The sequence below is a fragment of the Calonectris borealis genome, chromosome 3 (assembly GCF_964195595.1).
Source record: "Calonectris borealis chromosome 3, bCalBor7.hap1.2, whole genome shotgun sequence".
Taxonomy (NCBI): Eukaryota; Metazoa; Chordata; class Aves; order Procellariiformes; family Procellariidae; genus Calonectris; species Calonectris borealis.
This window is the reverse complement of record NC_134314.1, coordinates 79,284,954-79,406,849: the sequence shown is the minus strand read 5'-3', so window position 1 is coordinate 79,406,849 and position 121,896 is coordinate 79,284,954. Positions and strand designations below refer to the sequence as shown.

General features: G+C 42.0%; 2 protein-coding genes and 2 long non-coding RNA genes across 6 annotated transcripts; all 4 read left to right on the top strand.

Moving 5' to 3' along the window:
* Positions 1-4,643: 4,643 nt before the first annotated feature.
* Positions 4,644-31,168, top strand: SFT2D1 (SFT2 domain containing 1). Of its 3 annotated transcripts, XM_075146318.1 has the most exons (8): positions 4,644-4,805; positions 17,757-17,843; positions 19,519-19,601; positions 23,420-23,501; positions 25,884-25,919; positions 26,693-26,751; positions 28,169-28,198; positions 30,463-31,168. In XM_075146318.1, the coding sequence occupies exons 1-8, from the start codon at positions 4,743-4,745 to the stop codon at positions 30,500-30,502; spliced, it is 480 nt and encodes a 159-aa protein (XP_075002419.1). In that variant the 5' UTR covers positions 4,644-4,742; the 3' UTR covers positions 30,503-31,168. The 3 variants fall into 3 exon arrangements, with proteins under 3 accessions (XP_075002419.1, XP_075002420.1, XP_075002421.1); XM_075146319.1 differs by lacking the exon at positions 25,884-25,919; XM_075146320.1 differs by lacking the exon at positions 17,757-17,843 and having other exon boundaries at positions 4,648-4,805.
* A 2,033-nt stretch (positions 31,169-33,201) lies between these two features.
* Positions 33,202-34,806, top strand: PRR18 (proline rich 18). The gene has a single exon (XM_075146317.1). The coding sequence runs from the start codon at positions 33,527-33,529 to the stop codon at positions 34,358-34,360; it is 834 nt and encodes a 277-aa protein (XP_075002418.1). The 5' UTR covers positions 33,202-33,526; the 3' UTR covers positions 34,361-34,806.
* A 3,980-nt stretch (positions 34,807-38,786) lies between these two features.
* Positions 38,787-93,129, top strand: LOC142081404 (uncharacterized). The gene is made up of 6 exons (XR_012673317.1): positions 38,787-38,878; positions 68,051-68,139; positions 69,837-69,975; positions 71,046-71,146; positions 84,417-84,508; positions 93,078-93,129. It is a non-coding gene; the product is annotated as an uncharacterized LOC142081404 (long non-coding RNA).
* Positions 93,130-98,958: 5,829 nt separating this feature from the next.
* LOC142081403 (uncharacterized) lies at positions 98,959-103,475 on the top strand. The gene is made up of 5 exons (XR_012673316.1): positions 98,959-99,022; positions 100,854-101,012; positions 101,825-101,924; positions 102,393-102,672; positions 102,992-103,475. It is a non-coding gene; the product is annotated as an uncharacterized LOC142081403 (long non-coding RNA).
* Positions 103,476-121,896: the final 18,421 nt, after the last annotated feature.

Sequence of the window (121,896 nt, the reverse complement as noted above, 5' to 3'; positions counted from 1 at the left end):
AACAAACCCTTTGCCTCATTCAGGAGCGAAACAGCTGTGGGAGCCAGCCGGGCAGTGCAGCCCAGGCGGTAGGATGCCAGCCGGACCCCAGCTCTGCTCAGGGCTGAGGCAGCTCTTCTCTGCTTTACAGTGGCGAGAGCGTGTGCTTGTTCACACAGAAACAAAAACACAGCTTCAGCTTGCTCTCTGCCAGGTGCTTACATGCCCGTTTTCCCTGTACGACCAGAAAGCCACCAGTAATCCAAGGCAGAGCCAAACAGTCCTGCATAGTCATGCAGACCAGAAGGGTAGACCCAGATTTAAATTGTCTGTATCTATCTATATCTATCTATAAATTCAGAGGGAAAAAAAACCCAAAGAGAACTTTTTTTTCTTGTTTTTATATTTTGCTCTCAGATATGCTTTGGCATTAAGATACATTTGTAACAAATCATTGGCAATACTTCAATGCCATCAATTCTGGCAGCTACTTCTGGGCTTTTTGGACCTAATCTCCTATCTTTCCATTGCTTAAAGTAGCAGTCCTATCATGCTCACTATACATAGATTTTTGCAAAAGTAAATAGAAATTATATATAAAGGCTGGTTCTGCCTATATTTAAATTAGAAGAAGTAATGGTGAGGTTCATCACCCTAATTCATCAGACTGAAACTTAGGTGTCTGGTCTGACTTAGTCATCCGTGCTTCCTCTACAGTCACTGGAGAGCAGAAGGCAATCTCTCCCTTACTAAAATAACTGCCTTAGATGAGAAGAACTCCCCCTGAAAGTGCCATTCTCTCTCTATGGACTATAGCAATTCAGAAAATTGCTCTAAATTTTAGGCTTAATTTTTTTGCTGCATCTAGTTAAATTTAATAAAAGAAATGAAAATTAAAGCCTTGAAGAAGGTGGCTGTGATTTTTAAAACCCAACAACTGCTCATTGGAGGTAGCACAGGAGATGTGCCCCTATTACGAAGGTCTTGAACAGATGATTGGGTGGGATCTAATGTCTGCTTGGACACCTGAGTCCTGGGAGTGCCATGAGAGGAGAACATGTTCTCTGGCATCATGCCAGATCCCTGAGCCTGAACCTTGCAGAAGACTTCTGTGAAGGCACAACCAGCGACACCCATCTGCCCTGCTCCCCACCACAGCCTACCGCAGTAATTCCTGATATTAGCACTTCAACGTCCAACTTGAACAAAAAGGTACTGCCTTTCTATAGATGCATGGGGGGGGGCAAGTTGGGGACGAAGAGGTGTGTGAGGCTTGTCACATTGGTCTCAGAGCTATAGAGAGGTGACATACGTCACTGGTACTACCACAAAGACTGTTAGGTCTTTAAAAAAACATTCCCTGGGGAACCGTGGTATGTAGCAGCTAGTGAAGGCAGAGAGCACATACCCAGAGCCCGCCCCATGTGAGGGATGAGGGTCCCAGCACTTGGCTAACTGCGCATCTTATGCACAGCCTCCCACAGCCCCTGCATGGAGCTTCTGCTGCACAGCCCTTTCTCCTCCCCAAACACAGCGGGTTAGGGCTGATGATGCAGCAATGGTGTTGCACATACAAATACTCCGGAAGCCATCAGCAGGTCGTGGGGACATATTGGAAACTGAAGGCAGTTAGCAGCCAATGCAGCGGTCCTTCAGGATAACACGCTTTCCTGCTCCTTGTCTCCCCTGCACATGCATGAAAAGGCGCATGGTGATAGCTCTCCCTCAGCTGCTTTGGTGAGTGGGAGGGAGGTCCTGCTCCTGAGGCTTCCCCTGGCCACACACCATCACCTTGAAGATTGAACATGGCATCTTGAGCAGTCAACTGAACAGTCACTTGGGTTGGGGCTTTGTGAGAAGGCTAGGGAGGTACAGAATGGCTTGCACAGTTTTGGTTTTAGTGGGAAGCCCAAAGATTTCAGCTGTGGGTTGTATGTCGCTTGGGAGGAGGCGGGGAAGAGATTGCCATGCTCTGACACATTTGTTGTCATGCCACCATTTCCAGTGGAAGCATGAGCCCACAACACTTTGTGGAACAGAGGAACTAGTAAAAGTAAACTGTGGGTAATTTTTGCCATCCCTTTGCCCAAGCAAATAGCAGTAAAGCAGACAGAACTCTTAGCATCGTGCAGCCATGATGCTCAATGGTCTCACTGACTACCTCCAAAGGCGCCTGAAGCATCAGGAGGTTCTCCCTCCTTTTCCATTCAGTGCAAAACCAACAAAGCTACTTTATGCTCCCACCCGTTAATGCCAGCTGTGCTCCCTGCCCCCCATATCCAAATGCCTTGTGCTTCTCGCTATCCTGCTACTGCAGAAGTCAACGGGCCATAGGGGAGAGAGCTTCCTGGGGTTCGAGATGTATGGATATAGCCTGCCAGGCCCTGGTGGGCCAAATTCTTCACTTCCCCATTCCTCACAGGCAGAAGTTAAGGCAGGGATGGGTCTGTCCTAGTACTCCCACCACCCTGCAGAAAACGGCGTCCTCAGGAGGCTGGGAGGGCAGCTGTAAGCCACAGACTGCCTTGGCTTCTCCCTCCGGGACAGGCAGGCATGCTTTCCTCTCATCCACAGGGTCTTCTGATGAAGAAGGGAGGCCCTGGGGAGGCAGGAGGAGAGAGGAGGAACCCCATCAATGTAGTCACTGGCAGGATCCTCCAGGAAGCAGTTCTTGGTCTGGGGTAGCAGGAAGGAGCATGGGAACAGCAGCTCCTGCTGGCAACCAGTTCCCTTCAGAGCCACCACCAAATGACACTCCCATGTTGACACCTTTGAGCCAGCTGCAGAGGAGGAGGAGGTCACCAAGGTCCTTGGCTCACCACCTCCTGCCCCTGCCAACTGCAAAGCACCCAAGGCACCCAAGCCAAGCAGGTGGCAGCAAGCTCCAGACAAGATGCCATGACCAGCTGGGCCTCTTCCTTTCTCCTGGCAGCTGTGGGCATTGGGCCACTGGGCACACCAGGTACCAGGAGGATGATTTTTGCCCCCCTTGCTCCCTTTTCTCATTTGTCCTCCCCTGTTCAGAGGGATCACGGTCATGTTGTTCCCTTACACACACTCTCCGCCCTGCTCAGGTCCTTGCAAGGTATGGGCCATGCTGGCCGGCTCAGGGGGTGACATTTTGCTGTTGTTGACTATTTTCACACAGCCATGTCTGGAGGTGTTTCTCCCATACAGAATCTTGGTCTTGACCTAAAGCTTCCTGAGATGCTGATGGCCTGTGATCAGGCTGGAAAGGTACAATTTGCGTCCAAGTGTTTCACCCAAAAGCCGATGTACAAGGCATGTGGGAAACTCTTCCTAAGAGAAGTGTGCTTGGGGAGGGGAACAGGGTGGGAGCTCTCCACTGACAGAGGAGAGAGAGGGAGGGGAAGGTTTCTGTCCTGAAGGGCCTCATCGGGGGCTCTGTTGCCCGGGCTCTTACCAAGCTTCACTCATGCAGCAGCAGGTTACACAGGCCTTATCATTCATCGTCCTCTCCCGCCCCACCCCACTTTGCAGCCAAGCAGCAGGCAGGGCACACCCACTGGCTCCTTTTCCTCCAGCCACCAGCGTTGTTCCCCCTGCAAACCACTCAGGTCAGACCTGTGGTGCTCGTCTGAGGGCTCGTCACACAGCACATGCCAAGATGCTCTGTTCACTGAGCCCCTGGGCACACAGGGGGTCGGCGAACAGAGCAGGACAGGGAAGACTCATGCGGAGTGACCGTGCTTGAACAGAGGGGATGGTAGTTGGAGTGCTGCTGGGAACAAGCAGGCGAAACAGCCAAGACACGGGGGCACTGCGATGGCCTCCACCATACACTTTCTCCCAGGGGCAGAGATTAACAGACAACACAGAGCCACACTGGAAGCCTCCGCATTAATATATGCATAAATTAATATATTAATTTACTCATTGAAGTAACTTTACAGCTAATCCCATTTCTCTTTGCCCCACCCATTCGTAGCTGGAAAAGCACCTGGCTTGCTTGCAGGAGGTGTGCAGGGCACAACAGGCGCCCCTAACTCAAGGAGCGCCGAGGCTGTTTGCATCAGTGTTTGCAGGGCGCCTGCTGTCCGGTAGCTGGATGGCCACACGCTCGGCCCACCTGCACCGTGCCCGTGGCACAACCGAGGTAAAAGCGGGCACAGGCCCCGCCGCTCAAGATGACACTTGTCCTCTGGGGGTGAGGCAGCCCCTCCCGGGGGCTGCGAGCCTGCCCCTGCCCCAGACCCCCAAATGCGGTTCTAGCAGGGCCGTATATCACCGTGGCGTTACCGTTCTGTAGCTACACAAAAGGCTTTATTTAACGGCGAATCCGGACTACTGAGCTCATGCAAATCACCGTTTCTGTGCGCGTCGAAATAAGCCAATTCCGCAGCCAGCGATGAAGCCGGGCCCACTGAAAAGCCCTTCTTCTTCCCCAGCGAGGCCCCAGCACAGGCGCCCACATCGCCCCCGACTGCGTGACACGGCCCGGCGGCGACAACCCACAGGGGCTGCCCGGGGAGGCCGCCGCCGCCACCGCTGCCCCGGCCGCGCCGCCCAAGTGCGCAGGCGCGAGACCTCGCCGCCACCTCGCGCCCAACCGCCGCTCTGCCCGCCGCCCCGCCCCGCGGGAAACTGACCGTGCTGCGCGGCCGCGCCCGCCAGGGGGCGAAACCTGTGGGTGCGTCACTTCCGGTTGGGCCAGCGGCCCTGCAGGGGAGTGCGGTCCTGTCCCGTCCCGCCCCCCCGGTGTGGCCCGGCCCGGTGCGGCCCGGCCCTGCGCGAGCGACGGCATGGAGAAGCTGCGGCGGGTGCTGACCGGGCAGGACGACGAGGAGCAGGGACTGACGGCGCAGGTACCGCCCGTTCTTCTTCCCCTTTCCCGCACCGGCGACCTGGTGGCCGCTGCTAACGGCCGCCGGTAACGGCCGCCGAGCTGCGGCTTGCAGGCCGGCGCCTCCTCTCCCGCGGGGGGCTGCGCGTCGCCGGCGCCGTGGCGGGGGGCCGCTGGAGCCTCCCTGCCCCAGGCCCGCACGGGAGTCCGTGCCTCGGCCGCCGCCGTGTTCCCGCACTTCCCCCCCCGCCCCGGGCTGTGCACCCACACCTCCCCTCGGTGTCGGCCTGCGTGCTCGTCCCGGTCAGTAAGCGGGAGAGAGGGGGAGGCAAAGGAGAGACGAAAGTTTGCAGCGTGCGCCGAAGGACGGGGTCTGTGGGCACCAGAGCCTGCCCGGGAGTAAGAGTTTTGGCGAATTTTCGGTGTGCGGAGCAGCTCTTTCTTGTGTTGGCGGTTTGGGGTCCTTTGGTTTTGTTTTCCACGTCCTGCTTCGAGGTAACAGGATCTCCTTGTCTTGTGTGTGCTCTTCCTCCTACACGGCCTTGGTACTTGAGGATCAGTTAAACAATAGGTTTTCTTTCTAAATTGCTTCTCCATTTCCTTATGCCCCTGAATTTGCAAAAGCGATGAAAGACTTTCTCGAGACAGAGATAGTTTTGTGTATATTGTGCTGACGTTCCTTTTTTTGCCCCACACTCCTCAAGTGCAATTTAATTTTTCTATTTCCTCCCCACTACCTTCCTTATCGTCAGTTGTTTTTTTTACTGGGTTGAACACCATATGTTTCTGAGACTTCACTTCTCGGTTGAAGCAAAGCTGAGCATACTTATTAAGAACCATTTATACCATCAGCTCCCTTTTAATTGGTGTTGACTGCAAGTCGAAGTGCCCCACACCATGGAATATCTTGATACTGTGTGCTACAGGGTGCTGGAGCATGATGGTGGAGGGAGCTGGAACATAGAGCAGCCTGGATCTGAGGCTAATAAACTTCGGTGAACCTCAGTGTAGTTGGTGTCTATGGCATAACATTAGTTCCAGAAGCTTGCTGCTGACATGCTTCACTTGTCTTTGCACTGAGTTGCTGCTGGTCTTCAAGGTTTATGAACTTGGCCTCTTTGCCGCAGTAAAGCAGCAATTGCATCCACACCTGATTGATTCTGGAAGCAGTGTAGCATCTGTGCCCTTTCACACCAGAGCTGACTGCCAGCGTTTGGGAGGGATGCTTCACCTTCTGATCTTACCACAAGATTATCAAAGAAATACTTAAATTTCTGTTACTCTTAGTTCAATTCCAAGAGGGTTAATTAATCTGCCATCCCCAGGCACATTTCACATGAGACACATGATAGTGACGTAGAGTTCTCCTTTACTTGATGGTGTGATGTTTGTTTTAAGGCAGCAATCAATAGATAAATGCCTAAGTATTTAATAATTTTATATTTGAGGTGTATATCCTGAGAAGGAGAGAACTGAGCTAAGAATGTGTTGTTTGTTAAAAGTCAGTAACTAAGGTATATATGATGTGATTATTGCATGTAATTAGGTTGTTATAGCCAGAGAAGACTTTAAATAGGAAAAATCTGCCCATATTTAAAGCCTATTCAGTACGTGACAGAAGAAAACATATAAATATGCCTTTGGCATCGTGCAAAGGAGCTTCGTGCTGAGAAGGTGAACCAGAAAGATCTTTAAAGTAAATAAATACGCACTGAACTAAAACTCAGATGTGTAGGTTAGGCAATGTCTCTATTGTAGGTTTCTCTCAAAGTAGCAATGTATTTCTAGAACACTGGAAATCAAGCCTCTTCTTAGTGAGGAAATTCATATGTGACATTCACTAAAGCTATAGCTTTACAGCTGAATGATGTTGACTGTTTTTAAAGTGTGTGTAATAGAGCAAAAAAGTATGTGCACCCATGCAGAGAAGAACACTTTTTAAGAGATGAGGTTGTAAAGAAAATATAAGGTTATGCATTTTGCGTGTAAAATCTTCAGCTGTTTTAGGTGACCTTTCTGGAACTGAGACATGTGTTTGGTTAAAAACAATGGCCCTCTCTTTGGAATAGTTGATAGTTGTGTAATAGCCATCATATGGTTTATGTTCATGTAGTCTGCTCCTTCTTGATTTTTGCAGAACCATTACCATGAAGTCAGCAGTAATTCCTGTTAAGTAAAGTAGAAGAAAAGTATATAGTGAGACAATTGTGTGATGGTTCAATGAAATCTTTCTGTACTTTCTAAACTCTTCAGATGACCAGCTATTGCTTCTTGCTGCAATTAGATCAGTTATTCTAAATATTAAAAAAAAGGAATTAAAGGAATGTATTACCAAAAAAATCAATAATAAATTTTAAATATACCAATGTAATGATGTTGTCAGGGCAGCATTATGCTGTTTAGTTTTATCAACACCAAAACTAATACAAAATCAGTCCGTTTGACACATTGGATTGTTTTATGGCTGTAATTTCATGATAGTTGTCAATTGACAACTGCTTAAAGCATTCAACAAGATTTTAGCAAGGAGTAGACCAGATATTTAAATTTCTTACATTTTACTCTGAAGTGTTGATAGAAATACATATAAGGAAACCTGTTAGGGGAAGATGAAAACATATCTCTATAAATATTTTTTGAAATATTGCTTAGGAACTCAATTCTGCAAATGTACTCAACATTTTTTTGAAATTGAGTTTTCTCCATTACTTGCATATTCTTAAATTTACTGTTAGAAAAGATGTAATTGTTAACTTCTAGAATCTTTCTTAAAACCTGTAAAAGAAAGTGCTTCTATTTTTTTGCTTGCCCACATGGAAAACTTCTGTAAGATAATTAACGTGGGGGGGAGCCTAGGTAGATGTTCAAAACCTTTGTTTTTGAACAAAGGCAACCTTGCAGATTATCATTCATATGATTTATTGGGTGTTCATAGCAAGCTATTCAGTAAAGACATTGTTATCTGTCGCCTGCGACTTGTGTATCAGACTATTGCAAGACCGTTCCTTATGTTTCATGAAGTCTGCCTTCCGGATTTCAGTTTCCACTTAGGGTTTCCTCTTGATTTCTGGATGTCTTGGTCATTTCTTTGATGTCATATTTTCTTGGAATATCCTGTGAATAAAAATCTTTGCTTCTTGCCCAGGAGTTTGGCATTAAAGCTTAGCTACAGAAAAACTGTAGTTTCTTTTTATTGCTTAGAAACAAGCTGATAAGCAGTATAGCTAGAAGGGTGTGTTATATAGGAACTCCCTTGCCACCACCACTGCACGGTTTTCCATATGAATCTTTTCCCAGATGTGGAATTTGCATGGCAATTTTTTCAGTCTTCTAAGTAAAAGCTTCTGCTAATGCAGGTATCGTAGAGTGTAAGGCCGACTCTTTTTATCTGAAATCTAGGATTAGCTGTATGGCTTATGTCGGACAATAAAAGAAGTCCTAATCACCCTTATGTTGTTTCCTGCTTTTGTTACATAGGCAGCTTAGACTTACTAACTTTTTCCTAGGGTTCTGGTTCACAGAACCAGAGTGTAGGTGTAAGAAACTAAGCTGTTACTTCAGGGTGTCTCACAGCCCCTCTTTTAGAAATTACTGCTCCTGCAGCACATACAGCAGAATAGGCAGGCACTGTGTCAGGTCCTCAACTTTTACGGATTGTAGCCTGGCATTTTAGCGCTGAAGTCTGTGGTTTCAGTAGTTGAACTATTATCTGTTACTCAACTTCTGCAGCAAGGTGGTTCACTACAGGGGTGAAACGTCTCTGAAAGGTAACCAGTTCCAGTGCTTCCATGAAACCTTAAAAATATTGGGTATCAGGGACTAAGAAAATGCATTACCAGATCTCCAATTTCAGGATTTCAAACATTGCATTAACTAGGTTCAGCTTGATAACATAAATGGTGATGGCATCAGGAATGGTTGGAGGATCAGCCTTCACATTGCCAATTAATTTATTTAGTTTTATTATTACAGAGAATGCTATGTTGCAGTGCTCTGGCAGCCCTCATGCCACAGCTTATCTTCCTGAAGTTCTTGTGCATATATTGTCAATCTAAGTTTTTAAGAATTAAATCCATAAAATGTATTAAACTAGTTTTAAAATAATATTTTAAAACTTGTGGTATTTTTTGTCCCAAGCCTTTGAATGGTTCACTTGTTCATGGTATTTTTTCCACCTAATAACTGTTAGGGATTGAAATGAAGCTAAAGCTATTTTCAAATTTATAGGAAAAATGAAATTTCCTGGTAGTTGTTTCAGGAACGCTGTCAGATATTAAGACTAGAAGTAGAATAGCAGTAAGTGGCAGCAATGTGCCTGATACACCTGAAGAAACGATTTACCTTCATCCTTTCCCTGTTTTCTAGGCAATCTGAAATGCGTGCTTTGGGTGTACTGATAGTATTGGCCCATCCACACTTCATTTCTGAGCAGGGATGGAAAGGATTTTTACTCTCTCTTTTTTTTTTTTTTTGTGTACGTGTGATTAGTTGCATGAGTAGGTGTAACTAAAAGCGTGATTCAAATGGGTATCTTCAGTTATGTCCTGCCAGCTCCTTCTGTACTTCTGTCCTGGTTTCGGCTGGGATAGGGTTAAATTTCTTCCTAGTGCTGTGTTTTGGATTTAGTATGAGGAGAATGTTGATAACACACTGATGTTTTCAGTTGTTGCTAAGTGCCCTCCTAGTCCAAGGACAGCTCCCGTGCCTACTGACTGAGCTAGGTACACGAGATGGGAGGGAACATAATCAGGACAGCCAGTCCAGCTGGCCAATAGGGTATTCCATACCATGTGACGTCATGCTCAGTATATGAACGGTAGGCGTGATCCAGGAAGTACCGGTCGCTACTTGGTTATTGGTCAGCGCGGGTGGTGAGCAATTGCATTGTGCATCACTCATTTTGTATATTCTATCATTATTTATTATCATTATTCTCCCTTTTCTGTTCTATTAAACTGTCTTTATCTCAACCCATGAGTTTTTCTCACTCTTACCCTTCCGATTCTCCCCCCGTCCCACTGGGGGGGGGCGGGGGGAGTGAGTGAGCGGCTGCGTGGTATTTGGCTGCCTGCCAGGTTAAACCACGACAGTCCCTTTTGGTGCCCAACGTGGGGCTCGAAGGGTTGAGATAACGATAGATCTGACCAAAGTGTGTTAGGGAAAAATTGTTATAAGCATTCCTTATATTGATTGGTCACAATGTTGATGTATTGGCTGTCAAAGTTGTGGGGCTGGCTCTCAATGTTGGGTCATGTAATACCTTGCTTGCAATATGTGTTCCCTTTTGTGCTGTTTATCATCAGTTGGAACTGGGCCAAGATTATCATTTTGCTGCTGTTTTATGAGGTGATAAGATCATTGGTCGTAAGTCTAACCTGGTATCTGTACTCGGTACTGCCGTCATTTCTGTACATCGGGAACCACCTCTTAGAAATTATTAGTAATTGCACTTTTTTCTCCTTGGAGAATGAATTTAAGGGGGAGACAGGATGGGACACTTTCTCCCACTTGTTCATCTTCCCTTCCATATTGTCAGAAATTCCTTTTTCTTCTATCCTCTTCACGAAGATGTCCACAATATTCCCTGAGAATTTTGAATACCCTTGGGATGTTCAAACAAGCATGTTCATATTGCTATGCCTCCTGAATGTTGTTCAGGCCTTGTTTAGGGTTAAACAACTATTCAGGAATACTGTCCAGAGATCAACCCTCAGAAACAAGAAAAGAGGGAGGGCAAACGGCGTTGCCTCGTCAGGGCGGGCGGAGCAGCGAGTCTCAGAGGTGGTGGGCAGCGGGAGATCAACCCCAGCAACAGACACGGTAGCTACTCAAAACCCCACGACAGGCACTGCGGCTACTTCAACCCCCACAACAACCCCTGTGGCTACTCAAAACCCGGCAACAGTCACCGTAGCTTGTCCAACCCCTGCAATAGGCACTGCAGCCACTCAGGCTCTGGCAACAGGCACTACAGTTACTCCAACCCCCATGACAAGCACTGCAGCTACCCAAACCCCAGCAACAGGCCCTACAGCTGAACCAGAGGACCAACCCTTGCTGGTATCCATTGCCCCTGTACAGAAGAGGAAATCTTGGAAGCGGAGGTCAGGTCGTTTAGAAAGGGATGATGAAAGAGCAGGACCATCATGAGGAGAGGAGGAAGAAGAACTCATAAACGAGACGGAAACCACCCGATCCCTATCCCTGAGTGAGCTGCGAGATATACGGAAAGATTTCAGCCGTCGTCCAGGCGAGCATATTGTTACCTGGCTGCTCCGATGCTGGGATAATGGGGCCAATAGCCTGGAATTAGAGGGGAAGGAAGCCAAACAGCTGGGATCCCTTGCTAGGGAAGGAGGCATTGACAAAGCAATTGGAAAAGGGACACAGGTCCTCAGCCTCTGGAGGCGACTGCTGTCAGGTGTGAAGGAAAGGTATCCCTTCAAGGAAGATGTTATATATCGCCCAAGCAAATGGACCACTATGGAGAGACGTATCCAGTACCTGAGAGAACTAGGCGTGCTGGAGGTGGTTTATAGCGACCTGGACAACAACCAAACGCCCAAAGATCCAGATGACGTCCAGTGCACGTGACCCATGTGGCGGAACGGTACGGAGCGCACCAGCATCGTATGCCAGTTCATTGGCAGTGCTGTCCTGGGCAGAGGAAGAAGCACCAACGGTGGATGTCTTAGTTAGCAGACTTTGGGATTTTGAAGAAACTATCTCCTCCTCCCTTGTCTCGGCTGTGGAGAAACTGTCCCGGGAGGTCCAGCAACTCAAAGACGATAGGTCCTATTCCGCACCTGTACGGACCAGTATCTCAGCCATTAGGAGTCAGCGTTTTTCTCCTCAAGAGAGAGGATATCGAAAGTACACACCACGGGGCACCCTGTGGTTTTACCTGCGTGACCACAGAGAGGACATGAGGCAGTAGGATGGAAAACCTACCTTGACCCTAGAGGCACGTGTACGTGAGTTGCAAGGAAAAACAATCACACAAGGGGGTTCTCTCAGGAAAACTGCTGTTCCAGTTGTCAGGAAAAACCTGTCTCACGACGGTCCAGTTTCCAGTGAACAGTTCCCCAGACAGAGTAGAAGGGCTGATCTTACTTTGGACTGTAATGAAGGAATTCTTGACTCACGTTTGCAAGAAGTGAGAAGCGGATACTATGACCAGAACTAGAGGGGCCCTGCCTCCGGCCAGGTGGAGGAAAGGGACAACCGGGTTTACTGGACTGTGTGGATTCGATGGCCTGGCACATCAGACCCACAGGAGTATAAGGCTCTCGTAGACACCGGTGCACAGTGTACCCTGATGCCATCAAGCTATAAAGGGGCAGAACCCATTTGTATTTCTGGAGTGACAGGGGGATCCCAAGAGTTAACTGTATTGGAGGCCGAAGTGAGCCTGACCGGGAATGAGTGGCAGAAGCATCCCATTGTGACTGGCCCAGAGGCTCCGTGCATCCTGGGCATAGACTACCTCAGGAGAGGGTATTTCAAGGACCCAAAAGGGTACCAGTGGGCTTTTGGTATAGCTGCCCTGGAGACGGAGGAAATTAAACAGCTGTCCACCTTGCCCGGTCTCTCGGAGGACTCTTCTGTTGTGGGGTTGTTGAGGGTTGAAGAACAACAGGTACCAATCGCTACCACAACAGTGCACCGGCGACAATATCGCACCAACCGAGATTCCCTCATCCCCATCCATGAGCTGATTCGTCGACTGGAGAGCCAAGGAGTGATCAGCAAGACTCGCTCACCCTTTAACAGTCCCATATGGCCAGTGCGAAAGTCCAATGGAGAGTGGAGACTAACAGTAGACTACCGTGGCCTGAACGAAGTCACGCCGCTACTGAGTGCTGCCGTGCCGGACATGCTAGAGCTTCAATACGAACTGGAATCAAAGGCAGCCAAGTGGTACGCCACCATTGACATCGGTAATGCGTTCTTCTCAATCCCTTTGGCAGCAGAGTGCAGGCCACAGTTTGCTTTCACTTGGAGGGGCGTCCAGTACACCTGGAACCGACTGCCCCAGGGGTGGAAACACAGCCCTACCATTTGCCATGGACTGATCCACACCGCACTGGAACAGGGTGAGGCTCCAGAACACCTGCAATACATTGATGACATCATCGTGTGGGGCAACACAGCAGAAGAAGTTTTTGAGAAAGGGGAGAGAATAATGCGAATCCTTCTGAAGGCCGGTTTTGCCATAAAACAAAGTAAGGTCAAGGGACCTGCACAGGAGATCCAGTTTTTAGGAATAAAATGGCAAGATGGACGTCGTCAGATCCCAATAGATGTGATCAACAAAATAACAGCCATGTCCCCACCAACTAGCAAAAGGGAAACACAAGCTTTCTTAGGCGTTGTGGGCTTTTGGAGAATGCATATTCCAAATTACAGCCTGATTGTAAGCCCCCTCTATCAAGTGACTCGGAAGAAGAACGACTTCAAATGGGGCCCTGAGCAACAACAAGCCTTTGAACAAATTAAACAGGGGATAGTTCAGGCAATAGCCCTTGGGCCAGTCCAGGCAGGACAAGATGTGAAGAATGTGCTCTACACCGCAGCCGGGGAGAATGGCCCTACCTGGAGCCTCTGGCAGAAAGCACCAGAGGAGACTCGAGGTCGACCCTTAGGGTTCTGGAGTCAGGGATACAGAGGATCCGAGGCCCGCTACACTCCAACTGAGAAGGAGATACTGGCAGCATATGAAGGGATTAGAGCTGCTTCGGAAGTGGTTGGCACTGAAGCACAGCTCCTCCTGGCAGCCCGACTGCCGGTGCTGGGCTGGATGTTCAAAGGGAGCGTCCCCTCTACACATCATGCAACTGATGTCACGTGGAGTAAGTGGGTCGCACTGATCACACAATGGGCCCAAATAGGAAACCCCAGTCGCCCAGGAATCTTGGAGATGATCACAAACTGGCCAGAAGGCAAAGATTTTGGAATATCCCCAGAGGAGGAGGTGACACGTGCTGAAGAAGCCCCACCATATAACAAACTACCAGAAAACGAGAAGCAATATGCCCTGTTCACTGATGGGTCCTGTCGCCTTGTGGGAAAGCATCGGAGGTGGAAAGCTGCTGTATGGAGTCCTATACGCCAAGTTGCAGAAACTGCTGAAGGAGAAGGTGAATCGAGCCAGTTTGCAGAGGTGAAAGCCATCCAGCTGGCCTTGGACATTGCTGAACGAGAAAAATGGCCAGTACTTTATCTCTATACTGACTCATGGATGGTGGCAAATGCCCTGTGGGGGTGGTTGCAGCAGTGGAAGCAGAACAACTGGCAGCGCAGAGGTAAACCCATCTGGGCTGCCGCATTGTGGCAAGATATTGCTGCCCGAGTAGAGAACCTGACTGTAAAAGTACGTCACGTAGATGCTCACGTACCCAAGAGTCGGGCTACTGAAGAACATCAAAACAACCAGCAGGTGGATCAGACTGCTAAGATTGAAGTGGCTCAGGTGGATTTGGACTGGCAACATAAGGGTGAATTATTTATAGCTCGGTGGGCCCATGACACTTCAGGCCACCAAGGAAGAGATGCAACATATAGATGGGCTCGTGATCGAGGGGTGGACTTAACCATGGACGCTATTGCACAGGTTATCCATGAATGTGAAACATGCGCTGCAATCAAGCAAGCCAAGCGAGTAAAGCCTCTCTGATATGGAGGACAATGGTTGAAATATAAATATGGGGAAGCCTGGCAGATTGATTATATCACACTCCCACAAACCCGGCACGGCAAGCGCTATGTGCTCACCATGGTGGAAGCAACCACCGGCTGGCTAGAAACATACCCTGTGCCCCATGCCACTGCCCGGAACACCATCCTGGGCCTTGAAAAGCAAGTCCTATGGCAACATGGCACCCCAGAAAGAATTGAGTCAGACAACGGGACTCATTTCCGAAACACCCTCATAGGCACCTGGGCCAAAGAGCATGGCTTTGAGTGGGTCTATCACATCCCCTACCATGCACCAGCCTCCGGGAAAATCAAACAATACAACGGGCTGTTAAAGACAACACTGAGGGCAATGGGTGGTGGGACATTCAAGCATTGGGATACACATTTAGCAAAAGCCACCTGGTTAGTCAACACTAGGGGGTCTGTTAATCGAGCTGGCCCTGCCCAGTCAAGACTCTTAGGTACTGTAGGTGGAGATAAAGTCCCTGTCGTGCACATAAGAAATATGCTGGGGAAGACGGTCTGGGTTACTCCTGCCTCTGGCAAGGGAAAACCCATTCGTGGGATTGCTTTTCCTCAAGGACCCGGGTGCACTTGGTGGGTGATGCGAAAGGATGGGCAAGTCCGGTGTGTACCTCAAGGGGATTTGATTTTGGGTGAAAATAGCCAATGAACTGAATTTTAGGATGTCAATTGTTATATGATATTGTATATCATTATTTCTGTGGTTGCTATCAATGGTATAGCAGTGAGAATCACCCAGATTAACGAAGAATGAACTAACTCTGATGAAACTGAGCAAAGTGCAACGATGATAGAACTGAACGAGTGCAGCGGTACCGAAATGAGAACTGGCTTCAGGATGCAACAGCCCAACACCGCACACCATCTTTCTGGCCCTGAAAGACTGTTATGACAGATGGAGCCCAAAGTCGTGGACTAAATGAACTTAATGGACATTTGTATATATTTATGTATGTATATGTATTATATGTATATATGTATGTATATGTATTCTATATGTATATATATAAAAAAGATAGTGGTGATTAATTGAAATGTATCGAAAAATGTGAGACCTAAGCATAACGTAAATGGTATGGAATAAGGGGTGGATACTGTCCCGGTTTTGGCTGGGATAGGGTTTTGGATTTAGTATGAGGAGAATGTTGATAACACACTGATGTTTTCAGTTGTTGCTAAGTGCCCTCCTAGTCCAAGGACAGCTCCCGTGCCTACTGACTGAGCTAGGTACACAAGATGGGAGGGAACATAATCAGGACAGCCAGCCCAGCTGGCCAATGGGGTATTCCATACCATGTGACGTCATGCTCAGTATATGAACGGTAGGCGTGATCCAGGAAGTACCGATCGCTACTTGGTTATCGGTCAGCGCGGGTGGTGAGCAATTGTATTGTGCATCATTCATTTTGTATATTCTATCATTATTTATTATCATTATTCTCCCTTTTCTGTTTTATTAAACTGTCTTTATCTCAACCCACGGGTTTTTTCTCACTCATCCTTCCGATTCTCTCCCCGTCCCACTGGGGGGGCGGGGGGAGTGAGTGAGCGGCTGCGTGGTATTTGGCTGCCTGCCAGGTTAAACCACAACAACTTCTTAGATGTATAAGCATTCAGGAATATGACTATCAAATTTGATTTCAAATACTAAACCATCTTTCAGTTACTGTTTTTGTCTATTTCTTTAATGCATACATAAGGATAAAGAATTGGACCTAACAAGGTAAGCTGCATCTTCTGACCTTTGGGAAGTTCTGTCTTAACTGCTGAACACAGAGAAGGGAAAAAAAATTCAGAACAATATTGTATCCCAGCTCTATGTCTGCTCAGACAGTATGCAAGTGTAAAAGAGTATTTTTAGTATTCTGAACCCCCTTCTTAAGTAAATATTCAAAGTATTTAATTTGATTAAATAAGGTTAGCAATTTTTTTATAAGTAGAAAGTAGTCCAAGCTATTCCTTGTTGACATACGTTCAGATGCTGATTCATCACAGCACATAAATGTGTGCTTGTATGTGCCCTTTTTTATTAAACTAGGTATGGATTCTTCACTTGTACAGATGTGAAGTCATTCTAAGCAGTAATCAAATTTCGTTCATTCACTTACCGCTACCTGAAAGATAAATTTCTCAAAAGAGTAGGAGAAACGTCAAACTTACTGGTTGGGGAAGCCCTAACTTGTATATTTGGTTAATAATACTTGATTGAAAATACCTGTAGACTACATCACAACAGGGCAAGTTTGCTTGTGTCATCTGAACAAATAGGAAAGTTAGCTTTTTATAGTCATCTTACGTAAGCTGAAGCAACACTTCACTTAATAGACTGGTTTAGAATAGAAAGTATATTTCATTTTAGTGACCTGGAGTAAGCTGAAATACATTGTTCTTACAGCACGGGTGGAGAAGATGAGCTGAGCATATCTAACCGGTCACTTCTGCTGAAAGGCGCTGTTCTTCTGCCAGCTATGTGGCCCGGCCTCTTTCCTTATATCAGCCCATCGCTTTTCTGACATCTGGCTGAGCTGGTTTGGCTCATTAGTCTAGCATAGGACTTAAGTCATCAGAATAGAAGGAACATTAGTTCTTTTCCCACTTCGTGAGTTGTGTCAGCTAGCTCAGCTCATTAAGGGGTCTTACAGGTTCTGGAGTCACACTGGAGAAACAGGAAGTAAAATTACCCCTTTCAGCAAGTTAGCTGTCTGATGAGACAAGCTGTGTTAATCTGCCTACACCTTCACCCTTAAGGAGCAGTAATTGAAGTGGAATCATAATGCTTGCAGTGAATACTTGTACTAATATGTACAATGGCTTCTGTCTAGTAACAGGAAAAGGTCTATAGGAACGTACAGTGCTGCACAAATAGATATGTTCACCTGCAAATTGCTAGAAGGTCCATTCATTCTTCTGCTTTGGTACGATTGTGATAATTTTCAGTTGTAATTGTATGGTGAAAAGACAGTCTGTTTGAAAGTGGAGCAGTATTGCATGAGTGCCAGGATATACCTTCACAGGTTTTGTCTTTTTTATTTGTTTGTTTTGGAAATATGTTTCCAGATTGCTAATATAATTTCTTAAACTGAAAAAATTAATATGCAAGCAACTGCTAAGCAAGGTAAAATAATTGTTTCTGGCTAAAAAATTATTTTGTTTGAAATTAAGGACTTCAATAGTAAAAAAAAAAGTCCTTTAGATTGTTCAAAACTGGGTTTGTAATACCTTTTTTTTTTCCCTCTCCTTTCCTGTTAAGGTCCTCGATGCCTCAACACTCAGCTTTGGTACTCGAGTCAGGTGGTTTGCCATATGTTTTGTTGCTGGCATTGTGTGTTCTATTCTCGTAAGTAAAGCTTTTTTTTTCCCTGTACTTTATTAATGTTCTACAGTAGAACCTCATTCATATTCATACTTAATATGTGATTCTGTGATTGCTTTATCCTGCATCCTAAATTTTGTATCCATAAATTTAACTGGACATTAAATGTATAATTAGCATGTAGGGGCTGTTGTTCTGTAAATTAGGATTTTGACCATCTTTTTTCCATTCACAGCAGAGAACATTTTTATTGTAGCGTAATAAAATTTCTTACTAGAAGGTTTGAACACTGACAAAATATGCTTTATTTTTGATTTAGATTTGTGAGTAGTGTACTAGGAAAGAGCTTTTGCTGTTGTTCAGTGTGTACCCATCTTATTTTTATTCTCTTGAACAAAGGGGGAAAAGGAGGGGGAAGCTTGAAAGGTTTTTAAAGGCTGAAGAAACCACAATTGTAACCTGTCACACTCACAAATCAATAGGTGATGACTGTGGTAGCATGTTGACGCTTCAAAAACCTGCTGCACTCCTATTGATCTTATGGTCAGCAAATCATGTGTTCGTTCTTGGACTTGAGGTGTTGGCAGGAGACTCAAGCCTGCAGTTAAGAGTTGAGATCTATTAATTGTTTGGGTCTATCAAAATCTGACATGTAACTTGCAGTACAAAGCAGTTCTTCATCTACATGGGAAGTCCCAGAAGCAAGTGAAATAACATTGGGGAAGTATCCAGACTGCTGCTGTTCTTTTTTCTTTCTTTTTTTTTTTTTCTTTTTGTTTCATTATGAAGTCAAATGTTACTTTTGATGTAAGCTAGTCAGCAGCCTTTAGCTAATGTGTGTGGATGACATCTGCAGTTTTTGTGGAGACTGTCAGGCAGATTGCTTTGACTCATAATGCATTCTCGTAGTAGGATGGAGAAACTTGTAAACTTGTCCTGTGTGCATTAGTTTCTGAAATTGCAATTGGGCAGAATATAGTTGCTTTTTTTTTTTTAAGGACACATTGTCCACATCGCGGCTTTAAAAAAAAACAAAACAAAGCAAAAAACCCAAACCAAACAAAAAAAAAACCCAAAAAACAAAACCACACACACAAAAAAAGAGTTAAACCAAAAAAACTAAAAAAACATGTTTTGCTTCTGGTTCAGGCTATATTTCTCCCTGATCATCATAGGGACTGTGGTTAGCAGAAGGCTTTGGATTTTTTTTGTGTTTAGTGGAAACAAGAGATATCTGGAAGTAAGAGTTCTAAAATATTTCTATTCAGCCTCAGTGCGTATCTGGACTGCGAGTCCAGATGGTTGATTGGAGGAGAAAGGAGATGGTGGATATTAGTGTGGCTTATGACATTTTTTCCACTGTATGCAGAGGTGTGTGATGTATAGTGGGGCACTGTAACAAAACTGAAAGTGTCATAAATGGAATATAAACAGTACAAATAAATGTTATAAACAATATAAATAACCATTGCCTAGTTGTAAAAGTACTGTAAAATATAGTAAACCAATACATTATTTTGCCAGTAGATGGCAATAGAAGTATGCTGAATATTGACTACTACAAATCTGAGAACAGTATAGTCTCCTCGTATATGTTAGAATGACATTCTTCATAGTCTGAATATATATTTATAGACTATAAAATCTAAATAAATTGAATTAACTAATTACAAACATACAAATAACCTGTCTTTTATAGGGAACAGCATTGCTATGGCTCCCAAAAGGGATCAAACTTTTTGCAGTGTTTTACACCCTGGGAAATATTGCTGCATTAGCCAGGTACAATTTCTTAATTATTGTTATTAGAAAAGTACCCTCCTTTTCATCTACATTTCCATTTGCTTTTACTCTAAAATCGTGTCTGCTTATGTTGTGTATAAACAACATTGTTTTCATATTGAAATGCTAATAACATAAAATCTTGTTTGTCTTACAGTTTTAAGATTATCATAATTAGTGGATATCACTTGCTCACTTGTTATTGCCCCATTGTGATGTCTGTTGTGATTGTTTTGTGGACACATTACAACTGCTGTCTGAAGTATGAATAACAAATTGCTGGCTGAATGTTTTGTACTTTTTAAGTCCTTCTGCCAGGTAGAGAGGTACCTCAGTTTCAGGGGCAAACTGGTAGTCTGCCCGCTGTGTGGATGCTTTGTTACTGAAAGGAGCTTTTTGCTTTTAACAGAGAGATCATCCTGTTTCTAGGAAAACTCTGAAAAAGGAGAGGTTCAGGAAATCCTCATTTTGACTCTAACGCCAGGCAGAATCTAAAAATGGCTCATAGTGAATTTTTAAATTCTATGCTTTGTTCTTTGCAGTGTTCGCCATAGCAGTTAGTCTTAAAAGATTTGCAGAAGGGACCTCCTAGGATCTAAAACTCTTCTTTCACTGTTTGAAAGATATGTAAGAAACAACTTAATGTCAATAAAGTATTTTCAGTTTCTGTTTGTCCTCCTTCTCTTACTGTCTTAGCATAGTTGAAGCACAGTCATGGGACTCGGAAGCCATGGAGTCTGGTCTTGACTTTCACGGACTCTGTGACTTTAATCAAGTCACTTAACAATGCTTTGACTCAAGAGTTAATCTGTTAAAAGTCCAGCAATGTGACATTAGCATTTGAGAAATGTGATGGTGTACTGCTTTTCCTCAACAAATTTGTTAGGGGACGAAAATGTTTATACTGCAATTGAGTCTCATTTGTATAACTATTCCATCTCATAATAAAACAAGACAAAAAGTTAATACTGGAGGTAGGCAAAACTGAGTATTTCCCTTTCTCTCCCTTACCTTATTCTTTATTCTTTGTTGTTGGTTTTTTGGATGTTTTTTTCCTTCCCTAGTATTCTGGGTGTGTTTTCACCGCTTCAAATTAAATTAGCATTTTAGAAACTTGGTACTAATCAAATCTAGTTGTCAGTGAACTAAGAGGAAAGCTTTTACACACTGGTATTTCTTTTAGGAGAATATTGAAAAACTTTAGTCTGGACTCCAACTAAAATTAGAAGTAAAAAGAGAGAAGTAAAAAGAGTAGTCCTTTTAGATATAAACAACAGGCAACTGTGTTCTAAGAACAGTAAGAAATTACAATAAAGTCCCAATTTGACAAGGAGATTTAAACTTTTCCAGGCTTGTTTGCAAGTCTGCATTTAAAACAAATGCAGTTACCACTCTTACTAAATAGTCCTGTCTAGCCTGTTTTTACTATGATTTTCTAGCCACAAACATGAAAACAATGATACTTACTTGATTCTTCTCTGGGATGATGAGTGTATCTTCTACAGAATGTGTTTGTGTATAAGAAATACCCTGTGTAAGTGGAGGACCTCTAGATTTTTTTCCAGCCTTTCTGCTCCCTGTGGATTCTCTCACATCTCTGGAGAAGCTCTTGTGATGTCTGTCCTTCAATGCTAATCAGGCTAGCATCAATGCATTTTGCTTTCTATATTTTTTCCCACCTATTTTATGTGGCCTGAACCTCCCTCATTTTTACCATCATAGTTTCATCATCCCTGTCCTTCCACCAGCTAATTAATTTTTTATTCTAGTTCTTCAGGTCTCTTTTTTTGGTCTTAATTTGGTCTTAATTTGGTCCTATCCCAAAACTCTATATTAGGTAGTTAAAAACAAGTTTCTGCCCTTGCTGCTTTTCTGTTTTGTACTTACTTTCTCTCTTGTTCCTCCTGATTTGTTTCAACTTTTATTTTGAAATGTAGTTGGCTGTTCACCAGCAGCCAAGATTAAAAAATACTGAGGAAAAAATTAGTTTGGATTGCAGTGATTTTAAAACATATTTTTTCTTTTGAATTGAGAAAACTTTTTTTTCCATTTATATGGACTTTTGAGGTCTGTCTATGCAACTTAAAGAAGAAAAAGTGAAGAGAAGGGGATATATACACAAAGTTGCTGGTAGGGGAACATCTGGGTGTGGGAGGTCATGGGCTCAGTTTACTGCTTGGGACATGGTTTCCCATATTTCTTCTATCTTAGAAGATGCGTTCTTCACCAGGCTTATGACTGGTTTCAGGAGGGAGCTTTACCAACTCTTCCGTACTGATTGTTTCATTTCATATAAAGAAATATTAATCAAAAAAGGAGTTAAACTAGGTTTCCTAGACTGTAGTAAAGTGTTCAGACCACCACAAAGTTACAGGCATTCTCACTCTCTCAATAAATATTTTCTACAAAGCAGAATGGCTTCAATGACAGGGAATGAAGAGACTCATCTCAGAATATTTGAAGCCAGATAATTACTCCTATGGTTGTGAATTCTTGGTTCACATCACATTTCTTTGCAAGAACAGGTACAGCATAGCATTGCTGATGGTTTTCATTCTCCCTTCAAATTAACTACAGAGTAGAAGAAAGCAGGAGGATTTAATACAAGCAACTGAAGCTTTTCCTTCTTTTTTTGCGTGCTGAGTTTGGGCAAAGAGTTAGAGCTGCCCTGTAATATTGATTGTAGCTACTTTGTGTGCTGCCTGGGTAAAAAAGTTTATTGTTAAACAGAAATTTTCTACAGAAGTTTGGTCTTTGTATTCTTTGCATCCTTTTGGCAAGTCAGTTCTTAGAACAGCCTCAACATGAAATTCACTAGACCTTAACTTTACCACTCAAAGCAGAGGGATGTCATGTTCTGGAAATAATTTTATGATCAAGGGTGACTCAATACGTAAGCTGTTTCCGTGACTAAATTCGTGGAGTATTTCAGCTTTCATTCTAGCAGGTCTCTGTGTTAAACACTGAAATGCCTTTCTTAAAGCCTTTGTACTCACCTAACTGTTGGAAAATTGGTTAATTACTTATTGTCTTTTGCAGAGATTTATTTGAAAGTGATTTACCATTAACCCCAGGCAACGCTACAGGCTTGGGGAAGAGTGGCTGGAAAGCTGCCCGGAGGAAAAGGACCTGGGGGTGCTGATTGACAGCCGGCTGAACATGAGCCGGCAGTGTGCTCAGGTGGCCAAGAAGGCCAATGGCATCCTGGCTTGTATTAGAAATAGTGTGGCCAGCAGGAGCAGGGAGGTGATCGTGCCCCTGTACTCGGCACTGGTGAGGCCGCACCTCGAATCCTGTGTTCAGTTTTGGGCCCCTCACTACAAGAAGGACACTGAGGTGCTGGAGCGTGTCCAGAGGAGGGCAACGAAGCTGGTGAAGGGCCTGGAGCACAAGTCTTATGAGGAGCGGCTGAGGGAACTGGGGTTGTTTAGCCTGGTGAAAAGGAGGCTCAGGGGAGACCTCATCGCGCTTTACAACTACCTGAAAGGAGGTTGTAGCGAGGTGGGTGTTGGTCTCTTCTCCCAAGTAACTAGCAGTAGGACGAGAGGAAATGGCCTCCAGTTGCACCAAGGGAGGTTTAGATTCAACATTAGGAGAAATTTCTTTACTGAAAGAGTGATTAGGCCTTGGACCAGGCTGCCAGGGAAGTGGATGAGTCACCATCCCTGGAAGTATTTAAAAGACGTGTAGATGAGGCACTTAGGGACATGGTGTAGTGGGCATGGTGTGTTGGGTTGACAGTTCTACACGATGATCTTAGAGGTCTTTTCCAACCTTTATGATTCTATGATTTGTTTTGTTTTTTTCCCTCCTATTAGTACATGTTTCCTGATGGGGCCACTGAAGCAATTGAAAGCAATGTTTGAGCCAAGAAGATTAATAACTACAGTTGTTATGTTGGTAAATACACTGTCTTTACTTCCTTTTGCTAAAAAGTTTTCCTTAGCCTCAAAGCTAAATCTGAGGCTTTACTAAAGAGGGGTTATTTCTCAGTCCAGCTCTTCTTTGTACTGAGTAATAATAGTCAATGTATATCATAAAGATTATCTAACTCCTTTCTATGAGCTTGTGTGTTTGTTGGTTACGATTTTTTTTTTAAATTAATCATTTGGAGTAAAGTGTTTTTTACTAAATATTTCTTACTAAATGCTAATATTAGGTTGATTATTTTTAATTTGTTTTCTAAAACAATTTGTTCAAGAACCAGGCTAGAGAGAGACTTCTCAGCTACTGTGAAAAGGCAGTAGTCACCAAGTCTAGCGTGACAGTTGTTTGTTGGCTGCAGTTCTGTTTCTATAGCTTAGTGGTTCAGCACTTTCAGAGCAATGGAGAAAATTAATTTCTCTCCCCAAAGTCTGGGAAGCCATGTGTTCAGTTTCACACTTCTCTATTGTGAGGTCCTTGGCTCCTTTACTTCCATGACCATCATTTCTTCTTCCAGGAGAATAGAAAAAAGAGCCCCGTCCCCAATCTCAGAATTCCTATCCCAAAACTCTATATTAGGTAGTTAAAAACAAGTTTCTGCCCTTGCTGCTTTTCTCTTTTGTACTTACTTTCTCTCTTGTTCCTCCTGATTTGTTTCAACTTTTGTTTTTAAATGTAGTTGGCTGTTCTATTCTGCTATCATATAGCTTTCTTTTCTAGTTGATTACATCTAATGTGGATAAGAAACACCTCATAAATTCTTTCTGGATGGCTGTCATATGGGTTGTATAGTCTTTTTCACACACACACACGAAAAAAAGAAGTTATACTCTGATTTGAGAAGCTCACATTTGCCCACATCTTTCGGTGACTTGATCCTTGTTTGGACTCTGAGCTTTGTTAAAGAGGTGACTTTTTGCCATCTCTTCCAAATCATACCAAGTTACAAGTCCTAGGGAAGTTATGTTTCATAGGTCTGCAGTAAAAATGTCCAAGAATATCTCCAATTCTCTAGAGTCTCAGTTTGCTGAGCATGAATTCTCCAACGCTTTACAGCTGTGGGCTTTTTCTGGTCAAGCTGAGGGCCTAAGCCAGACACTAAAACAGCCAGCACAAAATTATTTGCTCTGTTATCCTATCATCCACTGTGCTCAGACATGGTGACAAAGAAAATAACTTGCTTTGAAGGCTGTAGAAACAAGACACATCAGGGAAGTGGAAAGAGAAGAGAGAGTAGAAAAAACATCACAGGCCTACCTACCTACCTGTGCAGGAGAGCTACCAATAAGGTTAGGAAAAGACAGAATGAAAGGTTTCATCTAATAGGGGGTAGGAACATTGGATGAGAACTAAGACTGTTAGAATGGAAAATTTCAGTAATACAGAGAAGAACTGGTAAACTTCTAAAGTTTAGAAAACTTTTGACATATTTGACTGTTTTCTTCCCCATCCTAATACAAAGCTAGAATTGTAGGCAGCTCAGGAGTCACAAATATGTTTGGAAAATGTCAAGAGAGTCTGTTATTATTTCTTTCAATAAAACGCCAACAAATTTTTTTCCAGTGAAAATTGAGAGTTTCATTCTGTTTTCTACTACGTGTAATGACAAATGGAGGGAGCCAGGTGAGATTTAGTGGAAAAGTTCAAAGTGATGCTTGCACAAATGGCATGATTAATTTGGCATAGTAAACCATATCATTGTAATGTTCCATCAAAGTATAAGTAGCTTGAATAAAGCTTCATGTGAGCTTTTTTCACTGTGTGTGAAGCAGCTGCTCCCTAGTGGGCTCTTCATTACTGTCAGAAGATGAAAAAACACTGGCAGAAGAAGCAGAGCCTGTGTTTGCCAAATAGTGTAATTGTGAATGGGTGTTTTTTAGTGATGGGTTGATCATGGTGATGCACATACCTTACTTGTCAGATGTTGATGTTATGAACACTAGATCCAAAATGATACTATGTACTGAAATAACAGAATAGCAGTTCCCAGACTACTTGGTTGCTTTCAAGCAAGCTTTATCATCTAAACCCACCTCTTAATAGACCTAACACATAAGGCTACACAGACCTAGTTATGCTCCTGATTCCTGAAGTCCATTCCAGCCTCCTCTTTCTTCTAAGACTTGTCCCAGCCCTTCTGGCCATGGAGCACATTATACTGTGCTTTGGAAAACACCACTTTACATGGAGTTCAGCATATCGTCACTATGTGACAGCCTTTGGCTCTGCTTCTTTCATGAGTTAATTCTGAAAATGCTGATTACTCATTGAAAACATGAAAACAGTTACTGTATTTGCTTTGTTGTGTATTTGAGTATTCATTCTTTTCTTTTTGTCTCTCCTTTCATCTCCCCCCAGCTTTTCCTAGTATTGACTCTGTGTGCTGTATTCTGGGTAAGTGAGAATACTTTGTTCCTCTAAAGAGCAATCTAGCTTGGTTAGTTTATTAATTGTATTACCGTTTTAACATACACTTCAGTTGTAGAGGAAAGATGAGCTTGTGTGTATGGTATTTGTGTTTTCAACTGCAGTTGAGTTTAGGTGGAGTGATGAGCCTGCTGGCTACAAAGCAAATGCACCCTTCCACCTGCATGTGATGTAGATGAGAGTACAAAATCTAGAGCGTCAGGTTCAGTCTGCAGACCTCTGGAATAAGAACTAAGAAAAGCAAGTTAAAATGTACTTTCATCTTACTGATGTGTACTTATGTCAGAGAATATCAGAGAATATGTAGTGGTCTTTACAAACCGCGGGTACAGAATATTAAACTAATTAAGACAAAGGAAGAGACACAGCACAAGTACCTTCAGGCATCTCGATTGAAAAACTGGCTGTAGTTATGTTCAATAGAAGTAAATATGTAGCTGAAGTGACCTTCCATATTTGCAGAAGTACAGTATTGTGAATGAAAGTGAAAGTGTTAGCATTGACGCTGTTAAGTGTTTTCAAAGCTAGAGAAGATTTTCATAGCATGATGCTAATGAAGTGACAGATAAAATGAATGGAAAGTTGTTAGAGTGGAAAGGAGTAGTAAATTACATTGAGGCAAGGAAATTTGGGCATCGTTGGTTAACTAAATTTTTGGCTGAACAGGCTATTGCAATTGTTTATAGTATAGACTGGTGCAGAATGAACTAACTTGCAATATTTGCTATATTTTTACTTAGTGGAACAAAAAAGGTTTGGCAGTGTTGTTCTGCATATTGCAGTTCTTGGCAATGACCTGGTAAGATTCTTAAAATTCATTTTAATTTCTTCTCCCTGCCCCTACACCTGCATGATTACAAACCTATATATATATGCTTCGCATAACGTAAGTGTGCCCAAATGCTAGCCTCAATCTGTTTTTCTAAGCTAGGCTGTGTAACTTCAGCAAAATCTATATGCAATCGTCTTGCAAAAATGGTAATTTTAAATATATTCTGCAATGTGTGAACTTATTTGAGGCATTATGAAAGGAATATATATGCAAAAAAATTCTCATGCCTTTTCTCTGTTGTGAAAGTATTCATATGCCCTGCTATTCATTATCTCCCTCTTTTTTGAGTTCTAACTAAATTTTCATTTTTGAAGCGGAAGAAACTAAATGACATTTTCGTAGGGTGTGTCCTGGCCCAAGAATATTCAGCGGCACTGGGTAAAGAGTGGGTGGATGTGAGAGAGTAAATTTAGCTCAGCAGGTGCGATGATGACCATCCAGATGCGCTCAAGGGATAGGCTCGGGAATGTGTGAGCACAGTTAGGTGAATGCTTGCAAGCCTGGCAGAAGTTTTGGAAGTTACTGCTTTCTCCATGGAGATACAACTGAACACACTTGGTCTCCTTGTCCCAGGTGAATTACTTGGTACTAACTCTTAGGCGATCCAAGGTGACCACAGTTCTTGTTTGAACTTGCCCTGAATGCACAGTGTCTATACTGAACTTGGATCTGAGGACAAATAACCATTTGTTCAGGATAGGGACTGTTGGGTGTCGTGCTGGGCCAGGTAAATGCTTGATACTAGATAGAGGGAACATTGCTAACTCCAACTTCGTTCTACGTGTTTACAGCAGACAGCTTCACATTTGTTAAGTGTCCTAGAGCTTGACCAGGCTGGGCATGAGAACAAAACATAGCTGGAGGCTTGCGAGAAGCAAGTTTCAGAGGATAATAGAATTATCAGCTGAGTGTCACAATTGTGGCGTATTATTCATACTACAGAATATATCTGTATTTAGAGTTACATAAATAATATGATTAGATGTATATTTGCATAGTAATGTATATTGTCTTTTAAACTGGAAAAAGTTTTCTCTGTCATCCTGAAGAATACCGTTTTCCAGAAATCTCCATTCCTTTTGCAACTAGTGATAGTAAATCTGCTTTTTTAAGTTTATGTGCAATAGAAGTTACGCACTATATTAAAAAAAAAAAAACCAACCAAAAAACCAAAGAAAAAGTAAACCAGGAAGTCCTTGGCAGTGTGTTTAGTTCTTGTCCAAGCATGTCCTCTTTTCTCAGGTAAGCATTCAATTGAGTAGGTAATCTTGTTTAAAGTTTTGTTACAATAGTTTGCTTTTATTAATGCTGGACTAAAGTGAAATAACTGGGTTCTAGGAGAGACATGAACACTGTCAAATACACTTTTTCCTCTTTTTTTCAGGTATAGTCTGTCATATATTCCTTATGCAAGGTGAGTCTGCATAATTACTTCTATCTTCTTATCTAACAAAAGTCGGTTATCTTTATGCTGAGGGGGGGGAAGTCCTTAAATTCAGTATGTGAGAAAACATAACCTGCTTCCTTACCTTTTAATTTTTAGAAAATGACATAGCTGAACTCAAAGTGATGCTTAATATAAGCTTTAAATACAAGTAAAGTGCATAGTAATTCTCTTTGTTAAATTTCATTCTAGTTTTCATCACTGAAAATAAATTGAGGTTTTGTTTAAATTCTCCAGTGATTTAAAAATGTGTTGATGCAATAGTGACTTTTCCAGTACTTACATTAAAGATAACTTACGGATCTGAGGTCTTAGTTAAAAGCAAACAAACAAGCATAGTTTTAGCTGCTAAGTCTACTTCTGAATTCCTCCATCATTTTTAGGAGAGGCAAAGGCAATGCTTCATGTTAATTTTCATTTTTGCAAGCTTCTCTCTTTCATTTCACTCTTGTGTGAACAAAAAGGGAATGAAAGCTAGCAAAACACATAGTGAAACCACATGCAAACTGAAGAATCTATTTTTCATTTCACATAAAATGCAGTTTGGTCTTTCAGCAATGTGTTATTTTTTTAAAAATAAAATGCTTCCATGTCTGTATATTACTTAACGAGGTTTTCTGTAGTGAAAATGGGGAAAAAAAGAATACAAAGTATTGTCTGTCCCTTTCATCTGGTATCTCCTGTAGTGTTTCTGTAACTTCACCAAAAACTCTGTACTATGGATTTTTTTTAAAAGCTTCAGATTTGATCTAGGGAGGATTAAGCCATATATGTATTTTTTCTTTAAAGATAGTAGTTGATAATTACAGTGGATTAAATACTTCAATTGAACTTAGGCTTCAAATTGCCATCTTACTATTCTGACATCTCAGGCTAACCCAGTCAAAAGTAGTATTCTGAATTCCTATAGTTCCTGTGGCCATATGACAGTCTCAGTAGGGTTGTGGGAGTTTTTTTTCTTTTTTTTTAATGTTCTGCTTGGCACAGAAAACAAGTTGAGCTACTAGTCACTGGTCTTTTCTTCCCTACCAAGAGTACTTTAAGTTCTGGTCAGAAAAACATTAGGTTATATGCATTGCTTAATTTCTTGGGTTTTATTTGGCTATTAGATTTTATGAGTCAAAGAATGGGATTTTACACAGACTGCTTTTAGTAGTACAGTGATTTCTTTACGGATTATTGAGTTATTTGCATATGTGGGATGCTATCATAAATTTCTTGTATAGGTTGCCTTTCTTATGGAGATAGTGATCTAAACCATGTTAAGTGCCAGTGAACAGTATTATGTCATTTGTTGAAAGTATGCATTTATCTCGATTTCAACAAAATTGTCATTACTGATTTAACTCTGTTAATGGTTTACTCTTAACAACAATTTACTGATTCATGGGGGTTTTTTTTATTATTTTCAATTAATGGTGGCTGTCCTGCTGGCATGGCAAAAAAAAAAAAAACCACCACTAAACAAAAAAAACAAACCCCCAAACAACAACAACAAAACATACATACAGTGACTTTAAGGAGTCATGATAGTATTTTTCTTCATTTTTCAAATTGACTAACTACAGAATACAAATTCCACCCCTTAGCAAGTTGTCACACATTTTTGAGAAAATGAAAAATAAAGGAGACTAAAGTGAGTGATCTAAGTAGAATAGTCAGAAAACAGTCTGTTTATTGTCGGTTAAAGAAACAGACCCCTTCAGATCTTTCAACCCTTAAGGCTGAGCCAGCTCTTCATCCTGCACTGTCAGGACATGCACGTTACACCCTTCAGCCTCTGCTTTTTTTCCCTGCGACACGATGGTCTCACTCAAGTGTGCCTTGGACTCAAAGCACCTGTGCTTTGCTGATTGTCTGGATTTGGCATGCTCCTCAGCCCTGCCCTTGCTGGCCAGCCTTTGTGAAATAAGGCTTTGACCTTCGCTAAGCCAAGTGTGCTGCAGAACAATTTTTAACACGGTGTCTGCATTTTAGCGTATGCTTGAGTGTAAACAGTGTGGAAGACTTGGACAACATGGGCAGACCTGAGCTTCAGAACAGGCTTGAGCCTTTGCTTTAGCTGGTGCTGTGACATACTCAACGTAACGATGGCTGTTAAGATCCTGCATTTGATAAACTATTGATTTTTGTCTTTAGTTTATGTAATATTTTTTGTTTAAATATGTAATGTTTAAATATGTATGTAAAGAAAATAACAAATATCTTAACTGACTTTTTTTTTCTTTTTACAGGGATGCCGTGATTAAATGCTTCTCGTCCTGTCTAGGATAAATTAAAACCAGGAACCACTGTATGCTTTAAAAGCCAACTTTTATTCCTCTGTGAATTTTGCTTGGAAAACTATACTTTTCCACTCATGAAATACCCAGTAACAATTTAGTATTTTCCTTGCCTTTTGCATTTTGGGGGATTAAATAATTTTTACTAGAAACAGTTTTAAAAATAAATTGGGTGAACTGTTTGTATTTACTCTGGAACTTTTAGGCTTTTTTTAACAAAAAAGTACATTTGAATACTTTGTGCAGAGTAGTCTTAAAACTACCTTGCATCCAGTAACACAGTTTATTCCCCAGTGGAGGCAGGCCACTACAGTCTGGGTAGTATGCATAAAGATTTCATTTACAGTTCTGTCTAAAATTTGCAATGTGCTATTTATGTTTGTATATTATTCATTGTATCCTTTTCCAAAGACAGAGTTTTATAAACATTGTAAAGATTTGGTAAGTTATATGCTCCTTTGAAACGTCTATACATGTGCATTATGGAAAAAGCTTAATGAGAATATGTGAAAGGTCTGTTTAAAGCTTGTTGGATTTTATTAAAAAGCTATATTTTAAATGATTTTTTTTTCACTTTCATACTTAAATACTTTTTACTAAAAGAACTTAATGGCTAATGTATAAATGAGATTTGTGAAATAAATTAGTTTTAAAGGTGCCTAAACTATTTTTTATTTAGAAATTTGCTATAGAGGGCTGGAAATTTCAGCATTACACTTGAATAAATATGAAAATATATTAAAAACTGGGATATGAATATGTATATATCCAAATTTGGTTATTAGATTTGCAGAAGTGACTGCAAAGCTTCTTTGTGTTAGTATTTAGACAAATTGTTCCTTTTGACTTAAACTGATAACGGATTGGAGTGAAATGCTCTAATACTTTGCCTAGCTTCAATAAGATGTTCTCATTTCTAGGTTTTTTTGCGACTAAGCGCTGTTCAGTTATTCAGGAGCAAAGTTAAATCCTTAATGTTTAATGGTTAATATTATATTACAGGAAGTTCTTTTTAGCAGAGATTGGATGTGCTTGATTACCTGCAGTCTAAACCCCAGTTGTTTTGGATTTTTTTTTTTTTTCGCTAATCCACAAATAGAAGGAGAAATGGATTTGAAAAGACGTGAGCTGCAGTGTCAGGAAGGGGAAGAACCCCTGTCTTTTAGTGTTCAGGGTTCAGGCTAAAGAGATGAATTGCAGTATGTTCCTGCTAAATCTCAGTGTATGTTGCACAAAATAGCAACATCTTTTGGGGAAGCTGTATAAAGGATGACTACGCGATTTTGCAACTAAACTGCCAACCAAGCTACACCTTTTAACTGATTAGTAAGGATAAATTGCCAGTGAGGCATCCCTCCTGCTGGTGATAGGGGACCAGGTAGTCCCGACCCTGCAGCAGGCTCCTGGGCTCGTTAGTACTGCATGGTGGAGTGACAGCCTCTCCTGCTCTGCCCATCACAGCCCTTGGGTGCTGGTGGACCCTTGAGTGAATTTTTAGTTCATTTTAGTTTTCAGTTTGCATTGAAGATGAACTAGTCTGTGCGTAGGTAATGATGGATGTCATCCTGGAAATGACTGTCACTGCCCCTTCCCCAGTTGCTGCTGCTACTGACCATAACTGGCACTGGGGAGATCCCATCCCACTAGTTGGTCAGCACTGGCAGTTGGTGGGTTGGTAGGTTGGTTTTGCCCATCAAGCACCAGTTCCAGTCCACAATCACCTTCACTGTAACCTTTAATTGGAATGGTATTAGACATTCAGATTTTTTTTTATTTATGTGCTGTGGTAAATAACAAAGTTAACATTCATCAGTTAACACTTAGTATGAGATCACCAGAGCAGAATGGGTTCAAGAACTGAAGTCCAAAAGTTCCATGTACTGGTATGCTTTTATATGCACTTAGGTCTGTCACATCATGTGCCGCCTTATGTGTGTTTTCTCCCCTGAACATTTAAGGATTCACTTTCTTCATCTGCATACAGAGCACACACACTGTGTTCTTTTCCTCCTTCACATCCTATCTTTGTGTGCTGTGTATGAATATTCCAAAGCTTCACAGTTGATGCATTCACATTGTATGATACCCTTTTATGACAGTGTGAAACCACAGATGTGGAGATCTCGATCCCTGTGGATTGCATACATCCTACCCATCTTTTGATAAAATTCTGGTACCCTAATTAAAATAGTACTTTGAAGTAAAATCCGTAGAAATTATATGTCATGACTTTTTAGACAAAATTTTTGAGTGGTAGTTGTCTTGGATTCATAGGAAATATATGCTTACCTCTGTTATTGTTTAGGGTACTTTAAACGGTAGGAAATTACTGCCTTCCTCCTCAGAAAACAAAAACCCCAACCCAGAAGCATTGAGCGGTGTGCTTTGCCTCAGTCACAGAAGGAATCGAGGCTGGGAAGAAGGATCTGTGGATCTTCATTACCAAGGTAGGCTGCTCTTGTTCTCAGAGAGGCATGTGTATTTTGGAGTTTCGTGTAGGTGCACGTCTGCTCTGGGTCTCGGTGTGGCTGACAGCACTCTCGTGCTGTCTGCCTGCCCATACTCACGGTAATTCAAGTAGTCAAGGAGCTCAAAATATCATTCATGTTTTGAAGAGGGCGGGAGGGTGCTAGTTTAATGTGAGGTAAAAGCCTGCCCTTTCACACTTGGAGGCTTGAGGACTTTGGGAGGAATTCGGAGCTTGCCTGCCCTCGGGGCAGGGGCCCCGCCGCACGTTCCCCTCGGGTCTGCTGTGGCACGGGCAGGAGACGCGCGGGGAAGGGCGGCGGCGGCGGCGGACCGGACCAGGGCGCCTTGTCCGGGAAGGACGGCAAGCGCCGGGCGGACCCCCCGTCCCAGCCCGCACGCCCACCCCGCGCCGGGAAAGGGTGTTCCCGGGGCGGGCGGAGGGCGGGAAGGGGGGCGGGTTGTCGAGGGGGGGAAAAGCAGCGGCTGTCGGCGCAGAGGGAGCCCTCGCTGCCGCCGCCGGCCGGGGTCTGCTCGTCCGGCTCTTGCCATGGGATTGCAGCCCCGGCGCGCAGCGGGACCCTGTCCGCCGGCGGGGAGATGCGCCGCCCTGCCCGGAGCGCGCACCGCGGCTGCCTGGGCCCGCAGCGAGGAGCCGGAGGCAGCTCCCGGCCGCACCGCATCCCTGCCGCCCATCCTGCCGGCCGCCGCCGCCGCTTCCCCCGTCGCCGCCCGGGCGCAGCCCAAGAAGCCAGCGGCGGCCCCCAAGAAGGCAGCGCCTAGGCCCACGGAGGAGAAGGCGGCGAGGAAGGCGCGGGGGGCGCCCCCGGAGCGGGCGGGCCCCCTCTCCAGCTCCTGGCCCTGCTCCTCCCTGCAGCGGCAGCCACCGCGGAGACCGCCGGCCGAGCGGGGGGCGCGGCCCCAGCCCGCCCCGCCGCAGCCGCGGGGCCGCCCGGGGGCGCCGGGGGCGGGCAGCCGCTCCTGCGAGAGCCTCGGCGGGGCGCCCGGGGAGGCGGCGCTGCGCTTCTCGCTGCGCCTGCCGCCGGAGGCCGTCCGGGTGCTGCAGCGCCGCAGCCTTGAGCGGCAGCGGGGACAGCCCGCCCCCTCCCCCGGCGGCAGAGCGGCCCCGGCCCCGGCCCCGGCCCCGGCGCGGCGGGGCGCCCGGGCGGGCGGCGGCGACTTGCGCGCCCTGCTGAAGATTTCGCTGCTCAACGACAGGCACCGGTACGACGACGAGGAGTACGAGGAGGAGGAGGAGGCGGGGGCCGCGGTGGACGAGGGGCTGGTGCGGAAATGCACCGAGTGGCTGCGCGGCGTGGAGAGCGCGGCTGGCCGCGACCGCCCCGACAGGCTGGAGACGCTGCCGCACCTGGGCACCCTCTGAGCCCCCGCGGGCTCGGGGGAGCGGGGCTGGGGGAGCGGCACGGCGGGGGCTGTTGCCGCCGCCGAAGGGGGCGGCGGGGCCCGGGGGAGAGGCGGCGGGGCCATCCGCTGTCCGTAGCCGTTGTGTCCTTTGTGGTATCGTCCGCGGCGGGGGAGACCCGGCGGGTGACGGTAAGGGCCGGGCGGCGGGGCCCACGGCCCGGAGCCGGTCCCCGGGGCGGCGCCGCCGCTGGGTCGAGGGACAAAGGAGCGGCGGCGGCCTCCGTCCGCCAGTGCCCCGGCGCTGGGGGGGGGAGAGGAGCCGGCTGTGGGCGTGCTTCTTCGCCCCCCCCTTTTTTTAAGACTTCGGACTACTTTGTAAGATGTGCGTAATGATTTTGTATATTTGTACATAAAAGTTCATTTTTATTTATTTGAATAAATGACTCGACTTTTGCGTTGCAATAACCTTAGCGCCTGAGTGGCTTCGCCTTGGGCTGTGCCTAACCTGGCTGTGACTGCCAGCGCGTGTGTATTCGCTCTCCCGGTGTCCTTATGGTAAGGATGGCGGGCGATAACGGTACGGAGAGCGTGTGCAGTCCAAATACTTGCTGGTTTAGGATGGCTGCTGGTACAGTCACCGGCAGCTCGGCTCCAAACAAAACCCCGAGCTGCTGGAGCCGGAGGATGCGTCTCCAGAGAAGCGCAGCGCCGGGGATGCAGCGGGCCGAACACGGGAGTGGCGGCAGGGTAACGAGGAGCCGGCGGGGGCGAGCCCCTCCCAGCCGGGTCCCTGCCGAGAGGGAGGTGGCGGCGGTGCCGGCCCGCCGCTCCGTGTTGGCTCGGTGGCGGGGAGCAGCCCTTCCGGGGGGAGCCCCAGGCAGCGGGAGGATGGGGGGCGGCCGCGGTGCGGGCAGAGGCTGCTCCGCTCCCCTGTGTCGGGGGCGCGGCCGCGCCGGTAAACGAGAGAGGAGCGGCTGGCTCTGTGCGTGGACGGCGTGATTTCCCCCCCTCCCAGGCAATAATTCAGACACATCCGACCTTTGGAGCTGCCGCCAGCGTACGGGGCGGGAGGGAGGGGGGAGGCAGCGCAGCGGCAGCATCCTTTGTCAACGGCCCCCGGCGGGTCCCCGGCCTCCTGTCCCCGAGACCCGCTGCGGTCTCCCCGGCCTCCCCCTGCCGCAGGCTGCGGCGGTACCTGATGCTCGTCAGAGCTCAGTGCGTTGGGAGAGGCGGGGAGGGGATGGGAGGGGATGGGAGGGGGTAAGCGTACAGAAATTACTGGTGGAAAGGAAAAGGTGACTCTTAACAGGCTTACAGTTGTTGTCCCCTCATTGCCGCTCTCCTATTGTTGTTATCCAACTTCTCAGAACAAAAGAAAGACCTAAATCTTTACTACAGTAAACATTTTGCAAATGAATGTTTGAACATGTAGGAACATGTTAAGTTGAATTTCCTTAGCAGAGTAAAACACAGTTTAGTGCCACAAATTGGGAATTACACATTTCATGTAGATGTCAGTTGTTTACACCACATGATGTCTGTGTTGAAGTTGCATTAAAGCATGGGAGATAAACCTTTCTACAGATTAGTTGCATAAAGTAGTGATGTGCTACATTTTGTACAGTATTTCCCTTTGCTCCAGGTTTGTTCAAACACTTTTTTCCCATTTTTTTCCCCTGAAACTTCAAGAATGACAGAAAATATATTGAGAAAATATACTGAGAAAATATTTATTTATTAAATGCATTGATACTGCCATTGAAAAAATAACGAACCAACAGAATACAGATGTGAAATAGCTACGCTCAAAAGCCCAGAGAGAAAAGAGCATGGGGCGTGAGAATATATGGACAGTAATTCTATTTCATTTAAGCAAATGTAGAGAGTCATTTGTAAGGCTAGCTGTGAAACACATGCATCTTCACATCATTTTAACTGAGTTTACGTGTAGTTCCGCTGTGTTCATCAATCTTCAGTAACATCTTCGAGCAGAGTTGCCTTAACAATTGAAAATTTCCTGCTAAATTTAATTTGTGCTGGATTGATATCAGACCCACTTGGGGGTTCCCCCCCCCCTTCCAACAATGAGGAAAATGGTAGCAGTTGAGCTGTAGCTGAATTTTCCCCTTGTGTCTCTTTTGGGAATGTGAGTTTATAAAGGAGCATCCTGGACTCTCGCAAATCTTGTTCCTTAAAACTGCTCTGTGCTTTCATATCAACTATAATCAGTATCTCCAACTGCAACAAAAAGTGATTCACTCATTAAAGGCTGAACTATCATAAAGCTTAGTTGTGAGACTGAAAGCTGCTTTGTTCAGAGTCTGAAGCACGGCACAAAATTCAATAAATTTGAATGCACAACAGCAGCATGACTGGGGGGGAGCGGCGGGGGGGGGGGATTGAAGGGGACTACCAAGTTTGACAAAGGAGGAACCTGCCCAAAGTACACTAGAAAGAAGAATTTGAGAACACGGGAACTGCTGATTTTTTTTCTAAAGCATTTGAACAAAGCTACCCAGAGATCATGCAGCTAAGATCTTCCGTGTTAGTCATCGCACATGGTAATTGGAAGTAGGCCTGAGATGGGCTCATCCTGAGATCAGGATATGCAGTCCTGATTTTGGGCTGGATATTAAGTGCCACTGGGCTCTCTGGGGTCATGTAACTAATGTCTGCTTGGAACAGTACCTCCTTCACTAAACGTTAACATCAAGATTTATTGTTTTCAGTATTCGCTATCCTTTCTGCTCTCTTTTAACAATAAATGATGCCCCTAGTGTTCTGAATACTTTAATCTGAAACACCGGTAAATCTTACAAGATACTAGAAAAGAGAGGAAGTTACTTCCTACATACTAACAGTAACTTCTCTTAAATTTGCATGCAGCTTACCTCTCGGTATTTTTTCAGTTAAAACACTTGTGGAGATTCAGATGGCGGTGAAAACCTTCAAATAAGTCATTGCATTTGTCTTTGTGCAGCATCACTACTGCTAAGATCCACTATTTAATTATATGCTAATAAGCATCATATCATGAACTAATCATGGTTCCTTTTCTTGCTGAAAGAGCGAGAGCCCTCTGAAGTGCCAAGAACCGAAACTTCCCAGCACAGCACCCCCATCCCACCGCTCCGCAGTCACCCTGAGCTTCCTCTGCCTGAGCCATGGATTCAGGACAGGGTAACGTTACCATGACTAGAAAATGCAGGCGGGATGCTGTGGAACGGCCTCTCTCCTGTCCCTCTGCTGCGCCTGTGCTCGGCCCAAGCGAGGGGAGCTTCTCGGGGCGGGTAAGGCCACTGCCGGGTCCCCAGCGGGAGCCTGTGGAGCTGCCAGCACGCCGCGGTGTAAGTAATGAGGTCAGTAAGAACCGTTCTTCTGTACTGGTGAACAGATTAGGTGTGTTCAGGAATATTTTTCAGGTGGCATAGATCTGCTTTTGCCATAAGAACCAACAAGCAGCCTGGAAGTCACTACATTTGGTTTTTACAGTGTATTAGCCATCCTCAAGCAGCCTCAGCCCAAGTCTCCCACTTGTAACCCTTTTAGCTGCTGAAACAGAGTTACGAGCAGCTGATGCCATGGATGCTTGAAATAATCAATACTTGGTTCAGGCTGGATAGCTTCCCTTCTTCCTCCAAACACATCAGTATGATTTATAGCGGAAACATAAAAAAACCAACCCAACATATTCTGGGTCTCTCTTGTTTGTTTGTTTGTTTTTATGAGACGTAATAAATGGTGTCGGCCTTACTGCTGTTTCTGAGCAAGCCTGGAGGAGCCAGACACAGGTGAAGCCCATGTTTCTCTAAACAGCTCCAGCCCTGTGCATCCCCGAGTTTGCTTTTGGGTTCCAGCCCGAATCTCAACTTCCCCACCCCACTGACCCAATTAGTAGCTTTTTTCCTTCCCAAAGTTGAGGGGACAGTATGTTGTTGCCCAGCTTTTACATTCTTGCTTGCTGTTCCTCACCAGAACACTTGTAAAGCCCAGAGAAGCGGTGTTCCCCGTGAGCTGTCGAACAGCCCCAGCTGCCCTCCTCAGCTGTGCTAATGGAGCCCACCCACATGTGGGGTCAGCCCCGGCGTTTGGCAGCCGCTCTCCTGAGAGGAGTAGTGGGGTGGTGGCTTTCTTGAGCAGCAACCCTCCTTCCAGTTGGGGGGTGGCTTCTTTGTTTTCATGGGTTGTTTTTGTGAGGTACTTAAAGGCACGTTCTGTTCTCTCTCTTAAGAAAAGCCTCTCCTAAGCAGTGGTTTTGTAAAGAGAGGAAGAGTGTTTGAGAAGGTTTGGCTTTGATACTTCCTGAAAGAGAAATCACCATTTTGCAACGCCCAGCTCCAGCAACGTGAGAGCTCCCAGCTGATGCCTGTGTAAGGAGGCGAGCCTGAAGCCGTGCCGGTTACCTACCGCTTCTGCTCAGCTCAGGCAGCACCGCAGTTGCTGCAGCTCAGTACCTGGCCTCCGAGAAAGAGATGAGTGTTTCTTTTCCCTTCCCAGGGAGGAAAACCTGAAGCACTAGCCTCTCAAAATAGTGCTGGTAGTTTGTTATTCCCGGGTGCTCTTGCTGCTTCTGAGACTATGGGGAAAGCATTGTGACGCTAAGGGAATGAACGCCTGCGGCAGGGCTGCCCAGCTGGGGGGCTCCACTCTGGACCTCCACCCAGCTTCAGGAGCAAGCCAGCAAATGGATGGGGTGTGGGTGAGGAGCTTCTTCCAGAGGAAGCAGCTGGCTCCCAGTGATAACAGTAAGATGAGTGCATAGACAATGAAATGAAGGCTTTTAGCCTCTTTTAATTTTATTGAAAGAGTTGTTAAAGATTTTTTTGGAAGGACATTATTTTAAGTCAATTTTTTTTCCCTTCTTTGCAATGTATGATGAAGGCTTGAGAGCTCTGGAATGGCTTAAAGTTTTCTTGGTTGTTTTGTTTTTGTAAAATTGAAGATATCAAAAACATCCAGACTGTGTTTCACAGTAAGGTATCTTGAGATAATGACCTTAGATCATTCTTACTGTGAAGGGCTTACATCTTGGGTGGAAGTGCTGGGTGCATAAAATCTTTAAGAACGATTTCCACTCCCCAAGTTAGTTTTACATTGTGGTTAAATAACTGTTGAGTGAGGGTCAACTGATGTTCAGCTTTCAGCACTTTGACTAAAGGAATGTAATAGTTTCATCATCTTTCCTGTCGTCATCACGCTTCTGGGTGCTGGTAAAAGCTGAGCTTTGGATGAAAAGGAAAAAAAGTTCCTAATTAAGCATAAAAATAAATTAGCACAGAAACTATTACCTTCTCAGCAATTAGAACAGAAGAGAGCAAATTGTAGTAATTTCTGGTATTCTGATTTTTTTTTTAACGTTCACTTGGCTCACTGAGTTTCACCCGTCAGTGTGGTACCAACAGCCGATCAGGTAAGTCACGTAGTGAGGGGATGGGAAATGATTTGCAGCATTTTCTTTGCCGGGGCATTTTCTGAAGAGGAAAACCCGAGTGGGAACAATGCTAAGCGACAAAACTCTTAATGCTTTAAAATAAAAACTAAGAGAGGCAATTTACCACTAGAACTTAAGTAGGAGCAGATAAAAGCAAAATTCTCCAAAAAAAGGTGCCAGGTGCGTGAAGCGCCTGATTGCGATTAACAGGAAAAGCGTTGTCAGGCGTTCACGAGGGGCCGGATCGCAGCGCGGAGCGTGGGAGGCTCCGCGGCGGGCGGGCTGCCCCACACCGGGCGCCGTGCCGCCCCTCCACCCCCCACCCGGGAGGGAGAAACACGCGTACCCACGGCGGCGGCGCCGAGCCCCTCCTGGGGCTGCCGGCTGGGACCGAGCGCTGCTGGGTCCTCCGGGGGGCTCCCCCTCCCCCTGCGGCGGCCCGGCCCGTCGTGCTCAGTGAGAAGCTGTGGCTTTACTTCTTGTGTGTGTGTGTGTGTGTGTGTGTGTAAAAACACAATCCATATAGTAATTATGGTTATGTTCTTTGAAAACAATTTTATTTACTTACTGCCTAGTACCTGATGGTCTTAACAGAGATCCATCCATTTTAATAGATTCTTATATGATACAGTCCTCTCCCCCCCCCCCCCCTTTTTTTTTTCCTGTCTCGCAGTCACTATTACTTCTCGTATGGTTCCTGACAGCGAGCTAAACCCATCTCCCCTTTCTCCCCCTCACCCCTGCAGTACAAAGTTCCCAAGCAAAGAGAAAAAGAGTAAACAGTTGAATAAATGTTTCTGGGAGGCTGTTGTGTGGGACTATATGTCATTAGGATTTATTTTTTTACCACCACCTGAAGGGCTGCAGAGATCTTGAGACTGAATTTCATGGCTCTAACCAAGTGGCCTGTCTTACACGTTAACATGCCTTCTCCACATCAGTTAGCAATGACTGAAATCTCTTCTCGGGACAGGCACAAATGCTCTGTACAAACATCATTAAAAAGGAACACTATAATGCCCTGGTATTAAATACTTGTTATGAAGATATTTTGTACTGGTCACTGTATTCAACCATTTGTTCTATGGAGAATGAATTTTTTCAATTCGTAAGTAGTTACTGAGCTGCTTCTAACTTTGAGGAAAATGTTGTGTGTAGATTTTATGCAGGTCATTTTAGGGTAGAAATAATTTGGCTTGGCAGATGTATCTGGAGGATAATGCACAAGAGGCCATTAGCAAGTGATTCCTTTAAATTACAAATAGAAGGAAAATATTAATCCACCACTTTCAATCTCATGGCTTCTTAATTTTTCCCACTGAGCTTACAATAAACTTCTGTCAAAATGGGAAATAGTCTGACCCATAACAGTCTGATACTGTAAGTGATCACCATGTTATCTTTAATTTGAAACTGGCCATATTTCAGGGGGGAATTACTGTGAAATAGAAAATACTGAATTCATGTTGATGCTTACAATGCCTTTTGGACTGTTGGACTGGTTTTCAGTTCCTGGCATGTTTGGGAAAGCTCATGGTGCAAGGTATGGGATTCACATCCCTATTGCTAATCTTGTTATGGGTCATACTGGCAGTTTACTGTTGGGGGGTGTCTTTTTTGCTTTGTTTTTTTTGTGGTTGTTTCCCCCCCCCCCCTTGAGTTCTTATGAAATATATCTTTATAGTGCTTTTCTCCTGCTGCCCATCGGAAATGCCTTGCTGCAAAGTTAAGATTAATCAGTTTCTAAGTGTTTCTTTCTGCATTTATTTACAGCAATATGGCAAAGTAAATTCCAGTTTGTATACCAGCAGGAGTTAAAAATCCTGCAATTTGCGGATTACTTGGAATCTAAGGGTTTAATGAAATTCTGAAAGAGTAAGCCAATGGCCTATAGGCTTAAATCAGGTAATCAGAAATCTCTACCTCCACTGGGGAGTTATTTAAAAAATGCTGAAAGCCACAGGAACATACATTAGCTGTCAAAACTACAGACTACTTGAGGCAAAGGAGAAAGAAAAATGGGTTGTCTAGGGCAGTACTGAAGTGTAAGTAGATCTATGGACTCTAAAAGTCATCTGCCAAATGGTGCTCTCGTCTGAATAAGCAACTGAAGAAACGTAGTATATCAGTTAGAAATCCTAAAATATACCTGTCTTGAGTTTGAAGACTTGATTTTTTTGGGGGAAAAAAATCCCATGTTTTTCTTTTCTTTTTCCGAAGTCCAGAATCTGAAGAGAAATTTGCAGGCAATAACTGTATTGCTAACCCCTGGTGGATGAATACAGATTGTAAGCAGAACAGGAGGAGCAGAGCAAACCTGGTTGCAGACAGCTGTGCCACCGCTGGCTGATCCCCAGCTGTGGCAAAGCTCCCTCTCGGCTCAGCTGGCTGAGCTGCTTAACGTGCCTGCTCCCTAAGCCAGAGCTTGGCTGGAGACCTTTGCTCATCTGGTTTGCTTTGACTGGTACAACCAGGGAGGGCTTCTGCAAGTGCCTGAGTCAATAGATGCAAATGAGATGTTTTGTTATATATCTTGATTGCACCCAGCAGGACTGAATACTTTATTTGTATTGCACTGACCACCTGAAGAGTTTACTCTGCATCCCACTTTTTTTTTTTTTGGGGGGGGGGGGGGGCTTAAACCTTTGCTAGTTAGAAGCAAAAGAATACAGAGGAGGTGTTGTTAGTAGTCATGCAGCAGCCTATTTCCATCACCTCTTGGATGGGGTCACATAAAAAGTGGGATTTCATCCCACCTGACACTCACAAATGTGCCTACGTTGACTGTTTTCATTGTTTCCAGGGGAAACAGCAAGTTGTGTGAGTGATCCTTGCTCTCACCATTGCCTGGGACCTGCTAAACAGCAAAGGGGTTCAGTTTTGCCTGAGAAGCAAGCAGAGGGGGTGACTAGCGCTTCGGGGTTCTTTTTCATGAAAAAGAAAGAAAATACTTTCTTTGTGAGATCATATCTTAAGGTCTTTGGTGTTTATATCTCATTCATCGCCCTGCAATTTATCCTCAGTTAATATAACAACAAAGTTAATAAAATAACCTTTGTTTTGATTCTCTGAACGATTCACATCCCCCTTTGCGACTGTTCAGAAATAAAGGAGGGGAAGAGAGTATATTCTAAGTACAAAGGGAGAAGATAAAAGCACCAGTCTGTTTCTGTACCTCCTACGTAATATTGCCATAGTAACGAGGAGCTGAATGCGGCTGTTCATCACCGAATGCCGACGTAAAGCAGACACTCCTCTTATTCAAAGGAATATTAGTAAAATACAGATTTTTAAGGTGTCAATAAGGAATTAGGAAAAAATGATCTTCCTTACATAGCCCACTCTGTAAGCTAATAATAAAGTGCCACTTTGAAGAAGAGAGGGCAATTAAGGCATTTAGCAAACATTTATAATGCTGTAAATCAGAGCGTTTTATCTTCCACACAAAGCCATGCTGAGTTGTGAAGTGCAGTCACAGATAATATATTCTCACATTAAATTTACATGAGACGAACAGCTCGCTCTTTTTTTTTTCTGCCTAATATATTTCTGGCATGACAGTTGGCTGTGGCTATTGGCAAATATTTGTACTGCAGCATTGCCTGGCTATGCTCTAATCCAGATTAAAATATAAGTGGGTAAAATATTTTGTGTATTTAGGACTATATGATGTCTCCTAGACACTGGTACTGTTTTTTAACTACTAAACCACCTCCAGAGGGGATGAAATTCTATTCCAGGTGTGTGCATCAGGTAAAAATATATATCTTTGAAATTGCAGTGGAAAAAGAAATAGTTCAATTACTCTCAAGAGTAAAATTTGAGGACAAAAAAGTGCACCCATTTCAGTGCACTATTAGTAGTGTTACTTGCTGTTACTACTGTAACTTCTCTGTACTTTGCAGCAAGAATTTGACATTTAACTTGTTGCTTTTCTGTGTCCCATAATAGATTTTTTTTTTGAAAATTTTTCTGTATTTGATCAAACGATGGATTAAAAAGGCGACGGACATGGTGCCATTTCTTTGAGAAGGTGGGAGGAAGGTTGGCAGGCGCTTTTTCCTCTTTGAAAAGAGTGCCCTAGGAAGTCACACACACATGCACACCACGGTTGTGGGGTCAAGCACACAAAAGTTAAGTGTGAAGTAATTCGTACATCCTCCCTTATTTATGTACTCATATAGGCTTTTTCTAAGTGATCCCAGCATCACTTACTGCTTAGGATTTGCTCTTCCACATGCAGCCCAGTTGCGTTTCTAGGAGTTTGTTGTGCCTTGCCATGATGGTTTTTACAACAGCTCCCTGCACTGGCGACTGGAAAATGCCAGAACCTGCCTAATTATGCAGCCTGTTGGGCTGCACGTTGACATGTTCTGGTTGATGTTGACCATGTTGCCCGGTAAAAGGCTGGCAAACCTGAGCTTTTGCCTCCTGAGCATACTAATGGAGGCTTTCTTGTGTTTCATCTGCCGGGGAGTCTGTGTGTGGGAAGGGAACAAATAAAGATTGTGTGACTCGGTCTCTTTTCACAGTTTGAACAGTTGCCTGAAGGGTATTTTTATTGCTTGTCTGTGAGTAGTAAATACTTTTTTCTGTGAAACTCTGGCCGATCTGACTTGTGGAGCTCCAGTTTCCAAAACTCTTAGGTTTTCAGGGACAGCTTCGTGTGTGCGGGAAACTGCACGTTCATGTGGAGGTAGGAGACTGGGCTTTGGAAGAGGGGAAATTTGTGGATTACCGTTTCTTGTCAGATTGCTGTAATTAACACAGACAGCACGTAGTTTCAGAAGTAAATGAAGAGCAGGATTCCTCTGTACGTGGTTCGTGCCCTTTGGGGAGAGGTATAGCCTCACGTGCATCTTCTTTTCCTTATCTAGTAGCCTCAAAATAGAAGTAAAATATAGTCAGTGTAGTCAACAGCCTGGTTGTTACATTGCTCTCCTGGAAGGTGGGGAGATGTGGGCTTGAACTTCTTCGTGCAGAGAAAGTAAGTGCAGTGACTACTAGTAGCCTGTTACTCAAAGTTTGCCATTTTGTAGGAGAGTTTTCACCATCAGAGAGGTGACAGTGAAATGCTTCTGCTTATGAGAGAAACCAGGCTCCTATAGACGACTAAATCAATAGTTAATTAACTATAATAATTTTTAGTGAAACATCTGAGTGTAGATTTGAGAAACATTCTTCTTGGGTCCTGCTTTGTTACTTTTGGAATTATTTCCACACCCCTGCCCCCTGCAGTCAGGGTATGACAAATGTCGATGCACCTGTGAGCGGGCAAAATCTTCAGCACTTAAGCTGCCGACTCTGTCCAGCACTATTGATGTGGGTTTTGGTGTCTGACTTGGACTTGAATACCAGTCCGTGAGCTGAATGCCTAAAAACTAGATGGGGCAATGCCAAGGGTTGCCTCACTCTGAGTGTATGCCTCTTTTGACTTGTCTTCATTTATATGCATTGTGATTCAGGTGGGTTTGCACAACAAAAATCTTTTTGTGTGTTGGAAAATGATAAAGTACTGACGTTAGGACCATAATGTGTACTTTCTATGGGGCTTTGTTTAAATTCTTTAGAAAAGGTAGACAATGTTGACAGGAATGAAGCAATGTTGACACAAGGCAGTGTTGTATCGTGTGGGTTCAACACAGTGATCTTATGTACAGCCAGCAAATAATCCGACACATGACTAGCCAGTTAAGAACGTTAGCACACACACGGGCAGATTCGTACTTGGATTTAACAGTACATTTGCAGTGACTTCTCAGCAGTTACTTGGGGCCAAATTTGGACCACGTAAAGGAAGGACAGGTACGCTAACGTATGTATTTGATTATTCAACTGCTGAATACTTTTTCTGGTTTTCCTGGTGTACGTGCCAGGATGCTGCACAGTGTAACTCACCTTTGTGTGATGCCAGCCTTGTATTGCTTGTGTTACTTCCTTTTCTTCCAACAACCACCCACTGATTTGTTCCTCACCTGTCTCGAGGCTCAATTACGCCTAGCTGGTGCTGCAGGAGGGATGGAAACTTACGGTAAAAGATATACTGCATACAAAATCTTTGTTGCAGGTGGAGAGTTGCACAAGCTTAAACGGAGTCTTAGACTGTCTTGTTCCAGAAAGCTTTCTCATGGTGGTTTAATTGCTTCTGTGTTTAGCTTTCTGCACTTCTGCTGCACTATCTTCAGGCCCCTTTGATGTTGGATCAGAAACAAACTTCAGAACTGTGTAGGCAGGGAACAGGTGAATAGCCACAGACTCACAACAGTCCCTCTTCATCATAATCTATATGTCTGTTCTATATATCAGTGTCCACTGTAGACTAAAGATGTGAGCTCAGCGCCAGGAAGCTTCCTGAATTGTCCCAGAATGGTGCTGCTGGGAACCTCTGTGTGGGAAGAGGCAAATGGGATGTCACCAGGGAGCTGCTGCAAGATGGAGATGGGGGAAATAGAAAAACAGGGTTGATGTGAAGAAGAGTAGGCAAATGCTTAGGGACGTGGCACAACAAAAAAAAAAACTCAGTCCATGGCACGCTTCTATTTCTCTCTCATAAATCTTGTACTGTCCATAGGTTCTCAGTAGCATCATCTAGCCTCTGGAGAACACGAGCACCTGCATGATCTGTCAGCCTCGTTCTCTCTGAGGCAGGAGATCCCTGTGGTGTTCAGTGTTAGCTCCGTGTGGGAGCACGTTCATTTGAATCCGTCGTGTAATCGGCGCTTATGCCCCTCGCTGCTTTTGACAGGACCGTAAAGGTTTGCTTCCCTTCACTACTCAGGACCCTTCAAATGTTGGATTTAAAAATGAGATGAGAACAGCCATGGGTGGAATTATTGCTACTGTTTTTAAGTTCCTCTCTTTATCCCTCTCACTTACAAAACACTGTCAGTGCCATATGGTATCGCTGGTGTGTTTCTTCGCTCCAGGCACAGTTGCTGCCTCATATTTGGAGGGTGAAGGCTGAGAGGTGGGTGCCAAGGTTGCCTTCCACTCTTCTCAACACAGTGGGTGCCTGCAGGCCTTTCTGCAGGGTGGGAACAGCCAGGATTATGCATGTTTGCTCGTGTCCTTGGTAGCAAAGAATTTCTTACAATGCAAGTGGGATTCTTCCCACTGCGAGCAATGTGCCTATTGAGCAGGGCTTTGGTGTTAAGCCAGTGAGACGGATTTTGCAAGAATGCGAGAGGAGGAAGTAGTGGTGCTTTTTGCGTGTGGGTTTGTTTGTTTATTTGTTTGTTTTTAAGAAAACAAAGTTTCTTTTTATATGTCAGTCATTTTTATTTTACTGTCTTTTTGCTTGTTGTTACATCTGCTTCATTTTGCTGCTTATTAGATACACATTAGATATTCACCGACTTTCAAAATCAATCACTGGCATTTTGAGATTTCATAGCAACAAATTGTACCAGTGAGAGAGAGAAGCAAAGTTGTGCAGGAATATTTTCAGTAATGCCAGGTATTGCTGTGAGATGGTAACTATTTTCTTTGCAGATGTCAGTCTCCTGCAAACAAGAAAGATGTGTTCAGACTTTATCTCAAGTAGCACTTGCTAGGGGCAAGTGAATGTACATGTTCTTAACTGGTTTGTGTCGCCTCTTGACCAGTGATGTGGGAGCTTGTACCACCTCAGAAGCATTGCCACAAAAGCTATGGCTTGTATGATTTGGGATGAGAGGATGCTTTCTGAAGGGTCTGTTTCTCGGAATGACACTTAGAAATTTGGTGAGCCCTGGAAAATATCAGGCTTAGCCGGAGTTGGATGCTGAATAGTTGATAGTTTAGAATAAATGAAGAAAAAACAAGATGTTGCAGATAGAATTCACAAAATAACATCAGATTTTCCTGTATCTGGTACGTGAGTACTTTAGTTCCTCAAGCCAGAGCTGAGATCACAGGTCCTTGCAGGACAAAGAGCTGACCTCTCTTGTGCTCCTGCCCTTAAACAACGAATTCCAACCCAGATCTCGGAAATGAGGGGCTTATCCTGAACCTGCACGTTGTGCTTGCCTGGAATGCTTGCCATTTCCTAAAGCTTAGAGAAGGTCTGATAGATACCTTGTTCAGTCTGGTAATGCAGCTCTTCCAGAGTAGTCTAGTTTTAGTGAGACATTAATGAAACATTTTTAAAAGCTCATGTGTTTTTTTTTTTGTCTGTACTCTAAGAAACACTTTGATTTCTTGATATCCCAATAAAATTCTGTTTTTCAAAATGTGTAACAGACACTCAACTAACTAACATAGTTGTTTCTATCAAAACTTTGGGCACGCCTTGCCCACCTGTGAGCCACCAGAGCTGTTGTACTACCACAGGCTACCCCTCCAGACCTCCGGCTGTTGCCTGTGTCCTGCAGGTCCTGGGTGGTACCTGCCTACCTGGTACGGGTGTCCCTGATACACTAATTGCATCACACATGGCACAAGAAGTCTTGCATTTCAGCAGGATTTATAGGTTGTGTAGGAGGACATCTTCGTGGTTTGCTGGTGAAGCCTGCAGGATTTTGGCTGTCCAATTCTCTTCCAGACAGCAGAAGTGTGTGTCTGCTGAGTATGTTAGCTTGTCAATAAGCATGCACAACTTCAACGCCAGTTTACTGGAGGTGTCTGAGAACCAGAAGCAGGCTCTTGGTTTTTGAAGTATGTGTAGCATGGAAAAGTGTGTTAAGACCAGCTATATTCCAGCTTCATTCTGGTTATCTACTGAAGTTAGTCCTGAGCTTCAGATCTAGGGGCAGCAACCCAGGCATGTGTTGAGTAAGTTACCAAAAGCCTTACAAACACAGTGCTCACACTAGTTCTTTATACTTTGAAATAGTTTGTTAGCCTGTCTTATTGATTGATAGTAGCAAAATGAAAAGTATTTATGAATTAAAACTTACATGCTCAAATAGATGCATGAATTACATGTGTTTTATCAGGGTCTGAATTATATATTGGCAAAGACAAGCATCCCAGCAGGTATCCATTGCCACAATTGCACAGCCCCTCTTTTTTTGACACTGATTTATGTTTGTATGGAATAACCACAAGCAGAAGAGTTTCAGAAGGGACTATCAAAGGTGGCAAAGAGGAGGGGAGAAACAGCAAATCAGCACTTAGTGAGGAAGATGAGGAAGGTATGACGAAACAAGCCCTGATGGACCAGGTAATGGCATTATAGCAGGTTGTCTGATAACTGACACTGCTGGGTTTAAGGATGTCTGATCAAGCAACAGTGAAATGGTTCAGTTGCCAGGGGCTGGAGCTCCCTGTTTAGTACCCAGGTGCCAAGAGAGTTTCTGTATTGGTGGAGCACCAAGGTAATTCCTTCGTGTAGCTGGTAAGAGAACAGATTCTGATATCAGTTGTGGTTATTCTACCTATATCTTTAATGTGTTTGGTTTTATTCTTTATTTATCTCTGTGTGGGCAAGAGAAACATTGGACCATACAGCCTAATGCTGAAGATAGTCTTCAAAAAAACTCCTGTTGTACCTACATAGTAAGACTAAGGGAAATAAAATGAGATTTTTAGGTGTGGTATCTTGATGTTACTGTAGTACTCATTGTTTTCAACAGCTAGCAGGCGAGAGTCTGTAGAGGAAGGCTGGTAGGGAGTTATTTGGCCATTTTCAGTATAGAGTATTCACCTATGCATCAAATGATAGCTGACCTTGATTAACCTAGACATTAGAGGGACAGTATTCATCAGTATTTATTTGCATAATGGCATATGCAAACATGTGGTGTATCAGAAGACCTTTTTTAAACCCTTTTGTGGTCAGTGCTGTGGGATACTCTCAATACCTTCATATGGTTGACGCTCACGTCTAGCATTTCCTCCAGCAGAGCGCAGGGGGAGGTGAGGAGCTGACTTCCCCGTGTCTCAACTCAAGCATTGCTGACAACTAGAAGAGATTTGCCTTTATTGCAAGTCCCATCATGTCATTTGCACGACAGTGGCATGCAGTAGTATGACAGCTATACTTTTGTAGTGCCAGAGGTTGTAATCGTACACAATTAAAAAGACACCTTTTATTCTGTTGAAAGTTTAAATGTACTTTTCTTTCAGAAAGCTAAGTCCTATGGCTTTTCTTTTCCTTCTTTTACTGTATCTCTGAGTATACATTGCTATTTAGCGTATTAGGCAGCTGAAATCACTTCTCTGTACATCTTCTTTGGGGATATGTGACGTACAGGAACACATACATTAAGGCAGTTAATAATCAAAATTCACAGAGACTCGGGCAGCATATAGAAACAAGCTGTAAACGTTACTCAAAAGACACATGTATGGAGTGGAAGGCATGCAGGTATCTGGAGCTCAAAGGAGGGAAGTTCTGCAGTGGCCCAGTTCTTCGTGGGCAGGTGGGTGGGCACCAGGTGTTGCTAAATAAAAGTCAGATCAACGTTGCCATCTACTGGGGAATGGCAGGAGTTGCCAGTTGTGTGTCGCTGGAAAATACTGCTTTCTGATATTCATAGTCTGGAGTTTGAAAGTGTGCAGATAATAGCGTGTACAAGCTAGCAGTATATCACCATCTAAAAAAGAAAAGCCTCCTGCCTAAGTTCTTTCTAGTTCAGTTTACAGAAAAGAGACTTCCAGAAACTGGAGATGGAGAAGTCGTCATGGACTAAATCTGCTGGTGCCTTTCCCCGTCCTCAGGGAAAAACAAAACCTGCCACTGTGGACATTACCTTCAAGCAGTTACTACTGATCTATGACTTTTCTATATGGTTCTTCTGTGTGATGCATTTTTGCTCGTATTCACTTGCTCTGTGCCCAGAATATCTCAATTTCCAATTTAGCCAACCAGTAGTTATATGAAATGGAAGTTTTAGTACAGATCTGCTCCTAAGAGCCCCATAACACTATGAGGAAAGGAAAGTTATGCTCATCATCTTTGTTGCATTAACTAGTTTTTTTAACAGTATAATTTAGATAAATTTCTTAGGTATATGTCAAAGATCAGCCTGTCTCTTCCCTTTTAAAAGCACAATAAAACAAGTATGTTAAATGACTTTTCAAAGGGCTTTTATAATTTAAACAGTTTCAACTTGCTAAACAAGCTCCTTCAGCTTTTCCTTTTATCTTACATCTATCCAGGATATATATATGTTGATATAAAAGATGAAAAATACATGTATTTAACGAAAAATCTGCCAAGCATAAATTAGTTAATGAGAGAGACTTTTTTCCCCCTAGTGCCACCTTAAAATGTGTAAGGATCTCTACAAGCAGAGAAATGCTATGTATGCATGCTACCGAGACTTGCTGAATAGGGAAGTTCAAAAGCAGAGAATTCAGACCCCAATGTCTGATTTTAGGGTCAAACAAAATCTGGAACAGCAAAAAAAGGAAAAAAGGTGTGAAGTTGAGGGGCATGAGGATGTCTGGCAGAAGGGATAACATAGTAGGAAACCAATATTTATTACTTTTAATAAGACTGGTGTGTTCATGGGAGGATCCACATGTTTTCTATTACTGGAAATTAGTTTTTTTTTTCCCAGTTAGGGAAGTCTGTTGGAAAGCCAGTTTGTTACAAGAAACAAAATAGCCAAGAAGTCTGAGAAATCCCATTAAGAGAGATGGTTTGAAAGCAGATGTCAAAAACCTGCCTTTGTAGAGTCAGTAGTAGTTAAGCAGAGCTGGTGTGGTCAAACAGGGTGCTTCCTTCCACAGAAGGAGGAGCGACGCTTGAACTTATGACAGTCTTCGTCCGACTCGGATGGCTGGGCACTGCCTTGTGGAAGGATGGCCTAGCAGGGTGGAGGTGGAGCTGTATCGCTGAACAGCTCCAGCATAACAACAAAGAAAGCAGTTTTGTTTTTTTTTTTCACCCTGTCTTCTAATGCCTAAATGTTAAGCCTTAAAAATTCATTTCTATCTCTCAAGAGTTCCATCTGTTCTTACAATATGACTTTGTGCAGCACTACCTCCACTGCAATGGGTGTATGAAAGTCTTTGAACTAGGAGAATAAATTTGTTTTCAGAAAGCATCATAGAACTTCAACAAAAATTCAGTTTCCTTGTTCTTGCATAATAACACTCTCTGGACATAAGTTCTACAGAGAATTATGGAAACTACTTGAGTGAATAGAGCTTACACTTTGCAAGGGTTACCAGCCTTGATAGGCTTTAGTTGATTTTACTTATAAGATTTTACTTATGTTTTCCTCTGAAAGGTTTTTTGGTGCAGGAAAGGATTTTCTATGTCCAGTTCAGCTAAAACGGACAAATCAGCACTGAGGGCCTGGATTATTAAGGTGCAACTTCAACATAGATGCATACATGTTTCAGCAATTTATGCATAATAACAATGACTAAACAGATTTAAAAGCAGAAAAAATGACTGTACACTAAGCACTAAGTACATAAAGGCAAAATGAATCGGGTAAAATGGGAGGAAGGCAGTTTGTAACAGAAACTACAATAGCAAGTAACTATTTTTTTCAATGATAGATGCAAAGATATGTGAGAGATCAAAACCGCTTTTCTAGTTATATAGTCACTGAAAATGTAACCTACTAAGAGTAAGAAGTGTGATTTGTTCCCTTTTCTTGCTTTAATATGGTATAGAAGAAATTCTGAAATAAATCTTTTAAATAAACTAAGATCTTTTAGTAACAGACAGAATTAAACTGCTGTGCCTAGAAACTGCAGACAACCCAGCAATCTCCAAACAGTTTTTATAGCTTGCAATTCACCAAATGCCGATTGTGGAAATCTCCTTCCTGTCTGTCACTCAGGTTGCTAATGCTGGCATCCTTTTATGGACCCTTACTCCTTAGCAGCTGCTACTTTTTTTCCTCAGAAGAAGTGAAAGCCCTCCAAAATTTTCACGGTGAAGCACGCCGTATTTTCAGGAAGCACTGGGGAACAATCCTGCCTTGAGAGAAATAACACATTTATTTTGGGGGCTTGCCAGTCCCCAAAATCCCAGTGGACATCAATATCTAAATGTTAGGGGTTTTGTATAGGTTTTGTAGGTTTGGTCTGTCAGCTTGGCCATACTACAGCTTTGTTACGTGGTAAGAATTCTCCCCCCGTATACATTGAGGTTTTTGCTCCTGGTGGTATTACTTTGTTTAGCTACGAGTTTCCACATGCTGCCTATGACTGCTGTTGCCCAGCTTGTGATTCTGTTTTTACAAAATCTTCTTAAGCTGGCTCGCTGACAGCAATAGTCAGAGCAGGGAGCTGAATAATATTTAGTTTGCTTAGTGCTAGCCTGCAGGCGGAAACAGCTCTCGTCCTCCCCTCTCTCTCATGTGCCGCTGCGGCTTCTGTCAGCTCGTGGGTTTTGCCGTGAGGTGCCCTGTTGCCCCTTAGCAAAGCTTTCTCGGGGGTATCCTCATTTCTTCGCACCAGTTATTCCTCCGGCAGGGTCTGTGAAGCCGTGAACATGTTGGCCTTTGGAATAGATGCCACAAATCAGTCTAGCACTTCTTTCTAATTTTAATGGAGATGAGCCACTAGTTGTAATTTCTTGAATCTCTGGGTTAGGATGTAGGGAGACCATAAACCTTAATGCAACAAACATCCCCAAATCCTACGCTTTGAAGTGAATAGGAGCTCCTGGGTCATCAGCACTTTTGGGAAACAGGCTGCTTAACTAGGTGTCCGAAGCCATTACACCTGTTGTTTTTGGTTTTTTGTTTTTTTTTTTTTAAAAAACTTTGGTCACAGTGTTTAAGGAATCCTGCACCAAAAAGGTTTGACCAGTGTGAGCAGCAGCTTCGCTGAACAGCCTCAGACAAAGCCTACGGATACTGTAGCATCCAAACTCAGCACTCCTGTGCCAAGCCAAGCATTTAGTTTTGAGGTTTATTGTATTTATTATTGTTGTTAGATTTGGTTTGGTGGGAGGGATGTTGGGGTTTTGTTTGTTTTCAACTTTATTATGAAAAAAACACCCAACAAGATAACCTAACCCAAATATCATGTTTATTTTTTAAGCTTCTTCCATCAGGGCTTTTCATTCCCTACCTTATATCTTCCTCTTTCAAAAGTTACTGTTACGTGGGTATGGGACGTGATATTCTAAGCAATTGCTATAAATGACTGCTAAAACACATTTCTTTAAAGAGTATAACATAAATAAAAGTATGCAGTATATTATTATGTTTATAAATATTATATATATATTATTCTTGCTACCTCATTTTTATCTTAAACTGAAAATTCAGTTCATCTCCATATGTCTCCATAGGTGAGTAGTGAGTTAATCATGCTGTGTGCTGTTACTTGAAGCGGAGACTTTGTTCTGGAGGACTAGTACAGTTTTCCCAGGACATAAACTACATGAGCAACATATTGAAACATAGATGAGAAGTAGACTGATTCCTGAAAAATCCTCGCAAGTCACTTAGGGAGGGAGGGGAAGAATCATGAAGGTAGTACCATGCCTTATCATCTATCAATGGATAATGTCACAGCACAAGCGTTTACGTTTTACCTCAGGGTAAACTCTTCAGCCTTTGTTGGGTGGTTCTTGAGGGCTGACTCGTCACAGGGCAGGGACGTGTGTTTTGATGGCACAGCTGTGGTTTGACCACAGCACTTTGTAATCTCATTGTGGGGAGGGGCTCATATTTTGTATCAGGTATTTGTATGCTGTCATACTTTGTATTCTGTCTGAATAATCTTGCACTGAACCTTTGGGGGGTTCACAGGCACCTGAGCACTGCAAAGAAGTAGGTAAGAGCTGAACTACCCTAGTAGAGGAGGCAAGGGGCATTCCCTGTGCTGGGAAGTATGGTGCTTCGGTATTGCTTGGAAATCTGCAGCATTATTTGTGTGTCGAGTCCTTGGCAGGTTGCAATGGAAAGATCAGCAATCTGAGCTCTCCCCTTGTGACCACACGATCTGACCTTCACTAGGTGGTGACGGTTTTTGCCTTTTGTGGTGGTGAGTCCCTCAGGGTGGTGGCTCTCCTGTCCAGAGGCCCCAGGGTGATGATAATTGTGTCCTAGAAAATGACCTTGGGCTGGCTTCACTGGCAAAGGCTCTGCCAACCTGAGCCTCGGTAAGAGCACAGCCTTCGTGCACGTGTGACCCGGCAGACGAAGCAGGTGTACCCGCAAAAGGGTATTGGCACGTCTCAAAGGCGCCGTTTCGCCAACACAAAGCCTACGTGGTTTCTGATTCTGCTTTTATACCTTAGTCAAAACAGTGCTGTATAAAATGGCATGTATGTCCTAAATTTGCATATTCCATTCCTACCATAGATGCTTGATTACCAGCATGCAATAAATATCTTCCTTGTTTCTTTTTTACCTGCCACTTACTTTGCAGGACTTTGTCATTCACTGTCCTTCTACCCTTGTTAACATGGTTTTGTGCAGCTGGCTCACCTGGTGCTCACAGCTTCCATGGGCTCTTCTTTGATTAACACTTTAACAAAGCCATCCTATCTCTCCGTTCGTGCTCCAGCAAAGCCCGCCCGTGGTGCCTGAAGTATTTTTCTGGCACTACCAATCTAGTCAAACCCCACATGAAAGAATTTGGAGGCTTGCTTCCAAAAACTAAAGCAGAGGGTAGGTGGGTATTTCCCTCAATGTTCTAGGCCGCATGAGAACATCTCATGTTTATTCTGAAGGCAGTTTGAGTGTCGCCTGTGGGCTTCAAGATAATTTTAGATTTTTTCAGTTTTTTTCTGTGATATTCTTACAGTTCTTTGCAGCACTGTATGCCACACATAGCATGATGGAAAATATGTGAACCTGAGTGTTTCTTTCATGCTATGTTTCATTGATTAGGAGTGTTTTAAACATGTGATTATATGGTTCCCAAAAGATCAGGAGTAATATTCTCTTTTTTTTAATTTTTTTTATTCCCCCCCCCCCCCCCCCCCCGTCTTTTGTTTCTCTGAGTGTAATTACAAATGGTAGAACATGGTTTAAGATGCCTTCTGGAAGGAAGCAAATGCAAACATTTTAAATTCCATAATTTTTAGATATAAATTCCTAATTCTGTAATATTCTTACATTAGTTTATTAGAAAAGGAAAACTTAAGTTCAAAATATCTACCTTGATTATTATGGCAAATAAAAAAGGAAAAAAATTAACTCAGTAAATTACATTAATTTGAAGTATAGGTTCTTCCAAACATTTATAATCTTCTCATAGGCATCAACTGAAATTTATTTTTAAGCCTACATGCGTCATACCTAACTTTTTCAAAAATAAACATTTGTTTTGAAGTTTTAGGTGAAATGTTGTAACATAAAACATAATTAATCAACCTGAGGACTCTGAAGAAAAAAAAATTAAGTAAACCAAAACAGGTTTACTTAATGCTTACTCTTTAAAATAACGGAGAGGTCAACAGAGCGTTTGCTGCCAGAAGGGGAAGTATTTGTCTGCGCATCTGTTCTAGAACTGAGCAATCATTCTGGCCTCAGCTCAGGCAGGGGCAGTATCCCTGCTCTGGGCAGTCTTTGGTACCTACAGACCTCAAGGTAAGCATGCATTTCAAATGCTGTATAAAATAGAGCTCTCTGTGGCACGTTCCTAATTCAGACTCTGCTAATTACTTTTCCTGTTGTTTTTGGTCTTGCCGCATTCTTAATGATGTGATATATTTTTTATATATAAAATATAGAATATCAGAAATATAAACCTAGAAATAGAGGTTATTTGTATTGAAGCTGTGAACGTCCATTTTCAGTTTCCTGTTCTAATAATTTCATGTCTTTCACTTCAAGACTATGAAGACCAGCGGCTTCTCTCATCTTTCTTATGCTTTGGCCTTCCCTCCCAGTTCCCAAGATGTCTGTTGCTGTTCGTACCTTCAGACAAGCCTAGTCCTGACAGAGAGGGAATTGAAAAATCAAAGGAACGACAGTCAATGTAGGGCGAGATAGATGAAGTGCATCAGCTCTCACAGGCAAACCTTACAGTAGTCAATAAAGCATGGTTAACATCTATGGGACACTGTAAGACAAATGAAGAGATTGGAAAGCTGGGATTTGGTTTTCTGTTTGAATGTTAGATTGAAACTTCTTTGAAAAATTGAAGAAAAATCAGAGACAGAAGAAGGTCTCCAAACAGAAGGTGCTTTAATTTGTAAATAATGAAGAGCGCTTCCTCTTCTATTCTCCAGGTTTTAAAATCTAGTCATCACATAAAATATCTTTTTATACCCTGATGATATCTGTCTTCTAAAATGTGGACTGTTTTCACAGAAAAAGTGACATTTGTGGTTTTCACTTATCCACTAGTCTGATGAGAGAAAAATGGACTTTCATGATGCAAGTGAAAGCAAGCTTATTATTGTGAACCTAAATAGTCCCAGATCAAATAAGCTAAGCTGTTGTAACTTGGGTTTCCTTTTTTTCGTCTTTCTTTATTTACTTTTGTCCTGGGAAGAACAATACAGTTGTCAGTACTGCTCTCAGACCCTCTAAGGTTCTTCTTGTAGGATGCTAAAGTTTGTTTTCACGGGTAAAAAAGGTGTGGTTTTGTGTCAGGGCAGTTAGCAAACTTGAGTTGTTCTGAGGCGCTGTGAAGTGAATTTGCCAAGGTTAGTTTCCTTGCTGACTTCAGCAGGTTCACCTCAGGGTAAATTAGCGTCTCATCTTTCCAACGGTAACGCTGTGTTATTACCTTGGGGTGGGCTCTGTATGTTGTTTGTGTTGAGAGAGAGCGCCTGCACTGCCAACAAGCCCTGAGCGGGCTGATGGAGGAAGGTGATCGTCTCCTGGCTGGCGTGTCAGGCCTGGTCAGGCTGGGGCTAGTGATGGTAAGATACACACTATGGCCCAGAGGCGCTTTCACAAATTTCCCTAATGGTGGAATTGCTGCAGCTGCTCTGATGTTGGGGTCCCCAACAGCAGACATCAAAATTAGCTTGTGTTTACCCAAAAATGCTGTGAGTTCAGCTTTGGTTGCAGGGTTGGCATTGCCTACTGCTAATGTGCATTTCTTAATAGTTCAAATATCTTAGAGCCTTCCCCACAAAATATTCATCCATTGCTTAAGTGGATTCTGTTCCTCCCATGTGGTCTTTAACAGCTGCCACATGTCAGAATTTGAACTAAGCCCATCAAGGTTGAGATGAATGGTTGGCAAGCCATTGGGAGAAACCTGGCTTGACTTGGCACATGTAGGCTGGCTTCATGAGGCTGAGGATGCTACTAGGCAGAGGGTAATAAAGACTATACCGGTTTCAAAAGATAGTGCTTGAACCAGGAAGGCAGGATGGTTTTGGAGCATTCTCTGAATGACACCCAAAGCGATGGAGGGCACCTGCACAAGTGCTCCTCACACCTCACTGCCTGCAGTTCAGAATGCAACCAGTAGTGTGTTCATATGTATATTGTGTGTTACACCAGCATGTATATATATCTACATGCAACCTGTATTTTTGATTGAGCTCCGGTTTATGGCTTGCCCATTTTCTGAAGGTTTAAATGTTCCTCCCTTGAGCCTGCACCCTGGCTTTTTAACAAGAAGAAAAACAAAGCAGATTTGCAGGAGGTACCAGTGGCTGCTTGACTTGTTGCTATTCTTTGAATGCAACTGTAACCAGTCATGCAAGCATCGCAGGACAGTCCTCAAGATACTGTGACCATCCTCTGGAGTTGTCCTCCTCCCTCTGCAAAAGAATCCGATGCCTGAAGCTCTGGACCTTCATACATGTCTTCTCAAAGCTGGACTTCCAACGAGAGGAGGGTGAGAGACCTCTCGCCAGCACAGTGGTCATGCAAGCAAGTGAGATTTAAAAAAGAACTACTTTGTGTAAACCATTGTGCCGTGATGGCTGCAGTCACGTACATGAGGAGCAGCACCCTTGGAGTAATGCGGGGTGCCTCATTTCAGAATATGCTTGATTCTTTTATGAGACTCATTTGAAGTCAATTGCATGGACACGAGGGCATTTTGAATCATTTGCAGCGCAGTCATGAGACATCTTTGGGTGGCACTTTGCTTCTGCTCTTTTCATTGTCTTAAGAAGAAGATCAAGTGAACAGATGAAACTTGTGTACAAATGGCGGGGAAGGAGAGGGGAATCCCATATTAGCCAACATTCAAATTAATAAACTGCTTTGTAATTTCAAAACTATACTAGTTTATTGGCTTTGCATTAAAAATAGAAAGGCTGTCAGCTTCTTCAAGCTGACAAGTAAGAGTAACTGATGATTGACAATTGTCCAGTTTTTTTGTTGGCTGCTGAAATCAAATGGACCAAATATTGTCAGTACAGCCTTGAGCTGACAAAATAAGTTTAAATCTGAGAACCTTCCCAAGATAGGAGAAGGTATTTGACAAAGTTTTACTAGTGGCTGGGCACATACATGCTGGCCAATTGACCAGGCTGGAAATATGAGTATATATTGAAAAAAACAATGTTGTAAAATGCTTAAGTCATATAGAATTTTTTTAAACAACAACAAAAGTCCTTGTTACGATTTTTTTTTTTAAGTTGCATTAAAACAACAGCTAATACAAGGGAGAAGTTTCTGTGTCAACAGGCTAAGAACAATCAGTATTTTCCAGGATTTTTATTTCAAATTCATATGGAAATCACTTGTGGTTTGGTTTTTTGGGTTTGTCTGGTTGGTTTTTTTATTCCATTTTGTGTGTGATTTTTAAGCAGAAGACCTTTTTTTAGTGGCTAATGATGAAAGCAAAGTTGTTCTAATCTATTTTTGTTGTTCAAGAAATATGAAAAAGCTGAAATGGTGAAAAACAAAGTTGTTTCGGGGGAGAAGATGTATGGAAGACTTGTTTGAGTGTGTGGTTAAATTAATTCTTAAGGTGTTACTAGATGTAATTTCTGGATTATTTTTTTAAGGGTAACTATGAACTAGGATATATATACATGGTTGAGATTAGTCTTATCTACCACTTTTTATTTCTCATTGTATCGCTTTTAAAAATTTTGCAGGTTTGCATTTTAAAAACCCTAAAAGATTTAACTTTGAAATATCTCTGAAGTTTACAACTAGATGGAATCTCTCTCAAGTTTTCCATGAGATGCAGCAAGCTATTTAAATACATGCTTCCAATTTCTGTGCTCCATGATTTTGATACCAGGATTGTTTTCATGACCTAGCAATTTAAGCAAGTTTGCAACTGAGTGGCCTTATTTTGCATATAAGATTACCAGTGAAGAGCAAAAGCTGCTCCTAGTTACTCTAAAAGGCTTGGCTTCTATCTTGATCTTTTGAAGGTTACTTTAACTGAGAAACACTCCAACAAAAATGACAGTTTAACTTTGCGAGACATTTTCATCTGAACTTGTCATTAAAAGTAAGTAGTCTGATTCTCTCCCTGAGCGAGAGGAAAATAAATCTGCTTAAGATGGCTAGTATATCTGGTGCCACATATCGGGTTGTCTCTACAGGTCCCTGTTAAAGTAGAGTTGTAGGCTTATTAGCATCCTATTAATATGTGCATAAAATGTAGTCTGTGTCTGAGCCCAAATACACAAGCTGGGAAATCAAAGAGAAATCCTTCACACCTTTTGCTGGCTTCATCCTGAACTTTTATTTATCTTAAAACAACTTCCTTAAGAGAATTTCCTCTTCTAAAGGAAACACTTTTCTCCATACTTAACAGGGGAATACTGCATTGAACTATTTTTGGAGCGACACAGTCACTGTTGAGAAAGAATAGCTTTAATCATGATATATGAATCTTAATTTTGACTTGTGTAAAATATTAATAATTTTAAAAAGTATTGAACCATCTGGGGCTTTTTCTCTTTATAGGTAAAGGTTAGGGAAATGTTGAGTAGAGAGTATGTTCACTTGTATTTTACCAAGTGTTTAGAAAGAAAGGACTGCAAAGGCTGTACTTTGTAACAAGTATTGTTTTATTTATATGAACAATAGTAGCATACTTGTTTCTGAGTACTTCAGTGCTGTATATACACTGCAAAATTGCCTCTAAAACTCAGATTGGTTTAATAATAACTTAGATAATGCTGTGGAAAAAGCCTTGTATTTAACACTCATTGCAATTTGAAATTACTTCTGTTTAGCTTATGTTAGTAAGCAGTTGATTTAGGCTGAATTAATATAAGTCACTATTAAACTCAAATAAGAGGTTTGTACAGGTTTAAAATTCAGTGTTTAAATGTTTCTAGCACAGCTTGGTGCTCAGACAGAAACTGTTCTAGTTGTAAAGTTACATAGACTGAAGTCTGATGCTAGTTAAGCACCGTCTTTTTCCAAGGTAGATAAACACCCTGTTAATTTTGTCAGGCAGAAAAGAAAATAATGCTTCCCAAGTACAGTACTTATTCTTCTATATTCACACCGCATTTTGGAAATGTGGTAAGTTGTTGTCAGCTTATACACATCTCATAATATTTTTCCCTGCACTAGTAGCCAGACTACTACTTGATTATTACTATTTTTTAACCTGTGATGCTATGGGAGTCCAGCAGCAGCTGGTTGAGGAAAAGTGCACTTTCTAACTGTTCTTGGTCCAAGCTGGTTTGAAAAGTTATGCCTGAGAGCCTGGCCTGGGCTCCAGAGTCATTTAAATGGGTCGGCAGGAATTTTGGCACTCTGTGCACAGGGGAAGGATGCAGAGCACAAGGTGTAACTGCTGCCAGAATGGGAATCGTCTTCAGGGGGGCATTTTTGTAAAGCAAACTGAGAGTTGCAGGTGGAGAGGAGATAGGATAGATTCTTGCATATGCTGTTCTGCCTGGTGCCTAGCAACATCTCAAGTCTGCCTCATGCACTGTTAGAAATTGTTTTAAAAAAAAATAGGGAATTCTACTAACGCTTGAGGGTTGAGAAAAACTTCATTTGGCAATGGAAGCTGAAGTGTGTGCTTTTAAAATCAGAACAGTTATTTATGTCCTTAAAATAAAATTTAACATTTCAAAAATAGTTTCCAATAGCTTTATGTTGTTCAAACCTCCAAGAATCTACTTTTGTATGCATGTTCACTATTTTTTATTTTAAGAAAAGTTTTTCCCCTTCATTTTCCTGACTTGTAGCCACCAGTGAAAGTGTCCCCTGAATTGCCTGCAGCCTGATGCCTGCTGGTAACTGCTCCGGGGCAGAACCAGCATGAGCAGCCTCCAGGCAAGCTCTTCCCACACTCGTGTGCCAATGGGTCTGGAAGCCTGTGTGGAAAAGCCACTGTATCCAATTACTAAGTTGTCATTCAGATTTGTAAAAGTATGCTAATGCTTCTTTTTACAGGAGTTCCTCGCACATTATTGCTCAGGGCTTCCACATTGCTGTTTCCCACTGTATGTTAATGTCAAATAAATACACGGGTGACCGCAAAATACAGGCTTCCTCTGCCTGGGCCTGCACACACAAAATGGCTGAACTTCTGTAGCCTTGTCAACTGTGTCACAGGGGCCTCGAAGTCTAAAAAGAAACACCAGCTCAAGTTTTCTCCTCTTCCAGTATCTTAAGCTTGTTTAAAGGGAATAATTTCCCAAGGGAGTTGTGTACATGGATATAAAGCCAATCAGATTAATATGGAAATGAAATTTAAAAAAACCCCACAGTTTTTCTTCTGCCCAAGATCTCTCTATGGAGCAGACCACATTTGTTGAAATGAGTAGGTCAGCTCAGCTCTTTTGTTGTAAAGGCCTGTACGTGTCTAATTGCACTCATGTTCATTGGCAGGCGTGTCTGCATGGACATGGGGGGCCCCAGAGTGATTTGGATATAGAGCAGGAAAACAGCAGTGGTGATGAAAATAAGTGTATTCAAATAAGTGACCATGGGTGCTGACAAACTTTAAATCATCTTTATCCCTACCAATTTTAACTGGAAATACTTGAGATACACTAAAACACTTATATTTATGTAGCAAAAGTCTTTAGAGCTCATTAGTTCAGACCTGCAACGTACTTTGAAGTGAGCCTCCAGTTGTGCCCCCTTGGCACTTGGTGACTCACACCGTGGAGCAGGGTTGAGGACAGACAGACGGATGGAGGATGCGCTTCACCTCCTGTGTGCCAGCTGCTAGCGGGTGTTTCGGTCCATAGATGCAGATTAGAGGTAGCCCAAAGTAAAAATCCCAAACTGGATGTTGGGTCATCAGCACTGACTTTTGTTCTGCAGGTTCAGCTTCCGCTGTGCTGTGCCGGTTGCAAATGCAGACGCGGCCAGAAATGTGCACCCAGAATCTGCTCATTTCATTGCCTTTAAAGCGTCTGCAGTGCATCTTAGGAAGTGTGAAGTTCTTGATTCCATTGAGTCATTTGTACTGATGGAGTCTGTAAAACTGTATTAGGACTTAAAATCTTCGGCTCGTGTATGTAATGCATTGATATGTGAGCAAATAAGAACTAATTTTTAATCTTGACAGCTGTTTATTTTTAGCAAATAAAATGACCTACAGACTGCAGGCCTGGTTGTGCCAGTCTGTGTTAATAAATAAAAGTCTGTAGGAGCAAAGGATGGCGATTTGGGAATTTTTCCTCAGGTGCTTTCTTCAGAAGAATAAATTTTGGAGGATATTGAGGAGGAAGGGGGAAAAACTGACTGCAGGGGAACCGAGAGCAGGGTTCTGCTCTAGCAGAGGACCCCCTAATACCTGTTTCTCTGCTGGATGCAATGGGTATTACAAGAAAACCCCCACAAAGCATGTTCACTGTGAAGCAAGGCATTTAAACATGTGCTTTAATGCTTCAAGTTCACTGCTTTTCTGAACCCAGATCTTTCACTTGCTCTGTGTAGGAATGTATATAGCCAACAGATTACGGAGAATGGAACCAAGCAGGCATATACAGCGTAGATGCTGCTTTGCTCCGCTCGTTGCCTGCAAATGCCCAGGCTTTGACTGTCTGTGAGCTAGCATTGTTGGAAACTGGGGCTGTAAAAACGTAGTGTGTGACCTGTTGATCTCCATGGTGTCTCCCGGTGTTTCTGTTTTACGGTCCTTTTACATCTCTCTAGCCTTCTCAGTGCTTGAATTACTGGAATGCAGCACCGAGCTCTGGGATAAGGCAGGTGAAACAGTTGTAAACCAATGAGGAAATTAAAGCTTTTTGCTCCTCTCCTCAACCATTTTTTATTTCAGTAGGATTATTAGCATGACAGGGTTATAGCTGTATTTAAAGGAACATGAAATGTCAAATACCGTGTGTAGGCTGGTGTTTCAGTTGTGACCGTGACAGTTACTTATTAACACCTAAATATCAATATGGTGCTGGTAGGTATCTTTGAATCTTTTCAACCAGCCACAGCAATGCAGTGAAAGGCAAATTTCATGCCTACATTTTACTTGCTTTGTGAGACCAGGCTCTGACTTCTAGAATTTATAGCCACTTTCAATAAGGTGCTCACTTAATCACATTTTAATGCTTTCTCCCCGTTTTGCAAATAATTGACAATGAGAAGGGAAAATCCTAAAGAAGAAGATGGTAGGAAATGAACAGAGAAAAACAGTAAATGCACTGTCTGCCCCTTTCTCATCCTATTTTTAAGTTTAATTTATTTGGGGCTTGTGAAGTTGCACATTGTCTTTCCCACGCAGGGAGAAACTGGGCACCTGGTGACTGAAGATTATGTACGTTACCTGAATTTTTCAATTCCTTTGACAGCTAGCCTTGCAAGAATGCCAGGTGCAAATCTCATCGAAGTATTAAATATCATTCCCTATTTAAAGTAAATATTAGTGGTATAAACAACTTTCAAACTTAAAGAAGTAGAAGAAAATCAGTGTCCAGTTGATCTGAGTAGTTTCTTGTTCTGAGGTGTTTGTTTGTGTGGACTTACCTACATGTATAAGGAGTAAATGCTAGCATATACTTAGCTAGCATGGAGAAAAAGAAACAATGCTATCTGTTTTAGTAATGCAAGAGGTACCATTGAGAGTTACTACTAACAAAAGCTGTTCTTACTGTTTGCATGAATATTATGCTAAATCTAAACAGTAACCTTGCACTGCTGAAGAACAACTGATGTGAAAAACTGTTGCCTCTAATTGACACTGTGGTGTCGGATGAATGGAGGCAGTGAGCTAAACAAGTTCCTCCTCTGGGTTTGTGCCTCAAGACGGCTCTTACGGCTTCATCTCTGGTCTCTGGGGTGATGCCATGTTCCCACCTTTCCCCTTTGGCCAGCACTGACAGATCTGTCCTTTACTTGGTAACTTGCTCCCACAAAATGCGTAAGATTTTTTATATACCTCTGTCATATTTAAATGAAATCAGCTAACAGGTTAGCAACAAATAATATCTTAACACCCAGAATGTGAACCTCATTTGTTTGGGGAAAACAGAACAGTGTGAACCTTATTCCTTTAGGAAAACCCCAAACCCTTTGACTATAATACATTCAGTGACCTACAGCTTGAATGATGGAGGCCATATGATGATTTTTTTTCATGGGGAATTTAAAGTTTGACTTTCTTCATGAGCCAAAATATAATGTGCATTTTTCAAAAGTGTGTGAGTCTATATAATTCTCCCTAATCTTGTAGCATGGGATTCCTCTTAACATTAGCTGCTAAAAGTTAAGTATCTCTCCTAAGCTAGTCATCTAAGACACCTCCTCCCCCACATGGCTGATAGCAATGCCAGGATGATTCATCTCACCTGTTTTACTCACCTATCCTAGAATGGGATAAATGGCAATCTGGAGGCACTTATCTCTCTTGCTTGACTGCAGAAGGAGCCTAGATGACTGGCTTCGGTGAGCCACCTGATTTGTAGGTGGCTATAGACCAGGGAGACTACCTCTTTTGATCTCAGTGCATAAGTTGTGGTTTTCAAAGATGTTTTCTTAGTGCTGAAAGGATTGCTTTTATATATATATGCACATAGTTGTACAAATAATACCGCGTTTGTTATTAGTTGGTGTTTTGTGTATGGATTTGTGTACACTTAAGTGAGCAGTACTTAAGTGTATAATTTTGTGTCCCAAATTTCTTTTTGAGAAGTAGTAAGACAAAACTGGAATGTCTGTATGCAGCTGCAGTTACGCAGACACAGTGGTTCCCTTCCCCCAGAGGAACAGGGCAGCTCTCACTGCAATGAGTGAAACTCCCACCAGTTTGCTACATGGGAAAGGCCAATCTATGCTAATCTCAAACGGAATAAATAATTCTCCTTCTGAAGATACAGTAAGTGTCCACCATAGCTGTATCTATCCTTTTGGCTGTGAAGGAGGATGTCTGAGCTCACATTCGTGGAGCTGTGCACCGGCAGAGCCCAGCTTGATTCAATGCTGTGACAGGTCTAGGTCTGTGGCACTGGGCAAGCTGGCTGTACCTAGGTTTCCCCACGTGTAGTGTTTTTCTGTATTGCCGAGGAACCTCAGTTATGCAGCGCTCCTGTCCTCCAGCATGCCAGGCAGCAGTGGTGCAGACCCTTCAGCACTTGTTTCCCCGCTGAGCCCAGAGGAACAGGCCAGGCACTGAATTTCTGTGGTGGTTCCTGGACCTTGGTGGCTACGGGGTCTCCTTGAAGTGCTGAGCTGCAAAGCAGCAGCAGAGAGAACTCAGTGCTGTCGCAGTAGTCGGTGGTTGCTAGCCGCTTCCCACGACGTGAGCACCGGCCAGGTGAGCTGTGGATACACACAGGGACTGCAGGGTTTTTCTGAATTGTCTTTCTGAATTCTAGGCTGCCAATATCTGGGAACAAGAAGGATACCTCTATACCGCATACCTGTATGGCAGTACCGAGATGCATGTCACGAGGCTTAAGGCACGTAGCTGGTTATTCTTTGAAACTCATCAGACAGGCGTCCTGGGAACTCTGTTGCAGAGTTTATCCTGCTGTCGCTGATGTTTTTCAGTGCAGGTTGAGGGGGTTGCTGCATGCAGAGACTGCACGTGAATGGCTCTGGCAGGTTGTCAGAGGAGCAGGAGTTGGGAACTTTGGTAAGAACTGTCGGCAGAGGCGGTGTAGGGAGCTCGAGGATAGCTAGCTGGGCACACCTTTGCCAACAGCCGGTGGGGGTTTCACATAGGTGCTGTTGGAAACTAACTCACTAATCTGCTGATGTTCTCTTTGATTTTTTTGAGATGGCAGAGACGAGGAAAAAAAATACGAAATTATTAAAAATGAAGGAAAATTAGAGAGAAGCATGTCTTGAAGGCAGGGAGTCTGACCTGCCATCCAGAGCGCTGAATTAGCACAGTCATGATCTGCTTTCTGTATTTTCTTGTAATGCCAAAAGCATCAAGAAGTGATCAAACATCAACTGATGATGTTTTTGCTAACTTTCATCTAGCAGCAATGATAGAAGCAGAAGTGGCATGTGAGAGCACCTTGGCTGTTGGTGGTTGAAAAGGCAAGGTTAATTTAGTGGAGCCGAGTGGATTGTTCCACCCATATCACATTATATCATGACACACACTGGAAAGAGCTCTCGGTTCTCTGGGCTGGATTCTGGCTTGCCTCTGATTTTTGCAGTGGTATAATGCTATGAAAGTGCTTCTTTGTTTTGGCAAAACAGTGGCAAAGTGGCAAAATCTTGGTTTGGGAGATTCCAACCTGCTTTTTTTTTTTATATTACAATCTTAAGATGCAAAAATAATAGTTTGTGTCACATTTTAATAAAACTCTGTACTTTTACCCTAATGATGTGAGACACAATCTGTGATTGACTTTAAAAGGCTTGGATAATTTATTGAGGTTCTTTGGATAGCAGATACAAAATATCTTATAGTTGGTAGAGGGACCTCAAAATTGCATATATTGTGTGGCATGTTTTTGGCTGAAATAGAATATGTTTTTATGTGGTTCTTTATTAATTACTTAAGGCCTTGGCTTAATTTTAAGAACAATATCCTTTTCACTCCGTCCTACCAAAAAGGTGTGCTTTGGAAAAATAACATCCTTGTGGCAAAATCTGAGAATCCACAAATATTTTCCCTGTGAGCTGATTTTCCTGACATCAGCCATTGTGTTGTGCATTCTCCTCCAAAAGAAAAGTTGAAAAGGAGAGAGAGACAAAGAAGAAAGGGATCACAGTATCTCAATTTTATTTTCTTTCCTGAAAAGTATTCTCTTTGGACAGACAGTAATTGTAGTTTCTAATGACACAAACTTGAAGGGAAACAGAAGACGACTACAAACAGGTTTATGGGCCTATCAGCAGGAATATGTGGCTACAAATTGCTGAGTAAATGAAACAGCCTGTTGTTTCCTAAGCCTGAGTTTGTGAGTGTTATGCCAAAGTATTTGAGGAGGAGCTAGAGCACCAGGCGGTGTAAAGGATACCTGCTGGGTCCTAATTGGTGCCCACTGTTGTTAATGGCTTCCTGTGGCTGAATGTTTACTTGTCATTTGTTTTGTGCTTTGTTTCCCAGCTACTGGAAGGGGAAAAAAAATACTGACCAAAACTTTATGTTGCTTTTAAGTGGACATCCCTGGACATCAAGTGCCGCGCTGCAAATTGTCTCACGACGCTAAGTACCTCGAGTCTATTCCTCAGTCCTGTAATTATCTGGTATGCTTCAAATGTTACATTTGCTTTGGATATTGTTTTTGAATTTGGGAAATTATCTGATTTATTACAATATATTAATTATATAACTGAGAAAAATATGCAATATAAATGTCTGTCTACTGCAAGACTTTGCATGGTTAGACATTTTAAAAGTACCTCAGATAATACCAGTCTATTTTTAAGCATCTGTTTTCCTAAAATGTCCATTTCTCCCATAAATCTCAATTTTTGTGGGATACCTGTGAGTGGCCTGTGAAAGATGAGGAAGAATGAAACTTTGCACGCTCAGAACTTACCTACAAAAGAGTTCCCGCATGTGATACAGCCGCCATCTGGTTTAGTGGTATTTTTTCTGTTCAAATCCAAAGGGACTAAAAAAAAAGTATGCGGGTCAATGTTTCAGACCCTTTGCTTGCTCTGTCCTTGGTCTCGCTAACAAGATGGCCTGTTAGTACCAGCTATGGTGTGAACACCTCCCTGCTGGGAAAAAGGAGTGGAACTGCTATTTTTAACTAGGCCACTGAATAGTTTGTGGTGAATAACCGTGTGCACACATTACTGATCAAGAAAGAATTAGAACTAGTGAAAACATCCTAATCCCATAATCTTGAGTCATCTGCTTCTTCTACACTGGGTTGTAGGGTTGGGTTTTTTTGAATGGTGTCGAGGGAGATTTAGTTTCAGTAATCCTAGAGAGGACCACAGACTTCTGAGAAAAAATACCTGTATCTCAATTTAGCAACTAATTCTTACTCTGCGTATCTCTGTTTGAAGAAGAACTTTTAGATATTTGCCATATTAGCCCTCTGTTCACAGGGTTACACAGCTTGATATACAGAAATGTAATATAGTTGCAAAGAACTGAATCGGTTTGTTAGTGATAAGGTTATGTTTGAGAGCCACTTCTACAGCAGCAATATATTAGATTTCAGTCAGTGTTTGAGATGCCCTCAGAAGCAAACCAGACATTGTGATTGAAGGTTTCAATGAATTACAGAGCAGAGCATTTTGTCTGGGGACATAAATCTAGTTCCTTGATTACCATTGACTGTCATTTCAGCTATGTTTCACATATGTATCACTTCCATATGCCTTTGGCTTGTACACCTTGCAGATGCACTGTCCGCAGAGTATTATCTCATGCTGTTTTGTGTTACCACTCCAGATAACACCATCTGGAGATCTCCTTTATCAGGCACCGAGTCTAGAAGCTAAGAGCTGATGGAAATTTCACCCAGTGTAGGAGACTGGGTTTTAGGTACTGAGTTCCAGATATCTGATCTGTACTTAACTGGGTACTGGAGGGAGGTAAGGAAGATGGGTCTAAAATTGTTCTTGACAGGCAGCCAGGCAGATTTCCGCTTTGTAGGCTGATCTCAGGGAAAGCACATCTAACATGAGAGCCCTGTTCTGTAATTCCTGAAGGGTCATGAAATGTAAGAAAAGAGAGCCATCTAAGCTGCTTCCCCCTGAGTAGGAGGATGGTGATAAAAAAAAAAATGGAGGGAGAATGAAACAGATTTGCCCCATCTTTGAAGAGAAGCTTAGTATATTTTAGGGTATTCTCATTCCTAAGTATGTTTCTAACACATCTCCTGGCATTTAGCCAAGGTATTTGCTATTTTTTAAATTTGTTTTGTTGTTGTTATTCAGTATTAAATAATCTAGTATTTTTATGTTCTCTCTCTCTCTCTCAGGTTAGAGGACTACAGAATAAACTAATTAAGTGTGGAGTCTTAAAGAACCAAGAGGACTGTGAAGACTTTTGGATGCTGATTCCACAGGGCTGTCACAGTTCACAGCTCAAAGAAAAACCTGAGGACAGAAAATCAAAAAGTTGGGTTTCTTACACACTTCGTCATAGCTGAATATTTAAGAAATTCAGGTGTGGGGGGGAAGTCCCAAACCTAAACTGATTGCAAAAATGGCAGCAACAAGGCAGCAAAAAAAGAAGCCAGATGTTTAAGTGCTGTAGGAGTGTGTAACTCATTAAAATCAATGCAACTGTGCTCACTTGTGTCACCTGAGAATCAAGCCCAGCAATACGCTATTATCCCTTTAGATTAATTCTTGTTTATTGTGTTTTTTTTTAAGCTGGTTAAACAAAAAATGTCCCAGGCTCTAGAAGAAGGAAAGCTGAAGTACATTGCAAATAGACATACAAAACACCAAAATCCAAAGTAATTTTCTTTAAACTACTTTACTAAAAAAGAATCCTGTATGCAAGAGTATGTAGAAAGTCTGATTAGTTTGCCCAACAGGTTTTTTGAACAAGTGGTTTTCATGATTGACTGTAATATAGTATTAAACTGATTATTCACATACAATAATCTTTGAGATGAGAAATATCTTGACTTTTGGCTGAGATAATTTATATATCACTTGCTATTTTGATCCTCTTAAAAGTCGTTGTCATATGCAGATTGTGTTCTCGGTCTTTGTTACCTTGCTCCTCTTTTAACGTTTCCCTATTTATTTTACACCCTTATGCTGTTTTGTACCCAAATTTTTGCCATAATCCTACAAATATGTATCTGGTTCACTGCAGCTATTCCATTAATCTAAACTTGCCTGTTCAATCAAGACTGCTGAATCTATGAATTAGGGGAAAAGACTATTACTTGATTAAAACTGATCCCTTGATTTGTATAGAGATGCCTCAATCTCCATCAGCAGATCTGGAGCATAGATTACTCTGCACTTACACTTCGCTTATAGCATAAAATATTTTGTCTTACACAAATCTATGAGTACTATGATATCAAGAAATTAAAAAAATAATAGAGAGAAATGCTAGTCTAGAAACTGAGTACCCGAGTGTTGGAAAGCTGTTAGAATTGAACCGTTTTTATTCCTTTCACAAGCAGCAGTAAAATTCTGATTATGGTTTTGCTTTGACTTCACAGTGATTGCTTCCAAAAGTTTGCCTTCCTGTGCCATTGTAAGAACCAGTACGGAGCAGCCAGCCGTTGTTTCTCTAAGCCAAAGATGTGGGCAGCTGAAAAAAGTAAGCAATTTATATTATAGTTAAACAAAACACTTGTGCTTTTAAACAGTGCTACTCAGACTCGAATTATGTCATCCGAAGTAATTTCTCCCTGCGTCTAAGCTGTGGTTGGTACGGGAGAACAGCGGAGGCAGCTACTGTGAGCCAGTCTGCTCTGGCAGGAGACCCGCTGCCTCAGTCCTTGTCAAGGACCTGCCTCCGTACTCCAAATGCTTATACAGGCAAAATAATTCTTTTGCTGACAGGTGTTCCCTGAAAAGAGTAAGTTCCTCCAGTAGAACAGCATTTTTGCCTGTCAAGCTGTGTCTTCACTGTGGTTTTGCTAGAGTAGTTGTGTTCCATGGTGGTGGAATTGCTCCCTGCTTTCCCCACAGTATTGTTAAGTCATACGGCTGCCTGGCAAGGTTTAAAATGCAGACCGAGCTTTAGACCCACGCTCATCAGGCTTCTCAGTTCTTTGTAACTTCCAGTTGTGAAGAATGAGAATTAACACCCTTGTCTTTTTTTGGAGGGCTTGGGATGATCCTTTCATTTTACTGTAAATTTGAGAGTGAACTCATGTCCACCTGCATACCACAGGAATAGCACTGTGCCATATGGTAGGAAGGGACTGTAGGAAGTTAGAGGAGAAAAATTTTAATTATTCAGGCAATGTTTTCAGACTAGAGAAGTTCTGTGTCAGATTCAGGGACCTGCTGCTGCTGTTAGGGGGAAACGAGAGCGAGCTAAAGAAAAGAGCCTTGGTGAAGGTATCCAAGTTTTCGATGCTCCACACAAAAACTAAATGGCATGGAAGCAGGGAGAGTGAGGGTAGACAAGTGAAAGAGGAGTGACACGGAGATAGGGAGGGTGCAAATGCTTAGAAGAAGCTTTATTGGTGTTTGCCCCTATCTTCTTGATGGAACATCTTCCCATCCAGCTCATTATTGCCAGGTGTCCTGTGCGAAGGTGCTGTAGACTGAAAATGCAAAAAGAGCATGTTTAAAGGACGGTGATGAAGAACGCTTGAAGAGCCTCAATAGCACGCCCAGTTCCAATTATATTAATCTGGGAGATTGATTCTGCTGTCTGAAAACTGTTTGAGTAGAAACCACTTTTCAAATAAGCTGTCAATGAAAACTGCTTGGCTGAAACAGCAGCAGGATATGAAGGAAAGCAAAAAATATCTCCCATTTTTATTTCAGGCCCCTTCTCACCTCCTCCTCTCAAACCTGCTTGTTTCCCCTCTTTGTGTACAGTTCACCAGCTGCGCCCTGCGAGATGAGCTGGGGTGGGCCGCGTTCCTCACACCTCTGTGCAATGCACACATCGCTCTCCCAATCTGCCAGACTTAGCAGTATTTCTTCGGCCAGACTGTCAGGTTGTTGAGGATAACTGAGGATTTAATTTGCAGTTTGCATTCTTTTCCTAAGTACTGCATGCTCTGGAGAGAAGTCAAAAGCAGTCGTATGATTATGAACTCGATGGTTCCATCCATCTATCTTTTAATTTAATAAAGTCAGTTCTGTCCAAAAGGTATTTCACATGTTGGGCACACTAAGCTCATTTATATTGCAAGGGACAAAAATAACATCCTGTTTCTAGAGGAATGAAAAATGTGGTGAGCCCAAGTCTCTTCCTGCCAAATTAAATATTCTAATCTTAAATCCAGATTTTTTTTAGTGCATATAGATATACATGTGGTCATTTTGTGCATGAATTTCCCCGTTTTGGGCATATAATTTGCTGTATAAATTGCTATGTTTGCAATATAAATTAGGTACACAGTTCTATACTAGAATTTTCTATTTGATGTGTTTTACAAAATTAGAGCCTATTTACCAGATAATAACCTAGACAATGAAACAGTTTGAAAAACAAGCAAAGATGTAGGCTTTTGGTTTGAGAATTCTAGAATAGAAAATTAGGAGTTTTATCCTGTATATTTGACTATATGGCTTAAAGTTTTATCTGTAAATACAAAAAGTGTATTACATGACTTCTAACCTTTGAACAACTTGGAAGGAATCACCATTGGCAAATTCTGGCAACGTACTACAAGGTAAAGAAATAGTTGTGTAAATGAGGAAACTGAGGGGTGGTATATCTGGTCTGCTAAGGCCATTTTGCAGTAAGAGAAGATGAGATTTTGATCTTATTTCTCTCCTTTTATTTTCCCCCTTTTTTTTTTCCTGATTCCCATGATGGAACGGGAAGCAGAAGTGAATTTTGTTTCAAATAAGGTTATTTGGCTTGAAAGAAAAAAAAAAAAAGGCCAGGGAATGTTTTGAGATGAAACTTTAACCATCTTTTGGTTTAGTTTTAAAACACTTTTCTGGGTCTCCTTAGCATGAGGCAGATGCTCTTAAGGGATACCCCATTTGATGTTGTCATGTGATAGAGCTTTTTGTCTCGTCTCAGAACAGCTAAAACCAAACACTGTAGTAACTGATCATCAGAACAACTTTTTCCCTATCTCCAGACTTCTAGTGTATTCATCGCTGTTATCTAGGTGATGGTTACAACAGCAGCAATTGTAATAGTGTTTGTATAGCGGACTTTTCTCTTCCCTACCACTCACCCATACAGTGTTGGTTGCTTTTGACTGAAGAAAGAAGCTACAAAGTTATGCTCCCATCCCAGAGTGGTGGCAGACTCGCAGAGCCCTGGCCCTGGTCCGATGTCCTTATCTCCAGTGGTGAAGAATGGGCCTGCCAATGTCCAGCTCTTTGCTTGCACAAGTTCAGCTGGCTCTCTTGCAGCTGCTGCCATTGTCGAGGCAGCACCTTCTTCCTGTGGCAAGGACACAGGTGACAAGCTAGATCTTAGTTAAGGGATTTAAACTATAAGGCTGAGGCCTTGAAGTTGGCCTCTAATGTGAGAGGAAGAGCTGACTCATTTGATATAATGAACGCTTTTCTTTTGATCAAAAGAGGGCTTCAGCCTCTTGTCCAGCTTAAGACCCAGCCTCTCTCCTCCCAGTTAGACTAGAGAAAATTATGCTGTGTGGACTCTACAAGTGAAGCCTCGATAGACCTGAAGTTGTGCAGCTCTCCTCTGTTAAGCTGAAGGTGCCGCTTACACCCCCTCCCAGCTGTAGCCCCCTGTGGCAGGATCTCCTCTATAGCCTCACCTGGCGTGGAGGATCCCCCAGCCATCCCACGGCCACCCTGGCTGCCTGCACGGCCACCACCACAGCCGTAATGGGGCACTTCAGAGCGAAACACTGCCTCAGTTGTTGGAAAGTGGGTGTCCGCAGATGAGGGAAAGCGCAATGACCCAGTTACCTCTTCTGACCATCCGTCCTCTCCCCTAGTATCATCTCTGCCTTTCCTGGGAAGCCCTGTAACTCACTGCAAGATGGGAAAATAGCTGGTTATGGCAGGCTTTGTCCCATGAGGGCAACGACATGCCCTGGGTAATAATAAATGAACTTTATATAAAGAACTTCAATAAACAAATGAAGAGTTACTTGAGCTCTGGGTAGGATTTAGCATTGGAGCACAGGGCTTTGCTTTGACTCAGATGTGGACTTCTTGCTTTTGGCCCACTGTGGGCTGGATGATACCAAATGGTATCTTTTGGCTGTAGGCTGGGAAAGGGCTTGGGTATGCGAAGTTCACCCCGCTTTCTCTTTTTACCTCTGACAGCTACAGTCTCCAAGCTGAACCCAGCAGTAGATCGCAGTGAGCCGCTCCGACGAGCAGACATCCTACGCAGAACAGCGGGGCTGGGGCCTGCTTCATGCTTTTGTGTAGGCTGACAGGAAGGCTTACTTGGGCAGCCATCTATGACTAAAACCGATTTATTCCATTGTCATTAAAGTAGCTTTGTGGCCATGTTCGTTTCCATCTTTATTGTCTGAGTAGATGGTGCTGCTATAAACTGCAGTTTTGTCTATTCTTAAAATTACTTTTCGATAGGATTTAGCCACCAGCTGAGGCCTTTAGGAGGATTTAGATTAACTGTTATGTAGCGTGCAGGTCTGGCAAAAAGCAGCATGAAAGAAAGATGAATTTTGCCCCTATAAACAGAGCAAAAGTGAAAACACACAATAATCATTTGTCTCATTCTTTATTAAAGGAAAAAAACCATGCATGAACTACTGTCTAGTCTGGATTAGCCGCAAGGAAGCCAAGTCATGCACCCAGAGAAAGTCCTAAATGACTTCCCTCTGTGCAAGCACCCTGGGTTCCCACCAGTGTAAGTGACAGCAGAGGAAGGGTCGTAAGTGCTGGAGGTGAAAAAGCACCCTCTCTTCGCTTTTGGAAAGAGGTTTATTTGTAGACACTTTCAGGTGACTTTCTGTAATTGTTCCCAAACGAAGGGAGGATTAGCTCAGATGTCACCAAACCGTGAGGAGGCCTGGTTGGCCTTTCATCCTGCCCCAGGCTAAGGGTGGGCCACATGGGCCCTGTTTGCCTGACCCAAGGCAAATATGTCTTGGCTCAGTGCTTGTTTCTATATGCTTGACCGAAGCAGAAGTGATTGTTCACAAATAGGTGAGAGAAAAATAAAGCGAGAAATGAAGGAGCAGCCTTTTATCCGTGAAAAGGGGAAAAGGCCACTTGAAAAACCCCAAACTTTTCAGGCTATTATATTGGCGGAATGAGAAGAAGAGAAAATGAGGTGCAGTCAAGGTATTTTTAGAAGAATTATACTCTATGGAAAATAGAAAGTTGAGGCCAGTTTAGAGGGGCTGGTTGAAATGAGTTGGCTCGTTTTGGCGTGCCCAGCTTGGGGCAGCTTAACAGGGTTCCCAAGGGAGGGAGGGGAAGGAAAAGCAAGAGGGGAAAATGGGATATTTGCAAATTGGCTTCTGGATGCCTCGCTTTCTTTCCCCCGGTATTTTGCATTTTAGGAATGTATTTCTAGTCACACAAGGAGTTGCAAGTAGTCATAATACTGAGCAATGTTATCACTATCTATAGTGATAACAGTATACCTGTGCAATGCAAGTATGTGGGTAGCCACCTGGGTGCAAGTCCGTGGAGAATTGGGCCCAGAAATCAGGGCCCTTTTCATTTTTCTCCATGAAATGCAAATGGCTTTCAATCAAAGACCTTGCCTGCTCACAAACTGGCACTAATTTAAATGTATCTGCGTTTTTTAACTGGTACAAGCAATTGATGTAGGGTTTTACACAGTCATTGCCTAGAGCATTTCCTGGTTTTGTGTTCCTGCCCACCAGCATTAGAGATATATATTCAAGATTTGCTTGTATTCTTAGGTGCTTATGTTCACAGTGCAAACATTTATAAACATTAGTGCCATTTCACTTTCCTTAAATTCCCTGCTCCCATCATACAAACACACACAAGTCTTTCAATTTTCATTTGATTCAACTGTGCACTTCAGCTATAGGTTAAATGAAGAGTCTTAGCGTCACGAAGTTAAAAAAAAAATCTTTAAAACCATTTATCCCTGCAGTTCTTGTTCTCCAGCTCTGACTTCTGTTTACAGCAAGGCTAACTTCTTGTTATTCTGAGAAAGGAGCATTTTTATTGTCTTGCTGCAGGGAACAACCCTAGAATAGAGGAAGACCAGATCCAGAGTATTTAATGCATTATGTAATTTATTTTCAAATTTTAGTTATAACATTTTAATACTTCTCCAAAGTGTTAAAATAGAAAAGAAAATAGAATAGAATAGTTTGGTTGGAAGGGACCTACAATGACCATCTAGTCCAACTGCTTATCAGTATGCAAAACAAACCCAAACTTGGTATGCAAAATATTACAAATAAACTGTCATTCTTGCAAATTTGTCCCAAATTGTAGCTATTAAAACAATTAAAATGTAGGCAAGGAGATGTTTGGTTTTTTTCCTTGGATGATGCCACTACGCATAATAAAGTCTGGGAGTGAATGACATTTAACTGAATAGCAAGAAAATAGATCCCATTTTCAAATGTTACTTGCACGTAGAACAGTGGGGTCTCCTGAATCAGTAGCCTTCATTTCATTCCTCCCTTTGTTTCATGCCTCTTGAAAGACAGTTAGATCTGAAATATAAAGATGACAGTTTAAATGTAATAATTGTTGCCTCTTTCACTGGAATGATTTTAACTGAAAATAAACAGGAGGAACTAAATGTGTAAGTAAATTATGTAAATGTGTAAGTAAATAATTTCTTCACTCTTACTCTTATTCTAAGGAAATGAGGTTTGTTTGTAATTCTGCTGTCTGTCCTTCTTTCTGCCCCCACTTTTGAGCACACCAGCCAGTTTCATCTCAAGGTTCTGAAAAGGTTTGTATCTAGGAACAGGAGTGTGAGTCAGGCACAAATTTGAAGGAGAGATTTCAGTGCAAGTTTAAGTTGCCTTGTCTTTTTATTAATGTCACTTTGAGGGCATGTTCGGCATGGGGACTGTGAGGAACCAGCAAGTGAGATGTTTTGCCCAGCTCTTGGTATAGAATTTATGGATAACAGGTAGGAAATGGAAATTCAACAGTAAGGGAAGGGAAGTCACAGAGGATATGGAACAACTATTTTTGTTATTGCTGCTGCATTTTCTTTTTAATGTAATTAAAGTTGCTGTGGACTGATTACCTTGCTATATCTAAGTGCACCAGGTCCTGGGAGTGTGATGCATATTCATCATTCAGTTCATCTTAGGTCCAGAAAGACAGGAGCAGTGAAGAACTGAAGAGGGAAATATTTATAGTAGATCAAGATGACCAAGATGTAGACAAGCATGTTGTCTGGATTTATTTGTTTTATTGTGGAGAAGGACCTGAAAGTCAGGAAATATTCCAGCATTGGTAGGTAGATATAATAAAAATTGAAGTTTTAGAAATGGGAAGAATGTTGCTGCTAACAGCAATGGAGAAAAGGAAATAACATAAAAGGAAAAATACAAGCTGTTTGGTAATAACTGCAAAGTTTAGCATTAAACAAATAGTCATCCTTCCAGGGCAGCAGATCAGAAGTGTTATTAGATGTGTGGGGCTAAACTGAAGGAGATCAGTTTGGCATTGAGATGTAGATTTGCAAGCCATTTACCTAAAGGTAATAGTTATATCAGTGTGAAGAGAGGAGGCTCCCTGAGGATAAGATACGGAAGATGAGACCAGGATAGAGCTTTGAAGAGCTCTCACAGACAGGAGACAAGAGACAGAGGAGAATGAAGAGCCATTAGAGGGGGATGAGAAATCCATATATGTGCGGGGCTGCAATGTAACACAGAGAGCTTTGTTAGAACTGGGGGGCATCAGAAGTGCCCATGGCTTGCTCCATGCAGCCTAGATCAGACTTACTGGTGTTTGAGCTTGCCTGTTAAAAATACCTTAGAGTATAGACATAACTTCAAAACTGGGGGCCAAAGCCAAAGTGAGATTTAAAGGAGAAAAAGGGTGACAAGGAAGCGTGGGAGTCAGGAAGGAAAAATACAGTGCAGGCTGTAACAGGGCGGAAGAGGGCACAACACTGAGTGAGATGCATGTGGTGTTCAGCATAGCTGATCCACAGAGATGAAAAGGAAGGAGCCAGGATGAGTCAAGGAAGAGACATTGATTGTCAGCAGGGATATTAGGCTTCAGAGGGATGAGACAGAAGTTTAAATACCAAGGAAGGTCCGGGACATTGGGGTGTGTGTGTGTCTGGTGGCTACTATAGTGTGCTTGAATGTTAGTAGGTGAAAATTATGGCTCCCCTTTCTTCCCTCCCACTCCTGTTTCTAATCACAACAAAATAAAACCCCAGACTTCTCCACTTCATGCTTCAGGCAGCCTTCCTTTCCCACTTTACATGTGTCCAGTAGCTTTTGTCCTGAGAAAGCCTCTGGCTTTTCCTCCTCTCAGGCATCACTGAAATGCACCTGCCTTAAGAGGAGGCGGCAGTTGGTGGACGGTGGGGTCTGGCCCTCGGTACAGGGGCAGGAGGAGAGGCTGCCCCTCTTGATGTGGAATAGCTTTTGAGGAACTGTGTTTTCTGAGGACCAGCCTTGCCGTCCCCATCCAAATACTCTTTCAGTTTTTGGTATAGAAATTTCAAAAAAGCAGCCACTGACAGCCAAGAAATTGTCATCAGTTGTATAAACAAGCTTCCTTCCCTTTCCGGTCCACCTTCCACATGCACCTAGAACTCCCAAACCAGAGCCTCCTGAACACCAGCCACTCCTGTTTTCACTCTAGACACAGCAGCCAAGATTAACATGAAATTCTGTTATCTGAAGTTGTATGTATTGATACTCACTTCAGTCTAAGGTTACTGTTAACCTTAGCAGCAAATGGAGTTAGATGTGCAGCAGCAGATGCCAGAGAATCTGGAAAAAAATCGGGTATGGTGCATAATTTCTGGGAAACAGAAGCATGCATGATAGGATAGATCGATAAGAATGGAGTTTGGGGATTATTTGAGAATGAAAAATCATTGTTCATGTCGAACATTTAAGGCAGTTCATCCTAAAGTAGAAAGACTTCCCCTCCCATATCAGAGGCAGGGCATGGGTTGGGCCTTGGTTTGAAGTTAATTTTTATTCTTCACTAAGAGCTTAATGTGTTCCTGGCAAAGGTACTCAAGGGAGACGCCACTGTACTGCTTTACCGCTTATGAAGCAGATGGATTATGGATGAAAAACAATCCCTGTGGAAGTCAGTGCAAAGTAGCTGGAATATTGTGAATACACAGGTGACTCTTCTGGCAGTGGGCTTCCTTTCACACACTTGGCAATGTTAAGGAATAAGCTTCTTTACACAGGGCTAATACAGGGAAATAATCTGAATAGATATTCTGTAAGACAGGCCCTTATGAAGTTATTCCAAATTAAGTATTTCCAGTTATCTCTGGAGTGAAACTTGATAATCAGGAAAAACAGTCTGCAGTTGTTAACCACAAATGTCTCCATGAGTGGAGGAGTCTCAGATATGATATTGGTGGTCTCTTGACATCCCAGGGGTAACTGATGTGTACAGAGGTGTGGAGAACAGGAGAACTGTGCCAGTTAATTTTTAGGAGCATAAGTAAGGAAGGCTGGAGAGCACCACGGGTCTTCACGCTTTTCACAACCTCACAATGAAAAAGCAAACCATAGTGTCACTTCTTTCTTAGAAAATCTGGGGTTATTCAGCCATGTACTTTACAAATAGTAACTGCTGAGGTCACATGCCAGTGTGGTAAGGGAGTTTCATATTTAATCTCGTAGTCGTCTGTGGTGTGTTCTTGAAGCTGTGTCACTGGGACAGTACTTGCCTGTGGGAATTGGAAGTGCTCTCCAGGAACCGTGATGCCTTGTGCTGCCAAGTCCTTGGTCGGTGTGAACTCTCTCTGTTTTCTTCACCAAGGTGGCTGCTGGGGGAGCAGCTCCTGCTTCAGCTGTGCCAGAGAACAAATCCTAATTTATTTTACAATGTGCTTAGGATGTAACATATGAACAGGGGGTTTTTACTGTTTGTATATATATTGATCACTACCAAATCTCTTAAGTCCAGTGTATACAATGTGTCATACATGTTGTATGTAGTTCCATACAGCTTATTAGTATTATTGTCGTATACAGAGAGTTAGACATAGAGCAATATATAGTTTGCGCTGTAAAAGGGTTGCAGGTGTGTTTGGCTGAGACTATACATCGTAGACCTGTTTTCTATCACCTTGCTCTTGTGTTGTCATTTATATCAGTGCAAGTAGGTGTAAACTGCTGCTAATTCAGGGAGGTGGCAATGACTGCCCAAGGTGCAGAGACGAGAGAATCAGACTTTATATCTGTAATACCCGGTATTGCACTGCAAAATACGTTCCCTGTTAATTTCTCTTCCGGAGCGCTTTTCAAACAAATAGCTTCATCTTGTGGTGGGGTTTTTTGGTTGTTTGGGGGTTTTTGTTGTTTTGTTTGTTTGTTTGTTTTTGTTGTGGTTTTTCTTTTTTTTTCCCCATAGAAGAGCATACAGAGTCGCTTTTTCAAAACTGTTTTTTGAGAATCTCAGTAACAGTGCTGAAATCAAATGCAAAAGGAGCACTTAAAGGAACAGTTATTAAAAGTTATTTTTTGTTAAGTTTTTTTTAATTCCTCCTTAAAAGGATCCTCAGATTTGTCAGACATATGGACCTAAGACCCACACATTCCATTGTGAAAGTATCCCTAATGATGTGCTAGTTCTCAAGGACGTATCAGAGTGCTGCAGCTAACACCCGATAACACTGCTCACTCCAGTGCTGGCACACTTTGCCTGCTGAGTGCAAAATCTCTCCTGAAACAGAACTGAAGCAAGAGGTGGGGATCTGCACTGACTTACAGGACCAAGCAGCATAAAAATCAATTCTCACTCATACTGCTCTTTTTCAGGAGACTAGACAGAATGCCTGATCCCTTCCCTCTTTGGATGTCGTCTTTTCCCCCTTGTTTCCTGCATGCAGGAAATGCAAGTGTTACTTGTCTTACAAGCACTGAGCAATTTTCTTTTTTTAGAGCATAATAGTTATGCATTGTGGCAAGATTTTGCCTTTTATTTTTTCACAGGACCGAAATTAAAGCAGAGTTCCTATGTTTAATACATTAACAAGGACTAGGGGAGTTATAATGAATATCTTTGCTCTGAGACTGACCCTTCCTTAACTTTTGTTTTGTCAAAACGAACGCGTCCAGTTAAAGCAATGAATGTCTCAGAGTTAAGGCCAAGTGTGCATCTGACGAAGAACTATGGGGTGCACACACTTGTGGAGGTTGCTGGAAATAACCCCCCTTCCTTGCTTTAACTCTTGTTTGCAGGCTGCGCGGGGTTTCTGCGGGAGGAGAGCTACGGTGACTTTGTTGTTGTTGTACGATATATAGCTAACCTCTGGCACCGGGTCTGGGAGTCTGGTCTGCTGTCTCCTCTCTTTGCTCAGCTGGCCTCCTGCCTGATCTGCCTGCTGTAACGGGGATGTTTGCAGTTACTTTCCCTCTCAGTAGCAGCTTGTGTTGTACTGTACGGTCAGAAAGACACAGACAAGATTGTTTGTAGGTTTCTTTAATTAGACCAACTGGAAAAAGGAGATGGTCTCTGAGGCACACAAACTCTTCTCCAGGCTAAGACTAATAATCTTGTAGTTTGAAGATCGCTAACCAGACTTCAAAGGGTATTTTCTCCCTGACATCTCTTCATCTAATCCTGTCTTTATTCACTATGTTTTAAGGCCAGGAGGGCCTAACTGATTATTGACCCTGTCTTCTGTTCAAGGATCCATTATATTTCACCCAGCTGACACATAGGCCAGTGACTTGTGTTTGGCCAAAGCAGGTAGTCCAGAGAGGCATTCGGTTTTGGTAATGACCTCAGCCATTACTATTTGTAAGTGCTCCTGGTAAAGTACTCAAGTGAAGCAGGATGCCTCTGTTAAAGTGACTGGATCAAATCTACTTCTATGTGCACTTAAAAGCGTTGAAAAGGTAGTGGTTGCAAGGGACCTCTGGAGCTTTCTCCACCAACTTCTGCTCCAACTTCAAGGAGATCCGGTTGCTCAGGATCTTTTCTAGCTGAACTTGGCCTGTCTAGACATACCCATTCTGAATCTGCCTGCTGCCAAGTGCAGAACTTCAGTTTCAATCAGAATTTCACAGGGAAGTTTTGTATCAGGTCCATTACAAAATCAAAGTGTATTGCATCCACACAGTTGTTAATGCCAACATCACTTGTCAAATAGTGAAAAAATGCTGACTGCATTCATTATATTTTTATTCAGTAAATCATTGCAATAAATTCTTTCATCTAAGGGTTTGTAAATTGTTGAGGCATCGACACAAATTGTTCATGAAACTCGCCATCAACTGATCCAAATCAAACCTACTTGTGGCTGAGGTTTCCTTTGCTGCCTCAGTCGTGAAGCTTTGCACCTCTGGCTCCTGCCTAGAAGTGAAAATGTGCAAATACCTTACTCTTACGCTGCTTCCACAGAGCCAGATCCAGGCATTTCTGGAACACCAGTGCACTGCTGCTTGTATGCTGCTCCTGAGAGCTGCAGGTAGCAGCCACTTGATCAACAGTGATTTGAGGCAGATGGAGGAAGCTATGGGAACAAACAGTGCACCAATGCAATTGCAATACTGTAGGTCTCATGGAAGTGTAATAACCACTTGGAGTAAAATCACTGTGTTTAAGGTTTCATCAGAACAGCCTTTGCGCAAAGATTAATAGGGTCCTCTCCATCCCCCCCTCCTTTTTCTATTGAAAGAGGGATAAGGTGGCCTGCACAAGGCTTTAAATCTCTGTTTCCAAGCCCTAGTGTTTCAGTTCTTGGTGTCTGAGCCAGATCTTGTATCTTCATGTATACCTGCCTTTTATGAAAGATCTCAGAAAAAAACCCTGTAATTTCCTAGCCCGTAAGAAAAAAAAAAAATCATTTCAAGAGTTTTGAGGGTTTGTTGTTAACAATCAGCTTACCATAGATGCTGTAAGTGATGGGTTGGTGCTACAGCTAAGCTGATATAATAGCTATTGCTGCCAAGTCCTGCTCCCCTCCCCTTCCTGTCCTTGGTCTCCTGCTAGTGCTTGTGTGACACCAAAGTGAGCCAGTTCACAGAGCTCGAACAAAAAGAAAAAGATATTCCTTTTTTTTTTTTCTTTTTTGAGTGTTTCTTTGTTCTTTCTACTGGTTTGCCTCCCTTAATTATGAACTAGGCCAGGACTGTAGTTTCACAATAATTTTGGATTGATGTAAGCGTGCTGTGTAAAGCGAAGCTGTCGCCCCCAGCGCTTCCCTGCTTGTGCTCCCCCTGGAACTCACGCTGGGTACCCGTGTTGGGAGGCAGATCTTGGTGCTGACCTGGAGAAAAATCATCTCCCCGCTCTGCTCCCTAGTTTTTCTTCAGGTTAGTTTTGAGCTGGTTTCCTGATATGGCTTACTATGTAGCTGTACAAATACTAGAAGGAGGGTACAGGACCTCCTTTAGCTGGTAACTTCCACTTGTTTTGGCTGAGAGAGAAATGGAAGGGCTACTTAAGCTATGCCCATGTAAAACTGGACCCATTTTGCTGACACTAGAGCATTTACTCTCTACTTCCACTGAAGGTAAATGAGACCAGAATACAGCCCAATGGAAAGAAAATATGTAGGGTAAAAAGAGAGCAGAGTATGGAAAAACCAGAATGTGGTCAGAAGTCTTTTTTTCTTTCAAAGAAATGGAGATTGGCTTGAATAAGGAAAATGTAATCTCTAAACCAGTCCTGCTTGTTATGTTAGTTACTTTTTTCCAGGTGAAGATGCACTTTAGGATGGCACATCAAGGAGCAAATACACCATCATGAGTTGAATATCCCATCTAGAAAACGCATCCTTCTGACTTTGTTTTCTTTCTTCTGCCCACAACGCCCAGCCAGAGCACGGGGATCGGCATGCTGCCAACGTCTGCCTCGTCGTCATAAACACACGAAGCCCCAAAAAGAAACTGAGCAAATATTTCCTAAGGTAAGTGTGAAAATCCCAGCCCTCGCTGGGTCCTTTCAGCTGAATTTCACTCTATAATTACTAAGCTGAGTGTATGAAATAAAGGCCATGTTTGTCGGCAGGTTTTTTCCAGTGGCCTTACCGGAGTTGCACTTGGTAGCCATTTCTACAGAGTTACTCATAAGTCAGTGGGTGGTTTGGTTACGCTTGGCTTCAAAGCACTCGGGAGCTGATTCCATTGCTGTAAAAAGTTATCTGAACTAAAAAGGAAAATATTTGTAACTTGTCAATCCCCACCCGTTGAAGAGACAGTTATGTTATAACCATCCTTTTTTTAAATTCTAATTTTAATACCTCTCTAATGTATCTTTTTAAAATAATAATAATAAAATCTTACCAAGTCATTCAAGGCATATTTTTGGCTTTAATCATACTTTATTCATATGTCCATAAGGTGCAAGAGGAGTAGTCCAGCCTTGCACAACACAAGGCTAATGTATCACTTGAGTTGTGAAAGTCTTGCCCGTGCTTTGCACATAGGGAAGGATTTCAAGCAGTGACTATACTGTTCCCCCTCCTCCAGGCTTTCCAATGAAATTCCTCATTCTAATAAATAAAAAATATGTTATATATCACTAGTTCTAAATGTTATGCCTATACTGGTTTTAAACAAGTGTGGCTGTCCTCCTTCTTCCTTGCTGCTGAGGATGAAACGGTGCATTTTAAAATTGTTTTTTTTCCCTCCAGTGAGTAGATATTGGGAGAACTTTGTCTGAATATCATCTCTTTGTTGCACTGGACCATTGTTCAGGCCTACATTTAATCCTACCTTGATAATACAATAATGCTTAGCCCTCCCTCTCTTCCAGGACAGGCACTTCCATTCTTCAGAGCATAAGAGCTAAAATAATTTCTTGGCCTATTGCTTGAGTTGTGACACTCCCATGGGAGGATGTCTCACTGGATCCCCATCTTTTCTTATCTTCAAAGCTCCTTAAAGCTTTTATTCTCCATTGCAGTACCTCATATTGCCTTGCTTTCCTAATATCCTCAGCTATATTTTTCTTCTCCACTGCTGCCTGTTTGTTGCTGCCTAAGCATTGCACAAGTTTTCTGAGCTCGTCCAGAGTGCCCAGACTACGGTCATCCTAATAGCCCACCCCACTGCCCTGATCGGAGCAGGTCTCGAAGCCCTGTATAAGTTCGTTCTTTCCCTTCACTGATTTTTTTTTCTGTGTGTCCATCTCTTGACCAACTTGAAAGGCACAGCTCCTTCTTGAACATTAAAAACAATTATTGCTACATAGAAACTACTATAAACAAACCATAGATGCTATTCAGGGAAACAGGTGGCTACCTTTAGTCAGGAGCAGAAAAGAAAATAGAATCTTAAGACAGTATTTTAAATTTCAGCTCTAGCTGGAAGTGAATGCTTTCCAAAATGCTTTCTATTTCTTTACTAAAAAACACCGCTTCCCCCCTTCCCCACCATGATCTTGTTCTATCACCTGAAATATTGTATGTGCTCAGAAATTGTGTTTCTGCTCCATTCAGCACCAGAAAAAAATTATATGAATGAGAGCTATGGAGCAGCACAGAAGTATGCCAGCTTGAAAAAATGGGCAGTATCAGGTCTTCAGAATTAAGGAGCAGACTGTTTGCTGTTTTGTTTTTTGGGGGGGTTTCTTGTGGTTTTTGTTTGGTTGGTTGGTTTTTAATTTACATGGTTTCCTTCCCATCGCTTTGATATCTGTCTATACCATACCTGAAGGATCTTTATGCTCCAACTTACAGTAGGAAATGCCTCAAAAAACCCCTTACGGTTGCAATAGAGAAAAGTTCATTTTTATCTAAGAGAAAAATGAACAGCATCAATTATTGCTTTGAAATAGAATGATCTGAGTCTGAAAGTTGTTTGCTTGATGTATAGAGACTGTTGACAACAGCAATAAAAAGAAAAACTCAGCTGGTTACTTTGTTTCTTACTAATGTGGTGCTGTACTATTTGCCTTTCAAGATTCTTGGGTGAAACATTTTTCAAACATCAGCTCGTTAAGCCTTTGGACATCCAGTTGCGTGGATAGTCCCTGAAATGTGGTCATATCTGGTGGTGTATTTGCACCCAGTGCATAGTGAAATGCACTCTCGAGCTTGGGCCATTATTTGAGATAACAAGGCGAATTTAAGGAAGCTGATGAAATTATCTGAATTGGGCTAATGTAACAGCTAAAAATCAACTCTTCTGAACAGTGTTGGGGGAATTGCAGCACAAAGAGGACCCTGGTTTTTGCAGATTTTCTTCATTCATCGCTCTAGGACAGTAACGCTTTTTCTCACTGTGCCTGGGAGTCCTTGTTCCCTTTGATCACCATCTCACGTTCTTGCAGTTTCACATCTCACTCCAGCCGCTCCCTTGGAATTCCTCCCACCTTCCTCTCACTTGCCAGATCAGACAAGGTTTAGCCCTTGTCATATTATCATGGATTTATTGAGTTTTAATGTCCTTTAGTGTTTCTTTGATTAGAATTGACTGACAGAGGGAGAAACGAAGAAATGGGAAATATTTATATGTTTGAACCCTGCTGGGTTTCACAATGTGTTTTACTGGGTTTAATTTCACACACTTTCACACACATTTTGATAGTTTTGAAATTGTCACAGTTTGAAATCACTATTTCAATTTAAAAATAAAAGCACATAGACTTGGCTATAGCTTATACTTGTTTCAGTTGTTATAAGCTGGTCAATCAGGATTCAAGAAAAATTGCAAAGCCAAATATTTTTAATTGAAAAAGTTTGCGAACAAGTTTGGGAAAATCAAGGTGTACTAGAAACTTCTTATTCTCTGAGTAAGCTAGCGGGGTTATAGGAAGCAGGATAGCCCTGCTAGCCTGGTGGTCCATCCAGGTTCAAATAGGAGCTTTAACCTTGCACTGCATTGTGCTGTGCCTCATTCAGCCTTAGGGTTAAAGCCTTTGATTTCAAACTAAGAAGGACCATGTCATAATAACATAACTGATTAAATGTTGGACAAATAAGCTGGTAGAAATCAGAGTTCGATATCACAAAGGTGCTTGTTGAAATCAAAATATATCCCACCAGTAGATGGATACAGAGCAGAGATGGCAACAGTGGTCTGCAAAAACTAGTTTGCTAGTGTGCAACCTCGATAACCATGATGTGTTTAAAGTAGCCTATCGGATTTAGTAAAGCAGGAGATGCCCTGCTGTGGTACGTGCCACTTGCAGCATATAAGTCATCTCAGTGTAGCATGTGGCGGGGAGCTGCAGTTGCCACTGCCACAGCCGTGCTGGGGAGGGCAGAGCTGAGGCTGGCAGAGAAAATCCCATAGCTCAGTCCCAGTAGGATGTTCAGCGGCTGAACCCAGAGTCCTTAATTACCTGTGGAGAACAGGTGAGCACGCCTGGAGGTGAGATGCTTACTCCTTGAGGCTTATAGCTGGCTTTACTAAACTATATTTGAGGCATTTCAAAAGGGACTGTAATGCAGCAAAAATGAGGATGCTGCTTGTGGCACTTACTGTTGCTGGCAGTATCCATAAAAAAGCAGCTTAGGAATCTCAGAATAAAGAATCCTAAAGAAGCCTAGAGAAAGGCAGACCCTAAAAATCAGCCTGAGATAAACCTATTGCCTCAATTATTTTGATATTTGAGCACCTCACGACCCTTAAGATTGTTTGTTTGCTTGTTTCATTGCAGCCCCTCACTGTGAGATGAGGGTTGTGCTGTCGTCACCACCAGAGAAAGGAGTTGTGGTGCCAAAAGGCTATATAACATGCATGGAGCCATTAAAGGGTCCCTTAGCAGAGCCAATAATTTACCATAGTGTTCTACAACACCTGCTCACCATGCCCATTCTCCCCCAAGCTTTTCAGTTTCTAACATGCTTTTTTTTAAATTTATTTTCCTGTGAGAGCGCAGAAGACTGGCTCATCACCCTCCAGAGCTGCAAGGTCAGAGGTTCTTTCCTGAAAAGCTGATGGCAGAATAATTTTTCATGATCTATATATCGTACGGTTGGGACGACATTTTTGGGTATCACAAACATAATGAGACACGCCAGTTAATGTAAGTGGCTTGCGGGTGCAGCACAAAGGCTATGAGATTTGTTGAGTTTAAAAGAAGGTTTTGTTTCTTGCACTTTGCTGTTATATCTGCTGACACAGGTGGGGAGGTTATTACAGACTGCTGCAGGACAGATAGCTAAAGATTAGACTTTGGTCAAGGGAACCAGCAAAAGCAGTTATTCATGAGCTCACCTTACTCTTCCTTCTGACAGCTGGGAAATAAGTTTCTAGCAAAAATATAGGGAGTTGTTACCTCCTTTATATCTCTTTCTCTATTTCTCTGCTGTATGTGGATACTCTGACAGTTCTGTTCCTCAGTTAGGTTTTTGAGTTTTGGTTGCTTTTTTTTGGATACAGACCATCTTTGCGGAGTCCTGGGATGAGCACTTGGTGTTATATTTCCATGCTGAAGGTACTGGCACAGTTTCCATAGCAGTTACTGGAAGAGAGAAGAGACAGCGTCTTACGTGTATCAAGTTCCCTTGAAATTCTGTTGTCAGAACTGGACTTAGGAGCAGCATGAAACACACGCACATCATTCCCTAATGTCCTTAGAAAGGGCACCTGATCCATTTGTTAGCCAGCAAAGCCATGCCATGCCAGTTCTGAGCAAGTTGTAACTGCAGGCATGGAGAAAACCACACTGCATTCTTCACTGTTGCAACCAATAAGGTCCGTTCTGGTTCCCTCTGGCTTTTCTTAAAGAGATGTCCTGCTATCTCACAACTTCAGATGCCGCTCAGTAACACAACCAAATGCTGAAGTGGTAGCAGAAGCATAATGCTCCTGGTTCCAGCTCATTTATGGTTGGCACTGCTTTTCTTCAGGTTTGTGATTGCTCCTAGTCCTGGTTTGAGTTTCTAGGAATTGCTGCATCAGAAATGGTTGTTCAGGGAAATAAAGTATTAGGAAAAAAATATGTGAGCAGATCAGGAGCCTTAAATTCATCTACCGGTGCTTGCTGGAGAGGGCATATCCATCATGTGGGTCTAGATGGATTTGCAGTTCCAGAACTGAACTTGCATCTTTGAGCTTTGAGCAGTGCCCAGCAATACTGTATCTTTAGCAGTTGTAGCAACAGAAATTGTAACTCTCTCGCAGAATTATGTGTAGACTAATCCCTACTTTGCTAAACTTTTGATATAAGTAAATGATTATGGATGAACAGCAGAGATGACAGTGCAGCAGGCACTTTCCTGAAGTACTTCCTCTGAGTGAAGTTCTCAGTAGCTCCTCTTAAACCTCCCATTCCCTCACAATTTTTTCCTCACTAGCTGCTTCTCTCCAGTCCTTATCTGCTCATCCTTTGTTAGCACCAAAATACTGTCCAGCTTTAAAACATTGATGCAAAGGGCCAGGGTTAAAATATAGATGCCTAAAGACTGGAGTGCTAGAGGATCTAGGACCTAGAGGTTGCAGAAGTGTTAGTGTCCCACAACTAATCAGGGGTTTGAGGATGGAGTTTAAAACCCAAATGCAACTGTTCAGGCTCTATCTCCTAGTGGAGATAGGGACACTAGTTGAAGTTGGGCACTAAATGTTTTGTGAAATCTGGGCCATGCCTTAGTGTTTGGATGATCTGCAAATTTAAATCCCCTTGGAATTAAGTGGCAGAGAACATCATGTGTCACTTATGTGTGGTTCCTGTAGGCCATTAGTTTCAGGCACTCATTGCTTAAAATCTTGAGCTGGAGTTGTTTAAAGTTGTTCTTTGGGCACAGTTCAGACCACAGGTTGAGCAATGTTTAAAATAAAGCAGACTTTTAAGTGATTTTTATAAGCTAAGTGTTTTAGATATTAATTATTACATTGTTCAGTTATTTCAAGAACAGCAAATTGTTGTGCTTTTTCCTGTCTTTTTTCAGCAGTTGGTCCCCTCTGCCTTCATTGCCCAAATGTAAATGGGTGCAGAAATTCCAGATGAAAGCTTATGACATAAATGAACCTCTAATGATTTTTGTTTTCCTCTAAGTCCACATAATGGGAGCTGGCTGCTTATCATTGAGTAAGATCATTGAATGATTTAATGATGGGGTTAAATGAAAAGTAAGAGTTTTCATACTGGTGTGATGCAAATCCTGTGTCAAATTAAAGCCTCAAAGCATTTTTTAAAAGCTGTATAAAAGGTGAATCATTTCTGTAAACAGCCCTTAAAGTGAAAACCCAACACCTTTGCTGTGGGAGAAGTAATACGATCTCGAATACCTTTGCAAACAAAGAGTCACTTGCCTTCTGCGAGCTGCTCTCTTTTTTCAGCAGCTCAGCATGGGGTGCCAGAAAAATCATTAACGGGCCCATCTTGCACTTCTGGCTTTTCCACACCTGCGTATCACGATCCCTGCTGTAACTTTATGGACCGTGAGGAGGCAGGTTTGACGCCATGAAACACAGGCTCAGCTAACAGCTGCAGGATGGGCAGAAAGCCAGACAGTAAAATGTAAAGAGGAGGAAGGAGAGGGATCACCTTTGAAGTTTACAAAAAAGCATGACTTTGACCACTTCCTTTTTTAATTAGCTGTCTCAGGTACATTGAGCCACCAGTTTGAATGGAAACTGGTGGGGGTTGGTTGGAAATGGTGAAGGTAATACAGTAAGGGTTTCATCTGTTTGTGACTACTATTTTTTTTACCTTTTGTTGTTGTTGTTGTTGTTTTGGGTTTGGTTTTGTTTTGTTTTTTTGTTAAGGTTAACATCCTAGCACAATGTCAGGGAAAAGAGCTTATTCCATTTGGAAACGCCTGAACTACAGTTAAAATCTGTATCTTGCAAGTGTGAAAAATGACATTAATGCAGTGTTGAAAGTTAGGATTTTGATCACACTCTGGCCAGGAAATTCATTATTACCATTCCCATAGCAACCAGAACACACCTCTGGGGTACATGGTTAAATTTTTTTATAAATGTATATCGTGTTAACTTTTGGTCAATATCCACGCTAGCACCAGGAGGTTGCTTTTAATTTGCTTTACTGTAGCTGAAAGTTGAATTTGAGGGATCCTGTAGAAGAATTGCAGTCGCTGCAGGAACCAAACTTTCCTGTGTCCTCAAGAGGCCAAAAGTTCGTTTTGGACTAGTATGTTCTTTGTATTTTCTATACATATTAAAGTGTGTTCAGGGAAAAGGAAAAGGAGAAAATACAAACTGTAGCTGTCATCCATGTAGGAGCCACACGCATTTAACTTATAAGACTGTAAATCGAAAGTACATTGATATTAAAAATCTATGTTAGGGTCAGATCCTTGTACACGGGAGTGTTTTTTCTAAGATGTCCTTTTTGATTGAAAAGTTTTACACTTAAACATGCTTTAAGGATAAGGAAATCTATTTATGCCTGTATAGGGATGTATGATTTTTGATAGTAAAACAAGTATTTCTTGTATGGGGGATTCAAATCATTTGCATATTCTTGCCTATGCGTTGATAGTGATACTTCACAGTAGATGTTAAGCGATCTAAATGCTCAAAACATTTTCCATTTCTCCTGCTCCAAATGTGGCAAAGGCATTCTCCAAATGGAAGACTGCAATTGGAAAGAGAAAAGGAAACCAAACATATTTTGAAGTGCTACAGATCCTCTAAGAAAACAGATGCAAAATATGCCCTAACTTATAATTTTAATAATAAATATAACACTCTAATAATTCAGAACTGAATGAGCTATCTACGGGCCTAGAATTTCTATGAGGCGATTAAAGGATAATACAGTTAAGTCCTGAATACATTCAGTGGGGTATTGCTTAAGCCTGGGAAAAATAATTTGGGAATTTATTGGAGATGCAAAAAATCCTTCAGGCTGGAGGGGGAAAAAAAATCAATAAAATTATCTACTGTCCTGCTGTAAAGTGCAGAGTGATCTCACAGTAAAGTCCAAGGGTGCAATATCCATGACATAAACTTCATTGTGATTTGTAACTGCAATAGGCCTGAGTCTGTTCTCTGAAAGAAAAAAAAAAGAAAGAAAAAGTACCATTGGATATTGGTATAAGTCCACTGAATCCAGGTAGAAATGTTTCAGCTTTATACAGGAGTTGAATCTGGTCCAGTGTGCCAGTGTGTTTTAAAAGCTTCAAAAAAGGGCAAAAGGGGGCACCAAACTGTGTATCATGTTATACACAGGTTCATATAATTTAAAAAAAATTTTGGAGTCATCCTTTTCTTGTGATGTTTTTCATATGATGTTTTTAAACAGAAAATTAAAAATAATGTTTTAACTCATGTTTATAAACTCTAGTTGAAATACGTAATTTTATATATCATAGGTAAAGAAAAACATCTATGTAAATTAGTTTAAGCTATTATTTTATTTTTACAGGATCTATTTTTAATACTCTAGTATATACTTTAGTATAATAAATCTGCCTGTCATTCCTTGGTCTTTGTTTTTCTGTCTCTGGACATACAAATTAACAGAAAAACATACAAGAGAGCATGCAGACAGATGGTTCCCTCTAGGTGATACATCTCACAATATGAGAGTGTTGATTTTTTATTTTTTAAGATCAGGTGCTGTAGATAGACTTCATGGTGTTTTCAGAAGTAATTTCTATAGACTAATGGCCTTAAAAAAGCCTGTCTAGTGTTTATGAGTTGTTGCACTCTTTACTTAGGTAAGTAAATAAGACAAAAATTGTTTCCTGATATCATAGTATGGTAAAATATTATGAAACTTAACCTTCTTCCTGCAACTTACGCCCATTCCTTTTTGCATTTTTCCCCATGGAATAACTAAATAAATAGAAAAAACCCTATAATTTCCTTTCCACAAGTTTGCAGACCATAGCGTCTTCAGTCTTGTCTTTTTAAGCTAACACCATTTTAATTGATTGCATTTTCTAGACCTCTGTTCATCTTCATTGTTCTCTTCAACTGTTCTGTGTCCCTCGTGAAGCACCTCATGCACAACTGGACGCAGTACTCCCCTTGAAGCTGCAATGCAGCATATAATGGAATGATTAAGTTTTGTGATTTCCAGGCTGGACTTACACTTATAGTTCCTCTTGCTGTGTTTGGGTTTGCTAAGCTTGCAATCCTCTCCAGCCCCTCAGCTTTCATCTCTGTAGAGCTCACTCTCTAACCAGCTGTTTTTACAGCCTGTCTTCATGTGGTGGATTATTCTTGCCTGTGTGCACTGTCTTGCATTTGTCTGGATAGCCTACCACTTCTTCAGACCACACTTCCAGTTTGTCAAAATCACTTCATATTCTAAGCCGAGCTTCCTGGTAGTCTCTTCCCACTTGGTGTCACCCACAGGTTTAATAAATGCATCCACTACTCTGTCGTCCAGGTCACTGCATGATGTATTATAGACTCTAAGATTAATACAGTAGGAATATAAATATATTTTGTCAAAAGGATTGAAGCCGTGTCTAGTGGTTCTAACAGTGGTCCTCAGAATACTAAATCAGGAGCTGCAATGGTGAAGAGTAGGGATGTACAAGGACTTATAGCCTAGAAAAAAAGGAGTTGGGAAGTAATAGGATAAAAAGCAACAAGATCTATCTTCCTGTAGAAATACAGCCCCATTTCCTAATAACGTAGTAGCATATTTAGTGACAGAACTAGACATTGAATTGGAGATAAGAGAAATAATTCTTCTGTTGAGGCTAGGCTCACTTTTCCCATGTGTCTTTGTTCCAGGCAGTTTATGAATGTCACCAGAGTGAAAGTCTAACCCCTGCCATAGTTCTCCGTTTCATACTGAATTAGAGATTGCATGATGGCTGTGTTGCCCTCACCAGCTGACTGCCTTTTTTTGTACTAATACAAAGGAGAATCTCTGTAAGCCACTCCCAGGTGAACCATAACTGAAGCTGTGACTCATTTTCTGCTCTCGGAAAAGTAGAACTGAGTTCTGTGATGTTTTTTTGTGAGGAGCCCCAGAAATACATTTATTATTCTTTTGGTAGCTTGCAGCCCTAGCAACATGGGAGTCACTAAATCCCACAAGTTAAGAAGAGCAGGTTGTATTGGGTTTGGGCACTGTCCAGGAATTCCAGTGAGTGGTGGAGATATGGGGGGAGAGGGGAAATAAAAGGCATTTTCCTTCACATTAGCACTGAATGAGTGCTGTAGCAGACTGTAAGACACCATGCTGTTTCACAGTGTGATGCTTTGAATGAGCCTTCACATGGGTTTTTCTTCCTTTTAAAATTTGAAATGTTGTCAAATGCATTCTCAAGGTAAGAATGGTGAGGTGTCATTGGAAGACGGTGGAGTATTGCACACTGAAACACAGTTGGCAATCTGCAATCCCTATTTATCCTGTTGGGCTCACTTTTTGCTATTTCTGTTTTATCTAAACCTGAATGTTGGATTATGTCCCACAGTTGCAGCTTTCTGGGTCCTCTGAATTGCAGAAAAGACCTGAAGAACTGCTCCAAACTGGGGAGGAGGTGAATTCTCCCAGCAAATCTTCACAGCATCTCTCTGCTACCCATGCTTCCTCCTCATTCCGTCACCCCCCGCCCCAACAAAAACAAGGTTTATTTGAACTCTTGTAATGATATCTGTCTGGGAGAACAACTGAGGTGTCAAAGTATCAAAGTGAAATTCAGAAAAGTCAAGAGCAAGTAGAGACTTGAAGAGGCAAAAGGGAAGTAGAAAAAAAATGCTGGTCTTTATCATGGTAATAGTAATGAAGCCAAGCTGCAAAAGCCCAGACAATGGCCTGAGTTACTGTACTTTAAACTGCTTCCTGCCACTGGGCTTCACAAGGCAACTTCACGGAGCTGATTAGGGAACCACGGAGCCACTCCGGTCGTTTCTGACCCTTGGAGAAGCTTGCCAAGCCTTGGGACTTCTGTCATTTGGGCATTTCTGGTTCTCACTCCTGAGAAGTGAAGGAGCAGGAAAGACTAAAGAAGCAAACCGCATACTGTTTACGGGTGAGGAGCATTTGGGTGGGCAAAACAACATTTCTTCTGCTGGAGAGCCTCGCTGCAGGGGGCTGAGCGTCCTCACATACTGGCTGCTTTCTGTGCCAGCTGGGCCTGTCAGCAACCTGTGAGAGGTAGCACTCGGATTTCTCTTGCTGGCCCCCTCTCTCCAAGTCTAGGAGCTGGTTCTGTGCTTGGGAGCATGCTGGAGATGGGCGTGAGCTCTGATCCAGAAGTGGTCTGCAGAAAATGATTTCTCAGCCCAGGCTCCAGCAGCACAGGAGATTCCCTTCCTGTAAAACTGCCATGTCAGCTCCCTGCCTCTGTGCATGCATATCCCCTCAGGGCATCTAGCCCTTCAGGGATGCAATCAGGCTTCTAATCAATTAGGCAAATTGACTGCGGGGGTAAGCTATTTCCTATTCACGGCAACAAGCTTGGGTTACGTTAACTCCATATTTCCTAGGAGCCCTGATCCTCCCCACCTTGGTGTTTTTTGAGATGCTTGAAGGACAAAATTATGAAAAAGCAGAGGAGCTTCTAGTAACAGTGGACATGCTCTGTTACTGCAGAAAGCAAAATAATTTAGCTAAGTGTGGGAGGATTTTGGTGACCCTTTTAAAAAAAGTATTAATTTGGATTCAAATGTGAAGGGACAAATATTCCAGTAAGCAGATATGGGAGCATTTGCTCTTTAAATTCCAATCATCCAATGACACAGTGGACATGAGCAGTCTTACCCAAGTCTGTGTGATTACTCACAGAACTAGTGCTGTATGTATTTAAATCTGTAGGTGCTACAAGTGATTATGACATGTGACTTCCCAAATACAACTTTAAAAGTCCTGAGGACAGAAGTACCAGATGAAAGTTAAGCTGCACTTTCCCTCTTTGTTGTTCTTCATAGCAGGGATTTATTTTTACCAGGCTCTGCAAGGAGTTCTGCATAAACAAGTCACTGAAGCCCTAAAGACTCCACGGAGGCGCAGGCATATTGGAAGGTTAGGGCCATAGGATGTCACATCTGTTCTTCTTAAACATTATTTTAGATATACCAGCCTATTGGTTCCACAGATTATTTCCAAAGGTGACATCATGCTACACTATTGTGTCTGATTTCATTTGCTATTTCAAGAGTTTTACTCAATATAACTTCTTGCCTAGTGTTATATACAGGACAGAAAAGCCAACCCACACAGTACTATAATCAGTTGCTTTCAGTGCGTAGCTGAGCAGCCCACCAAGCATATGGCCCTGCTCTTGTTTCTGTACAGTCCTACCAGTTGCATTAGCTTCACTCTAGTGGATGAGAGAATGCTGAAGGTGGTGTACAATGAGTCACCCACACCAGCAATTTATATATTGAAAGTGGATCCTGCATTAAGAATGATTCCTGAAGTCTTCTGAAGTCCAGCTCTAGAGCCTTACCTTACAGCTGGTCCTTAAGTCACTCAAGAATTTTAGAGAGGAAATAATTCCCGTTAGAAATAAAATACCGTGTTGATTTTTTACCAGATTTGCTTCCTTCAGGAGGCAAGAAAGCTGCTGAATTCATACAGAAAAGCAAAATTAAGAACTCGATGAATTCGCCAGCATACACCTATAAAGATTAAAGATTGCTGCAATTAAAAATTGCTACTCAAAGTCATTAATAACAGTTTATCTATTCATTCCAAATTACAAGCTGAACATTATATGTATAAGAGTGACACAGTCACACAGTGAAATAATGAAAGGCAGAGAGTGTTAGTGACAAGTCATGTTTGCTTGCTGGACCAGTCAGCAGAATAGGGGAAGTTAAACACTTTAAATTTTTATATACATAATATAAAAATTATATTTTATAAGAAATATTAAATCTCTCTAGAGCTATCCTAATATGGTAGAAAACTGTAATTTAACACCTTTTTTTTATTTTGGATTTTTTTTTTTGTTATAGTATTTCTGAGTCTAATTCAAGGCTTTATCAAATGAATTAAGTGAATAGGAATTTCAGGAGGTCATTAAATATCAAGTGTTATACAGGATTGGAAAGACAATGTTTATCTCCTAGTTGATCCAAATATGAACATTCCTTTAAGTAAGTTCACAGTTTATAATAATGTTTATAATAATGACAGTTTATAATAATCACAGTTTCTAGTACTCTTCTACCTACAGTACAGAACCTCTAAAAGGAGTAAGAAATATTTCCAACATGAAAGGCGCCTTTTTTACTTGCATCACGTATATCATCTTGCCTTTCTTAAGATGGTATCATCCAGGAGGTCAGTTACTATCATCATATGTGAAGATATTTAATTTTAACTTATATGAAGATGTTTTCAGGTCTTCTGAGTTTTATCTAAGATAGCAAATAGCTCCACTGTTTAACAGATTGCTGCCGAATTTTAGAAGATTATACTAACATTTGTTTTACAAGTATTTCTTTTTGCTTCCCCATTTGCAAAAATGGTGGCAGGGTTTTCTTCACAATTGTTAATCAATGAGTACCAAAATGATGGAGAAAAAAAATGTCTCAAGCATTAAAAATCATTAAAATAAGATGACTCTACTGCTCCCATGTTAACTATGTGCTCAAAAAGAGAAAGAAACCAGCCAGTATGTTCCTGAAAAGCTGATGAAACTTCAGATTTATTTCCCAATGTATAACACCAAATTTTGGCAAAGCAAGGTTGTAAATTTGCTGTGTTTCGTGCTCTGCCTTGCATGAATGAATACATTTCTGTTGGACCAAAAGGCCTTAGAGACAGAGGACCAGATCAATACTTAAAGAAAATCCCAGTTGCATTAAGACCAGATCACTGTATTCCCATTTCAAAGTCCCTTTTCAATTACCAGAGCAATAAAATAGAAATGTAATGCATCTTGATCTCGGAATGTGAACTAGAGGATCAGAGTGGCAACCTGCACTTGTTGTGTTAGGAGAAAAAAAAAAAAGTCCTCTCCTCGTGCAACCCCAATCTTGTTTAGGAAGCTGATGGATCTCCTTGCAAACATCTTGCTCAAGCTTCTCAGAAACACTTAGGAATACAAATGGCTTCCCTGACTGTAATATAGTCTCCTTAAGATGGTGAACAGCCTTAGTGTTTTGATGGTCTCTCACTCTTGTTAATGTTTTTCTCAAGGACAAAGTCACAGTGAGGCTCCATCTTAGATAGGAAGCTAAGTTATTTAAAATTTACTCCTGATCCATTCTTGCATTCTTCCCTGTGCAAGAAAACCTGTTTCCGTACTTGAGCTCTGATGAAGCACTTGCTTTTATGACAAAATACTCTCAGTCCTCCAGAAAAGCAGCAGACCATTTGTAACATTGAGGGAGAACCATTACAGACAAGGCATGCAGAGATGTGGTTTTTCAGGGTAGCTCCATAGTTAAGTCCCAGGCATCCTGTATTGCATAAGGGACGGTGATTCGGCAGTAGTGATAATATCTGCTATATATTGTAAGACTGATGAACTTTATTGCTTTCCTCCAAATGCGTTTCTCTATTTGGTGCTACTTGGAGTGGGAGACTGGAGCAAAACAACCAGTTTGCGGCTGTTGAAAATGCCTACAGCGTCCACAATCTGGTTAGTAATCAAATGATCACAGCTTTCTTCTCTGCTTTTTTTTTATTTAACGAAGATCTTGCAAGGCAAAGTAAGGACTAAAGCACCTTTCTAGAGTATTGCTGTAGGAGGTGTGTGTGGGTCTAAACTAAAACTAATTGCTTCATAGTGAAAGCTTGTAGCAGAGACATGGGTGGTAGGTACCAGAGGCAGGGAGTTTGCACGTGGAAACCTTTGAAACCACTACGCAGTTTGGTATAACTGGCATAAGGTTGAGTTCAGGACTGAGGCAGCAGAAATCTGGTAATACCGAGTGGTAGTTTGTGGGCAGACAAGGACCGTAGGTTGAATGCCTTCTAGCTCTTGTAACTTCTTTTTCTTGTGAGAGCTAAAACTAACCAAGATTTTTTATTTTAAAGATTTTTTTAAAAATCAAACTTCTCGTAGAGTCAATGGTCAATCTGCCCAGAAGACTGGAGGGGCAGGAGTTTGTATTTTCTGTTTTCAACCTCTCCCTGTTCTGCATGAATTTTAATTAAAAGAAATTAAATTAAAAGAAATTGCCTGAAAGCATAAAGTAATACATTTTAAATAGTTCTTGGATGTAAATTTCATGTTTTTGTTACCCTACAGATTAGAAATGTTGTATTCTCAAGTATTAACCAGAAAAAAAAAAATCAGACTAATTTTTTTCAGATCTTTTGGGCTTTAAAACTGGGTTTTAATATCTACTGATATATAATATCTACAGATAAGCCTTTCAAGCAAACTATGTCAGGATCCTAGGTAGCAGAAAATGAGCAGTGGGTGCTATGTATCTTTGAAAAATAATAAACTAAAAGTAAGGCTTAGATTCCTAACAGAACACCAGTTTGCATGTGTCCAGAACTGTAGTAAGACCAGGAGTAAGCTCTTATTTTTATAGTACACCATAAAAGGGAATGCTCGATATTTACTACTAATAAGATATATGAAAGCCAAAGGGAAAATCTGATAGTAAAGACCCATTTTGTTTGAAATTAATTTCTGATTTTTTTGATATATGAACGACAGACATTTGACTAAAATAAGAACTATTATTTCAAGCAATAAAATAAAGTAATAAATAAACAAATATTTATATTATATTTATATTTATTATATTATTATATTTGTTTATATTATATTTATCCCTCATTTAGCTAATATTTTACTGAAAAGTATCAAAACCAGCAAAACCCATGAATGGGTTATGGTAGTCTCAGATTGTGGGACATTCTTACTGAATTCAGGGATGTATGGCTCTTCTTAAGAAACAAAAACTTTAAACACTGCTCTTTCACAGGCTTCTCTTACATGATTCCTCCAATTATTTCATTATACTGTGTACTTAACAAGCAGCGTGTGTAGAGATATTGACTCTAAGTGTTAATCTGGTAAAGCAAACCCACATAAAACAGTAGCTAATTTTGACAGCATTTATCTTACCTATTTTTAAGCACCTACTTTAAACGTCTAATCTTCTGCCTATCTCATCTATCCACCCCCTGTCACCCATGAGGAATCAGGGCTGGCTAACTCAGAATCTCACCCACCATGCTAACTGGCAGAAATATCCTTCCTTATTCATTCCAAAATTCAGTCTAAAACTATTATCAAGGGTCAAAGGTGGTGAATAGTTCTAGTAACTGAGAGATGTTATCCCAAGCTTGAGGTAAAGATGCATTCAGTTCTGAGCATGTTATTGATTGTTATCATATTTGATGCCTTTTAGCTATGTGCAGTGTTCCGCTGTGAGGGTGCAGAGTTACTTTTCGTTACTCAAAACAACTTCGTGTTTCTCCTATCCCAACGTGAATTATTTGTTTCCAAGAGAACAAAAATCACCAGGTGCCACTGAGAAAGAGATGGAGGAAAACATATTTCCAGTTTTGGCCAGAAAGAAGCAACAGGGACAGCACTGCAAGACATCTTCCAGAGCAGGCAAAGTTTTCGATGAATTGAGAAATTAAGATAACGGAGTCACAGAAATGTGAGTATATTTTCTCCGCATAATGATTTAAATCAGCATATTTCCTAGATCACAGCCATTCTTGCAGGAAGCCCTACCTAATGTTTATTTCTACAGGAATAGTAATAGTTCCTGTGAGTAAAATATCTATATTCTCTCATTCTCTGACTGAAAGCAGAAACCTGATTTATAATAAACAATAAGGTCTCCAATGCTTTTTTCCTTTTGTAACTGTGATTCAGAACAATGCAGTTCTTAAAGTAATCACACATTCAAATACAAGTAGGTGTGAGCTTTCAAATATACTGAAAGTGAATATTCAGAACATCGCATCCTGGTGTTTGCTTCTGATGTTAAGAAAAACCTGCTGTGCAAACCAGGATGCATGTTTTAAAAAGTCTATAACTTGTTATTTTGAAGCCAGATTTCTTCAAACAGAGCAAGACACATATTTACTTTCCAGAGATTTGTGCCATTTGTGCCAACTTTGGTGCCCTTAAAATAAACTGATTTTGAGTGTCCTTGAATGTAAAAATGCATGCAAATACAATTTTCACAGCTCATTTTTAGATAGATTTGTTTAGGTGTTCTGGAGTAACATTTTACTGATAGTTTATTTTCAGTTGAGGCAGAGAAGATTTGATATTGTACTACCATAGAAGAGATGTTCTAAATAAATGAAGAGACAGAAATTAATTTATTATAATAGAAAAGTTGTATCTAATATAATTATTTTGCAAACATAGCATTATGCTGTAGACATTTAAATTAGGTCTATTAAACTAATTGTTTATAATAAGTCTTTTCAGAGGAGTTTTTGACGTTTCTTGCAGTCCAGAGCATCAGAAATCCAGTGTCAGTGCTTTAGCCCCACAAGAAACAAACCCTGTGCCTCTGACTCTTCAAGAGGTGGCTCTGAAGCATCCAGTGCTGGTATGTTGGTCCTCATTTATTCTACATCATCACGTTCAGTTCCATAAGTCTGTTGTACCAAGTTTGGAGGCTTTGTCCAATTTCTGATCAATTGAAGAGAGATTTGGGTTTGACTTTGCACTCACGTCTGAAGGCAACAACACACAGAGACTCCAACTCTACTGTCTGTGTATAGGCATGCACGTATTGGTATTGCCTTTTACCTAATAGTATTAGGAACTTTAAAAGTACAAGTTTTAGGCATCTGGTTAGAATTAGATCTGATGAAAAACGAGAATGCACGAATTTTGAAACATTTTCTCCTTCCTGAACAAAAAAAGTAAAATATTTTGGTACCCCCCAAAGAAGAAATCTCAAGACTCAGTCTGGCAACAGGAAAGCTGTGTTTTGACTTGAAAACCCAAACAACTCCCTCAACTAAAACACTGATGTTCTTGGCTCAGATTGTGTTATTTTGTTTTTTTCCAGTAACACCAAGTGCTCTGGGTCAGCTCAGTGCTAACCTGTATTCTTACTATGTCCTTCTGACCCACGGGGACTGTAACTCACATGAAGAGAGAAGCACAGAATACCTCTGCCAGACTCCCACATCAAACCAGCCCCCTGTGCTACACTCACTTCTGAAACCTCCAGAGCGTTACCAGAGGGGAGACCTCCTTGCGTCAGACGTAAATATAGGATATGCAGTCCAGTCAAGGGAGCCCATGTGGAAATAAGCCACCATCCTTACATGGAATCTGGCTCAAAGGTAGGCAGGTATTATACTTGGCTCCAAACATTTAGACTGGTTTAACAAACAGTAGCATTGGGACTCAGATTTAACTTAAAACCAGATTACATTTTGTATCCATTTTTCCAGTTCAAATTATACATGTTCTGTGAAAATGCTTACTTCTGCAAATACTGCATTTTTCTCCCTCCTTAAGTAGCAAAGTACTAAAGTATTTTTTTAAGATGCTAATATAACTACAGTGATGATAAATCTCTTGTTCAGGACAGATACTATTAATGTACATGACTTAATTCTTCAATACAATGGCAAACTTGTTTTTGCTTTTTAACTTTAGGAAGCTAAATCAAGACTTACTCATTGGACTAATTATGCAGATAAAGAAGAAATCTCCCAAACTGGAAAAGAATGACTAAAATGTAGAAGCTAGAAATTGCCTTTTTATAATTTCTCAAAAAGCTACAGACTATACATAAATACCTGGAAGTCTCGCTATTAACAATCATCCTGGCCTTGCATGAAGATAAGAATTTTTGCAGCTCTTTTATTTTCCTCTTCTGTAACAAATCTGCAAAGTAATTTTTTCAGAATGGTTGGTATGACTGCAACTGAAAGCTTATACTGCTATCATGAAACATTAATTTCTCCATTTGAGCTAACACACAGTACTGAAAATCAAAATACCAGCAGTTTTTTTTTATTTTGTGCTACAACGAAGTTGGAAGAAAATGTTTTCCAGTGTAAGACCTTCCATGTACCAGTACGTACATGCAACAAAACTGAATATGAAACAATAAATTAAGCTTCCCAGGAAACAGTATAAAAAACATATTCAGAAATCTGTTCATATTCTTGGTATGTTGAAGAAAACGGTTTTCGGTTTCATTTTATGAAAGACTTTGTACCTCACATATGAGTGGGCTGTCTTACACTCTCTCAGTAACTGCTTATAGAAGTAAACAGACCACAGATTCGTGTAGCAGAGGCAAGACACTCAGTATGAGAGAACACAGTTCTTGCAATGGGAGAGGTGAGAACACTTAAAAGAATCAAAAAATGTCAGTGGAGAAGAAAAAACCTCTCATAGATGGATCACTAACTATTTTAAACTAGAAATATTCACTGAGAGCTCGGAGTTTCAACAAAGCAAAAAACGTAATCATTTATGATGGAGAAGGAAGTATGTAAACCCCAGATTTGGGGTGTAGGTAAAACCCCCAGATTTTTATGTATGTAAAAATTGGTTCCCTCACTCTTTAGAACATGAAATGGACAGGCAAATTGGTTTTCCTGTCACAGCTGGAAATTGCAAAGCAAATTTAGCCAGGTACGTAAGCTGCCCTCCTGATCCGTGAGAACTGACTGGCCAACTCTCAGTTCGTTTAAACATGGATGAAGTCAAGGGCCAGCAACTCCCCCCCAGCTGTCGGAAGAAAAGCCCTACAGCAGGTATTGCAAGACCATATATTAGTGGCCACTGCTAAGTAAGCAAGCCTTTGGAGGATATTTATCACACTGCAACCATGCAGAAGAGATTGGTTTTAAGGCTTGAACACCGTAGTTACCAGCAGGCCAGGGATGCATATGTAAGAGCAGTGTAAACTTCAATGCAGGAAAAGGAATCTAGATAAGAAGCTCATTTCTTACTTCCAGAAATGGCTGCTGGTTTTGTGTATCTTGCACAGAACACAACCAACATGTCTTAACACAGAAGCAACTGAAATGGTAAATGTGTGAAAGGTGAAGCCAATGATGGCACTTTACAAAACAACAAAAACGGGACTGGCCAGCCCACTTTGCAAGAGCATGGCTATTCTGATAAACAATTCACGCTCACAGAAAGAATCTTCCTGAAGTTGATAGCGCTCTCTTTTGAGCCATGTTTTCAGGGTTGATCAATAAATTTATGTTTAATCCAATTTTATAACTGAAAATTCAGAGTTTAACCCATTCAAGCCAATCCAACAACCAATTTAAGAGTTGCAAGTACAGCAGATAAAGAAGTGGGAAAAAAATTCATCCATGAGCAGTAAAGAAACTTTGCCAGCCTTTACTCATATCTTAAAATAAATTTTAAAAAGAAACCAACAGTTTTAGCAAAACAAGGTGTGCTGTTTCTTTGCCTGATATCCAGGCAACAAGCTGGGGGATTAAAATGCTATTTACAACAGACATGCAAGCTTACAAAAGGGATTAGTAAAGACACATTTCGCTGAAGTCACCTAAAAGCCAGAACAAAGGTTGTAAGATTTTTAAATGGTATATTTCTGCACTTAACTGCTAATAAAAGTGGCTACTAATTGTTAGGCCCAAGAGTTATATGGGAGGGACCATTAACATGTTGTTCTGTTTTTGAAGTATCTGCCTGCATTAACATAGGGCATTGTAGTGCAGATTACATTGAAATGCTGACTACTCTGCTGTAATATTGCTAGGAGGAAAACATTCAGTCCTACAGTAAAGAATTGATATTGGTTAACTTAGAAAAGGTAAGTATTGCTCTGTTTTTGATATTTTAGATGGTCAGCTTGATGACTGAAGATATATATTAATTTCCCATGAAGATTTGGCATTTCTGCTTTCCACAAATAAATGGTTTCCACCAGGAGTTTTTAACCTAAAACGAAGCAGTTACATATACAAACAGTACAAAACAGTTGATATTAATGCCAGCTTCTTCCTGCTAAATCTCTCATACCCCAGGAGAAGTGGAGCAGGATACATCACAAACTTAAGTTTTAGATTTAGAGGAAACTCAAATCACTGTGGGTCAGGTTAGTTTCCTTTGCAGCAATCAGCCCCATCTAAAAGAAACCAGTACTTCTGAGCTGCTAAAAATAAATACATTTAGATCAATGTGTCAAGATCAATGAAGTCAATATCTGTAGCTTTGCCATATTAGATTTTCAGCTCTACATTTTCATATCTAATTGTTTTTGTCCAAAGTGAATTAAGTGCCAAAAGAAGGGAGGAAAAAAAAAAGAGATTATGTTAATTGTCACAACTAGAGCAAAAGAAGCATGTTTCTTTGCACATGCTAATCAGTTCCCTCTGTGTGTTTAGGTTTGCCCCTTCATGGGTGCAGACTGAGAGTGGATAGGAATAATGAATTTTTTCTAACCCGACAGCTATGCTTCTTCCATCTTCTCTCCTTCCCCTTCCCCTTTGTTCTCTCCTGCGAACAAAGAAATTTCTCCTACTGGGCTTCTCCTCAACTTACCAGATCTGGCTCCTTTCTGCTCCCATTTCCCCCACAGCCCCTTCCCCCACCACCTTGCCCGTCTCCTGTCCGTTCCCACTGGTTTTCCATCCTCCCTCCCAGCGCTTCTGGCTCTTTGTTCCCACAGTGCTCTGGAGATGGGCAGCAGGAGCCCCGCTCTCTTTTTTTTCTTTTTCTCGGGGGGAAACCTGGAACATTAGAAGTCCCATTGACAGCAGACAAGAAGGTAGCAGAGAGAAGAAGGAACCATCATATGCCCCAAGAAAACGCTGTCATAAAACACAAACATGTTTTCCTTCAGAAGGAGATATAAAAGTACCAAGAAAGACTGCATGCAACTTGCATGCTATTATGACAGATTGCTGTTTAAGTCATTTGTACAGAATTAAGGACTTTCCTTCATAACACATTTAACAACATTTTTAGAAGCACATTTATACCTATGAAGGAAAGTGAAGAGAAATTAAGCTAAACAAGTCAATTTGGGCTGAAGTTGCCTCATAAAGTTTTCAGAAAGCTTTTACACATAGAAATAGTGAGTATATTTTCAAATCCGTGTAAGGATGTTTAGCAAGGAACTAGCTTCTGTACTAGAGTACAGAAAGGCCTCGGGTGCATAGTATTAACCTGCTCATGTGGTGGCAGTCTAGGTAAGAGAAGTACAGTCTTTTTAAAGAGGGAGAGAATGCACAACTATCATTTTGCCAGCTTTGGAAGGGCATATCCCAAATTTTTCATTAAAACCATAAAAACCAACTTTCATCACCACCATATTATGATTAAGAGAATAACTGCCAAAACAAGTTTAAGCAACCAAGAAAAAATGTTTCTAAAGTGATATGTCTCTCATATATTCACCTTATTTAAGAAAGGTACAACTGCAAATGAAGCACCTTTGCTTTCCAATCAGGTTCTTCTAACAGTTTTTAAAATCCTGGCTGCTTCCAGTTTATGCTTAAGATAATCACAATGTGTTACGTACCACTGAGTAAATGGAACAAGCAGCAGTCAGACCAGTCCAGTAGTCCACTTAGGTTGCATGGCAATGCTGAGGAAGATGAGGAAATTCATTGTCCCTAATATCAAAGATCAAAAGAATCAAATGTTGCTCTGCAGCACAGCACATAAATTACTTTACAGGGGAATTCTCATACGTCCTGATGAACCTATGAAAACTGGCAGACACTAACAGACAGTAAAATAATTTCTCTAGAAGTTCACTTCTGGTGTTTGTTTGCATATGTCTCTGGGACGGAAGAGAAATTTGCTAGTATTTCCACCTGAATCCTCCTCCCACGCACTGAAAACAATGAAATTCTACTTGAATTAGGACAACAGGAGAGGCAATTTAAAGGGGCACTAAGGATTCAGTCTCTTAATCACAACTGTGACAAAACGCTGTCATCCTTGCTGGCAATTCCCTGGCAATTTACAGTACACCAGTGTAACAGGAGGAAACTTTGCATTGCGAAGAGACCTGACTAGATAACCAGATCTTCATCTTCTGATTCCTCTGCCCTTGCAATATTAAACAAATCCTAGTGATCACCAGTTACTTTGCCATCCTGAAGCCATTTGGGAGCTACATTTCGACCCTGACATTGTATCTAAAGTTATTCACAAACCAAAGTCAGTGCAGGCTTTGGTTTCTGAATAACCCATTTAATGAGGAGGGCATTTCGGTAGGACTGTGTGAACGCACACCAGCAGCCCCATTAGGCTGCAAGAGGAGCTTAAGAGTTTTTATTGTAGGGGCAACCTAAAATCACTCACTCCAGCTGAACTGTGACTTGGACTGCTCCCCAGAAGGGGCTTCCTTCCTGTGTGTAAGACAGAAATTGAATTGCTGGGCAGATTTTCCCTGGGAGGTACTGGAATCCCCTTCCTCAGATCTAGGCTGTGCCAAGTCTAGCAGTTGTTTTAGCCTATTAAAAAAGAAATACATAATTAGGAACTTGGGAAAGAGCTGAGGGACTTTGGAGAGAACTTCCCAAAGCAAAGAAGACCTAAAGAGGGGGTTAGGGTTTTTTCTTTTAAGTCATTGCTGGGCTGATTTCCTGCTAAGCAATTGCTCAAACATAAAAAGATTTTGTTGGCCTGTCAATGGTAGGTTAAATAGACTCAAATAGAGGCATATTTTTATGATCTGCACATAATTAAAGGCAATTTAAAATGTAAGGAGAAGGCAGGTAGCGTAAAGGCCAAGAAAATACCTCAAGCATCAATTCTGTCTTCAAAAGATTGTGATGTTTCTAACAACTTATTATTTGTTGGTATATTAATGAGTGCCAAACCCAAAACATTGTTTCAAATTATGTTCCAAAACAAAACACATAGAAATTGCCAACTTCTGTTAAGCACCACAAAGAAAACAAAGTGTACATATTTGGGGGTGATTTTTGAAATATTGTAATTCTTATGACTCCCATAGGTTGTATCTACTCTCTCAGATCAATCCCTGCTTTGTCAATACCGCTGCAGTCTTCAAACCTTGGGTATTTGATCTTAGCATCCTTCCTCTGAGATGCTTAAATAAGTGGAAATTCTGTTTTATACATTAATTATCTAATACAGTGCTGCTGACCACAAAGGATCCTTACTGCAGCCATCCAGCAATCAGTTCACTTATAGTCCCGCTACTTCTGAATAGGTATGTATATATACATTCAATTTACCTCACTACTAGATGCAACTGTTTCATAGAGAGCTTCTGCAGACAACTGCTTGAGAGACTTTACTAATGCCTGTTGCTAGAGTTTAAAAAAAAGAACGTATAAAAAACAAAGGGCAACAGTACACCCTGTTAGCTAAACTTTTGGAGAATACCTACCTTTTTCACCTTTTTTGACAGATCTTCCGTAAAGAGGCAAGTATAACAACAGTCCACTTACTTACATTCATGACCACAGGTTGAGAATCTTCCCCTTAGAGGCCTTGTAGTGTCACCTACTTATGATAGTGTGTTACACGGTTTACGTGTTGAACCTGTCGATTGATAACGTAGTTTGTGAGATACTGCTGTATGCTTTCATGCTTAAGAACTGGGAAAATCTGAGTAAATAGTTAATACCAGTCTACTTGCAAAAGGACAGGTTGATTTACTGTACTGCAACTAGCGTAAACCAGAGCAACTGTGCTAACCAAGGAGTTATGTCTCACTATATATGAGATATCATTATATATTCATATAATTTTTATACTTTTTGTTTAATATACACACAATACTTACCTGGCATATATATGATTTGGTTTTGTGCAGAAGGATTTCTAAATCTGGTTGCTAATTGATATTAGGGTAGTAATTGTTACATTTAATTAAAAATGTTATTGAAGCCAAAACCGTACTCTCCTTACAAATGTAAGACTAATTTCTGAACTCACGCAAGCATATATTGAACTCCTACATATCATCTTCCTCATCCTCAAGAAGCCCTGCCAGGCAGCAAACCTTGCTACTCCAAATTTGACTCGGTCCAGTGTGTTACTGAAAATAAAAATGTGCGACTCACAAAAATCAACAGGCAAAAAAATAAGGTACGCTGTTTAAAAATTTCTTGCAGATTATTTCACTATTCTGAAGTGTATGAAAATGAATATTTACCAACTATAAGCCGATGATTAGCAGTCAAGGATGGACAGTAAGAAATGTAATGCCACAGTGCAAACCAGGACATGGTACGTTGATGTATCTAGATTCATCACATATTCACCTCCTTTATGCTCCTGGGAAATGATTTAGAAATGATAACTACCATAGTAATCATTCACAGTGAATTTTAAAGGAGAAGAAAGACTTACCTAAAAGCTAACTTGAGTTAAAAAAAAAAAAAAATCACAGTTTATTCATGAATTTGTGGTCAGATGGAAAACTATGGGGGGCCCTAACTTAAATCTGAAAATCACAAAGTGTTGTGTTTAAGATTTTGCTTGGTTTACTTGGCTGAGATTCAGAATACAACCCCTTTCTTCAGTTAAAATGAAATCTAAGCAGAGGAATAGACCTTAATATTGATATGCTTCTTTCCTTTAATCCGGACACCTTCAAGCAGAGAAATACTTCTAAATGACAGTAGCTGTCCTTGAGGCAAGACTTAAGCCATCTACTCTCACATTTCTTGAAGGTGAAAGCATTCCCAAAATGGGATTCTGTACCTTTCCTTTTCCTTTTTTCCCCCTCTCTTCTCTCTTTATGACCAGTGGATTGAAAAAGGCAAAAGAAATACTGAAAAAGTGAAAATTTTCAGTATGTTAAGTGTGATTAGTGTACTTTAAAGTGTACTCCTAAGTCAGCATCCCTTTCCAGAATAGCATATTCCTGCTGACTGTCTTTTTATGCAAGACCTTCAGCCTATTCTCCATGAAAAGCGCAGCTTCCAGCAACCTGTAAAAAGAATCTCCTTTTCTTATGAAGTCTTTTAGAAGTTTTCATTCATGTAGAGCGAAGAAAGTAATTTCAAAACAGCTATGAAATGGGCAATTGCCTTTCCCTTCCTGAGGTTTCCATGGGTTTGTCCTCTTGAAGGAGATTCTCACCATGACTTTTAGCAACAGAAGGAATTGCTCCAGTGCTATGCACAAAGCTCTTCAGCTACAAGTGGAAGGGAAGATAGTGCCTTTGCATCCACTTCAGGATTTCTACTTGGAAGCCTAGTAACAAAACAGTGAAGTAAAAATAATTAGAAATACTTGGGATTTAGTGTCAAAGTTTCTCAACTGAGGCATCTCAAATATATCCATGGAAAACACCCTCCTACCCTTTACTGTTACTGTTCAGTTACTGTTCAGTATTTCTGTTCAAATGATGTATTAGTTGGTCTAAAGCTGTTGAAACTTCACTTTCCATAGTTCAATACTAATTCAAGAAAAGGTGTATACTCTACAAATAATTTGTTTTGTGTAGAAGTTCACGTTGCTTTGTTAACTCTGAGACAATTTATAGAAATTTTTGTCTTTTTGGAAAAATATTTTTTAAATGTGGATCTTGTTTTGAATTATGATTGAAGCTTAACCCAAATTTTTACAGGGACAGACAAAAAATTATGTCCACAGATACTTCAAATATGCTGGGGGTCACTATTTTCTTCTGGTCTTTCTCTGAGTCAGAACATTGGCAATATTAGGAAAATGAAGTTTTGCTGAAGTATTTGGGAAAGACTAACGGGAAACATTTTATTCTGTATGCATCCTTCAGATGGCTTTTGCAAGGCACTGTGAAGCATGAAGCCTGGAGAAGGCAGTTATGCCATACCTCTACCTCTCATGACAGCTGGTTGATATCCCTAAGGCTTCCTGGAGCTGTGCTTCCTCCTGGAAGAAAGACTGGGATTCTGTGTATCTATCTAGTTGTTTTCTTCTGTCTTCTTATTTTCTTTTTCTTTAATGTTTAAGCCAAAAAATGTTTCAAACTTCTGTGGCTAAATTTAGACATGTGAATCCAATTCAATAACTTAATTTCTGCAGTTGCTTTATTCAGGCTGATTGAGCCTAATACAATTCGGTGAATAAAGCTGAGAATATGCATACCTCTCTGTGTCTGGGGGCAGGTGGGACAGGGAGGGTGTGGGGGCTGAATTATCCTAGTTTTCAAAAGTTCTTGACTTTGGTAGGGATTGTAGGTATTTAGTGCCACTGATTAACAGGTAACTTAGGTGTTTAACTTTAGGCATCTGGATAGGTTGAGTTTTGAGCTGATTTTTTTTTGAGTTTGGATATAAGTGAGGAGAGGGTGGCATTGTATATCTTGTGAGATGTAAAAGCACAGAGGGAGAGAACTGGTTTGAGGTTGCATATGAAGATAAGTCTAGGAGGAAGAGGATGAAAGCTAAGCAGAGTAAAATGTGTGCAGCGTATGAGAAAAAAAATAGGTTGCAAGTGAGATACATTTGTCTATAAGTGTTTTCCAAGACAAGCAAAGGAAATTTTAGCATGCATGGGTATTTGAAAGGGATCTGGATAAAAGGAGGCATTTGCTGGACCCTGAATAGAAATGGTTTTCATCTCTGATATTGTCTCTGGATATTTGGCATGAAACACGGTGATTTTGCTTGAAAATACATGGGGCAGCCAAAAGCTTGTAGCCACTCATGCCTTGCTGAGACATCAGCTTCCATAAAACTGAGTTCCTTTAAAGAAGGTGCCATGCTGTCAGCACATCTGTCTCGAGAAAGGGAAGGAAGCACTGAAGGTGGAGGATTGCTGTTCATTAATTGCATCATATTGAGCTTCCAGGCAGACAAGTACTTGAGACAGCCAAAAGGTGGAGATTTTTAGGTTCCCCCCCTGCTTTTCCTTCTCCTCCCCCATTCCCAAAAGAAATGCTTTGCCAAAACCTCCCTGTGGCAAAGCAAGGGTTTTTAAAGAAAAGTCAGGACCAAAGAAAGAATTTTGGAGACTCAGTTAATTTCAATCCTTTATTTTCTGGAAGGAAGACTTGTAATGTGTACCCTCTATCATGTTACACTTCTTTGTCACTGTTATTCAGGGTGCAAATCTGAAAAATTAAAAAAATGAAAACAGAAAGAAAATAGGGGCACAAGTCATTACCTGGTCTTGCAAATACAGGAGTTTTCAGCTTCCAGTTGTTGCTCTGAGAACAAAAATTGTAAGAATTATGGAGGGATTCATTACTTCATTCAGTTTTATTCTTGTATGGATTACTCATGGAAAAAATTCCTATGCTTTCAACAGAAATTTTTCCCAGGTAAAATCTATAGAATCTAGCTGATGTTTAAGAACTTTTTTAGCATAAGAGTTCATTAATAAAATGAGTTTGTGGATTTTCTAATTTCTTGATCAGAAATGTATACCTGACATTAACTTAATATTGTTTCAGCTTTGCACACTGTAATCTTGTATTTCTAGATGTAAAATGGGGAGAAAACTTTTCGGTGCATCACAGCAGTTGCTATTTGAACAGAAATGTATTTACTATAAGTACACAACTTAATGTGTGAGACAAGACATCTGCTGAAGATGAAGTCTTGAATTAAATTCTATTTTTATCAAAGCTGTCAATATGTTGGGGCTTGAAGTGAAGGGTTTTTTTCCTAAAGGAAGGTGCCTTGAAGGTAAAGCCGTTCTTTGTCTACTGCTCAGATTGTCCCTGTCCTTGACATCTGGACAGACAGAATCAGGAGTGAATTCCTGGGGATACATGGCATCTGCCACAAGATTCTGAAAGTGAACTGCACCTTAAATTACAGGCTTGGACAATACCGACATTTTCCCTCTGGTTTCTTAAAGAAAATTTTTGCAAAGCCAGTGTTAAACACAAAGAACAAGCTGTCTAAGGAATAGAATTGGAGAAAGCTTCAATTAGTAGTGTTTGTGGGATTTTTACTACTATAAAACAGCAATAAATATAACACGGTTGAGATTTTGTTTTAATTCAACTGAAAGTTAACAACTTGTTTAAAAAAACTGAAGAAGACAAATAAATGCTTGCAATGTGCCTGCAAGACTATTAATGTTTTACATTAACAAGGATGCAATTGGAAAGTCCATGATTGAAAGTAACCCGCCAGCTTAAATGAGCACAGTTGGCAGCATCAGCAGATTTCAGGTTTGAGAAGTTCTCAGGTATCAGAGTACCTCTGAAAGAACAGAAATGTAATTCAGATTTAAAATGCTTCGTACCTCTTATGTGATGGGTATTGTTTTCTCACTCATGTATCTGGGACACTGAATGTGGTACTCTGGAATACCACTGCAATAGGGTCAAAAGTTTCCAGTGCTCACTGGGAGAAAATTTCCATAGCGTGGTGTGGAACAACGTTAAGGACAAATGACAACATAACTCTTGAATTAGGAGCTATCAAAAGTACTAATGCAGATAGACATGATTGGGATCAATCTCTTCTTCTGTTCCCACACAGAAGTTAGGCACACAGATTTGTAAAGAAAGGGTCAGGACAAGGCTTGAAGGTTCAGCGTTTTCTACAGCAAGAATACTGATGTGAGCACGCTAGACAGTTATCTTGGTGCAAGTGTGTGGCACAACGTTGACTAGCCAGCTATCACAAATTGTAAGTTTGTACTTGCTGAGGAGGGGACAAAGATGTTATCATTGAAGGACTTTGTACAACTAAATTCCTAGCAATAATAAAGCTGGGTATCCCTGAATTCATATTCTGCCTTTTAGAGATCTGGGTGAATTAGCCTGTGGTTCTATCATTGACTTTTAGAGTAAATTATTCACCTTCTTCAATTATCCTATATATACAGGGAAATGTACGAGCTCTTATGAGATGATGAGAGGAAGCTTGGGGAGGAAGTATTATCAGGTCCAAGGGAGTAAAAAGAAATAGCTATCCCAGTTAAGTCCACTGCTGTTTAGTTAGTCTGATCTGAGAATTTGATGTTTGGCTGCTGGAATCATCGTCAAAAGTAAGAGACTTAGTGTACCACATTCTCAAAATTGTGCCTCTATAGTGTGTTTTGAACTAGTTAACCACTAATTGAGGCCACCGGTGTTTAACATTAAAAGATAGCACAGATTTTCTAGGCAAGAGAGCTATAATTTTTCCTAGCAACCTGCAAGAATATTTATGATAGCTCAGAAATGCAGTGAACATCTACTGATCTGAGCTAGACATAAAAAGTAGTTTCATAGGAATGAGCAATTTTAATTAGCATAAAGGTCAGACGCAAGGTGGATAAGAAAAACATTTAAAGTTAAACTGGCTTATAAAAAATGCAGCTATAACCCTTCATGCTTTGGGGAATAGGGAAAATGACTGGAAACATTACAAAATAATCTGCATAATCAGGGGTGAAGGATCACATCTTCCTATGTAACAACTAACCACTGTTAGACAGGACAGGAAACTACATGAACCACTAGTCCTAGGTCACAGCTGACATTTTCTAAGCAAGGGCAAGAAATATTTTCTGGCCCTGGGGAAGTGTCTAATGTGCAGAGATTTCAAAGGGAGGCTCAGGCGTTGGTAGTGTCTCCTGGGCATCCCTGGCACTGCCTCCCATGGCACATGCACTGGTGGTTGTTACATGATGTGGTCCCCACACATTCGTCACTTGCTGCTCATTCATACCACTGCTGTGGTAGTGACAGCATGGACTGCCAGACAAAAAGGTAAGGCTTAAATTGTCCCTTTTTACTATGCAGACTTTTTTTTAATACAAATTGCAAGTGCAAAATGAATCAATGTCTGCAGCATGCTGGAACTAAGCGGGACTAAAATGGTTTGGTAAAAATGCAAGTGTTCAAAAAGCATCCTGCAGGAAAAATGCACCCTTGTTAGAGAATCAGACCAGATTTGCGTTACCAGAGAACAAAGATTGTGAATTTTTGTTTTGACATGTAATTATTTTTCATTATGCATTATTAGCTTATCATCGGATACATACTTCCATTACAAATGGTTCCAGAGAAAATAAGGATGGGATATTACCAACGAAAATTTCTGTGCAATATTTTCAGTATGAAGTAGAGAGGCTTACCAAAATGGAGACCCTGAAGACTTGCCCAAAGTGAGACAGTGAGTCAGTGGAGCTCAGAGACAGCTCTCCTGGCTTCCAGTCTCTTGTGCTGTACATTACATCAACCTACACTCGTTCCCACAGCTAAACCTTCCCACAGCTAAACTCGTTAGGTGGCATAAGACAGGAAAAAGCATCCAAGACCCAATTAACCTTTGCTGAATTCAAAATAGGAAACTGTAGGAAACATTTGTGTTTGTCAGAACTTGATGGGTACATTTAACGCAGAAAGGCTGAAGTTTGCAAAACCTTTTACACTCCTGGTCATGAAACAGAGGACCACAAGCATGTCTGTACATCCCAGAAGCTGCTCTCCAGGTCTGAGCCCTGTATGACAGGAAGATGGCATTAGTTCGCCCACTGTCTCCCTGAGAAAACCAACGGGAGCTTCTTTAAGGAGCTGTTGTGTCAGTAGTTTCTCTTTTCTCTGCAATTGCCACTTCCCAGTGAATGTTGCCTTGCTTATTTATTCCTTGTCCAGATTTAAATTTGTTGGCATCACAATCCTGTTCTTCTGCTCTGTGTGGTCCTTCTACCACGTATTTTCCTCTGAGCAGACCTGTCCAGGATGGTGCACAACACACATGCTGTGTACATAATGGAAAAAAGATTTATAGGAAAATATGATGGTGACTTGATCAGTTCAGGAGTTTTTCTTAAAAGTAGTAATGTGAAAATACTTATATCAGCTGTGAAGAAGTCCTTGTTGGTGAAGCAAGTGTGGGTAAGACGAAGGGTTGGGTATATAGAGTAGAGGTAGGTCACATACAGCTTGGAAGAAAGAAGTTAATTAGGTACAGAGCAGTGTAAGAGAGGAGACAGTGGAGGGGGCTAAAAAATGGCTCAGTTGATGTAAAAGTACGCTATCTGTGAGTTCAAATAATACCTAGATTGCGTTAAGTTCCAGTTCTTTCCTATGAGCCAGCTGCATCAAGATGATGAAAAACATCATCAGAGTTACGCAAAACTGTTGCTGTCAGTCAGTGGAGATTCATTCAAATGAGGTAAAGAAGAAAACAGTTTTCTATCAGGTGTTTTTATTGCTGACGAGAGGCAGAGGGTTTGCTTTCAGTAACCCCTCATTACTAAATCTGTCCAAGCATTTTTATTTCCTATGGATGAGGGAGTTATCTAGAGCAAGAAATCAGGAAATAGTCTTGGCAGTAGAGGGGTCAGAAGAGGTTGTAAGCTTTCAGACCACATTCAAGGCTAATTCCAAAACATGAAATAATCTAGATTTAGGCAGAAGTTGCCAGGTGAATACTAAAAATGTTATCCTTATTTATAAAATATAAAATAGTACTCGTGAACACTGTATATTTACCTTTCCTGTGGAGAAGCGAGGAGGAGGAGGAAGAAAAGTGTTAAACCAGTAAAAGGGGAGAAAAAAAACAGTGGAAAAGAAGTTGATTTGTTTTTAAAAATTCTGCAATTACACATTAGGACTTGTATCCTTTTTTCTAGAGGTGTTAATATCATGTAGCAGGGTGTGAAGCACCCAGTTTGTATCAAGCTTTACAGTAATCTCCATTAAATGTTCAAAGGAGAGGGAAAGGAGAAACTATGGATTCCCGACTGCCTTAAATCTTTTATTGATATTAAAAGAACTGCGAAAGGAATACAGCCTGTTTGATTCTTAGCACTAGAGACTTTTATAAAGAGAGATAATGCTCAGGGCAAAGATGAATATTCCCAGTAAAAGTATGTTGGTTTGGTTATTCATGATAATGTCAGAAAAATCTGAGGACTTCTGTGTTTGAGACTTGAACATTAACTTTTTAACTTACCCTGACATATCTCAGCAAGAAAAGTCACATTTACATTAGTGCCCTTTTAGAACTGTGTGAGTTGAAGTATAAGAAAAGGTGTTGTTTATGGTAGGGTCTCTCTACAGGACTCCCGCTAGGATGTTTATGAGGAGGCAAGTACTTTCTGTCATCAGACTCCTATGGTCCCTGTTTGAAGCAGAATATGTCTTCGGTGTGTGTGGGTTTTTTTGTTTTGTTGTTGTTTTGGGTTTTGTTTGGTTGTTTTTTTAAGATTATCCTTTAGGCCAGGATAAAGCAGTAAACCGTATCTATTATTCTACTACTTCTCTTTGCAGTCCCAGTGATCCATTGTGCCTGTCCCTCTTTGCAGCTTTTAAAGAAATGACCTACTAAGAGCGGTGGATGGCTCTTTTTTGTGTCATCTACTTATTCCCACGAACTCACTGGTGACAGCTTGGTTTAAATAGCTCTAGTCTTCTAAGCAATATCATTAAGATCATTAAGAAAAGGTTATTCTAGCTCAAAATTTTGAGTTTGAATCAAAAGTACTCTGCTTTCAAGTTTGCTGATTTCATCCATCTTTGAGCCAGACTCTCCGTCTCAAGGGCTTTCATGGGAGCTTCAGTTCGTTTTGTTGTTTTTCCCCAGTTGGTGCTGTCTAGTGCAGCAGGCCTGAAGTCATTGGAAGTTTGATCATTGACTTTCATGAGGGAAACCTCAGGATCTGAGCGTTTGAGATGGAGAGGGTACTTAGCAGTACTCAAGCAAAGATCTGACTAAGTCAACGGGAGTTTTGCCACCTTCAAAAAATGCAGGATGACACTCTGCCTTTGCCTTGCTCTCCCAAATTGTAAAGGGGGAAAGCAAACCAAATCAAAATCAACATGTTGTGCTCCATTCATACTTGAAAAGCAAATGTTTTTCAAAATGTGTAAGCATTAAAACCTTTGGGGAAAATCAGTCCTATTTCTTAAATACTAAAAGTAGAAAACCTGGAACATAGTTATTTCAGAGGCTTAATGCTCACAACGTATGAACCTAAAATGGGTAAAACCACTGTATGTTTTCACATGTTGTTGTTTCCTCTGTAGGTATAAGTACGTTGGGGTTACAAAATGGTGAGTTCTTATAACGAGCTGTCCCAGAATGATTTTTAGGCTTTCTCTCATTTAAGCCTTGTATATAAGGAAAACAATATGCCAGATTAAAACGAAATCCAGAAGTTTCGTATGAAAATGGCATTTACATCCGCAATCAATGCCTCAACAGTAGTGCCAGTACGACATTCCTCCCCGGAAAAAGCAGCTGACAAGTAGAGATAGAGATATACATCTCTATTACACATATATCCTATTAAATGTATTCATTTTTCTTAAGGGGAAAAAAAAGAGGAGGGGGGAAAAAAAGGCAGGTCACAGGAAAGTAGGTGTTTGTTTTTCAGGGGTGGGACGTTTTGACCCTCGAAAGGTGGGTTTCGTCCCGGGGTGCGGAGGGTGCCGGCCCGCTCGGCGCTGCTCCCCGAGGCGGCGGCGGGAGGGCGGGGGCTGCAGGGGCGCCGGTCCAGCACCGAGGGCGCTGTTAATGGCGTGTGTGCCCCCCCGAACTCAAGCTGAAAGATAATTAAACAAATACCTCCAATACCTAACCACACTCTCATTTTCGCACGGCATCCCCAGGCGATTAAGGCTGGTGCCCGAGGGTTGCGGGAGCGGACAGGGGCTAGTTCCCCTTGGGAAGGTGTCTGTCCCGGGGGAATAAGGTCGAGAATGATGGACAGGTCTTATGAACCCGAAGTAACAGCTGGAGGCTACTGCTCGCCCCATGCGAGAAGGAAAGTATTGCTATAAATCGGGAATCTTTATAGCTGTTCGGTTGGAGGAAGTTTTTTGGCTGTAAACTGTCATGCACTGCAGCTCTCGGTGAAAAGGCTGTGGAAGTGGGGAGCCCTCTCTCCTGAGAACCAAAGTGCAATTAAGATCAGAAAGAGGGCGAAGGAAATAAAATAAAGACGGCAGGAACCCAAGCCGAGGAAAAACTTTAGGGTTTGGGTTGTTCTTTTTTTTCCCCGTTCCAACTTCTTGTATAACTTCTGGAAACTTTTTCTATGGTCATTTAAAAATTTAAAGCTGGATAGACTTATTTTTGAAAGACCAACTAAATTTGAGTGCATACATTATTTGTCTGGGATGAGTGGCACGGTCATTTGCTAAGTATTAAGTAAAACGTGAGATATACCAAATTAAATTCAACTTCAACTCTCCTCCCTTTGCCTGAAGAGAGCGATCAATGCAAAAAGGAGTAACCATATAGATAAGTGTCTGCTGCCAAAGAGGTTGAGGTTGCTTCCCGTTCCTTGTGTGCGCATATATATACGTATTAACAATTAGCTCCTCCTTGAAGCGTTCATTCGGAAGAATTAAATAGTGTTTTTAAAACTCGGATCGCCTAAATACATATTTAGATATGTTTTATTTATTTTATGTATTCATTTTCGGAACCGTTCATTTTCCACTGAAACGGCCCCGTCGCTTTCAAATCCGGCCGGTTCTGCTGCTTTCTGCTCCGGCTCTTAAACATGTTCGTGGTCAGGTGAGGTCGAGTTGAGGAAGAACTGAGAGAGTTTGCCCTACTCGGGACCCATCACCACCACCACCACACCCTCCACCCCTCCGGGGGACCGTACCCTAAAAGGGACGCGACTTCTGCAAGGGGGAAAAAGTCCCTTCTCCCCCCCTCACCTGCACGGGGTGAGTGACCGCCCGTGCGAGTCTCCTTCTCTGGGGTCAACTTCTCCTGGTGCTCGGCTTTTTCAGGATTAAGATGTTTGAAATGTCTCCTTCAAAGTACAACCCCAAAGTAAGGTGGTGCTGCCAACCCAACCGAGGGACAACGTGACGTGGTCTGTCGGGGTTTGAATGCTCATGGCTTTTGCGAGGACGTGTTTGTTTGTTTTGAGTGGAGCACCTTAAGTGAAATAAATACCTGATAGTGAAAAGACCATCTCGAAATATCTATAGCAGCGTCTAGGTATCAACTTAGTAAGCCTCGCCCATAACTTCTTTGCAAATGCTGCTTTCCCCTTCCGAAGAGGACAAAAAGCGATAGATGCTTAAGCAGAAAGAGCTTTAAGAAACTTTAACGCAGGAATTAGTCTGAAGGGATAACCGTTTTTCGTGTATTTCTGGGCAGTAGTTGAAGAGAGCCGACATGCGGAATTTAACAGGTCAGGTTGAAAGGAAAAAAAAGCTCTGCGGAGTTGAGTAAGTTAAGGGTATACGAGCCCGATGGTGCCGTGTAATGAAAATACAGCCCTAAGTCGTAGCTCCTAAACCAAAAAGAAACCGAAAATAATAGCGGAAGCATTGGGTTTATTTGAAGTCGGATGAAGGCAGACACGCTGGGGATGCTGCTCCGCTGGGTGCGGAGCGTGGAAAGGCAGGGGGTGCGGGCAGGGGGTGCAGGCAGGGGCTGAGGGCAGGGGGTGCGGGCAGGGGGTGCGGGCAGGGGGTGCCTGCCCGCAGAAAGAGCCGGTTCCCGGACTGAACCGCCATCTGCATCCTGCAAAAGGGAGCCCTGCAGCGTGCCGCCTTCCCCTGGTAACCCCGACTCCCAGCTCCTCCTGCTCCCAGGCGGCTTGCCCGTTCACCCCGGGCACTTTCTCTTAAAACCTTAAAAACCTCGGCAGCGATGGTGCGCGGTGTTTGGAGAGTGGGGAGATGCCCATTTTGAAAGAAACCCTTATTTTTACACCGCGCCGCTCCTTTCCCCTCTCCTTTGCTCCCGCTTAAAGAACTTGTTATTGTTTAAAGAGACCCCATTGAACTATTTCCTGCTCATTGTCACCTCTCTCCCCCTCACCCTCTATCCAGGGATTCTCACGGAAAGGTAATAAACTGTTTCCCTCACACCACAGACCGCCGCAGCCCCGGAGAATGCAAACTATTAAAACACCGGCGGGCGGGCGGGCGGGTTTCCAACCAGCCCTCCTCTCCCTCGCCCCGTCTCTTGCTTTTGCGCCAAACAACTTTAAAATAAAATGCAGCCCGTTGCAAAGTTTCATCCGTGAGGCTCCGGCTCCACTCTTGCCCGCAGAAACTCGCGGGGGTTTCTCCTTGTTATACGAAACGAAGCCTTTAGCTATCGATCTGATTTTTAGAAGTATATTTTTTTTTATTTAGGTGGGCTGGCTCGTAACCATCGATGGGATTTTTAGAAGTATTTTTTAATTTAGGTGGGATGGCTCGAAACCATCGTGGTCGAGCACCTCGGCCGCGCCAGTCAGCGAAGGCACTGCCTGTGCCGGCGATGGGAGGCAAACCCTGCGCCTTTTCTCACGGGTGGGCTCTGGTGATCCCTAAGAGACGGGGAGAGGGTGGCGGGGGGTGCGCCCACTGTGCCAGGTTTCTGGTCAGCTGCTCTAGAGGGTGGTTTCAGCTTTTTGGTTGAATTTTCCGGCAAGGTTTGCCGTTGCCAACCGCCACCTTCACTCCAGCAGAAGCGCCACGACTTGGGACGAGGGCGGGCGGGAAGCGGCGGGGGGCTGCGGGCAGCCTGCGGGCGCCCGGGGAGGGAGGCTTGCCCATTTCTTCCCTAAATATGAAACCGCGGCCCGGGTGTCTCCCGTCCAGGACTGGCTGCCTAAAGTCAGCCCGGGGGGGCTTGCTGTGGCGGGCGTCGGTGTCCCGGTTAACGACGGCTGCGGGAGGCGGGAGGGTGCCGCACGCAGGTTATGGGGCTGTTGCCGAGATGGGCCAT

Bases quoted from the DNA above. Each gene is read 5' to 3' on its own strand.
- SFT2D1 (XM_075146318.1), top strand. From the start codon at position 4,743: ATGGAGAAGCTGCGGCGGGTGCTGACCGGGCAGGACGACGAGGAGCAG. The intron at 17,844-19,518 runs GTAAGTAAAGCT...TGTCTTTTATAG, and splicing joins GCATTGTGTGTTCTATTCTC to GGAACAGCATTGCTATGGCT. The intron at 19,602-23,419 runs GTACAATTTCTT...CCCTCCTATTAG, and splicing joins AATATTGCTGCATTAGCCAG to TACATGTTTCCTGATGGGGC.
- PRR18 (XM_075146317.1), top strand. From the start codon at position 33,527: ATGGGATTGCAGCCCCGGCGCGCAGCGGGACCCTGTCCGCCGGCGGGG.